This window comes from Emys orbicularis, chromosome 13 (assembly GCF_028017835.1).
Source record: "Emys orbicularis isolate rEmyOrb1 chromosome 13, rEmyOrb1.hap1, whole genome shotgun sequence".
NCBI classification, from domain to species: Eukaryota; Metazoa; Chordata; order Testudines; family Emydidae; genus Emys; species Emys orbicularis.
This window is the reverse complement of record NC_088695.1, coordinates 44,614,563-44,726,066: the sequence shown is the minus strand read 5'-3', so window position 1 is coordinate 44,726,066 and position 111,504 is coordinate 44,614,563. Positions and strand designations below refer to the sequence as shown.

Sequence of the window (111,504 nt, the reverse complement as noted above, 5' to 3'; positions counted from 1 at the left end):
ACCAGCCTCCCCCGGGGTGCTACCGCCCGCGCCACGGGAAGGGGCCGTGGTGGGCGGCGCGGGCTGGGGCCGGGCGCGGCACGAGGGCCCAGCACGTGCTGGGTACAGGGCCCCGGATCCGGGCTGGGTACGAGCCCCAAGGGCCATGCACAGGCCTGGCCGGGCTGGGCACAGGGTCCCGGATCCCGGCTGGGCACAGGGCCCCGGATCCGGGGCTGGGCTCGGTACGAGCCCCAAGGACCATGCACGGGCGTGGCCGGGCTGGGCACAGGGCCCCGGATCTGGGCTGGGTACGAGCCCCAACGGCCAGGCACAGGGAATGGGATGTGAAGACCGGGCATGGACTGGGTTTGGGGTGAGGATTGGGGCTGGACACAAGCCCCTGAGATGCTGGGCTGGGGACGAGGGACAGGCTGGGCACAGGGCCCATGTCCCAGGCATGTCCTTGGCTAAGCACTGGCCCCGAGGGCACAGGTCCTGAGATCCAAACACGGGCTGGGCTGTGGATAGGGTGATCAGACAGCAAGTGTGAAAAATCGGGACGGGGTTGGGGGGTAATAGGAACCTATATAAGAAAAAGACCCAAAAATCGGGACTGTCCCTATAAAATCGGGACATCTGGTCACCCTAGCTTGGGACGAGAGCCAGACTGGGCTGGGGCTAGATACGGGCTCTGGGAACCAGGCGTGGGCCAAGCTCAATATGGGTTTTGAGGGCCCAGTAAGGGCTGAGCATGGGACATTAGAGGCAGGCTGGGTTGGGCGGGGGTTAGATATAGGCCCTGGGAATTAGGGCTGGGAATGGGCTGTGAGGGGCATTAGTTGGCTGAGCCTGCACCAGGTGTGAGTCTTGTGGCCGAGTATAGGCAGGCTGGAGTGGATCTGGGCTGAGCCAGGTCCAGGCCCTAAGGGCTTGGTTCAGGTTTGACGTACCTCTGTGTCTCTGGATTCAAAGGAGGTCACTCATTTTAGTCCCAAAGTTCCCAGTGTCCCACATCCCTTTTGTGGTGTTTCCCCCGGCAGCCTCTCTCACTATTGTCCAGCTTTTCATCTGTCAAATTAAATTAAAGTGTCAATCAAAGTTCTTTAGACAGGGGGTATCGTTATCCTCACTTTACTGCTGGGTAAACTGAGGTAAGTAGCTGTGAAGTGACTTACCCCAGGTCACACCGTGGGCCATGGAGTCTAGGTCTGCTGTGTCTCACTTCAGTGCCCTATCTGAATCATTAACATCAGAAATTTAGACTCCTGTAGCTGAGGCTCTAGGCAGAGTCACTCGCACCAAAGGAATCACTCCTACGCCACTATGCATTTGCTGCATGTATAATTTTGTCTCCGTTTTTGACTTTGTCATAGATTGCATCCCACATTTGGGCCTTGGCAGGCTGAGAGGTAGGGGGCTGGGTGCCAGGCTCAGGACCACGTATAGATCGGATACCAGGTCTGTAAGGGGTGGCTAAGGACATCAGCACTGCACCCTTACAGTCTTCTTCCCGTGTTTTCTTATCCTACATTGTGTTCCAATGGAAATGAATTGAGCAGCTTCATCCTTTGTCTGGTAGGAGAGGAGAAAACACCCCAGAATAGGTTCATCTCCGATGTAGCAGGCATAGGGTGGGTCATGCTGCAACTGCATTTGCAGAGATGTAGGGAAGTCTGCACAGCACTAAATTGTACCAGAATTGGTTCCAAAAAGGACAATATGCACTCACAAGACCTTCCAAAATAAGAAGTCTCCCAATCAACCAGTTGGCCCACCACCCGTCGCCACAGGCCAGATCCACTGGAGAAGCCCAGAAAAATACTTAGGCTTTGCAACGTGGTCTGATAGTCAACAAATTCAGGCACTATTGTATCAAGGGGGAGTGAATTCTCAGAATTAAGCATCCCTTTGTGGAAGCCTAAATACCAAGGTGGTGGGCACCATAGAAATAACATCAACTATACAGCTAGAAACGACCTTGCTGCTAGCATCTTCTTGTTTAAAGCTGCAGGGTGTGATTCAGTATCTGCTATGAATGTCTCAGCTGCTTTTTATAACATTCATAAAACAATTTCAGATCTTTATCATCTGAGATTCACTGTTTGGATTTGTTAGTTGTGTATGGTTAAAGCTTCCAAGCAATTGCTCAAGTTCTCAAAATTCGGGTAGGTTGATGCATGCCACATGTAATGTAAAAAGACCGAGAAAATAAGAAATGAACGTTGGTCCTCAGTCTGCTGATTTCTATATAAATAGGAATATTACCTTTGTTGCAATTGCTTGAGAATATTTAGGCTGAAAATTCATCTCTTGTTTAATTCCATTGAAGCCATTTATGTTGTGCCCTACAAATCTAAATGCACCAAGAATTGGAGTATAACGTACGTGTGACCTTTGTCATCCCAAACTGCTAATGCTTTCACTGTCACTTTTCAAGCCCTCGACAACATGCCTCAGTGTTGTTTCTTTTAGGTTTCTCTTACTTTCTTATATCAGGGGGTAGCCGTGTTAGTCTGTATCTACAAAAAGAACAAGGAGTCTGGTGGCACCTTAAAGACTAACAGATTTATTTGAGCATAAGCTTTCGTGGGTAAAAACCTCACTCACATTTAAAAAAAACAGTTTAGATCTGCTTACAGGTATAAGAGACAGGCCCAACCCAGCTCCCTGGGTCAAATCCTTTGACCTTTGGAGTTCTCAGCTTCGTTAATCAAGCAGCTCTCTGTAACAGATTAATTGGAAAAACTGGCCCCACCAAACTTTGGAGAATTCCAGAGCTAGATCCCAAGCTAGAGCTGAACGTCACAGTTCAAGCCCATCTCTATATGTAAGCTGTGAGGAATCCTTAATGTTTGTGAAGTGCTATTGATGTTGAGCATTATTACTGAATGTCAAATCCACTTAATGCTTTAATTATAGTTTTTTTCCCTAGTTAAACTGAAAAATCTTACACGTATCCCTGCAAACAGCTGTATTTTGTTCTATTTGTCTGGCTTTCAGCTGTTGACACATTGCGTTACTGTCTGTTTGGACATGTCCTTGTACAGTTTTGGGATAGAGCCCATATCCTGCCATGCCTAGAACAAAGATCTAAAATTTGTCTCGCAGCACTCTCTTATCAAGGAAAACTGACAGTATTCTACAGGAATGATGCAAACCACTCCATCATACTGCAGTCATAGATCAAAGGTGCTGAAGTATTGTACTTAATACATGGAGCAGAATACTCTGGGATTTGTAAAGACATCCTTGCAATGCTAATCTGAGCTCCCTTCTGTTAAGTGCTTTTGATGCAGCTGCACCTTGAATAAAATTCCTTAGAGCCTTCTCTGTGTGAATTAAATTTCCATATTCCTCCCAAATACCTGCCAATCATGTGCTGACTCTTCTTAAGGCTGTTTCTCAAATCACGTGAAAGAAAAAACTCTGTTAGAGTCTATCCATACTGCAGTCAAAACCATCCAAGTGACATTCGTGTTTCAACACCATTGTTGTAGCAGAGTTTTAAAGCTTCATCTACACAGAGTCAGGGACCTAGTTACAACATGATTTTAGTTTGTAGCATAGATGCAATGTTAAGTGTCCTCCACAACCATGCTAAACCCTCAGGCATATCCATGGGCACATGGTACGTCTTGAAAACCTTGAAGCAGATCCCCTGCTTTGCTCCTATTTGCAGTGTCAACAGGTCTTGAGAACCCTGTTATAAACACATGCTAATACTCTCTCCCACTTGAGAGACTACGCTACACATATTTACCAAGTTGGTAACCAGGTTGTAGTATGGCTGAGCCTGCACTTGACTTGAGTACGTTCACAACATGCGTCATATACAGATCCTAGCAGTGTGGTTGTGAACCTTTCTGTAACTGTATAATCACATAATAATGCAATAGTATTATGAAGGAAATAACTTAGATCACTGTCAGTGATGCTCCCTAGGTAACGGCTGCGGTAGTATGGGAAAGCTACCCAGGTTTCCCCCCAGAACGTACAGATGCAAGCATGGCTGTGCTGCATGGTAGGTACAGAGAGGCCAACTCCGCTGACATGAGGTTGTGGGGGGAAATGGTGCTGCATGGATGTTGCTGAATGATTTTAGCTGCAGCCTTGTGAGCAGCGTGGTTACATTTACCGTGGTTCTAGCTCTGGGGAAGCTAGGCCTTCTAGCATGGTTTTGATAGCTCAGTTCTCAGCTCCTCTCCTGCTCTGTGGAGGGGACTGTCTATAGCTCAGTTATAGGATGGCTTACAGACAGAGAAAGGGGGAATCTTGCTAGAACCCTTCTAGCCACAATCGTGCTTTAGCACTGTTGTAAACCATCAGATTCCCCTTTAGACAGCAGCTGCTGCCTGTCCAAAATGCAGCTGCTAATATCACCCTCCTTTCCTATCTTTCTGACCACATCACCCTCTTCAACCACACCACCATTGGTATCCTGTCTTTTCATACATCAGAATCAGGCTCCTTATCCTCACCTTCAGTGTCCTACAAGATATCTGCTTGGCATTCACCTCTACTCCTTTCCTTCTCTTCCTCCTCTTCCCTCACTCCCTATCATGGTTACAGCCATAAAATGAACTGGGCTGTGGAACATTCACTTTTCCAGATTGGTAAGTGCCAGAACAGGGTCTCAGCCTGAAGGAGATCGGATGAATTCCCAGGGACTGTGATGTACACTCGGCGAGCAAAGACTTGTGGATGTGACTTAAAAGGATCTCATGGGGCTAATTGTTCTAGTTGTTGTCTAGGAATGTTGCCCGAGGGCTGGACTTTCTGGAGGGATTAGTTCAATGGCCTGTGTTACACAGAAAGTCAGATTAGATGATCACAGTGGTCCCTTCTGGCCTTAGAATCTATTCATCTATTAATTCTGCTGACTCAGAGGACACTGCTACAGCCAGACATCATGAGCCAAACTCATCCCTGGTGAAACCCCACTAACATCAGTAGAGTTACTCCAAGTCTCAAGTTGCCTCCGTACATTAGTTGCATTTTTGTCATGCTCTAATAACAGTGAAGTGAGGGAACCAAAAGCAAAAGCTTTACAGCAATGAATCCAATTGCAGATCAGTATAACTGGTCCTTCCTCCCTTTCTCTCTCTCTCTGGTTCCCTCCGATCTTCCTCACACCCACACCACTGAAACTGACCTCCCTGGCAGCCTCCTACGGAGAGAACTGAAGGGGCTGGGATGATGTGCCACATCCTCCGGAGCTGAAATATTAGCTGTAAAGGAAGGAGGTTCAGCCTGCCCCAGACAGGTGCCGCTCAGTCACCTCAGTGTGGTGCTGGTTGTCTCTTTTAGATTTAAATGACCAGCTACCACAAGAAAGCCTGCTGGGAAAGAGCCCGACAAGGGGGTAAACCCAGACTGGGAGCGGAGTCTTGGCCACACAAAGGTGAAAAGGTAGCAGCCGTAGTTAATGGCAGCGAAAGGGGCTAAATTCCCAATGCGCGGAGGAGCTGAGATATGGAGGGAAGATACCACAGCCAGAGCTGGGTACTTTATGTACTTTGAAGTCTTTCTGCCCATCAGGTTTTGCACTTTGCTCTGCTATTATGTTTATACAGTAAACCGTCAGATTCCCCTTTGGACAGCAGCTGCTGCCTGTCCAAAATGCAGCTGCTAATATCACCCTCCTTTCCTGTCTTTCTGACCACATCACCCTCTTCAACCACACCACCATTGGTATCCTGTCTTTTCATACATCAGAATCAGGCTCCTTATCCTCACCTTCAGTGTCCTACAAGATATCTGCTTGGCATTCACCTCTACTCCTTTCCTTCTCTTCCTCCTCTTCCCTCACTCCCTAAACTCCTCCCAGCCCCCTCTTCTTACTCACCTTTTGATCTCTTTTTCCTGCTGTCAGCTTTTTCCTTCTTCTGTGCTGCCTCCTATGCTTGGAACAGCCTTACCCATTTGTCATTCATCAAATGCTCCCCTAGTGTGCTGCACTTCTCTTAGTCAGATACATTCCTCCCTCCTTTCCTACTCTCCTCCCCAATGATCTCTCCACACCCTCTACTACCATCAAGTGCTTCAGGGAAACCTTGTTAATCACTGTGTACATTTAGGACACAATTTTGCCATGGGGAAGCATTTAATTAGTTATTATTTTATGGCACCCAATGGTGCGTTGGGTGCCTTGCAGCACAGAAAAGAGAAGTGCCCTGCCCCAAAGAGCTTACATTCTAATTTAGACATGACAGGGAAAGTGACCAAAAGGTGGTGATGGGGGAGGAAGGGTTGGGGTTACAGCAATGTGATTACACAGTTACTCAGTGAAGACATGAGAGTCATGGAGCATGGGGCGGGGGGAAGGGTGTACTATTAAAAAAACTATGATGATGCACTTCTCATGGGGGCTGCAGTAGAAGCTGGCCTTTCCCTTGATACATGAACTCACAATAAGTCTTAAACAGGAAGCGTTTATTATAGAAAACAACTAGAACAGATACAAACTTCCACAAAACTTGTGTTCCAGCTCTGTCTCCCTTTTTTACCAGAGGGCAACTATAAAGCCTACAGAGGATGAATACTATCATGGAAGCATGTATTGGTTCTTGACCCCTGTGCTATTAAACATTTTTCTCAATGACCTGAAAGAAAACATAAAATCATCGCTGATAAAATTTGCAGACGACACAAAAATTGGAGGAGTGGTAAATAATGAAGAGGACAAGTTACTGACTGTGGAAGTAGAGCAAGAACTGACAGGGATTTGAAAGGGATTTCAATGCAAACAGTCCTTTCTGTGAACAAGAGTCAGGCTAGCTGTAACCCTAATAACGCAAGACTTGTAGACGCAAGAATTGTGTGAGGCGAGTGGGAAAGAACTGTGAGAGAAGTTATTGCGACCTTGTGTTAGATAAAATATGACACAAAGCGATCTGGATCGCTTGGTAAACTGGGCGCAAGCAAACAAAATGCGTTTTAATACCACTAAATGTAATTGTATACACCTATGGAAAAAGAACATAGGCCATACTTACAGGATGAAGGACTCTATCCCGAGAAGCAGTGACTCGGAGAAAGATTTGGGGTCGTGATGGATAATCAGCTGAACATGAGCTTCCAGAGAAATGCTGTGGCCAAAAGGGCTAAATGCAATCCCTGAATGCATAAACAAGGGGATCTCGAGTAGGAACAAAGAGATTATTTTACCTCTGTATTTTGCACTGGTGCTGGGATACTGCATCCAGTTCTGATGTACATAATTCAAGAATGTTGAAAAATTGGAGAGGGTTCAGAGAAGAGCCACGAAAATGTTTAGAAAACATGCCTTACAGCAGGGGTCGGCAACCTTTGGCACCCAGCCCATCAGGGTAAAACTGCTGGCAGGCAGGCACGGAGCCCCGCAGCTCCCACTGGCCGCGGTTCGCCATTCCTGGCCAATGGAAGCTGCGGGAAGCGGCGCGGGCCAAGGGACGTGCTAGCCACTGCTTCCCACAGCTCCCATTGGCCGGGAACGGCGAACCGCGGCCAGTGGGAGCTGCGGGATTCCGTGCCTGCGGACACTCCAGATAAACAAACCGGCCCGGCCCGCCAGTAGCTTTACCCTAACGAGCCGGGTGCCAAAGGTTGCCGACCCCTGCCTTATAGTGATAGACAAGGAGCTCAATCTTTTTTAGGGTGACCAGATGTCCCGATTTTATAGGCACAGTCCCAATTTTGGGGTCTTTTTCTTATGCCTCTCTTATTACCTCCCATCCCCTGTCCTGATTTTTCACACTTGCTGTCTGGTCACCCTAATCTTTTTAGCTTAAAGAGAAGGTTAAGGGTGACTTGGTCACCATTTATAAGTACCTATATCAAGAACAAATATTTGGTAATGGGATTATTAATCTAGTGGAGAAAGATATAATATTATTCAATGGTTGGAAGTTGAAACCAGACAAAATCAAACTGGAAATAAGGTGTACATTTGTAACAATGAGGGTAATTAACCATTGAAACAATTTACCCAGGGTCGCGGTGGACTCTCCATTATTAGCAATTTTTAAATCAAGCTTGAATGTCTTTCTAAATGTTATGATCCAGATGTTGTTTTGGGGAAGTTTGATGGCCTGAATTGATACAGGAGATCAGACTAGATGATCCCAATGGTCCTTCTGGCCTTGGATTATATGAATCATCGTAGCAATCAGGAAGAATTTAAACTAGAGGGTCTGGACTTTGAAGACCAGCTCTAGGAAGGAGTTCCATGCGAAGATTGTTGTGGGAAAAGAAGACACATGGGGCATTATGAATAACATTGGTGGTGCAACATGGTAAGAGACGAGGGCAGAGAAATAGGCAGGACAGAGTTATGAAGGGCCTTGGAAAAGGAGAACAAAAAGTTTAACATTGATGTGGTGGAGAACGAAGGCAGAGTCAGTGCATAGATTTGGAGGGAGAATGAGGGGAATGTGGTCAGATTGGCAGGCCAGGAAAAGTATTTCTTTAAGAAGCTGTACTTTGCATACTGTGGAGGTGATGTGGATGTTGGTGATACCAGAGGTAAAGAGGTTTCATTAATCAAGATGCGAGGTAAGGTCATGGAAGAGAGATTTTGCTTTACAGCTGATTTGCTGTGCAAACTTTGACATGGTTAACTCTTGTGCCTCCGTTTACCTATCTACACGATGATTATAATAATGCCTACCACAACCGATGTGTAGTGGTGCTCAGTTTATGTTTGCAAAGAGCATTTGTTGAAGGACACTGTAGAAGAGCAAAGTATTATAATAATCTCACATCTCTTTCATAGATTGCTTCATATTGTATTGAGGTCTTGTGACAAAGAGCCACGTATTGGGTAGTCAAGATACAGAGTGAGAACTGATGTCAGTAGATGTGTGATGTTACAAGTAATTCCCGACTCTAACCGCCTTGTGCCCTGCACTGTGAACTGAAATGCATATTCATGGACCCTGAAGGATGGCATATGGAAGCCAACTGCTGCGTATGAATCGCGCTGCCACTTGTGTGAAATGGTCCCACTGGAGAAGTTTGCTTTGGGCAGTGGATCTAAAATCATTTCCACATGTTACTTTGAGAAAGAAAATGACTGGTAAGCCCAAAACACAGAGAGCAGAGACAACTCTTTGAAATGCACAATCTTTAATCTAAGTTAAAAGCCCCCTCAAGTAAGTCATCCGTGCCTGCAGGCCTTGCCATCTTGAACCGCAGTACTATCAGATCTCACAAGCTCTGCAGGTATGGGGTAGTACAGTTCTGAGATAGGGGACTTCCAAGAAACACACATCAAGGAGCAGTGGTTGCACTTTTCCCCTCTGACTCAATACAATTGAGTGATCTGACATAGCACTAGGGAGTATAGTGCTGTTGGAGGTGCCATCCTCTACTTAAGGTATGAAATTGAGCACCTTTATTTTTATGTCACCAAGGAGTCCGTGACACTTTCTGAAAAAGCCAGGGTGCCCTGGCTAAATCCCGCTTGAGTAGTTGCATTCTGCCTGCCTAACGCTCCTCCTGCAATTTCAGCTGGATACAATATTCTTCCCTTCCTCTATATTAAGATGCTGTACATTGTTGCTGAGCACTATTAAACGGCTGCCATGTTGCACCCCAGCTACAGCTGCAATTCAGTGGTGGGTGAAAAAATTCCTGGATATAACCTGTAAATCAGCTAGTTATAAGAACAGTCCTGAAAATATTTCCTGGTATTATCATGCATATGTCTACTCAGACACTTAGGCTTGGTCTACACTAACCCCCCAAATCGAACTAAGGTACGCAACTTCAGCTACGTGAATAACGTAGCTGAAGTTCGAAGTACCTTAGTTCGAACTTACCTCGGTCCAGACGCGGCAGGCAGGCTCCCCCGTCGACTCCGTGGTACTCCTCTCGCCGAGCAGGAGTACCGCAGTCGACGGCGAGCACTTCCGGGTTCGACTTACCGCGTCCAGACAAGACGCGATAAGTCGAACCCAGAAGTTCAATTGCCAGCCGCCGAACTAGCGGCTGGGTATAGATGTACCCAGAGTCTCATGAATTTCAGTGGCTCTGGGTAGAGTATGCATACATGCAGTAATAAGTGCTCACGTGTTTGAGCCCTTTATGAAGTACTCCAGGATGGCAGGTAGATCGAAGACAGTGTCGCAAAGCACCAGAAAAAGACCCTGTAAGGAATAGTCCTCCAGGGGCAGGGAGATGGACTAGATAACCCCACAGGTCTTGCCTTCTTTATAATTCACATGGGGCTGTATTACTTCATGCTTCTACAATCCCAAAGCAACTCAAACAGTTCATCTGCTGCTTCAGCATCTGCAAATGTGATTCTCCCACCCTGTCAGTTTGTACTGAAGCAAACCAATTTTAATGGGACAAGAGAGAGTGTAGCAGCCATTAACTTATTTTCCTGAAACAAATGTGATCTAGTTACCAGGGTTTGTTTTTCAGTGGCCTGTAAATAATTTCACTAAAAGGATCCCAACTTCCCTAACAGTTGGAATGCAAGCACTCTGGGAAATGTCATTCACAGAACAGCTTCACTGCAGAGTTAGATGCCCCAAACTTCCCACGTATTTATTCTTCCTGTGTGCTTGACTCTTAACAACAGGTGGCTGAGTAAACACATAAAGAAGTCAATCTGATCCACTATATTTAGTCTAGATTGGCATCCAAATAACATTTTACTGGCTGCAGGATTGAGTGATTTCTGGTGCAGGTCTGTACTTTCCCCCACCTTATACACAAACATTGTAGACATTTTTACAACTCTCCAAGATGTCTCTTTCAAAAAACAAAAACAAAACCTCAGCCTTTGAACTGTCAGCTGGCTCCTTGTTTGTGTGCTGAGACTGAATACAAACCATATGCAGCAGGAGGGAAGTATACCCTTTTAATCCTCAGTGTAGTGGCACTTCTGAGGAAACAGAAGGATGGGCCAAAGGGTAGTGGTAATAGGATTTTAACCAAATAACCAAATAATACATGTCCAGAAGCTACTCAGTGTATTTACCTTTACCTCTAAATAGGTTGTTTTCCCACATTGAAGTTTTGAGACCGGAACCAGTCTAGTGTGCTTTTTAAGGATTTATTCAAATAAGCAAACAAATATAAAGCTAAGCATTTATATGAGCTTGTCTACACTTAAAACCTGCCACCGCTACAGCGCTTCAGTGAAGATGCTACCTATGCCCATGGAAGGGATTCTCCTGGCAGAGTAGGTAACCCACCTCCCCAAGAAATGGGATAATTCTCTCATTGACCTCGTGGCATCCACACCTGGGGTTAGGTCAGTTTAACTGCATCGCTCAGGGCTGTGGATTTTTCACACCTCTTAGGGCACGTCTTCACTACCCGCCGGATCGGCGGGTAGTGATCGATCTATCAGGGATTGATTTATCGTGTCTAGTGTAGATGCGATAAAATCGATCCCCGATCGCTCTGCCGTCGACTGCGGAACTCCACCGCAGCGACAGGCAGAAGCGGAGTCGACGGGGGAGCGGCAGCGGTCGACTCGCCGCCGTCCTCACAGCCAGGTAGCTGAAGTTGCGTATCTTAGGTCGACACCCCCCCCCCCCCCCGGTAGTGTAGACCTAGCCTAAGTGACATAGTTATACAGGCTTAATTTCTTAGAGACATAGGCCTGTTCTATACTAACTAATTTATCTCTAATTCCCCTAAACTAATCCAATAAAACACAATACAATGATCAAATCAAGGTAACAATTTGAATCTCAATAACTAGATCAATGGTTCAATTTATTTGGCTCGCAAATTATGACAAGAAGTTATTAAATCAATTTATAAGGTTAGCACAAGAATTACTTCAATACGTCACAGGGAAGTTCAGGAGGAGTACCTTTCTTTTAATCTAATCAATTGGGCTCACGCCATGTCTACGCTACAGCCACTACAGCATGGCACAACTAAGGGCAGGTCTACACTACAAACTTGAATCGGTGTGGCTGCACCGATGCCGCTGTGCCACTGTAACATTTCTGGTGAAGATGCTCTAAGCCAAGGAGAGAGCGCTCTCCCGTTGGCTTAATAACTCCATCTTCGTGAGAAGCGTTACAGTGGCACAGCTGCATCGAGATGCTCTCCCGCCAACGTAGCGCTGTCTACACCGGGGGTTACGGTCAGTATAACTATGTCACTCCAGGGGTGTGGATTTTCACACCCCTGAGCAACGCAATGATACCAAAGTATGGGTATGTCTACACTTACCCGACGCTGCTGCGATCGATCCACCGGGGGCGATTTAGCGGGTCTAGTGAAGACCCACTAAATCAACCGTAGATAGCTCTCTCATCGACTCCAGTACTCCACCAGAATGAGTAAGGGAAGTCGATGGGAGAGTGTCTCTCATCGACGCAATGTGGTGTAGACACCGCAGTAAGTCGACCTAAGCTATGTCGACTCCAGCTATGTTATTCATGTAGCTGGAGTTGCGTAACTTAGGTTGACTTAACCCTATAGCGTAGACCTGCCCTCAGTGTTTAATGTAGAACTGGTCTAAGGTACTGCAGCTGTGCTGCTGTATTGTAGGTGCTTCCTACATCAATGGAAGGGGTTTTTACCATCTGTGTAATTAATCCACTTCTCTGCGAGGCAGAGTCTAGCTCAATGGAAGAATTCTTCTATTGATGATGCCACCTCTATACCAGAGGTTAGGTCAAGCTAACGACAGCGCTCTGGGCAAGACATTTTTCACAGCCCTGAGTGATTTACTTAGGTCAATCTAATTATTACGTGTAGACCAGGCCTTAAGAATCTACTAAAAACAGAAGCTGACTCTTGCCTTTGTTTTAAGGAAGTATAACTCTTAAAATGGTTTATTTATAACTTCCCACTTTGGTGTTCCACATTTAGTTTCCCTGACCATACAACCGATGTTAAACTCTATTTCCTTAGCTTATTCCCCTTCCCACACTAATACAGTGTCTGCATCTTTCCGATTTATTGCAGTGTAGACATACACAAAGTAATACCCTTAGGGTAGGTCTATACTTACCTCCGGGTCCGGCGGTAAGCAATCGATCTTCTGGGATCGATCCCGGAAGTGCTCGCCGTCGATGCTGGTACTCCAGCTCCGCGAGAGGAGTAGGCGGAGTCGACGGGGGAGCCTGCCTGCCGCGTCTGGACCCGCGGTAAGTTCGAACTAAGGTACTTCGACTTCAGCTACGTTATTAACTGTTATTATAGTTGCGTACCTTAGTTCGAAGTGGGGGGTTAGTGTGGACCAGGCCACAGTTGGCCCATGTCAGCTGACCAGGCTTGCCGGGCTTGTGCTGCTGGGCTATAAAATTGTAGTATAGACATTTAGGCGCGGGCGGAAGCCCAGGCTCTGGTTGGAACCCTTCCACCACCGGGGGTCCCAGAGCCCTGGCTCCAGCCCAAGCCCGATCATCTACACGGCAATTTTATAGCTTTGCAGTCTGACCCCCAGGAGCCCCATCAGTTGACACTGGCCAGCCGCGGGGGGTTATTGCAGTGTAGATCCAGCTGAAAACCACCTTCCTTCCATTCCTCAGTGTGATGTTTCTGAATGAGAACCAAGTAGTTGCTGCTGTACGTTTATTTACAATACGTGTTTGATGCCATTTCCAAAAAAACCCTTTTTTCTTTTCTAACATAGGTGGTAGTCTCTGTGCAGAGACATTTGCTGGACAGCCAAACCCCTTCCAACAAAAAATGTTATCACTGTACAGTCTTCATTGTTCAAATATTGAGGGGCCTGATCCTACCAGGACTTTTGAAGTCCATGGGAGTTGAAGTGTCCAGCACCCCTCAAGTTCAGACTCTTTGCATCTAGGGATCACACCACCACTGAAATGAAGCCATCCCTGGATGGAGAACAACCACCAGACAGATAGCCATTCACTAGACAAGGAAGGAGAAATTCTGGCCAAAGACATACGGGCAAAGTCCTACTCTTATGAAAACAGCCATCATAGGATGCTCAGTGTCTATAGAAAACACAAAGGGTCTTAGTTTCTAAGGTCTCCTCATCAAACCTACATGATTTATCTATCTTCAAAAGGATATAGGGCTGAGCTGATGCAGAAGTCTAGGTCTAAACATCAGTTCTGAAATATCTATCAAGCTGTCACAACCACTCCAAGAAGGTCTTGTCCATTTGATTCTTAGAAAAAGGAGAGGAGGGTAGGTTCATCTTGGGACTGTAATGGAGGGGATGGCTCTTTGTCAGGTTTTGAATGCTTAGAGTCTCTGGCATCCCTACACACTCGGCTCTTCATCTTTGCAAGGTAAAGAAATGGCATTCAATGCCATTTGTTGTGGAGGTAGGATCCCTTTTAGAGGAGACCTTAAAAGAAAAAAATAGCCCACCAGACGATGTGTCTGTTCAGCATGGACACAAGAGAGCCCACGGTGCTCTTCATAAAAGGGAGTACGTGCTGCTGTTGTTAGCCAGAAACTTTCCTCTCCCCTCTTGCTTGGCATGCTGGCTGCTCACCACCCTCCCATACAGAGGTGGACATCGTTTGGTGGGGAGCTATTATTGGGCTAAATCCTAACATTTTTATGTGGGCAACACTCCCATTGAAGTCCCCCAGCGGAAGTGTTGCTTGAGTAAGGACTATGCCATCACCAAGTAAGAACATCAGGATTTGGCCCATTATTACCACTGTAATCTCAGAAGAGTAACATCCCTCACGTCAGCAAGTGCTAAAGCCAAGGACCAACGACATACGGCTGCAATTGCCTTCTTCCCTCCATGGTCATGATTGCAGCCACTGTCAGTTTTCATACACAAACCCAGACAACCTGCAGCTCATTGGGAAAGTTGACTCCCAGAAGCAAAGCAGCAAGAGGAATTTGACAGTGATGCAATATTTCTTCAACCCGAATAAGAAAGCCATCAAGGAAAACAAGGATTCTGGGTTAGACACCCTTCACCAGAACAGCATCAGGTGGGAAGTACTCACCATGGCTGGGTGTGACCTTGCGGTTCTCACTCAAAGACAGGAGAGTTTTGCCTGAATAAGGACTGCAAGATTTAGCACATTAATCTAATTCACAAAAACACAGTTACTGGTGAGAAGTTATTCACCCAAGTAACCACATTAAGGACTGCAAGATTTAGCACATTAATCTAATTAACAAAAACACAGGGCCAGACTGGTGAGCAATTATTCACCCAAGTAACCACATTAGCTTCAGAAGGATTACTTGTGCAAGTAACTTCTTTTTAAAAGGGAGTAAAGGCTTCACAGTCTGGTTTAGGTCAATATCTGAGGTAAAAAATAGGTCAAAGCAATAGCTACATTGGAAGTGATACCCCTTTTTTAATCGGTGGGCTCAGTGAAGTACCATCAATCCTAACCGGAGAGACCTTGGGTCAAATTCAGACCACTTGCATGCATTTGCAACTCTAGTCATTTGGTGGAGTTACTCATATTATTAGTACGCTCTATGGTTTGTATTTATGTAATCTACTATATATATGAATTGCCAGTAGATGGCACTCCAATACATAGCACCATTTCTGGGTTTTGTAAAATAAGCTCCATAAAGCTTGGTATATGCACTGCAAATGGCTTCCTTTGTGCAGCTCTGTACACCCATTCTTAACTCCTGCTTACACTGGGTCTGAATCTGCCCACTCTCCTAAACTAGGGAGACAAGTCAGTTCTCACAGTAACTCCAGCACTAAGCTCTTCTGTGCAAGCTGTCCATCCGCTCCATTGGATACACAGTACACTGGATCAAAACAACCGAGTCATGGACTGATCACCACATTGTAAGGTCACAAACCTGAACTATCCATTTTCCAATACAGCCATGCCTCCTGATTTGTCAGATGACAGATTTCAGGTCATATTTACAAAGTGTAGCAAACCTGTGTTTCCTACCTGATTGCAGAGTTCATATAGTTCTGATTTGGGATTGGGAATTACTTCGTGTCATTTTTTTTTTTAATTACTCCAGAAAGTGAATGACCTCTCCACCAAAGAGGTGCAGCACAGACAATGGCAGGGTACATACAGCTACCGTTCTTCTGTCCTACACTGGACAAGACACCTCCAGGGGTGAGAGGCAATTTCAGACTCTGTGCTGGCCCAGCATACGGTGTCTCTTCTGAGGCAGCTATTGGTTTGGAGGAAGAAATAGCAGTCAGATTTTTCAGAGATGACTGCTTGGAGTCTAATATTAATGGATTGAAAACATTCTTTGTTTTTTCGTTGCAAAATTAAGTCAGCAGCGTGTCTATTTTGGAGCAGATTCCAGCATGACCAAGTTTAGCAGCACTGGTGTAGATGGAACATTGGTGATCTGGGCCATACAGGTAAAGACACAATGAACAAGACCATTTTAGTTCTAGATTTGGTATTTTTTCAAAGCCATGGAACGATTTATATAAACATGGGCCATAAACAGGAATAGAAGTTACAAGGTTAACAATACATTGATTTTAAATGGCAGAGTTTGTATCATTTGAGTGTTTCCCTCGCACATGCTATCTCAGCAGTAGAATCAGAGAGATGGAAGAGACTTTTGATGTCCTGTTTAGTCTAGCTCCTGGAAACAAATGCAAAATGCTCCTACAGTATATTCTCTACTGCTTTGTCCAATCTAGTTTTAAGTTTCCCTACTGCCAGTGCTTAATTACTGCCACGGCTGAGCCCTGGCACCTCTAGGCTTGGCAGTTCATAGCCCCAGTACATCTGGGCTTGCTGCATCGATTATGAATGTAAAAAAATTGCTTGAGCCCTGGTACCTAATCACTTGAATGCCAGCACCGCTTCCATTACAAATTAAGCGCTGCCTACTGCTGGGGTTCCCACCACTCCTCAAGGAAACCATGCCACAGCCTAAGGCCTGGTCTACACTGGAGGGGGGATCGATCTAAGTTACGCAACTTCAGCTACGTGAATAAGATAGCTGAAGTCGACGTACTTAGATCGACTTACCGCGGTGTCTTCACCGCGGTGAGTCAACTGCTGCTGCTCCCCCGTCGACTCTGCCTGTGCCTCTCGTGGCACTGGAGTACAGGAGTCGACGGGAGACCGCTTGGGAGTTGATTTATCGCGTCTAGACTAGACACGATAAATCGAACCCCGCTGGATCGATCTCTGCCCGCCAATCGGTAGTGAAGACATATAAGATACTATGGTTAGAAACTTTTCTCTGGCATTTGCAACCATTCACACTCTGTGGCCTTCTGGTTATGAAAGAGTCTGCAAAGTGATGCCACACCATCGGCAGCTGTTTTTCTAAAACATATGCTCTAGTCCAAACAGGAATTATTTGGGGGAAGATCACAGTGGTCCCTGCTGGCCTTGCAGGAGGATGGACCCAACGATCATTTACAATGTAATTTCTGTCTTCAGCACTTATAATTATTTTCATGACTACCTGATATGCATTTTCTAAGGGTCATATGTTGGCCTCGATCGACATATGCAGCTCCCACTCAAATCAAGGGGGAAATTTCTTCCTAACCCTAGGTCGATAAAGGGGACATTTTATGCGCAGAAACATAAGGTTTTAATCCTAATTGTTTTGTCAGATCTCTGCAGATGGACTGAGGATAGTATATGGCCTTATGGGTGCTACTAGAAATGCGGCATGCTGTCTAGTAAGCACTTGAGGCAGTACTCGCTGTCAGAAAGGGGGAAGATTCTAAACAGGTTTTTCCCCCCACCCATCAAAGTGAAGTGTTAGCAGAGGAAAAGTCCCATGGAGTGATGCATTCAGAGACAAACACCACTGGCTTCAAGCCCCATGCCTTGATAAAAAGCAGCATCGGGCCTGCTTCTCCACTCACATAACACCAATTTTGCAGCTGATTAAGTCCCTTCACTTCAATGGAGTTATTTCTGATTTACACCAGGGTAAAGTAAGGGGAGGAGAATCAGACATATGTATGCCACACTTCTATGTATAATGTGTTTTCTTTAGTGTGACTGGTCTTTCTATGTTGACATGCTATAACGGTTTTTCTTGGCTCGTCATCAGAAAGCTAGCAAAAATGCAAGAGAGCCAACGTTTCCTCTAAGAAATAATCCCAGAAATAAAGGGACGCTGCAAACATCTGTAGCTGAATCCTTCCTGCACCATCAGACCTCTCTTAGGGCAAACATAAAGTCTTCAACTGTGTTACTAAGACTTTGAAAGATTTGAACAATAGAATTGCCTTCATGGCTTTCTCCATTTCATTCATCTTAGACACGTATGGCTTGATTTTCAGGATAAGACAAACACAACTATGTGCAGAAAATTGTTCATTTAATTGTGCATGCATTAAGGGTGACTACACACACCAGTCTGGTGATTGTGTGCACAATGACCACTTACACATCTGTTGACAATTTGCATACACAGTTGCCTGCATATGAAAGAAAGCATAGTCAAATATAGGAAAAATCTTAAATAATTCAAACAGTACATAGAATCTCTATATGGATAGACCAACCATGCTTGACTAATAAGAGTATAGCAGTAGGAATATGCTACCAACCACCTGACCAGGATGGATTGTGGTGATTGTGAAATACTCAGGGAGATTGCAAAGGCTACGGAAGACAGACAACTCACGAATAATGCGGGAGTTCAATTATCCCCAGATTGAGTGGGAACATGTCACCTCAGGATGGAATGCAGAGATTAAATTTCTAGACACTGTTAATGCCTGTTTCTTGGAGACGCTAGTCCTGGAACCCACAATGGGTGAGGCAATTCTTGATTTAGTTCTAAATGGCGCACAAGATCTGGTCCAAGAGGAGAATATAGCTGAATCACTTGGTAATAGCAACCATAACATAATTAAATATAACATCCTTTTTTGGGGGGGGGGAATAACAGAGAAACCCACTACAGTAGCATTTAACTTCAAAAGGGGGGACTATGCATAAATGAGGAGGGGGGTAAATGGAAATTAAAAGGAACAGTCACAAGAGTGAAATGCCTGCAAGCTGCATGGAAGTTTTTTAAAAACACCATAATAGAGGCTCAGACTATATGTATATCCAAATTACAAAACAGAGGACCAAAAAAATGCCATCATGGCTAAACAGAGTAAAGGAGGTTAGAGACAAAAAGACTGCTTTTAAAAGTTGGATGTCAGTTCTTACTGAGGAAAATAGAAAAGAGCATAAACTCTGGCAAGTCAAGAGTAAAAGTATAATTAGGCAGGCCAAAAGAGAATTTGAAGAGCAACTACCAAAAAACCCCACAAAAACTAACAGCAAAATTTTTTTTAAGTACATCAGAAGCAGGAAGCCTGCCGAACGATCAGTAGGGCCACTGGACAATCAAGGCACTAAAGGAGCATTCAAGGAAAACAAGGCCATTGCAGAGAAGCTAAAGGACTTCTTTGCATTAGTCTTCATTGCAGAGGCTGTGAGCCATTCCAACACCTAAGCCATTCTTTTTAGGTGACAAATCTGAGGAACTATCCCAGACTGAGGTGTCAGTAAAGGAGGTTTAGAAACAAATTGATAAATTAAACAGTAATAAGTCACCAGGACCAGATGATATTCAAGAGTTCTGAAGGAACTCAAATATGAAATTGCAGAATGACTAACTGGTGTGTAACCTATTGTTTAAATCAGCCTCTGTACCAAGTGACTGGTGCATAGCTATTGTAATGTCAACTTTTTAAAAGGCTCCAGAGGCAATCCTGGCAATTATAAACCTATAAGATTAAATTGAAAGCCAGGTAAATTGGTTGAAACTATAGTACAGAATTTTTCAACATGGCTTTTGTTAGAAAGAAAGAGAGAAAGAAAGAAAGAAATCAGGCTGTGACAGATTTTAAGTTGCCTGTAATAATTTGTGAATATTGTGGTTGTTGTAATGTTTACTGTATGCATATGTTGAATTAATTTAATAGCAGGATTGTAGGAAACTCAGGAAAGGGCTGGATCCGTATATACCCTCCTCAGCAAACATTTGACAGACTACACAAGCGCCATTCACTTTGATGATCTGATGGGACCCTCTGCTGGGCCTGCCATGTGACAGGTTCGGTCACAGGGACCCCCTTGGGACTGTCACGTGACATGCTGAAATTACCTCTGAGCCCATTTTCCCTGCCAGCCTGGGACTTCCAGAACTCTGTCTTGTTGAGCCAGACACGCTAGCCTGCTGCAACACAGACTCAGGGTCTGAACCACGCCCCCAAAGCTGCAGGCTTTAACTGAAAACCACTCAGCAGGTTACCTCTCCAGCACCCAGACACCCAGTTCCCAATGGGATCCAAACCCCAAATAAATCCGCTTTACTCTATATAAAGCGTATACAGGGTAAACTCATAAATTGTCCACCCTCTATAACACTGATAGAGAGATATGCACAGCTGTTTGCTCCCCCAGGTATTAATCACTTACTCTGGGTTCATTAATAAACAAAAGTGATTTTATTAAGTATAAAAAGTAGGATTTACGTGGTTTCAAGTAATAACAGATAGAACAAAGTAAGTCACCAAGCAAAATAAAACAAAACATGCAAGTCTAAGCCTAATACATTAAGAAACTGATTACAGGTAATAATATCTCACCCTCAGAGATGTTCCAATAAGCTTCTTTCACAGATTAGACTCCTTCCGAGTCTGGGCCCAATCCTTTCCCCGGTACAGTCCTTGTTAGTTTCAGCAGACGTCTTAGGTGGCAAACAGGGATATTCTCATGACTGGGACCCCTTTGTCCTGTCCACCCCCTTGTATAGCTTTGGCACAAGGCAGGAATCTTTTGTCTCTCTGGGTCCCCATCCCTCCTTCTAAATGGAAAAGTACCAGATTTAAGATGGATTCCAGTATCATGTGACCATGTCACTGTAAGACCCCAGCCTCCATTCTTCCAGGGATGCCCCCCCCCATACACAAGAAGGTTTGCAAGAAAACAGAGCCATTAACGACCAATTGTGTTAGTCAATGGGAGCCATCAAGATTCTAAATCACTATTAATGGCCCACACTTTGCATAATTACAAGAGGACCTCAGAGTTATACTTCATATTTCTAGCTTCAGATACAAAAATGATACATGCATACAAATAGGAGGAATATATTCAGTAGGTTATAACCTTTGTTATGATACCTTACAAGAGACCTTTTGCATAAAGCATATTCCAGTTACATCATATTCACACTCATAAGCATATTTCCATAAAACATATGGAGTGCAACGTCACATGCCAGACCAGTTTCTCCAGAAGCGGCTTGGACCCTGTGGAAAGGAGGATCTAAGAATCTCAAAGGGTTTAAAGAGACACATCCTCCTTCAAGGACAGAGACGAGTTTTAGAGAATAAGATCCCAGAGCTTGCTGAGTGGAGCCCTGAGGGAAGTTAGATCTACTGGGGTCCCCATCGGGAGGACAGGGAGACTCTAGATAAGAATGCATGTAGACCTTTTGTTGTTTTAAAATCTTTTTTCTTATGCTCTGTTTTAAGAAAGCTGGTTTGGGTCACTAATCCACGGATCACACGCTCTCAAAGGGCAAAATGACAAGAACCAATACCCAGTCAGACCTACTGGGTGAGCATGGTCGACACAAAGGGTACTGTAGCCCAGCACGCAGTCTAAGAATGGAAGAATCGTATGATTACACACCCAAAGAAAGGTAAAGGCTCAACACTGGTGATGGGTGCACTCAGAGGCCAGAAAAGGGGCCAGAGCGCTGTTAGCCCTCCATCTGTGACACAGCCCCTAATCTCCAAAAACAATCTATCAAAAACCCTTGCCTTAAGTCTGACTCAGCTACGTTTGATGTTTGTTCAGAGTTGGTGGTATTTTCCAACACTCCCTTCATCAAGGCGAGCATAGTATGTCTTCACCACAGAGGTTAAATACTAGCTGTAGACAGCTAGCTGCAAAGAAGATTGGTCAATACTGTTGCAACAGTGTTGGATGGCAAAATATAAGTATGGTTACAACTTGTATTACACAAGTCTCAGTTGCTCTTGTAGCTGGATTTTAAAAACCTGTCTACGGTAATTTTATTATTACTACCCCAAACAGCACGCTTTCAATTATAGGGGCTAATCCGACAAAATTCCTTAAAATAGGCATGACGTTCATCTGGTCAGGTTCGACTCTTCTTTGGACATTAATATTTCATCAACAAGCACTGCTTGAACTTTATGGACAACAGCAGGTAATATAAGACCAGCTTTTACATTTTGTTTTTAAAAGGTTTAATATTAATAGAAGTGTTTTCCTGCAAATCTCTTAATTTCAACGGTTCCCCCTGATAGGTTTGCAAATTAGTTCTACACTACAAAGTTAAAAAAACCTGCATCTGAAGAAGTGTTTTTTTACCTGCGAAAGTTTATGCCCAAATAAATCTGTTAGTCTTTAAGGTGTCACCAGACTCCTCGTTGTTTTTGTGGATACAGACTAACACGGCTACCGATTTGATACTTGACTACAAAGTTAGTTCAGCCTAAAACATCGCTCAGGGCTGTGAAAAATTTCACTCTGTGTGTGATGTAATTAAGTCAACCTAAGCCCAGGGGTGCAAGTAGGCTGGTAGGGGCAGGTACGGCATACCGATAAGAAGCCAGTACTGGCCTGTACACGGCCCCTTTTGCCTCCCCGTTGGCGGCCATGCCAGTAGGGACCCTACCAGCAGGACCTTACCGGCAGGGCCGCCGATGGGGGGGCAAAAGGGTCAGCTGCCCCAGGGCCAGTGATTTAAAAGGGCCCGGGGCTCCAGGCCACTGCTACTGTGGCAGCAGCTGGAGCCCCAGGCCCTTTTAAATCACCGACGGAGCCCGAGCGGCATGGGCCAGGCAGTGCGGATGGACTGGCTGGGGTAGGCTGACCTCCAGCCCCGCTCCTTTCACCCGAGGCCCCAGAGGCCCTGCCCCTTCTGGGGGCCCGAAGCCGGGCCCCTGTACCGGTAAGTGTTTCATATTACTTTCACCCCTGCCTAAGCCCCAGTGTAGATACTGCTAGGTGGAGGGAAGAATTCTTTCATCGTCGCTGTGGTAAGTGTCTACATTGCAAGGCTGCAGCTGTGCCGCTGTAGTGTTCCTAGTGTAGACATACCCTTAATCACTACATTGCATTGTGCATTAGAACCATGTGCCATCAACTTCACTGGACTGAGGACCAAACCCATGTCAGTATGAGCTCAGAAATAGGGTTAATTTGGAACTATTTGTTTTAACAGAAACACTTTCCCTAAAATACGCACTTTGCCAGAGACTGATAATTCTGACATGTTTGTGGGTCTTTAATTCTAAAATACTGGAACAAAAGAGATTTCTATAACAAGGGCCTAGATCCTGTGAAAAGGGATTCATCCAGGTAGATACTTATGTCCACATGGAGTCCAACTGACTTTGGTGGGACTCTGTGGATTCCTTTACAGGATCAGAGCCATGTCCTATAGCCGTATGATCACGTACCTACAACAATAGCATTCAACATCCCTGTGGTGGGAAGAACACCTCAACTGCCCAACACTGTGGCCTTTAATTTCAAAAGGGGGAACTATACAAAAATGAGGGGGTTAGTTAGACAAAAGTTAAAAGGTTCAGTGACTAAAGTGAAATCCCTGCAAGTTGCGTGGGCCCTTTTTAAAGACACCATAATAGAGGCTCAACTTCAATGTATACCCCAAATTAAGAAAAACAGTAAAAGAACTAAAAAAGAGCCACCGTGGCTTAACAACCATGTAAAAGAAGCAGTGAGAGATAAAAAGACTTCCTTTAAAAAGTGGAAGTCAAATCCTAGTGAGGCAAATAGAAAGGAGCACAAACACTGCCAACTTAAGTGCAAGAGTGTAATAAGAAAAGCCAAAGAGGAGTTTGAAGAACGGCTAGCCAAAAACTCCAAAGGTAATAACAAAATGTTTTTTAAGTACATCAGAAGCAGGAAGCCTGCTAAACAACCAGTGGGGCCCCTTGACGATGAAAATACAAAAGGAGCGCTTATAGATGATAAAGTCATTGCGGAGAAACTAAATGGATTCTTTGCTTCAGTCTTCACGGCTGAGGATGTTAGGGAGATTCCCAAACCTGAGCTGGCTTTTGTAGGTGACAAATCTGAGGAACTGTCACAGATTGAAGTATCACTAGAGGAGGTTTTGGAATTAATTGATAAACTCAACATTAACAAGTCACCGGGACCAGATGGCATTCACCCAAGAGTTCTGAAAGAACTCAAATGTGAAGTTGCGGAACTATTAACTAAGGTTTGTAACCTGTCCTTTAAATCGGCTTCGGTACCCAATGACTGGAAGTTAGCTAATGTAACGCCAATATTTAAAAAGGGCTCTAGGGGTGATCCCGGCAATTACAGACCGGTAAGTCTAACGTCGGTACCGGGCAAATTAGTTGAAACAATAGTAAAGAACAAAATTGTCAGACACATAGAAAAACATAAACTCTTGAGCAATAGTCAACATGGTTTCTGTAAAGGGAAATCGTGTCTTACTAATCTATTAGAGTTCTTTGAAGGGGTCAACAAACATGTGGACAAGGGGGATCCGGTGGACATAGTGTACTTAGATTTCCAGAAAGCCTTTGACAAGGTCCCTCACCAAAGGCTCTTACGTAAATTAAGCTGTCATGGGATAAAAGGGAAGGTCCTTTCATGGATTGAGAACTGGTTAAAGGACAGGGAACAAAGGGTAGGAATTAATGGTAAATTCTCAGAATGGAGAGGGGTAACTAGTGGTGTTCCCCAAGGGTCAGTCCTAGGACCTATCCTATTCAATTTATTCATAAATGATCTGGAGAAAGGGGTAAACAGTGAGGTGGCAAAGTTTGCAGATGATACTAAACTACTCAAGATAGTTAAGACCAAAGCAGATTGTGAAGAACTTCAAAAAGATCTCACAAAACTAAGTGATTGGGCAACAAAATGGCAAATGAAATTTAATGTGGATAAATGTAAAGTAATGCACATTGGAAAAAATAACCCCAACTATACATACAACATGATGGGGGCTAATTTAGCTACAACGAGTCAGGAAAAAGATCTTGGCGTCATCGTGGATAGTTCTCTAAAGATGTCCACGCAGTGTGCAGAGGCGGTCAAAAAAGCAAACAGGATGTTAGGAATCATTAAAAAGGGGATAGAGAATAAGACTGAGAATATATTATTGCCCTTATATAAATCCATGGTTCGCCCACATCTCGAATACTGTGTACAGATGTGGTCTCCTCACCTCAAAAAAGATATTCTAGCACTAGAAAAGGTTCAGAAAAGAGCAACTAAAATGATTAAGGGTTTAGAGAGGGTCCCATATGAGGAAAGATTAAAGAGGCTAGGACTCTTCAGTTTGGAAAAGAGAAGACTAAGGGGGGACATGATAGAGGTATATAAAATCATGAGTGATGTTGAGAAAGTGGATAAGGAAAAGTTATTTACTTATTCCCATAATACAAGAACTAGGGGTCACCAAAAGAAATTAATAGGCAGCAGGTTTAAAACAAATAAAAGGAAGTTCTTCTTCACGCAGCGCACAGTCAACTTGTGGAACTCCTTACCTGAGGAGGTTGTGAAGGCTAGGACTATAACAATGTTTAAAAGGGGACTGGATAAATTCATGGTGGCTAAGTCCATAAATGGCTATTAGCCAGGATGGGTAAGAATGGTGTCCCTAGCCTCTGTTCGTCAGAGGATGGAGATGGATGGCAGGAGAGAGATCACTTGATCATTGCCTGTTAGGTTCACTCCCTCTGGGGCACCTGGCATTGGCCACTGTCGGTAGACAGATACTGGGCTAGATGGACCTTTGGTCTGACCCAGTACGGCCATTCTTATGTTCTTATGTTCTTATGTTCTTAACAAATACTCTGATGTTATCCTTACACATACAGCGTTCCCATTGACTTTAGCACTCACATGAGGATTACTCAGCTAATTAAGGGTTTGCAGGATCTGCCCTCAAGTTTCAATACACTTGTTTACTTAACCGTTAGTTTAGTTATATTAACTTTTAGAACATTTGTGATTTAGGAGCATGTTTTCCTTTTTATTGGTGTTTTCTAATTAATAGGCTTGGACCTACATGTGACATAAATAGGTTCATTCCTACACGATTTCAGTAGGACTGGCTGCTCGACTAAAGTTATTCACATTGTATGAGTGCTGGTGGGCTTGGGCCACAAGGTTCGCAAAACACTTGGCAATTCTACAGCACCTTTCATCCAAGGACTTTAAAGTATTAGGGATTACTTATATGATGGGAAAGGATGAGCTTGTTTTAAGGCAGTGGACTGGGACTCAGGAGCTCTGGGTTTGCTTCTCAGATCTGCCATAGATCTCTCTGTGCCTTAGCGAAATGTAGATCAAAGTATTACTCCCTTTCTCCTGCCCTTTATTTGTCTGGGTCTAGTCACTTCAACTACTCCCATTGACTTTAGAGGGACTATTCGAGGGTAGTAAGTCAAGCCCACACTTCAGTCTTTGCAAGATCAGGAGCTCTTCCAGATCTGGGCTGGCTTACTATATGTTTGTACAGTGCCTAGCACAATGGAGGGGCCTGATTTTGGTTGGGACACTAGTTGCTAAAGGCTTGGTGCATGGGAAGGGGAAGTACAGAATTATTTAATATGTTGTTTAATACTATAGATATAATCCAAGCAGTCCAAGGCACTCATTTTAGCTAGCCGGCAGCCAGGAGGGGTTAGGGCCCAGCCCAGCTGTTCCCTCCCTTCCAGCTGTTCCCTGCCCCAACCCCTCCTCCCCACATCACATCCGTCAGGAGTCCCGTCTGATGCAACCACAACACAACCACGTGGCCATAGGCAGCCGCTCCTCTCCTCTAGCCAATCACAGCCAGCCCTGTTGGCCGAAGGGGCGGGGCGTTCCTCCTTTGCCCCGCCCTCCCCCTCCAGACACGCACGCGATAGGCCGAATCCAGACCAGCGGCGGGCGGGGTAGCTGGTCCGAACTCCCGTTGGCCAATAGGAGGCCTCACGCGGGTGCGGCCCCGCCCACCGGGGGCTCCAGCTGTTGTTGTGGCGGCTGGCCGGGCCCGCAGGGAGCCAGCGAGACCAGAGCGCGAGCGAGGCCCGGGCGTCCGCGCGCCGCCCATGGAGGCCGCAGCTGGAGCCGGCCCGGCCGAGGCCGCGGGGCCCGAGGCGCTGAGCTGCTTCTCCTACAACCAGGACTGCACGTAGGCGCGGCGGGCGGGGAGGAAGGCGTGCAGGGGACTCGGTGGAGATGGGGAGGGAGGAAGAAGAGGAGGAGAAGGAGAGAATGAAGGCCCGAGGTGTGCAGGGGACTCGTGGAGATGGGCAAGGGGTTGGGGAGGGGAAGAAGAAGAAGAAGGGGGGAAGAGGAGGGAGGAGGAAGGCGTGCAGGGGACTTGGTGGAGATGGGGAGGGAGGAAGAAAAGGGGAAGGGGAGGAAGGAGAGGGGATGGGGGAGGGGAGGAAGAAGGAAAGGGGGGAGGGAAGAAGAGGGGGGGAAGGAGAGAATGCAGGGGATTGGTGGAGATGGGGAGGGAGGGAGGAAGAAGAAGAGGGGATGGAGAGAATGAAGGCCTGAGATGTGCAGGGGACTCAGGGGACTCGCAGAGATGGGGAGGGGAAGAAGAAGGGGGGAAGGAGAGGGAGAGAATGACGGAAGGAGGCGTGCAGGGGACTTGGTGGAGATGGGGAGGGAGGAAGAAAAGGGGAGGAAGGAGAGGGGATGCGGGAGGGAAGAAGGAAGAAGGGGGGGAGGGAAGAAGGAAGAAGAGGGGGGGAAGGAGAGAATGAAGGCCGGAGCTGTGCAGGGGACTCAGGGGACTCGCAGAGATGGGGAGGAGAAGAAGAAGGGGGGAAGGAGAGGGAGAGAATGAAGGAAGGAGGCGTGCAGGGGACTCAGTGAAGAGGGGATGGGAGAAGAGGAAGAAGAGGAGGGGAAGGGGAGAATGAAGGTGGGAGGCATGCAGGGGACTCGGTGGAGATGGGATCGGGGAAGGGGAGGAAGAAGGCCAGAGGTGTGCAGGGGATACGGTGGAGGGCAGGAGTCAGGTGGGGATAAAGGAGAGAATGGGGCAGGGGAAGAGAGCCAGCCAGGCTAGGGCGCTGGCCCTGACTTGTCCCCAGAGGAGGGGAGGGAGATCCCCCTGCTTGGCCCTGTGGCAGGGCAGCTGCCCTGGAACGGGAACAAAGAGGCAGCTGTGTCTCCCTGGCTGGCTCATGTACCTGCAGCTTCCAGGCCAATTCAAGCTGGTCCTGGCAGCCTTGAGTCTGACTAACCAGGCTGGGCTTTAGCTAATTGTTGCTGCCTCTCAGGCTTTCCAGCTTGTGCCAGGTCCCATCAACTCAGTTTCTGTCCCACACAGGAGCAGCTCTTCTGTTGGGAAAGAGTTGGCCCCAGCATGGCAGAGCCTGAACACTGAGCTTATAGAAAGGGTCGGTTGGGCCAGAGCTGTCGGTGCTGTTGTTGAAGTTTTCTGTACCAATAATATTCATCTGGCCCATGTTTGAGCCTCGGCCCATGGGGATATCTGGCTGTTGGCGTGCAAGTTCACTCCAATTCAGCTCCCCTCTGGCCTTCAGTACAAGCAGCCTTCCTTCTTGTAGAGCCAAACCACTTCTTGTGTTGGGCCCAGTCTTGCAAGGTGCTGGGCACCCTAAAGTTCTTGCACATTGGCGACAAGGCATTTCATGGGATCAGGCCCCTTATGCTGCCCAATTATTTACATTCCAGCTGAGGGGATAGAAAGTTGAACTCCTTGCACAGTATACTTGTTACACACCCAGGGCCATGTGTCTGTGGCAGTGCACAAAGCATCGTTGTATGGGTGAGTGCCTACGTGACACAACATATGATTGTGCCCTTCGCAATCTGATATAGTTAGGGCACTGGAGTTTAATCCCATCTCACATCACACTTCCTGCTTTACCAGTTTGTGCTTTCCTCACTTAGTGTCACTGTTGTGCATTCAGGGCTTGGCTGGTCATGAGCTACATTGATATTAACTGAGCAGAGCTGTAATGGCAACATCTGGATGCCTACAGAGATTATGTGAGCCTTAGTTTTTGCCCCTGCTTTTTTCTTAGAGCCATTCAGTGCACGTTTATTGGCAAAATGGGCATTTAAATAGTTGTTCAGCTATGAACTATTTCTTGGCAAGATGACTTGTGTGGTAGCATGCTAAGTGAAGCTTCCATCGGGTGCTCTCACTGCTTTCCAAGGCAGGGTGAATACTATCTCCAATTTACAGATAGGGAAACCGAGGCACAGCAAGTGTCTCTGCCAACTTCACCTAGTGAGTTAAATATCAGGGCTGAAATAAAGCCTAGGTCTGACAGTCTGCTTCTGTAGCCACTAGACTTGAGCATAGTCTCCAATACGTTTTAGAAGAGGCAAAAATGTGAACAGTATTCCTAGTATTTAATAATCCATCTCAACCATGAGTCTCCCTAAGTAGCTCAAACCTATTGCAAATAGCATAACAAGTTTTGCAGGAGTGGGGAGGTTGGTTTTCCTAGTGGTTTAATCCACCAGTGGATGTATTCTTATGCATAGGTATTTATGGAAAACGGAATGTGTTCTATAGTTGCTAGAACACTAGCTTGCAGGAGAACTGAATGATCTATTCTGCAGTTAACTGGATATCTGCCATCAAGGGTAGGCCTTGGTTCTTGGTAAATGTCTGGTACCAATCACCAGTAGCTGTCCCTGCATGGGGCACCCCCAAAGAGGGAGCTTTCTTGGCAATTCTTCTAATAAAGTAGCTAGCTCCATTAAATAGTGTCAAATACAGTTTTGCTTAACCTGTGGTTTGACTGTCTACTAGAGAGCAACTTTTACTGGGTCCTTGGGTGGTCACTTAAGAGAAGTTTCACTTTAAGAGACATGGGCTGCGTTCTACCAGTTCACTTGCCCTTTACTACAAGACCAAAGTCAGTTGCTAAGATATCCTTATTTATGTACTCAAGGAAGGTATAGATACCAATATTTCTACAGAGATTTTGAAAGAAATAAGAGTTCTATTGTTACATTTGCGTTGCTATCGTACATTTCCAGTTACTAAGCGTTTGAACAAAGAGTGCTTGGATGGAGTTGGTGATGTGCTTCTGATGTGGCTACACTGTACAAATACTTCACTGTTCTCCCTTGGTCTGTGATGTTCTAAACTGGTTGCTGATTTAAACTTAAATGTTGACAATGACCTTCGCCAAGATCTGGCTAGAACAAGTCTGCATGGAAAGAATAAGCCAGCACTTTGCACACATACTCTTCTACATACTCTGGTGCATCATTATCTTTCTAGGTGTCCTGGAGGCAGCAATCAAACCAGCGAGGCCTACACAGCCCTCCCAAAACTCCAGTATTTCTAGATAGACATCTAAAGACAGTCTCTCATCTTAGATGCATTGGAGTCAGAGAAGGGTCTTGCTTCTGCTGGCTAGAAGTCTTTATTGGTAGCCTAACAAGTATATTATTCCCTTTCCCTCCCCCTAGCAGGCTTTGGAGCTTTTTGTATGTATGGAAATTCTCACACAGCTTTAGTAATGATGCTCAAGTTAATATAGTTGATAGTCATTAACTTATCAAGGAAGTTAGTAGGGACTTCAGTTAAAAGCCAGATGGCAGGATATGGCCCCAGTATACTTCTGTTTTTTCCTGCTGTGAAATAGGATTATTGAACCCTCTCAAGGTATTCTGCAGTTAGCTTTACAAATGTTAATCAGCCTCACATGCAAATTGCTATTAAGGCACCCTGTTGTGTGCACCCAACAGTCAGAAAAACCCCCAGCTACTGGGGTGGACAGTTATATCTGCTTTGGGTTGAAATTTGCATATACGACCGGGGAGTGGCTCCCTGTAAATGATGCATTGTATTAGGATCTACTAATTTTTCTATGATACTCAGTGGTTTCAAGATTAGAGCAGTACACTATAAACTAATCAGCACACATTTTGTCTCTTGAAGCTCCCTGGCAATCGGAACCAAAACTGGATACAGGCTTTTCTCCCTAAGTTCTGTGGAACAGTTGGACCAAGTCCATGAAAACAGTAAGTCTGTTTTGTCTTGGTGCAGCAGGATATTGGATGATGATAGGCTTTAGTTTTTATTACTGCACTTGTGATCTGCCTCAAAGGAGCAATTCATTTGGTTAGCTTTCCTACTATAGCACAGATGGTATCTGCCTCTACTGTATCCTCATTGGAGTAGAGCTGTGCTAGTTACAGCTATGTTTAAAGGGACGTTGTCAGGTATAAAAAAGAAAAAAGTCAATTGGAAACACATTCTTAACCTACAATGGTATTAGACCTGAGCATTTAAGAGCCAATTCACTTTTCACCATTAGGTTGTTAGTTCACGCTTTCCATTGTTCAGACTGAATGAAGAGCAGACACTAGTCAGTCTTGCTTTCTGGTAGTTTCATATCTCAGTTCCTATAGGTTAGCTCAATACAACCAAGTTTGAGTTGCAGACACAAGAAGACTTAAATGCAAATACTTCCTTTAGGATCAGTAAGTTTCAGGCACAAAACTTCAGCTGTCTACCTGAATTTGATATTAAGAATAAGGGTATGCTACCAGGATTTCTCTTTTAGGGACCCATCTTATTTATATGGAGATATACCTATCTCATAGAACTGGAAGGGACCTTGAAAGGTCATTGAGTCCAGTCCCCTGCCTTCACAGCAGGACCAAGTACCATCCTTGACAGATTTTTGCCCCAGATCCCTAAATGGCTCCCTCAAGGATTGAACTCACAACCTTGGGTTTAGCAGGCCAGTGCTAAAATCACTGAGCTATCCCTATCTGCAAGGGGCTTGACTCTGTTGAGCAGCTTTTTTGTTGCCAAACTGTATATAATGCGGTTTTGTTTGCTAAGATCAGACTACATTATCGGTTAGATTTAAAAAATGCTCTAACCTAGATACTCTGCAAAAGCCCTTTAACCTTGTTAGAACACAATTTAGCCTTATGCATACTGATCTGCCAAATAGATCAGCCAACTTGGTTTAAGACCTTGAAGTCCTGCATAGGCCACCCAAGGCCCTATATCAAATTATACTATTTTGTCAACCAGATTGGGGGCCACCTCCTAGAAACATGGTAGTCCCAACAGATAGAGAGATATTTCAGTCTCACGGCATAGCTGAAACCGCACAGTGTTCCTGAAACAGGCTATAATCTTGGATTTCTGCAGCCTTCAGGAACACAGTTTGGTTCCACTAACACTGGCAGCTGGAAGAGTGTTCTAATAGCGTCACAGACTACACTGTTGTAACAGGGTCCCCCAAATGGTATAAGTGATAATGTTAGGCTGGCTGGCATACTTTAGGGGGACAATCCTGATCCATGCTAGTTAGAGAGCCTATACTAGAACCTTGCTATCTCCAGAGTTGCCTGTTGTTTTTAACACCCCACTTAAAATATTGTAATCCAGGTCAAGCACAAGAATAGTGTTTAAACAAGATTGGAGCTAGCATAGGCCTGCCCTCCGTGTAGGTCAGTGCAGGGATCATGTAGAATATTCGCTGCCTGCAGCTAGAGTGAAAAAGGAGGAACTTCTCCCAGGTTATCTGGGTGTATTGGGGAGGAGGGGTTGTGGTAGTAAGAGAAAGAGCCCTCTATATCAGGGGTTCTCAAACTGGGGGCCGGGACCCCTCAGGGGGTCACTAGGTTATTACCTGGGGGATCGCGAGCTGTCAGCCTCCACCCCAAACCCCGCTTTGCCTCCAGCATTTATAATGGTGTTAAATATATTTAAAAGTGTTTTTAATGTATAAGGGGGGGTCGCACTCAGAGGCTTGCTATGTGAAAAGGGGTCACCAGTACAAAAGTTTGAGAACCACTGCTCTATGTTTACAGAAAGTCAGCCAAAGTACCGTGATGGCCCATGGCCACTGTGGGGTTGGGGAGGAAGAGAATATCCTATGTCTTATCTTCCTTTAGGCCATCCCCTTCCTCAGGGAGCCCAGAACCGTGCAGCATGTACTTACAGGAAATAAGTCTATGCCCTGCTTGTCCCATGCCTCAGGGAGTCCTGATCTGTCCGCTCACAGATTCATCTCTACCCCTGTAAGGAGCTTCTCTAGCTCCCTCCCAGGGCATGTATTTCCCTGGATTAAGGTCAACACCTGGGAGGTAGGGCTCATTCCCCTCTATATCCTGTTCCCTCCTGATTAACTACAGCTGGAGGGCCCAAGGGAGGCCAGTCATTTGTGGCAGGTATTGCAGGCACTAAGTTCCTGTCTCCAAAGGAAAGACCAATCAACCCCTTCCTGTCTGGGCCCAGTGCACCCCCCAGCAGAAGGCCTAGATGTAGCCATGCCAAGGAAGGGTAATCGTTAATAAAAGCAGAACTGCCATGACTAAGCACTAAACCCTTCAGCTCCTGAGCTAGGCTCAATGCATGGGGGATTTGACTCTTAAAGAGCCAGACCCAAGATGAAAGCAGCTGCCTCACTTTCTTTTTGGCTGAGCAGATGAAATCCCGGATGTTTACATCGTGGAGCGCCTCTTCTCCAGCAGCCTGGTGGTCGTGGTGAGTCACACCAAGCCTCGGCAAATGAACGTCTATCACTTCAAAAAAGGGACGGAGATCTGCAACTATAGCTATTCCAGCAACATCCTGTCCATCCGGCTGAATCGGCAGGTAAGGGCATCGATTACTCGTGCATGAATATACGATAATAGTCAACTAAATCTAAACGCAGTAGGCCCGACTCTGCCTTCCGTCGCTCTGGTTTTAGGTCATTCTCGCTCCATTGACTTCTGTGAGGTTCTTCCTTTTCCTTTAGCCTTACACTTTCCTCTGTGCAAAAAAGAGATGTCAGAGAGGCATTTTCACACCCACTGGTACCCACAGGTGATCTACTTCTTGAACTACTTTAGCCCTTAGACTCTGTCACTCAGTTACATCCACTTAACAACACATAACTTGCATCCCCTCTGCATATGGCTCAGGCATGTCCCTTAGTGAAATGTATGTTTTAAATACGTTCCTTCCTACATTTCCTTACAATAACTCCATGTGGGATGGGATGCTAGGTCATGGCCAAATGTTGCTGGTGAGCTTTGAATTGGAAGATGATAAATTAGCAGTAAACAGTTAAACGAAGCTGTTATGATTAAACAAAATCGCATGCTCCAAAGGCATGTAAACTCTTTTTCTACCACATCTTCTCCCTGAATGCCGTGCTCTGGCTTCTGACCTACAGTGGCATCTTTGTCACAGATAACGTAGTCAAAGTTAATAACACAACCCTGAGTGTAATTTGAACTATGGGGCTTCACCTAAAGGCTAATGTCTCAAATAGCATCCATCAGCAGCTCATAGCCTCGCTGTGTTTTTAAAGGTATAGCTAGTACCTGAGTCATGCTGAGGAAAGCTTTGAATGTCCACTGCACTTATCCTGTATCCTAGCAGCTCTCTGTTGCTATTTTTTAGGATTTGAAGTCTTCTTTTTTCCATAATCTCTTCCCAAATACATTATAGGTTATAAAGAGTGGAGTATATTACAATACAAAAATAAACAGACTGTATAATTGTATATAATCAACTGTTTCTAGGTTAGCAATAGTGAAATCTGCAGTAAGCATCTCCAACAGGCAAGCCCTGTCTTGAGTTTCCAGTAAAGTTTTGTTTGATCACGGGCTCCCTATAGCTTGTGCTATACTGTAATTAACTTTGAACTAAATTAATTTCTTCACTGAAATGTATTGTGGCAGGTAAGAGTAGCTGGTAAAATCATCACTTCCTTTGGAGTTCTAATTTATGTATTGCAAATGTCAGTGTAGTTCTAGGAGCTCAATGTTCATTTTGGTGGCGCTCACTCCCCTGTGCAGTCTCATGGAACAGAAGGATGCCATGGAAAGGAAGGGTGGTACAGTGATTAGGGCACTAGCTTGGGACTTGGCAGACCCAGGTTCATTGCTTGTGACCTTGGGCAAGTCACTTGGTCTCCCTGTGCCTTAGTCCCCTAGCTATAAATTGAGCGTAATCGCACTGTCCTCTCTCCCAGGGGGGTTATGAGGATAAATACATTAAAGACTGAGGTGCTCAGACACCATAGATAGATGGTGTAAATGTCAAACACGAATCTGAGGGAAGAGCTGCATTATTCTAGTGATAAGGTCACTGTCCTGAGAAGCTAATGCTCTAGCCCAGGTGGATGCAATACAAAATGGTTATGACCCAGCACTGGAGAACAGACCGTACCAGGTCAGCACAGGAGAAATAAGCAAAAGGGAGTTTTGAAGGCACGGGAGGGTACTTGTCACATGGGATGAGAGCTCTTCCATACCTAGGGAATGATAACGCACACCCTCTCGTGCTTGCCATTGGGCATAACCGTTTATTTCACATCAGCTGTCATTAAAATGTGTATACAGTGTTGTAGCCATGCTGGTTCCAGATATTGGGGAGACAAGGTGGTGAGGTGGTATTTTCTATTGGACCAACTTCTGTTGGTGAGAGAGACAAACTTTCGAGCTTGCACAGAGCTCTTTGAAAGCTTGTCTCTCTCACCAAGAGAAGTTGGTCCAATGAAAGATATTACCTCCCCCACCTTGTCTCCTAAAAATGTGTGAAGCAGATTCATCTAGAGTGTTTGCAGGATGCTGTATGACAGAATCGCTGGCTTACCCAAATATCTGAGAGATCGTGCATAAAAATGTCTCTAAATACTGGAGACAAGGTGGCCCAGCTCCCTCAGTATGAATGCATTTTATTTCCATGCACTGCAACATGAAATCCGTACAACCTGGGCCAAATTTATCTGTGGTGTAACTCTGACTTCAGGGGACTAATCTAGCCCCTCTTGTGAGTTAATCTGCTGGAGATCAGGTTATGCATTCACTGTGTTACTCTGAAAACCCTTGTCTTGGACCTGAGTATGGAAACCATACTGCACTGGAGAAAGTCCATCATAGTGTAAAACCCATCCAAGTCAGAGAATCACTGTCAGCCATGGAAGTTTAAATAAGAACAGATCTCTTTGGGCAAACAGTTTTGTCTTTTGATTTGATCTCTTAGTGGAAAATCTTTGTTATTCAAACCAAAGAATTCATTTGAATTAGACTCTCAATTGCTGTTGATTCATGGAAACACTTTATTTCCAGCCTTGTTATTACTTGCACATGGTGAAAAACAAGATTTTTTTTTTTTTCTGCTGGAGCAGGGGTTTGTGCTTTTGACTAGCGAGAAGCAGTGTTTGTATTTTAATGAAAATTCCCTGTGTTTTCCTTGGATCTCTTCTTGGCTGCAGTCCTGCTGCCGAATCCTTTTGATGTACTTAACAGAAGGCCACTCGTTCCTTCTCAGTGTGCAGGTCAAGATAACTAGTCTGTTTGTTGGTATCTAAATGAAAGCGTAGCGGAAAGTGCCGTGGAGCAGTAAGCAACAGAAGTGATGCATTCTACATCATGTACGTTGTATTGATGATAGTTCCGCCTCCCTCACCCCAGGAATTACTACACACAGTTCTAAGGCACCATCCCCCAGCATCTGAGCAAGAAGTGCCAACGCCTCCACTAGCTCCTCATCCATTTCAGCCGCTCAAACCTGCCCTCCTTGGGCCAACGCTCCATTACCTGCCCCTTGTTCAGTGCTTTACACCAGTACAAAGTGAAAGGCAAACACGCCCAGCCTCATCTGGTTGCATTCGGTGCTAGTGTTGTCTGCTCAAGGGGCAGGGCAATGAAGAATTAGGCCTTTTGTCTGAAACTCTCCATGGACTTGTTCAGGCCTCCCTCCCTGCTCCCGCCACTCACCTGGTGTCTGCCTTCCTAGGATCTTGTTCCTCTTGGTGCAGGAAATGTCTCGTCCACAGCTCCTGCACCTGGAACAGCTTTGTTGTATTTCTGCCCCTCGGACACTCCATCTCACATCTGAAAACCCATTTGCATTCTCCCCACCACACATACGTCTCTCCCTCTGCTTCTCTCTACCTGTATATCAACAGCATTGTATTGTAGAACTCTGTGAAGCCTTGAGATGCCTTTGCATACCATACACTTAACACACTTTATTTTCAAGTCTCCGTTATAAAGTTGAGGGCTGTTCTTTTGGAAAGTGCCACTGAAATTATGCTCAATGTAAACCTCCCTGGAAATCCTAAATGGTTTGGGGAAACAAAGCATTGGCTGCTGTGGTTAACAAAAACAGAAGCTTCTCTTATAAGAAGGCTTTGATTTCAAGTAGCATTGGTTGAGCCTGTAGTTACACACCGAGGCCAACGTTTTCAAACGTGGGTGTCTAAAGTGAGTCACTAAGATCCATATGTAGACCTTAAATAAGTGACCTGATGGCCAAAGGGATGGAACCACCTGTAGTTGCAGACACCCAAGTCTGAAGGGTTCTGGCCTCGCCTTTTAGTGCCAGATTTTCAGAGAGGCTGAGTACCTGCCATTTCTGTTGATGCTGGGGAGAGCTGCAGGTGCTCGGTACTTCTGAAAATAGGCCCTCAGCTGCCTAGAGCTCCCTCTCTGTTACTCATCAGTGCAGAATACATTGGTGACAAATGTCTGATTACAGTGCCACTGTTTTGAGGCACGGTGCTGCGTGATCAGGGCCCTAATGTTAACATCATGACACAGCTTTGAGGAATTCATGTGTTCCTGGCAATCAGTATTGGAAGTGTTTTCAGGCCAGGTGGGTGAGTGGAAGAACAGCACCATCAGATGGAGATGGTGCAGATCACATTAGCTATCATACCCTATCCTACTGCCAAGATAAAGTGTTCCACCTGAGCAAATCAGCCACTCTGTAATGCGTGTCCCCTAGTCGGAACTTGAATGCAGTTGGCTATGCCATAGACAGCCATGGAGCGGGGAGCAGAAGATGGATTCCTGCTCCCTGATTCCAAGTTAAAAGGCACCCATGAGTGGCAGGCGCTTCTTTTGGAAGCGGTGGGAGCCTCATCCCTTGGATGTTTTCAACTAGATTGGACAAAGTTAGAGTGAGTGTATTGTAGGGAGCAGTGCCACGCTGTGGAGGAAATAGACTAGAAGGGATCTAACAGCCTCTTCCCCCTCCAATTTTTATGATCGTAAAGTGTCCTGCTATTAAAGAAGCCACAAAGAGAGAAATGTTAAAAGGAAAAGCCTGGTTGGGGTGGGGAAGGAATGAAACTCTGTGGTATTATGAGACTATCCTCATGCCCATGGTTAAGGCTGCACCCAGATAATCCCTAGCATTCGCACAGCACTGTACATTTGCAAGTGCTCTTTAAAATCAGCGCTCTCATAAAATCAAGGCAAAAAAGATTGGGGGTCTAATCTTGGTTCCAAATGCAGGCAGTTCTTTGCAGTCATGTGGTGCAAAACCGAGGGCTTCTCAATTGCAAGGGATTTGAGAGAAAGATCTTCGCCTCTCTGATCCATTTTGGAGTTCAGAGATGCCTGGTAACTCTCTCTGATGGCAAGGGCCTGAGTGAAAGTGTGAACTCCGCTGTGAAAGACAAATGTAACTGGCACCTGCTGACATGTTTTGTGTGTGTAGGGGGAGGGTTAACAAGTTGTGGTTGTGTACCTGTCAACTGTGTTGTTGCAGAGGCTGATTGTTTGCCTGGAGGAGTCGATTTATATTCATAACATTAAGGACATGAAGCTTTTGAAGACAATCCTGGATACCCCTCCGAATACAACAGGTAAGCAAAGGAGATCGGATCAAAGGAAACTAATGACGAGCCAGGTGTTCTGCAGAGAGCTCCACAGATCTGAAACTTCGCTGTAAGAATTTAAATCAAGCCAGTGTCGGCATTCTTACTAACACATTTAGTTTAGTGTTGAGAATTCAGAAACGCACTGAAGAAAGTAAATATCACCAGTGACCTGTACGTGTGAGAGGAGCCTTGTCCCAGCAACGCAGAGCTGGGGGAGCGGGAACCAGGGGTGGAGAGGGTGCACAGCTGAATGGGTGAACTGCACCAAGTTACAAGGAAATAACTTCATTGAAGGACTCTTGCAACACTGCTAGGACTCAGTCTAACTGCATTTATCTCACTGCAACACCCTTGTTGTAGATTGTATAATACATGGCTGCCTTTAAATTCCCAAACATGGGTTGGCTACGATCGACACTCTGACATGAGTTATGGTAAAAGGAAAGGGATTTTGTTCTCTGAGTATTAGGTTTTTAGCTGAGGACCTTGGAGAGGTACAGTATCCAAGATGCATGTATAACTGACACGTCTAACTGCTCTAACCCCAGGATCCAGCCTACACCAAAATCTCTTCCATAGCTGACCTCTAGCAGATAACGTTCTGTCTCAAGCAACCACTTAAAAGTATCCCTAAAATTCCCAGTATAATTTAATTCAGCCATACAATCAGGTGGCCCTGACGCTTTCCTCTCCTACATCTTAACCTTTCTGGAATTTGCCTTTATTTTTAGATAAAGTAACAAAGTCTTAAGGCAGGACCATACTTAGACTTCACCTCATGAGATCCTTCCTGAATGGGAAGATTAGAATTTCTCCCTTCAGGACTCCCTGCTCTTTCTTCTAGCTGTCTTACTTCGGAGATGCTCCCAGCCTTTTGTGTTCCTGTGCAAATGAGACCCAGTTGCTTTTGCTGCCAGGGTGAGTCAGCAGAATAGCTCTGCACCTCCACATGGGGTCTTGTAGCTTGACACTTGATTATAGACTTGATTATAGATAGAGAATCATGGCCCAGATTCTCTCCAGGCCAGTGTAGATCCTAACAGAGGCCTGTGGCAGCCCGGGAGGTGTTTACCATGGTGGAAAGTCCTTGCAACTACTCCTCTGCCAGGGACCTGCATGGGGCCAGCCCCAAAAGTGTACAGTGCTGGGCGGGGAGTGGGGTGTGGCCAGTATGCCTAGGTACTGCACTAATTCAGTTCATCTCTCTGAGCAGCCTCTGCCAGAAGAGCTCCCGTGGAGCCTGGCCACAACTTAATGCCGTTCCTTGCCCGTGGCAACCTCAAGGGAGGATAGGCAGCAGCAGAACCCACCTAGCTTCCCTCAGCTGAATCCCCTCCTGTCTTCCTTAGGGGAAATCCAGCTCTACATCCAGTAGCCAGCGATTTATTTTGGTGGTGGGAGGGTAGTCTGCAGTGGCTGCTTAAGGTGGGTTCCTCTGTACACTGTTCTGATGTCACAGTGGTGGATTGTGGCATCTCTCATTGTAGAGTCTCCATGGAACGAATGCCGGGCTCCTTGGCTTTCCAGGGACACAGCGCCTGGCCCTCCAGAGTGACCTACTTCAGTCTCTTCATAGATGGTCTCTTGCTGAGGATTAAACATACTAAAGATTCACATATAATTTAATGATATTTTTTTAAAAAATCCCCCAAGGGACACAAACACCCAGGCATGCTGCAGTTCTCTAGTAGCCGGAAAGGGTCATCGTCGTGTTTCAGAAGCGACAGCACGTGATGATAACATGGATTATCTGAGACGCCAGGGCAGTCAGTCAGTATATTGATGAAGGCATCAAGAGGGGGTTTGCCGCATACAGCAAACCATATATAGCCAGTGTCCTTGAGCTGGAGGGGAACTGCTCTCAGTAACTCTCTCCGCAAACTCACTGCAACCAAGTGTTGGTGAAACAACGTTTCCTGCCGTAGTTCCACAGAGAGGAAGGTTGCGTCTGATTAGTGTTGCCTTCTCAGTAACGTTTTGGCAGTTTCCTCTGCACAGGTAAATGCTCAGCGAGGGTGAGTCTGTGCCCGAGGGAGCCACCCTTGGTCATTGGAGTGCTAACAGCACTTAACGCACTGAGTGATCTTCATCTCCCAAGAGCTTTACAGGCTGCTAACAAGTCCTCTCCGGCCACCACTGCGAGGGAGGAGAGGGAATACAGCCCTGTTCTACAGACGGGGGAAACTGGGGCAGGCAGGTTAACGAGTCCCCCAAAGCGAATCTGGGCCAGAGGCAGGAAGCTGACTCCTGAGTTCACGGTGCTCAGATCCATTCGAAGGCTACGAGATCGTGTCCGTGGGGAGTTGTAATTAGGCCAATTGCATTTTTACCAATGATGTCAGTTGCTCAGCTGTGGGATGGCTGCAGTACATTGACCCTGGCAGGACATTCTGCTCTCACAGGGAAGCCTCTTCCAACCGGCTGTTCTCTTGCTGAACTTTCCCTGGGCCGGGAAGAGCCATATTGCCTGGAGACTTGAACTCAGCCCATCTCTGATTTTTGTTTCCCTCCTCTCTCTCAGGGACTGTAGCATCAGGCCCGGCCTCTGCTTCAATTTCCCCTTTGTGGATCCAGTAACTGCATTGGGGATCTCCTGTATCAAATAACACCCCTTCCTGGGTTCTGGTTTATGAAACTAGCAGCACAGTTCAATTTCAACTTAAGTCAAACTAGTCTTCCCCTGACTCCTGCAGCCCCTTTGTGCACCCTCAGCCTGCTCAGTTATGCTAAGGACTGGACGGATCCCTGGAGTCTGACAGTCCCTGAGGTAGCAAGGAGCTAGCCATGTCTGCCCATCCTGAGCAGCACCCAGATTCTGGGCCCATGTTTGCTTAGTTTGGGAGCCCTTCACTGTGTAGTGTGAATACTCTGCACCGTAGGAAGGAGAAATCGGACAAGTTGCACATCTACCTCGGTGGCTGGGTTGCTCTTTGTGCCTTAAAGAGGTCAGCTCTGCATATTTGTATTCTTACCTTTCCCTGGCCTGGTTTCCTGTTTGAGTCTTCCAGACAGGCCTGTAGCGGGGCACGATTGACTCAGAACTCAGCTTCTTAAGCTTGAAAATTCTCTAGATCCTGTGTCATCTCCAGCCTGACAGGAAACGGTTTCACTGAACATTCTCCGTGGTTGCCTTTAAATGGTAATGACCGATAGCCAAGGCCTTCCTTTTGAGGGAACTCGTTCCTTGTCTCTTTGGCCTTTTATCTGCATTTATTATTAAAAAGTCTCTGGTATATCCTTGATCTCATTTCCTCCCCTCTTACCCGCCCCAAAATCACACTGTTCAGGCTTTATCAGCTGCCTTGTATTATTTTAAATGCTTTTCCCACTGCTGCCAAGTTTATATGGCTGCAGCTCACCTCAGTCCAAGGTAGAGCAGTGACTAGCACTGTATAAATACCCTAGATTGATAAAGGGATATCTCAGGTTATTGGATGCTGCTGTAGCTCCGGGGCTCTTGTTCAGTTATAAACAATGATCTGAAACACTAGCTGGAGCTAATTCTGCACTGCTGTTGGGCATTTGCCAAGGCAGTATCCTGGCATGACCGGCCCCATGAAGTGTGTGTGGGGGGGAGGTGCATTTCCTGTTTGGAGAGCTGAGCACACAAGCTGGCCGGATCTCAAATAGCCTCTAACTCCACAGGTGGCACCTTCCTAGCAGTGCTCCGTGAGGTTTTACAAACCCACTAAATCAGAAATCCATGTTCTTGCAAGGCCAGCAGTCCCCTACATTCTAACAGCAGCTGCAGTGTGTGTTTGAGGGTGACAGCATTGGTTCTGGAAAGAACCGAGGTTCATTTCAGTACATGGGCAGAGCAGGCAGGGATGGGCCATAGGCCGAGCGTGCAGTATCCTAGAATGAACCCTGTTACCAACTGATAAGCATCTGGGCTCCTGTCCTGCGGCCAGACACTCCCCCCAAGAGGTGGCACGTGAGATGGGCTGGCATGCCATGTGGCGTACTCTGCACAAGGTCCTGCAGCCAGCCCTGAGAACAGGCTCATAGACACCCAAAAGGGAAATGAAGACCTGTTACTTCAGCTACCCCTGAAACTCACATGAGGGTAGGAAAGATGGTCTAGTGGATGGGGCACTAGATTGGGACTCAAGCTCTGGATTCAGTTTCCAGCTCAGCGACAGACTTCCCATGTGCGCTGGGGCGACTCACTTAATTACCCTGTGCCCCATCTGTAAAAAGGGGATGCTGCTTCTCTATTGCTCAGGGGTGTTGTGAGACTAAAACCCATTAGTGGTTGTGAGGGATAAGGACGTAGCTAGAGAGAGCCCTTTGAAATGTTGCAAGTGCTTTATTCTCTCCATTCCCAAGGGTGGTCATTCAGATGAAGGGGGAGAAACTGGACCCAATATTGACCTCTAAGAAAGAATCCTTTAAAAGCATCTTGGAGGGTTATCAGCCCTACTGTCGCGTGCCAGTAGGTGTCACCAGAGTCCAGGAATTTCCTAGTGATTTCCAGCCCACTCTTAGGGAAAGCCCATATGTTGCGTGTGACTGGACACTCCTCCCCTGAAGCAATGGAGCTTGAAAATCCAGCGTTTCTGTTGCTGACTGTAACCATTCAGTTTTTATTGTGTGCTCACCCTATACCTGACAGCATTTTTCTTTGCCTTCATGCCTTGCTAGGTTTATGTGCACTTTCTATCAACCATTCCAACTCCTACTTGGCGTACCCTGGCAGCGCGACTATTGGGGAGATTGTGTTTTACGACGGAAATAATTTGGTAGGTGTGAAGTGACTAGAGGGTTTCAGGGCATAGCCATGTGGATACTGCCATGGACAGAAAATCATCTGTGTTGATAAACAAAGACCGCTACAGAAATGCCCAGCTGAGCTCTTCTAATAAAAGAATGAGAGAGCGAGAGAAAAGAAAGTCCACATAACCATACTGCACAGAAATCGACCACTAAGATTTGGGGTCTTCTCCACGCCTGCTCATCCGGACACGGCACGTAGTTAAACTAATTATCTGACACGTGCCCAGAGCAAAAGTACTGAATTTAAGATCAGTGTATTCATGGACTAGTGCCTTGGTAAGGAGAGCAACCTTCATGAACCTCCTGAACGTAGCGACCCAGTAGAAATGTGTCATCATGAAAGGAGCTAGAGGGCAGATAGAGAAGAGCCAGTGAGCAACTTAAGCTGCTCAGTGAGTGGCATATAGTGAGAATTATTAGCAAGTCCCCGGTCCTCCCTTGCCAGGGTTTCCTTGGGGTAAAATCCCAGGAATCGGTATTGTCTTGTAATATTAAAAGTTCTGCAGAGAATGAACTGTCCCCAGAGTTGAGGGCTGCTTTTGCCCAGGTAGGTGCCAAGCATCAAAGGAGAAGGGTAGAAGGGCAATCACTACATTGTGGCCTGATTTTGAGATGTGCTAAGCACCCATAACTGCCAGAGGAGTTGTAAGTGTTGGCACTACTTGGAATCAGGCCCAAACTTGCTTTTGTAACATGGTGGCTGTGGTAGGAGGAGAACTGGGGGTGAGGTGGAAGAAAGCGTGAGATATCTCCTGGATTTAGCACTAAGCTCAAAAGGCACTTAAGGGACCTCTACGAATCAAGTGTAATTGGGTATGGAATGTGCCGCCAGATAGCAGGCGGGAGCTTCGCACTTTGGTTTACACTCCTGTTACCTTTTTACCAACAGAGAACAGTCTGCACAATTCCTGCCCACGATGGGCCCCTCGCTGCAATAACCTTCAACTCCACAGGATCGAAGTTAGCAAGCGCTTCAGAAAAAGTGAGTGAAAAGCCCGCTGTGAACACTCTCCTTAATGCTTGTGGGTTTGCAGGTTTGCGGAAGATCCGCAGAGCAATCCAGTATTTGGATTAGATTGTTTGTTCTATGGGAAGTGGTATCTTTCTCTGTTTCATGACAGTGAAGCTCTAGTATTGATTGAGGGGAGGAAGGGAGCTGGGGGAGAACAAATGAAAGAAACGCAGTTGTGAGGAAGAGATTTGATTTTGCTTTGCACCGATCCTTGGGTGGGAAGGTGGAAATGGCGTTAGCATGTTCTGAACTCCCCAGAGAAAGCATCGAGGAAGGGGCATGTTTCTGTTCGCCCTGCTTGCTGCATGACCTTTATCCTGCATTTTTACAGGGCACTGTCATTCGTGTATTTTCCGTACCTGATGGGCAAAAACTCTACGAATTCAGAAGAGGAATGAAGAGGTCGGTTCACTCCTTAAAATTGTTGACAAGTATGCGAAGGGATCAAGTAACAGCACGTTAAATACATTCTCACTGCAGACATTCTTGACCATGTAGGACCTTGGCTGCTTCGGCATATGTTACTGTCCTTCTATAGGAACGTGATAGTGCTGTGTCGCTCCCCCATTTTGCCTCTAGCGAGCTGAGTGACACAGTTCAATTGCTTGCAGAACTGGGTGATTCCAGAGAATTGGAGGCAAATTGGACACATTGACTCTCTTCTTTGTATAATCTCCACTTGAAAGGAAAGGTAATTGGATTTCCACTCTAAGGCTAGGTCTACACTGGTCGGGGGGGGGGGGGGGGAGTCGATTTAAGATACACAAATTCAGCTACGCGAATAGCGTCGCTGAATTCGACGTGTCCTATTCGACTTACCCCGCTGTGAGGACGGCGGCAAATCGACCGCCGCGACTCCCCCGTCGACGGCGCTTACTCCTACCTGCGCTGGTGGAGTACGCGCGTCGATTCGGGGATCGATTTATCCGTCTAGATGAGACGCGATGAATCGATCCCCGAGAGATCGATTTCTACCCGACGATCCGGGCGGGTAGTGTAGACTAGCCCTGAGAAATGAAGTTACAATAGTTATACCATTCTACAGAGATCTGATTCTCACTTTGCCTGGGCTAAGTGGGTGCTAAAAAGCTACCCATTCTGATTCAGTTGGGTTTTATGCCCACATTGTCTAGAGGTAAATGACAGTGCCCTGGTCTAGGCTACAGGTAGATCAAGATAAGGCAGCTTACATCGACCTAACTCTGTAAGCGTCCACACTAAAATGTAGCTCCCGCTGGTGTAACTCGCTCACTCCACTTACTTAACTCCATCTCCACGAGAGGCGTAGCGCTTAGGTCAATGTAGTTAGGTTGACGCAGTGTCAGTGTAGACACTGAGCTGCTTACATTGACTTTCAGAAGCTGTCCCAAAATGCCGCACACTGACAGTTAAATTGGTGCAAGCGTTCATGGCGAGGACGTGCACCGCTGACACAAGGAGCAAAGCGATTTAATTACTGCGGTGGCTGTACGTCAACGTAACTTGGGTCAGCTTAATTTTGTAGCATAGACTTGCCCTGTAAGGCACCAGGAAATCAACCCTGTAGAGCTAGGAGAGGGGAGGACGCTAACGTGCATCTGAATCATCCAATGCCGGGCTCAGAAGAAGTTTGAATCACGTCTTTGGATTCTTCTCCACTATTAAGGCCTTGCTGACACTAGAAAGTCATACTGCTTAACTATACCAGCATAGCTCATTCTTGTATGGAAAGAAGAATAAGATCTACAGCTGTAAGGCCTCTTTATCCGGGGATAACTGCATCCATACGAGGGATTGTACCAGGATAACTATATTTGTACCCTGACCAATATAGTTCTGCTGGTACAAAATCTGCATAGACCAGGCCTCAGAAATCGCTGGTGAAAGCAAGGGGCATCCCCTTTCCTCTGGGCAGTAAATAGAGCAGCTCTGAGCACTCTTTGCCTCCCCCATGACAGCACCACCTCATGCCACAAGACTGTCCCACCTCTTGCCTTCCGTTACCCAGTGTTGTGTGGCTGGGAGATGAGCCTATGTAGCCCCGTCGCTCTTGGCAGTTTCCAGAGAGGCGCCATGCCGCTCCTCCGTAACCCTAGTACGGGGCGCCGGAACGGGGGAGGGCAGGCGGCCATGACCTCATCACTTTTTACCGGCTGTAAGGGCGAGCGACGGGGGAGAGAGGGTGGGGAGGAGCGAGTGGGGGGAGAAAGGGGGGTTTGGGGGGAAGGGGCAATGCGGGGGTGGGGCCTCGGGAAGGGGCAGCCCAGGGGGTGGGTCCGCAGTTCAGGCGCCAGTGGCCCCCTCACTTTTAGGGAGCTTCTGCTGCTCCTGCCCTAGTAACGGGGCAAGGCCACGTCTCCACTCTAGGGTTGTGTTTAGACCAACCAGCCAAAATCATGGTTCGTGCTAAAATGTTGCTAACGGGGCTTCCCTGGCAGCGTAGCTAGTTGGGCAAAATGTCTCACCAGATCGCCAGTCTCTGGGTCGTCTTCTGTCAGTGGAGAGGATTTACAGATGGCCGGGTGTGGCTGCTGCGGTGTGTCCCTTTTGGTTGTGCGCCATTCGGTGACAGGCCCTTTGTTTTCTCTGCCCTAGGTACGTGAACATCAGCTCTCTCGTGTTCAGTATGGACTCGCAGTTCCTGTGTGCTTCGAGTAACACCGAGACCGTGCACATCTTTAAACTGGAACATACCACAGACAGGTGAGAGGCTCTGAGCTAAGCCACGTGCCCCAGAGGGGAACGACCACACGTTACTGTTAGCATGAACGAGGCCTCGTGCTGTTCCTTCCGTGACACTGGCAGCAAACTGCCCTTTTGGCTTAATAGCCTGAGGGACTTGCTGCTTGGAAGAGCTCTCTGCTCTCTCCTGCCTTTGGCTGGCAAGTGATGTCAGCACCCCAGGCTCACCTCTAGCTTCCCGCCCTCCCTGCCAGTGTCTGGCCGTATCCAGCAAGGTCCCCCCCTCTCGGCAGGATGCTGCTGACGTCGGAGTTGCTATGGCAAATCCAAGCAGCGTTGCTAAGGAGCTGCTCTGTGCTTGTGGCTGGACGCAGGGAGAAGGGTCCCACCGCAGGCAGCAAAGCGATTAGCTGGCCATCAAGTCCATGGAGTTTGCCTGCTGGAAGCATGTCCACCACCTGTGGGCACTTCTTGTTACAACTTGCTGCCCCAGCTGGTACCCTAGATGAATCCACTGCAGGAACACGTTGGCTGCAAGCATCGGCCCCAGCAAGGGGAATGTTTAAATCTGAATAGAAAAACACTGCTAATCCATCGCTGAGGATCTGCTCTGAGGTGGCCTTCAGGCTGCGGACAGAGGTTGCAAATGAGGCCTTCCCCCTGCGGTCTGCAGAGAGGGCTTGGTGTAGCAGTTCCCATAGAAGCTGCCTGTACAGACCAGCACAGTGTGAGGACAGCTTCCCTGCCATACAACAGGCTGTCTGCATGTTGCCATAAGGGTGGGGGTTCTCTGTGTCTCACATTGCGGGCTCCATAGTGCTCTCTGACTGGCATCGCCCGCCAGCAGGAGGACCGTCCTCGGAGACCCATTCCCCATGCAGATCTGATGGGACCAGTGCAGTTTTAAATCAAGCTGTGGAGGGGCAGTGTGGCCTACTGGACAGAGCACTGGTTTGGGACTCGGGCGACTTGGGGTTCTGTTCCTAGCACTGCCACTGGCCTGCTGGGTGGCCTTGGGCAAATCACGTCGTCGCTCTGTGCCTCGGTTTCCCCCTCTGTATACAGGAGCTAATGAGACTGGTAAATGCTGTACTCTCTGTAAAGCACTTGGAGATCTACTGGTGAAAATTGCTATATAAGAGGTAGCTTCCAAATCCAGTCTCCTAGAACAGACCATATTCAAGACTAGGAACAAGCACTGGAATCCCACTGAAGTCAATAGGAGTTGCACCCACTTACAACAGGCCAGAATTGAGCTAGCCAGGCTCATTGGCCCCTTTGCATGCCCCTAAAGCCCCACAGGCCCTTTGTTCTAAGTGCCCCCTGTTCAAGTGAACCTTGCAAAACTCTACTCACGCAGGGAAAGTCACATGGGCGGTGAGTATCATAGGCTGGGGGAGGCCGTGCCCCCCCAAACAGCCTGGCATGACCTGCCCACGCTACACCCCCCCCCCCCGACTCCCCTCCTGCAGTTCCTGGTGCTCCGCCCTGGCCCAGGCTGGCTGGCCTGCCTCCCGCAGGGGCTTGGCGGCTGGGGCTGGGGCAGCGCTGCCTGCCCGGCACCGGGGCTGGGGGCGCTGTGACCGTGCCACCCGGCGCTGAGGCCGGGACTGGGACTGCGGTGGGGGTGCTCTAGGTTCCTGCAGGGGCAGAAGGGGAGAGGGAGGGACGGGGCCTTGGACACAAGGGGAGGGGCCGAGGAGTAGCCTCCCCCAATGGCCAGATCACCGGCCGCCCATGGAAAGTAACTTGTTTTGGTTTTTGGACAGGCAAGTAAAGTGTTATTTTTTCCGCCTGATCATCCCTGGGGCGAAGGTGGGGGAGTAGATTTTCTGTCTGTCCTGGTCCATTTGAATTACACTTTAGCAAGCCTGCATTAAAGCAGGTTCCATTTTACTGGCCATATCTAACACTCCAATCCTGCAAGTCATTCTCTGGCGGGAACGAGGGGTGGAGCGTTTGCACAAGTTACCAGCAGGACATTTTTCTCTTGGTGCAAGCAAGTCATGGGTATTGGGTAAGGGGGGTTATGCAAAGACTGTTCAGGGAACTCCCGTGATTCCACTGGCAAAAGGAAGATGCCTGTACAGTTGTTTTAATTTGTATGTAAATTTTAACTAGCCCTGGTCTCTGTTGTTTTGTTGATGCTAGTTGTGGTAGCTACTGCACATAGCCTCAGTGACTGGTGTTTTTTTATTCCCAGCCGGCCAGAAGAGCCTCCCACCTGGAGTGGTTACATGGGAAAGATGTTTATGGCTGCTACCAACTACCTCCCTGCCCAAGTGTCGGACATGATGAACCAGGACCGAGCCTTTGCCACCGTGCGCTTGAACTTCTCTGGACAAAGGAACATCTGCACGCTCTCCACGTACGTTGGAACATCTGCATTCTCTTCACCCCATCAGCTGGCAAAGGGTGCTACAGACACAGAACACAACTGGATTGTTTCCTGATGTGGCACAGGCAGAGAAGGGGGGTGTATTAGCTTGTTGAAGGTGCATTTACTGCATATAGGTTACCTACGACAGGCCGCTCAAGGGATGTGGCAGGCAAAGGTGGAGGTACAGATTAGGTCATCTGCACAGCCCTTCCTTAACTTTGGGTGATCACTTAGGTGAGTAGACAAGACCTATCTGCGTTGGTTAGTAAAACCAATGCAAACCCATGTGTGGACCCTTTAAGGCTATGTCTACACGACAGGTAACCCGGGTTGGATGGGGTCGGGCACGCCCCATGCCTGGCCTCCCTTGCAGGGCTTTAGCCCCTTGTCTCTCTGCTCCAGTGCAGGGTGTGCACTGCCCATCATGGGGGATCTAGGGCAGCGGGAATGCGCGAGGTATGTATGTGAGGATAGCAGTCAGACCCTGGCCACGGCTGTAATTTCATGTGCTACCACTTAAAGGGCAGGCAAGCGCCCCTGGTGGAGACGCCCAGCTCCGCATTCCTCCCACAGTGCCCTGCTAGCCCAGAGATCTATCGCTTCGTTTCTTATTAGGATTCAGAAGCTGCCACGACTGTTAGTTACAACATCAGACGGACACCTTTACATTTACAACCTAGACCCTCAAGACGGAGGAGAGTGCGTCTTAATTAAGAAACACAGGTAAGCGCATCAAAAGGTGCTCTGAGCCACTGGGCCTGGCTGATGCAAGGACTGATCTTTAAAAAGGGAAACTTCATCCTAAGGAAAACGAGACACCAGGAATTAAAAAGTGACTAGTGATTTTGGGTGCTCAACCTGAGACTCTTTGAAGGAGTCTGATTTCCAAAGGGGAGATGCTAGGCACTTCCTGCCCCTTCAGGTGTCTCCAGCTGAGCAGCCCAACCTCAAGGCCTCACAATCACTAGCTGCTTTGTGAAAATCTCAGCCTGGAGCCACTCTGCTTTTGGATGGGGGACATATGCAGCCCACCTCTTTGGAGAGGTTTGTTCATCTCTGAAATTCTGAGGCCCTGAGCTTCTACCACCAAAGCCAAAGTACTTCCACTGCAGTCAGATCCTCTGGCTGGAGAACGTGGTCAGTGCGCTGGAGAGGCAGGAGTACTGTCCCTCTGGTGCTCTAGAACCGGTCCGGGAGGAGTGATAGTGCAAGGCAGGACAGGGAGTTCCCATAAACACAAATAGCCGTCTGGCAGAGTGCAGTCTTCTCCTGTGAGATTGTTTTAATCATAGGCGCTGACTTCCCCGCTTTCCTGTGGGTACTCGACCCCCCCACTCCCGCCCCTGGCCCTGCCCCTGCCCCCACTCCACCCCTTCCATGAGACCCCGCCCCCTCCCTGCCCCCATTCCAATCCCTTCCCCAAAGTCCCCGCCCCAAATCCTCCCCCCTTCCCTCCCCCTATTCCAACTCCTTCCCCAAATCCCGGCCCCGCCTCCTCCCCTGAGCACGCCATGTTCCTGCTCCTCCCCCTCCCTACCGGAGCGTGCTAATGCTGCCAAACAACTGGGGAAGCGCTGGGAGGTAGGCAGAGGAGTGGGGACGCGGTGCACTCGGGGGCGGGGGGGAGGGGAGCTTGGCTGCCGGTGGGTGCAGAGCACCCACTAATTTTTCCCCGTGGGCGCTCCAGCCCCGGAGTACCCACGGAGTCGGCGCCTATAGTTTTAATTTGTATGTCCATTTCAAATGAATAACCCCAGCGGGTTACATAGCTATGGATAATATTAAGCCTTTGGGGTGGAGTGGAAGAGAATATGTGTCTGTCTATCCGCCTAAGCATTGTCTGTTAAACCCACAAAACGAACATATGCTCCAGCGTGCCTGGCTAATTCAGACATCCGTGACAATGCATAGCGCAGGCCCCAGATGGGCCGTTTCAGGTTCATGTTTGGTTTCCTTGTTTCTGTGAGCTCCTAATGTTTTTGTAGCAGGGTTGGCATCTCACAGAAACTTTGGATGAGTCTGTTACTTAGAAGCTCATTATCCATCACTGTGACCTGTACAGGGGCATTGTTAGAACTGCTGCAGAGGAGGGGCATGGACAGGATCAAAGCTAACTCTTATTCCTTCTCTTGCTTCAAAACAATTAGCCTGCTCGGCTCGGGAAAGACAGACGAGAACAAAGAAAATGACCTCCGGCCTCCATTACCTCAGTCTTACGCAGCAACTGTAGCCCGACCAAGTACGATGCCTTCATCTTCATCCATGCCAGGTGAGCTGGGCTTGCCCCAGGGGCTGGCATCTCTGAAAGGGTGACCAGGTGAAAGCTTCTTGGAGCAAAGTCAGAATTTTTCACAGCAGAGCATCACTGAGCAGAAGCTTCCCTGGCACTGCACTTTCCATGTTGCAGCCCATTGAAATGACTTGGGATGTTTTGTCCTGCTTCACCATCACCCTGTTCCTGCTATCAGGTCCACCCAGGCTAATCCTTATGCTTACACGGTGCCCTTTGGGTCTCTCAGGGCCCTCCTGCACTCATCCAACTACAGAATGGACTTTCATTGCAATCGAGTTCATTGTAAGTTCCATGGTGGTGTCCTTCCCCACACCCCGTGTTTTTATTATGGTCACCAATTCTGAAATGCCAGTGCTCATGTATGCATGAGGCAGAGGGTTGCTCTAGTAAGCTGAGCACAGGAGAGGGCATCAGGAACATCTACATTTGAATTTCCTCTCCAATAATGACTCCCTCTGTAGCCTTGAGCTAGTCACTTAGGCCTGGTCTACACTGGGGGGGGATGTCGATCTAAGTTACGCAACTTCAGCTACGTGAATAACGTAGCTGAAGTCAACATACTAAGATCTACTCACCGCGGTGTCTTCACTGTGGTAAGTCGACAGCTGACGCTCCCCCGTTGACTACCTGCGCCTCTCGCTCCGGTGGAGTACCGGAGTCAACAGGAGAGCGCTCGGTGGTCGATTTATCGTGTCTAGACTAGACGCGATAAATCGACCCCCGCTGGATCAATCGCTGCCCGTCGATCCAGTGGGTAATGTAGACAAGCCCTTAACCTCCTTGCGTCAGATGACACCATCTGTAAAATAAATCTGGCCCGGGTGTGTTGTGAGGTTTAATAATGATAAATCTGTGGAGCTACACAGTGTATTTCAAAGAGCTCTGAATATTAAAAGCACTGTATAAATATTCAGTATTACTCACCCTACTCATTTGTAGCATTGAGCCCTGTGGCAGCACCTAGGTCTGTAAATCCATGTGTCTTTCCCCACCCTTCTCTGGAATAACCACTACACCCTTTAGTAGATTCTCCCTGTTCAGAGCTTTGAACGCTTTCCAGATCTGATCTTGTGTTTCATCCTTGCTTGTAGCCAGTTTCCAGTACCTTGGATCTGTGCTGTATGTCCAAGAACCCTAAACCAGTGTAAATAAGTGACATGTTGAGGAAATCATTCTTGGCTCTAAAGAGTCTGGTCGTTTGATTTTTCAGGAGTGAGACAAACTGATTACCGTCAGTTTACTGCAAAAAAACCCATACGTTGTTTTCCTACTTCACAGGGGCATCCTAATGATGAATTGGCTAATACTTACTTAACTTTCGGTCATCAAAGTGATACAACGCTTTGAAAGTAGGGAGCACTAGCTAAGTGCTAAGCATGATTAATAATGATCAAAATTATGCTGCAATTCCGCTGGGAAGAGCAGTAGCTATATCCTCACTTGCATTACAATTTGTTACTGATAACAGTTGTCAGATCTGTGTCCAACCATTGAGACGATGGTTGTTCATAAAAAGCCCGATCTCCATGGTACTGCGTCGGGATCACTACAGAGTCTATTGAAACCACTTTGCCTCTTCGTACAGAAACTAGCTCTAAAATGGTACAGGAGTCCAGGGGGTGACTGCCCTCTTATACTTCCTAGTCGTCAAGATTTGCATACACATTAGACAATAGAACAAGATTTTTATTACGGGGACCTGGGCTTGCTCTAATGGACGCAGTCACCTTTAACACATCTCCTCCCCAGTTTAAAATAAATTATTCCATCATGACAGCTGCCTTGCAGAACATTGTATCTAAGGTGATCAGAAATAATCCTAATTAAAAACACAAAGCAATATTTCAGGTTTCTAATTCTTGGGAATAAATCAGCAAGACCAAAGTCTCTGACAAGCTTTTACCAAAACGTGGAGCGTGATTCCTTAGCAGTTTGTTAGCATCAAGCAGTCTGCTTCCTTTCCTTATGCAGAATGCATGCCAGGGAGAGTGAGTTTGCAGGGGTGGGTGTGCATCTCTCCATGCACTCGGGCACAACTTCTGTTAATATTCAGTGGAAGTTGCACATATCCACTGAGAGCAGAAATACGTCCTCTACAAAGGTCCTTTTACAGGATCTTCTCTTTTATTGCTGCAAGGTGCAAATGTACTTTAAGCTAGATTATTTGGTTGTCATAATAATTGAAGAAACGAAAAGACAGTGAAACAGTATAAAGCATTATTACAGTTTAAACTCTTTCACTCTTTGGGAACACAAGCTGGCGTGATCATTTCCCTGGACATTAGTCTGTATAGCAAGAGACCTAGTTTACTGTTGAAACTGTTTTCTTCGTTAAGCCTCTTTCTTTCATGCATCCTACAGAAACAAATGCCACATCTTTGGCTTGGTCTACACTAAACCCCCAAATCGAACTAAGGTACGCAACTTCAGCTACGTGAATAACGTAGCTGAAGTTCGAAGTACCTTAGTTCGAACTTACCTCGGTCCACACGCGGCAGGCAGGCTCCCCCGTCGACTCCGCGGTACTCCTCTCGTCTAGCTGGAGTACCGCAGTCGACGGCGAGCACTTCCTGGTTCGACTTATCGCGTCCAGACAAGACGCGATAAGTCGAACCCAGAACTTCGATTCCCAGCCGCCGAACTAGCGGCTGGGTGTAGACATACCCTTTGAGTTCTTCCAGGTCTTCTGTATGAATGACTCATATCTGCATGGCTGTTAAAGTTACTGCAGCAAATTATCCAAGCCCCTCTTGGTTTGCCTGTGGTGGGAAGCCGAAAACTTATTTTGCAGACGCTAATGCCTGAATCTGTTCCCCAGGCTACTGCTGGCAAAGACCACACCCCCCGGTCCCCCGGCTACTTTGCCAGACTGTTGCAGAAACCAGCTCTGAGCTCAAATGCAGTGAGAAGATGGTGTCTCTACCTGCTCAGCTCTGAGCTTCTTGGATTCATTTGTCCTTAGTCTTTTGCCTTTCTTTGTTTTTACAGGTTACTCAGAAGATGGGGGTGCCCTGCGAGGAGAGGTTATCCCAGAGCACGAATTTGCAACCGGACCAGTGCGCCTTGATGACGAGAATGAATTCCCTCCTGTGAGCATTAGGAGTCCCTAAAACGGCAGTACAGCCCTCATGCTAAGAAGAAAGTATTAACTTCTTACAGAAAAGATGTTGTTCCCTTTCTCTAATGTGCCTCGATCCATTATCAAGCCTATTACAACTATGTTACAGGGACACCGCCAGGTAGTTTATGCCCACAGCTGTGGCCGCTAGGGATGGGGGTACAGCCTACAAATCCTAACGTTAATTAGAGAGAGGGCCAAGCAAATTTCCAGAAATTAAGCACCTACAAATGTGGGTGAAGTCTGAATCTGGATCTGACCTTTAAATCTTGAGCCCATCTCTCATATTAATAGAAATAGCTTTAACTGCGACGACGGCAGCATTTTTAACAAAAAAATTATTCCCCCCCCCCCAGCAGTATTTTCAGTGCAAACATATCCCAGCGTTGGGCTGGTGCAGCTGCAACTTGAAGTGACCAGAACAAAAGTAAAAGTGAGCCATCTTTTCATTCCCAAGCTGAGTGAAATGCAAAAAGTCCCAGGGGCTGCGGAATCAGAGGGGCAAAGGGGGCTAACGCCTCCACAATGGAAATATTGGCGGGGGGGGGGAGGCTGATGTGTGCTTCCACCCTGGCAGGGCGTTCTCTATACCATGCACACATGCACGAGGGGTGGTAGGGAGAGAAGCAGGTGAGAGCAGGACCCAGGATCCAGGCAGGAACACACCACGCGCACACACTGTTGAGTTTGAGTAGCTCCCCGTGCCGAGCACCCATCCCACTCCCCAATCTATCCCTGACCCCTCGACTTCCCCGCACTGGCCTTGACTTCCCCCTGCTCCCCATGTAGAGCACCTCTGCCCCGCTGCCCCACGCCCCCAATTCACAGTGAGTTTCTGCCGCCTCTGGAAAAAGCCCAAATGGGGACAAGCGTACTAGAATTTAAAATCCATTTCCAATCTTTTAACAATCAGCAGCATTAGTCACCAGAGGTAAGGACATTTTTGCTTTTTAAAACTGACTTTGAACCTGGCAGTGTCTCTCCAGCTCTGTGATCTAGTATCCAAACACTTACCATGTTGTTTGCTTAACATTTGAGAGGGCAGATGTTGATTACCTGCAGTAATAATTTCTAGTAGTTAGCAGCCTTTCCATAATGGTAACACACTAATACACCAGGACACTTTGACTTGACTAAATTGTTGCGGCAATTCACCGTGGACAGAATCTTGAGCCCTTTACTCAGTCCTCACCCATCTTCAGTGGAAGTTTTGCCTGAGTAAGGACCAAGTAAAAACTATCTTAGGCTAAGGCTACACTGGCACTTTACAGCGCTGCAACTTTCTCGCTCAGGGGTGTGAAAAAACACCCCCCTGAGCGCAGCAAGTTACAGCGCTGTAAAGTGCCAGTGTAAACAGCGCTGTAAGCTAATCCCCTCGGGGAAATGGAGTACCTGCAGCGCTGGGAGAGCTGTCTCCCAGCGCTGGTGCCACAACCACACTCACACTTCAAAGCGCTGCCACGGGAGCGCTCCGGCGGTAGCGCTTTGGAGTTTCGAGTGTAGCCATGCCCTTAGGGTCTCAGTCACCAATTGTGGGTCACGTCCTGAGATTTTCAAAGTTGACTAGGGTTTAGTGTCAAGTATCGAGGGTAGCCGTGTTAGTCTGTATCCACAAAAACAACAAGGAGTCCAGTGGCACCTTAAAGACTAACAGATTTATTTGGGCATAAGCTTTCGTGGGTAAAAACCTCACTTCTTCAGATGCATGGAGTGAAAGTTACAGATGCAGGCATTATATAATGACACATGAAGACAAGGGAGTTACCTCACAAGTGGAGAACCTGATCGAATTGGCCTTGTCAACACAGGGCCAATTCAATCAGGGTGGATGTAGTCCACTCCCAATAATGGAGGAGGAGGTGTCAATTCCAGGAGAGGCAAAGCTGCTTCTGTAATGAGCCAGCCACTCTCAGTCCCTATTCAAGCCCAAATTAATGGTGTTAAATTTGCAAATGAATTTTAGTTCTGCTATTTCTCGTTGAAGTCTTGTTTCTGAAGTTTTTTTGTTCAAGTATAGCTACTTTTAAATCTGTTATAGAATGTCCAGGGAGGTTGAAGTGTTCACCTACTAGCTTTTGTATGTTACCATTGATGTCCGATTTGTGGCCATTTATTCTTTTACATAGAGACTGTCCGGTTTGGCCAATGTACATGGCAGAGGGACACTGCTGGCACATGATGGCATATATCACATTTGTAGACATGCAGGTGATGGTGTGGCTGATGTGGTTGGGTCCTCTGATGGTGTCGCTAGAGTAGATATGGGGACAGAGTAGGCAATGAGGTTTGCTACAGGGATTGATTCCTGGGTTAGTGTTTCTGTGATGTGTAGTTGCTGGTGAGTATTTGCTTCAGGTTGGGGGGCTGTCTGAAAGACGGTGAAGAAGTGAGGTTTTTTACCCACGAAAGCTTATGCCCAAATAAATCTGTTAGTCTTTAGGGTGCCACCAGACTCCTTAGGGTTTATTGATACTCTAAAGCATGTTGAGATCTACTGCTGTAGAGGGCTATATAAAAGCAAGCTAGCCAGCTGCAGAACTCATGAAACTCACTGCTTTAGTTCAGAACTGTGCATGACACGGCCATGGATTATACAGTTCCCTTCCGTTGTCTGCAACATAATTGATTTGAAACCTGGCATGACCGTTTTCTCTCTTCCCCATTGGCTTCCTATTCAGGGTATTTAGTTTGAAGTGTTTCCCCTTTAATCATTCCATATTGACTCCTGGGGTGCTGAAGCCAATGTTCTAGAAGGAGTGGAGCCCACACACACTTCCTGTGCTTGTTTCCAAGAAACCTGCACTTGAGTGTGTGTCCTAGGGACAAGCAAGTGCCAACAAGCAGGAGCTGAGCTGAACGGATATGCTTACGTGAGTTTGCCTGCTGTGATTGGATTGTATGAAAGCAGCCCAAAACCCCTGCTGTCCACCAACAGGCCCTTTATTAAATGGACTTTGATCTGTCAAAACCTTGTGCTGTAATTAACTTGACAGAACAACTTACGTGTGTGACTTACTTCCCAAAACAGGCCTCTCTGCCGTGACCTAGCAGTAGGAGCTTCCAGATGAAGCATTTGGACTTAGAACTTTGTTTTTCCTCCTTGCTGCTGAAGTTTCCAGTTGCTAGTGCAGCATTTACTTACACTGTGCTGCTTATAAGTAAGGCTGGTTGGAACACTTCGATGTTTGGAGATGTATTGATTTCGATGAGGTTTTCAACAGAAAGGTTTCTGGGCTCCAGGGTGGACACTCTGGTCACTTTTGACTAGAGATTAGAATCAAAGCCTGACCTTTCCAATCCGAAAACAGATATTTCAACCCATTTCTGTTTCCAGAAAATGTTTGAAAGGGTTTGGAACAAAAACAAATTCTGAAACCTTGAGAGTTGTTGCAAAATGGAATTGTCCCCGCCCAGCCAGCTAGACTCGTTACGCTTTGTATTTGGACACAATTTTGTGGAAGGAGCAACATACAGTAGTATCCTGTAGTTCCTCTGGTTTTTAAATACTCTTCCTTCTACTGAATTCAATCACTGCTTAATGTGACTAAATCATTAGTATTAAAGGTGCCATAGCTTGGATCTGATCCAGAGCCTGTTGCTGGCAATAGAAAGGTGCCACTTAATTTAACAAGGGAAGGGCCAGGCCAGATCTCAGTGAGAGGAGGAGATAAAAAGCCCGAGGACCTGTGTTTACTTTAAAATCTGACCGCAACTAGAAGTTGTTTGGATGATACCCATGTTGCTGGGAGCTATTGAAACTGGTAGTGACTTGGAGAACAAGGTTAATCACCTATTTCACTTTCAGTGATAGGAGTGGACTTGATTCTGTGAAGTCCACTTAGGCCTTGTCTACACCCAGCCGCTAGTTCGGCGGCTGGGAATCGAAGTTCCAGGTTCGATTTATCGCGTCTGGTCTGGACGCGATAAATCGATCCCGGAAGCGCTCGCCGTCGACTGCGGTACTCCAGCTCGGCGAGAGGAGTACCGCGGAGTCGACGGGGAGCCTGCCTGCCGCGTGTGGACCGCGTCTGAACCGCGGTAAGTTCGAACTAAGGTATGTCGACTTCAGCTACGTTATTCACGTAGCTGAAGTTGCGTACCTTAGTTCGAAGTTGGGGGTTAGTGTAGACCAGGCCTTAGGGACTTAGCATTTTCCTCATAAAATCAATAGCACAGATACTACAGTAACGGCTGGCAGCATAGTACGCTAAGATTGATGTCTCGAGAAGGAAGCACTGAAGTCAATACTTGATCCCTGCAGAATGCTGACTTGCTGGGAGGACCAGAAATCTTGGGATGGGAGGAATTGAACCCACATTATTTATTCTATGTACAGGTCCAGTTTTAAATGTTCACGTGGTTCTGGCCACGCACAGCTGCACAAATTCCAGCTGTGACTTCTGCTTACCTATGCTAGTGATCTGACATATGGCAGTCAGTATTCCAAAAGAGCTTGTTGATTTATGCACTTTACACCTGAGTTTAATGCTGATGTGATTTTGGCCACATAGCCAAAGTAGCCTTTCAGAATTCATTGCAGCTTCTTCAGGACCCCATGATCACAAGGTGTTTTTCTGAATGTTCTAAAGCGATAGCGTAATCATGAGGTTTTATGGAAGAGTCCTATAGGATTGAGCAAGCATTTATTAGCGAGAAAGAGGAAACCTATAGAGCAGCTTCAATCGAAATGAAATATACATGCCATAGAAATCTCTGCAAAGGCCCATAGAATGCAACAGGAAAGAGGATCTGTGCAGAATGTAAAGCCCGCCTACAGAGCTCTAATGCAGGGGTGTCACGCGCGGTTACATTTCTGTTGGATTCTTCTACACGTGCTGAGAACCAAAGAATCTCGTATCCAGAATGTTAAGATGGAGCCTGATAGCAAGAGGGAATTTCATTAGAGGCGTTTTCTGAACTCCGGCTAGAGATTGCAGAGCGATCAGTTATTTGATGGAACCCAGGGCTTGGGACTGAAATGCAAAAGGAGCCTTTAAAATGGCTTCCATGCTCAGGACCTTTGGTTCTGTTACCTCCAGATGTAATTACACTTGCGTGGCCAGTACAAAAGGGCGGGCAGCTGAAGCACACTGCTGCCGCTGTGAGCATATGGCTCCTGTGTGCACGCCCAGCAACTAGCATGGTCAATAGCAGTGAGAAAACAGATCCTTACAATGGGCCATATCCACCTACCACCTGTTTGCTGCAATTTGGATTCCTGAGCAGCTCTTAGCGGCTTTGGTGAATGTTTGCCCATTGCAGTACACACCCCAGTATTCCTGCATGGCCAATAAGGAAGAGGCTGGTTAGAAAGCCTGTTGCAGTCGGTATTTCCCTGTGTCTTTACTTTACTAGCTTCAGGTTTCATTGGAGTCAGTTCAGTGCTAGAAAAGAGCTTCCTGTAATGGACGCAGCGTACTTAGCATGAGTTGTGGATGAAGGTCTAATCATGATCATCAGAGAGTTAACAAACCTTGCTTAGTCCCTAGGGCAGAATAAAGGTGACATTGCAGCCGTGTAAACCAGGAACGGCTTAGCAACAGGTGCAGGTGAGAGCTATGCACTAGATAAGTTTGCAGTGAGCTAGGACCCTGTTGCCAAGGAACAGAACTTACCTATAATTAAAACAGGGAGCCTTGTATTGATCAACCTTGCTATGCCGAAGTAGGTGGAGATACTGCTGAGGATTGGTGCCGAAAGCATTATTTACCACAGGTTCCAAGCTGTCTAAACAACTGATATTTTGGTACGCCGGAAGTGAAAATATTGCAGCCACGCTTGTGTTGCATGTTACCAGTGCTTGCCTAGGTCACGGTGTTTGTTTTCAATGTTGGCCTGCTGTCGTTTTGATCATACTAACTCTGCTACGTAGACATTCGGCACTACTATGAATTTTGGGCTATATTTCTTTATAGTTGCTACCTGCGGTAACAAAGAGCAAAAGTGCCTCTGTGGAACTGTCTGTTAATAATGCTCCTTCTTGGTGGGAAGCTTCTATGGAAGTATGGCTGGCATTTTGCACCTTCTAGCGTTCAATGTCTCTGCAACTCAGCCCAAGATGGAGGTCGTTTCAGGAGGAGCTGGGGGATGATCTAGCCCAGCAGGCATCGGTGCACTGACACCCAGAACACATTAGCTGCTGGGTGGAGTCTCCATAGAGCAGAAGAACCCTTCTGAGGGTAGCGGGTGGGGGAGCACAGCCCCACCCCAGGTTTTTCCATAAGAAGGTGAGGTTCTTGCCCAGAGATCTTTGGTCCCCTTGTTGTGGCTTGTGTGCGGTGCTAGTATGAAGTAGCTAGTTAAAAGTCCTTGCCATTGTGTATTTCCTGCCTGTGTCCTGAGGAAGCTGCTGTATTCTGTTACCTGAGTTAAGAGCTGACACGTAGTGATCCAGTATGTCTGCATGCTTTGTCTGTTTTTAATCTCTGTTCTGGATGCGATGGCAGCTGGATAAGGGACACACTGTCACGAACCTATACATGTAGGGCAAACACAACTCCCATTGACCAGAAAGTAAAACACTGCATGGCGTCTTCTCCCCTGCACGTGTGCAAAGCCTTCTACGATGCACCCTGCTTAACGGCCTGTTGCTGGGAAAAGTAAGGCAGTTCTGTTTTGATTTTGGTAGATAATCTTGTGCCGTGGAGGTCACCCGGGCAAAGTGAAGAGGTCATGATGAGACGCCAACCTCAGGATTCGGGACAGGCGCTGGGAGGTGGTTTGGAAAAACCCAGCAGTGTGGAAGAACGGATTTGTGGGTGCCTACAACAGGGCGAATAACCAGAGGTGCTGCATTGCTTTTACAACAGTATGTTCAAGTGGTTACCTCACCCCTCTGGCCCTGTGTTTGACATGGGATATGGGAGTGGTATAAATGTACTGCATGCACAGTGCTATATTTAACAAAGGAGACATTAAAACCCCGTTGTAAATGCTAACCTGACCAGATTTGTATGTAACCTGAATTTTATATACATCGGTTTCCCTTTTCTAATTTATGCTGTTTTATGTGTATAAAGTCTATTAAACTGTGTCTTTGTACAGTATATACATAATATTTTATCCATGCAGAGTATTTTTGCAGTGATATTAGGGGGAAATCTCCCAATTTATTATGTTTGAGCTCTACCAGAAGACTAGTAATAAAGTCATCATATGTCAGTGGCTGCTCGGTGTGGGAGTTCTTGCTGTTCTCTGGGGGGCCCTGCGGATGTCAGCCTTGATTCAGGTTTATTAGTGGAACTGCTCCTAGTTTTGGTTTCTACTGTTTGTGAATCATCGCCCATTGCCTTCAGCTGCACGCTGACTGATTTGTTTCAAATAATACTATTTTGGGAGTGAAGGCATCGTTGTTAGAGACGGGAATTGAGACTCAAGACGGCTGCTGCTCTTGCTGAACCTGGACTAACTTACAACCCTGCCCAACCCCTTCTGGCTTCAGGAGCGTTGTCCAGGATGTGTGATCTGTGGTCTCTGTTTGCTGCTGTGATACTGACCTGCTGCAACCTTGGGGGATTCACATAACTTTTGCCTGGGATTCCCCATTTGTAACATGGAGATAATGGCCCAGATGTGCCAGAACAGCCTGGGAAAGGAGGGAGCATTGGGGCTTTCCAGCACCATTCAGGGAACTGCCAGGCACCAGGTTGGTCTCTGGGCTGCGCTGCCTTGTGCCAGTAGATAACAGCTCCCAAGGAGCTCCTTTAGTGGTCAAGATTGCAGGAGGGCATCATGCTCTGGCTCCGCCCCTTTCACCCCCCCCCCCCAAGCCATCCCCAAATGCCCTGACACCAGGGCAGGGACAGCATGCTGTGCTAGAGGAATCCTGTCAAGCTGAGCTGACGCCCATCTTGGCAAAGTGCTGTGAGATCCTCAGAGGCGCAAGTTGCCCTGGAAGTACAGGGCATTATTCTAAGCGGGAGCCTTTTGTAAATATGGTAAGAAATCCTGGGGGGCGAGGATGGGGGTTGGCCTTACTACTTGTCATCAGCTGTTTAAATCTCTAGGAGGAGGTCAGTTCTTCCTGCAATTCCCCTGTCCCTAGGATACAGAGCTGGGCCACTGTCTTCATCTCAGTGTCATGTAAATCCCATACTGGTTTAACCCTAGATGGAAAAACCCACCTGGAGACAGGAGTGACCACCGTATGCTGCCAGAGGGGGTAAAGATTACCCCTCACCTCCCCAGGAATAGCGGGGGGTGTCTGGCCCTCTGAGCCAACAGATCTCAGGGCCTCTACCTAGGCCAAGGCCATATGTACAAAGGTTTAATCCACTGCTTCCTGGGCCCCCTTCCTCCCCATCTATGCTCCCCTGGGCTCATCCTCTCTCCTCACATCACGTCCCCTTCAAGGCCGGTTTCAGATCACAGAGGGGCAAGTGACATGCAGGTTCATCTTTTGCAGCAATTCTCCTCCAAGGTACAGGCAGGGGGCAATACCATAGACAAGGGCTTTGACCCAAGAACCACCTCTGTCACCTAGCAAGCCCATGAAGAACATTCCCCCTTCTTCCTTCCCGCCCCCCAACAATCTAGATCAGTGGTTCTCAACCTGCGGGCCGCTTGCAGCCCATTCAGCACAGAGCTGTGGCTGATGTGACATCCATACAGGCCATTCAGGTAGTATTGGATGTGGCCCACAGTGGTAAGTAGTGTGAGAACTACTGATCTAGATCTACCAGCTCTTCATCACCTCTTCATGCAGGAGCAGAGAAGATCTTTCCAGAACACTCCACTCACAGTGTCTCAAAGGGATGCAACGTGGCTACACTGTTCTAAAGACTGTGCAAAGAGAACCATGTCTGCTGTCCATGCCGCCGGTAGCTACATACTGATATGCTAGTCCTTCGAGCTGGTCTAGACAGCATCAGATTTATTTGCATACAGCAGTTAGAACGGCACAGACTGACCTGCTAGCCGATTCAGTGTGAAACGCTTGTCTACGGCTCCCTGTTACAGCTAGCCTGACATCGGCAAACTATGTGCTGTGGATTGCAGCAGGGCGTCGCTGCTGGATCATGGGAGTAATCCGCTGTTGAGACGTTGTCTGTTGCAATATCCTGAAGAAAGTCTGTCAAAGCCCTGGTTATCGCAGGTAGCACAGCCTGATACTCGCCAGCCTTCACGTCCAGAGGCACCTGCTCCTGAATGTCTTGATCCAGATTAAAAATGAGCGGCGGTTGGTGATGCTCTTCTAGCCCAATGCTTCCGTCACAGGCTTTCGCCCCGCCTGGAATGGAAACCCAGAGAAAAACTCTAAAGTCCCCTGGCAGCCATCCCTGCTGCAGTGTCATTAGTTTCCAGCAGATGTAGCAGCCTGAACACATGCAGCAGATACTTCTGTTACCAAGGGGTGCCAGGGTCCTAGGCTAACCGATATAACTATGGCAAATGAGTTACTCACAAGCAAAGGAGATCAGTGAGTTTCTAGTGTAGGTCTAACCTCTTATACCTACAGTTGCTACCACATTGCTGGACATGGCTTAACAACCTAGCAGCAGACGGAAAAGCTTTGAGTTCTACGTGGATTATTCCAGTGATAGGCTAAGGAAAGTCCTGCCTAGCAACATTTACTGTGCAGTGGTGCTGTATCGGAAACATCTGTAAAAGTGACTGCCTGCTCTTTAGGAATCGCACCAGAGGCAGGACAGGGAGCTATGTTATATGAAGTGACAGTCCTAGGGCTTGCTGATCTCTGGCAAACAGTACTAGCATGCCAGCCTTCAGTAATTATAGCTCAGAAACCCTGTACTGCAATGGAGACTGCAGCTGTGGTTGAAACCCTCCAGCAAGGTTGTGCATTGGTTTGCATGGGCTGACCCGAGTTTGACCCAGTTATGAAATTCTAGCTTTTGCAAGCTCTACAGGCAAGGGGAGGATAGGAAGGTGTCTTGTGGGCTGCTCTAAAAGGGAATCGAGAAGCAAAGGGCAACACAGAGACACAAGAAGGCTAAATGACCGAAGGTTAAAAATAAAGGAAACAAAATGAAGAGGAACATGAGCAGGTCCAATGCTGCTGGTAAGCAGAGACCCTGGCAGGGAAGGCACCTGCCCTGTAGGGTCTACATACTACATCGGAGATGCCTCAGAAAAAGCCAAATGCTATGAACAGGAGCAGTGGAATTGTGTGCAATTCTGAAGTTGGGGTGAGGGTCCCATTTTAATCATCCACCCGCTGAGGTTAATGGAACCTAAGCATGTCCAGAGGGCTGCAGAGGAGCATGTCATTCCTCTTGCTGTCCTCTCACATCAGGACCCTTCCTCTGTAACTTTTGTTGAAGTGCTCTGGGTGTCTGCTTCCCAGCTTTGTCTCCAGAGGTCACCACCAGCAGTCGTGGTGATCATCAGAGGTGCTGTAGCTAAAGCCCTCGTTCCAGGTCCTGACTCAAAAAAGCACTGCAGCATATGCCTACCTTTAAGCCCATGGCTTGCCCCACTGAAGCCGCGTGCCTAGGTGCCTTGCTGAATCGGGGGGTGAGAGAGGAAGCTGCTGTCAGCACGTTCTCTGGGAGGCATCCTCAGCTTTGGAATTCACACGCCCCTTGGTCTGAAGCTGCCATGAAGGTCACCAACTCTGGGCCATGAAGCCTGCAGGGGAGGGACCTGTGGCTGGGGCAAGGATTTGAATCATTTTCTGGTTTGCGGGAGGCTCCTGGATTTGTGCTTGTTTGTACCAATCTGCCTGGATTTTTAAATCTCTCCCCCAGGGCACCCAGGCCTTTGGATAAGGGGCTTTTCCTAAATTCAAACAGACTATACCTGTAGTGTAAAATGCCTTGTATTGAGCCAGCCGTAGCGCTTTTATCTCTCCGTCCTTTCCAGCTGCTCCACTATTGGGGTGAAACAACGTCTAAAGGAAGAAAAGAAGGCAACAAGTTAGGGGATACCAGGTAAGATTTTATCTGATCCTGCCCAGAGCTCTGACACAGCCCCAGAGACCAGGCTGTGCTTGCAGAGGCAGCCACTCTGCTCTCCCACCAGATTACAAGTCTTGAGGATCAAGCATGCTTTGGAAGCAAAATTCTGCTATGGAAGAGTAAGAGCCATTGATGTTTCTTTGCTTCAATCCCCTGGTGACAGAGTATGGCTTGCATATGTCATGCTGTGAGAGATCTGCTTGCCAAGGTAAGACACTGGGTCTGGTTCCTAAGATGTTTTTTATTCGCCCTTTCTCGCCTTTTCTCTTATATCCTGTTCCCTGAGGCAGGGCCCTTGGAGTCCATTTCCTTCCCTGATGAACAACTGACAGGCACTAATTGTGCACTAGAGATCTGATCAACCATTTTGCCTGTTTATAACAATCATTCTTGTTTTCACATCTCGTCATTAATAGGGTGGCAATGCTAGAATGAATATGACTAGCCAGAACGTAGCAGCTCCTTGGAAGGGTTGCTAACACACTTCTGTTTCTTTAGGCAATGGCACAACACTAAAGACCTACTGTGAGCTTGTCTGTGTTCCAACAATACCAGTGTAGCTGGACCTGATCGAAGCTGCAACTCAACGGGGCAACCTGCGCCCACTGCATTATTCCTGCTTGGCTGAAAACATGATCAGCTTTAACAGCGACCTCATTCTGTCCCTGCCTCAATGCAGCTGTTAGTTTTCAATACAGTCCTACAGAATCTGCCCTGGTTTCATGCCACTAAAGTGAACTACTCTGAGTTTTCTGCTCCGCTACCAGCCCCGTTACATGAACCGGACTATCTAGTACCAAGGCCTTTCAGAGAGAAGCGGCAGAACATTTGGGGCTAGCGAATGGAATGTGTTTAGCAAACACAAGCTCATGTTCTACTAGGGTGACCAGACAGCAAATGTGAAAAATCAGGACAGGGAGCGGGGGGTAATAGGAGCCTATATAAGAAAAAGACCCAAAAATCGGGACTGTCCCTATAAAATCGGGACATCTGGTCACCCTATGTTCTACTGTAACTTTCCCTGTGAACCCTCCCCAGTCTGACTCTATGAGAAGCAGGAGCATTCTGGTCCTTCCTGCTATTATTACAGCTCAGCTAGTGGCAGGGACATCTAAGAGACCTTTACAGCTCTGTGGGGCCAGCAACCCAGCCACAAGTTCATAATGACTTCATGTCTCTGGTGAAGCAGAGGCTGTACTCTGAGATCATGCCCTGGAACAGCACCGTTCATCTCCACTGAGTCACTCATTCCATTGTAAGGAAGTCTCCCTTCACAAACACAGAGAGACACATTAAGGGGAGTTAAGGTGACAAGGAGTGAGAGGGGGGTGAGGTGGATTATGTCTAGTTCAATCTTTATGACACCCTGAATCCGTACTGGATGATCCCCTGGAGGCAAAATAAAATGACAGGGCCCAGTGAGCTTGGTGGGCCAGTCTGTCAGATAATCTCCGCTTGGAACCCCGCGGTCCCAGAGGGGGATGAATCACAAGAGGTTTCCTCCCTGGGAAGGAGTTCAAGTGATTCATAAAGTTTCCGTTGGGCTAAAAATTAGAAACATCTGCTGGAGATGGAGGCAGCTGTCGCGCCAAGTTTAGCAGCAACGTTCACAGCTGATCAGCGAGACGTTTACTTAGCAGGTGTTCCCGCTGTCACCGGACCGTACAACATGGCAGTGGGGGGGGGGGGCCGGGGGAACCAGCACTCTCAGGCTTGTGTGGGCAGGCAGCACGGCCCCCATATTCAAACTAAAAATTAACCTTGAGAACATTTTTCCATTTTCAGAGATTGGCTACTATATTTTCCCCCCCGAGGAAAAAGCAGGATCTTAACATTTTCGTATGCAGGTTCCAGGTGGAGAATATAACAGAGACTGGGTCTGACTGGGCAGTGTCTACTCAGTGTGTTTAACTCCCTTTGACTCAACATCTGGTCTTCTCTTTGCAAAAGCCCTTGTTGTCCCAGCTTGATGCGCTTTTACGGAGCGAGAAGCCATCCCAGAGGTTCACAGAGCTATAACACACCAGCGAGGCGTCTGCCCTCATGTCCCAAAAAAGGGAAAGGAGACCACATAGTGGCACTTTGAGACGACATTGTCAATGGGGAGCTTCTTCAAACAACATGCTTTAAAAGCTGGTGTGTCGTTCTCAGGGCAGGTAGCAGTGAGGTAGAATAGCTGCCTTTTTTTTACTATCTATAGCTGAGAAGTTTGCACATACTGGAGCTCAAAGCAGGCAGGCCTGATTTCATGTCCTATAGGACTCCCATGCAGATGGTATACTCTGCCCATATCTGGCACCTTTCAGGCAAAGATCTCAAAGTGTCTGACAAACAATTACTGATGACGTTTTACACAGGAGAAACTGAGGCACAGTGAGGCTAAGCAACCTCCCAAGGTCACACCGTGACTCAGCAGCAGAGCTGAGAACAGACCTACCCCCACAAGCCCCCGAGTAGCCAGACCCTGCTGGTTGGAAAAGGTTCAGGTAGGTGGGCAGGGGAAAACAGGAGCAGTGCAGTGAAGCTAGTCTCCAGCACAAGCTCCTGCTATCCTAGCAGCTTAGTTGGTGTCATCATAGAACCGACACAAAAGCAACAATCTCCCCACAGATGCAGGGGGAAGTGTAGATGCTCATAGGATCTAGCATCCTTCCAGCCCACTGCTCTCCGAGCAGCCTCAGGAGCTGGGATTACCATGACCTCTAGGTATTTCTGTGGCCCTCGTCGCCATGGTATCCTGCCTGGCTGGGTACCATTATTGGAGCCTTTATATTAAACTGCTTATGAGTGCTCCAAATCCTCACAGTCAGCCTTTCTGGTTCTGCTAAGCCGCCCTTGGAACGCTGTTACCAGGAGAGCTTTAGCGCTCAGGCTCTGGAATGCTGATTAATGCTGGTCTTTTGCAGGCCCCAGCCTGTCTGAAGAAAACAGCAAGAGGGGGAGACAGAAAAATATGTTGTTGAAGAGCTGCTATTTCAGTAAAATACAATGGAAACAAGTGACAGCCCCTCAGGAGGAGCCAATCCGCACTCCGAGCCTTCTCCTCAGGACAGCGCAGGTCACAGAAATGCTGTTTCTCATCTACCCTGCCCTTTCTTCTTTCCCAACCAAACAGAACATTCTTTACCCACGGCCATCCCTTCAGGGCCAGGATCTGGAGTCCATAAGGCAGCAAGCCTATACTGCACTCTCCAAATAGTGCTGTGTAGAGTACAGCCCCCAGCACAGATATAAACAGCAGTGTAGACAGCTTAGGAGAGTGCCAGAACCTTAGGGTATGTACCCAGGTACGTATCTGACATGGTTCTCTACATACCCAAGCAGCGCTCCCCCGTCTACACCACTATTTTTAGCAATGTAGTGTCCCACTGCCAGAGCCTTTCCCCACCACAGGGAAAGGCTCCTGCAACAGGGAAAGGTTCAACTCAGCTACTATGTTTAGGAGTGTGAAAAACCCACACCCCAAAGCACTGTAGTTATGCTGTCCTTCCCCTCGGTGTAGATGCAGCTACATTCTTCTGTCAAGCTAGCTACCATCACTCAGGGAAAAACCACTTTTGTCATAAGCGGTAAGCTAAGCTATGGGTTTATGCCAGTCCCTGTAGTATAGACATGGCCCTATTGACAGCAGATGGCTGGGTCAGGCCCATATCATCCTTGGAGTATCTTATAGTGTCTCTAAAAATTCAACCCCCCTCTTCCCATCAGACATGATCAACGCTTGAGCTTCCACCTACAGTATTTACTGCTCCCCTTCACTATAGAAATTATGTATCCAGCCACACAAGCGGGAGGGGAAGAAAACTTCACCCAAGAAAATTAGAAGGTTAAAAAAAATCTCCAGATACAATTAAATGCTTTTTACTGTAATGTATAACTAATCTGTCAGACTCACTGCTACAAGATGCGGAAAGAGCTTTGGAGGATCAGATATTTGAACAGAATTAGATATTAGACCAACTCCATCATGCAGTTTCATTAGATATTATACAAATGTATAAAGGATATAAACCCCCATGCTTCAGGCTATAAGCCAACCAATAACTGCTTGAGGCCAGGAAGGAACTCCCCCTATGACCATATTATTGCATATCCGTTTCTTATGAAGGTTCTACTCCTTCTGAAGCACCTGGTTGAACACTGTCAGAGACGGGATACTGGACTGGTTGAACCACTGATCTGATCAGATATGGCGTTTGTCTAACATTTGGCTGGCTTTTATTCAAAGAACCCTATGCATATGAAAAACGTGGAGGATCCACACCAACCTGCAATCAAAAGAGAATCTGGCAATGGCTTCAAGAGCTATTCTCTGTTTCCTAGACTCCCCAAGACAACGTGACTGAATTCAAATGTACATTATTCTCCCACCCACAGTAATAATTCCAATTGGCGTTTGTGTTTAGGTCCTGTTCACTTCCCAAACGGAGCACTTCTTTCTGAAATCACTTTGATGTCTGTTGAATTTATGGACCCTGATTCCTATTCCCATTTTATGAACTGTCATCTTTTTTGATGCCCTGGGATTTTACATCCATGTGTTATCTACCCGGGCAAAAGCCAGATAAATGAACACAGCCACTACTAATGAAGGAATAATGTGGTTTACACAAAAAATGCCAAGTTTTGGTGGGAAATTTTAAAAACCGTTGGTTTGCTTTGTTTTCATAGGCGTTTCCCGTACATTTCCCACCAACCCCCCAGTTTTTCAACAACTTTTCACTTTTCAAAACTGTTTATGGGACTGGGTTTTGGTTTAAAAAAACAAAACAGGTTTGGAGTTCTGTTTTTTGTTGTTAAAAAAACCCAGAAAATGTAATCAAAAATATTTTTTTTCCTGTAAAAATGTCCACGTACACTGAGGCCACTGTACACTGCTTTGTTAGCACGAACGAGCCTTGAAGTGGGAGTTAATAATACATTCACACCCACCATTAAGGCCCCTTTAAAGTAGCTGGACAGCGTAAACTGGCCTTAGGGCTTGTCTTCATGGTGGAATAATGCGCTGTACAGGGGTGTGATTTCTAAAGCGCACTAATGTACAGCATTAATTGTTCCATGTTGATCCTGCTGGTGCGAACTAAAGGTTCCCTAGTGTGCTTAATGTAGTGCTGTTCCAAAGAGCATTGTGTTAAAGTGCACCAGCAGGGTCTACATGGACTAATTAATGTGCAACACGTTAGTGTGTTTTAGACAGCACATCTCTGTCAGCACGTTACCCCAGTGTGCAGACAATCCCTTAGCATAAATGAGAATCAAGCCCAGTGGGTCTCCTTACATGCTTAAAATTAGGTCTCGTCTACACACACACGTCGTACTGATTTAACTATAGCAGTGGCGTGAACGTGGTGCACTGACTAGCATGGATGCCGTCACATCAGTATAAAGGTGCCATATACCAGTATAGCTTATTCCTACAATGGAAACGTTTGCCGGTATTGTTATACTCAGGTTAACCATCTCTAAAGGTAAGGTAACTCCCTTCTCTTCATGTGCCACATATATCCATGCCTGTATCTGTAATTCTCACTCCATGCAGCTTAGAAGTGAGGTTTTTTACCCATGAAAGATTATGCCCAAATAAATCTGTTAGTCTTTAAGGTGCCACCGGACTCCTTGTTGTTTTCATCTCTAAAACGTCTATTACAATTCTTACTGCACAGGTAAATTGCTCATCTTAACTGAAGCCCTCTGATGAATGGCTCTAGTCTAGAGAATTGCAAAGCTTTACTACTAGGTATGTTACATATCTAGTGATTCATGACTTTATTATTTAAAAAAAAAAAAGCTGATCATTTTAAGTTTGAACTAAACTACTTAGTATGTTTCTATTACTGAGCAGGTATCAGGAACATTCCTTCGACATTAATCTACTGAAAAAAGCCTATTTGCCTGGTGCTTGTATTTACGATACATTTCGTATGATTTGTTTTTATTGCTAACAAACTTTATTCAAAACAGGACACTGGCTGCAGTTCCAGGGCCGGCATAGGTGGTACTACTAGTGAATACAGGTGCTGTTGGAGTGGAAAGCAAAGGCTATCTTAGTGAGATAATGCGAGGAGATGTACAGACATTGCAGTCAGCAAACTGCCTCCCAAATAAAAACAACCACCCCAATCAGCTGCCAGAACGGTGCATAAATCAGATGCTGCAAAAAAAAAAAGGAACTGGTTCAGAGAGGATTTGTGTCAAGGAAAAGCCTGTAACATCAAAGGCAGTTTTGCTATCACTAGCTCACAAGTACAAGATAAAAGGGAGTAGAGTCTCATTGCAAAGTACTTGGCTATATGCACTCAGCAGGGAGGTACAGCAGAAATGAGTGTGTTGGGAGGCACAAGGCCAAGTGATTGCTGACCCATGGATGTGCCCTTATTAGAATATAATGCACAAGCTCCGAGGCGCTGGATTGCTTTGACAGACTCGCCTATTTCTCCCTCCGCAAGGCGTAGCACACACCAGACCAAAGGTATCAAGTTGGCGGGAACAACTCAAGTCTCAGCTGGCCGAAGGACGAGGAGCCAGGCAACTTCAAACACATCTAGTGGGGCTGCTGGTTTGGACTATGGTTCAGGAGTGCACCAGGGTCTAGCTCGCAGGCAGAGAACACACTGGATATGGCAACAGCATTTCCTGGTTACAAAAGGCAGGGAGCTGAGCCCCAAACTGGCTGAAAGGTTGTCCTTGTCCTAGAAATAGCAAGCTACTGTTTGCCCCACATTTAACCAAACAGTTTCCTAAACCCAGGGAGGGTCTGGCCCTGACAGGGTTAATTCACCCCCTATGATCCTCCGGGGAGAATTACAGAGCCTGCTCACCTTTAAGGGAGTGGTCAAAAGACACAAGCTGATCATTTGAAAGGCCACATAGCCCAGGCCTTCCGTCTCCGTGGGGATATTTAGAACAGGGCAGGACAAAGCACAGCAAAATGCAGCATAGGGGCCAGCCCTGTGCAGGCAGGGAAAGGAGCTGAAAACACAACAGTTTCCCAGCCCATCCCAATTTCCTGTCCTGAAGGGCTAGGAATCCGCAGGCTCTCTCAGGAACACAAGTGGTTTGAGGCAGGAGTGAGTAATTCATCAGTGAGTAACCACAGACGGGCACATCAGAGCTCTAGTGGCGGTAAACAGGAGACAACAGTCAAACTAAATTAGTACCCAATGCAACCTGTCAATATTTGTTGCTATTATGACAATCTAACTTATTCCTTCGGGTACCAACATTCCCGGGCAGTTCTCTGTAGCACTGCCTCGTAGCCTGCAGGCCCAGTGCCGCTGCCCCGACCCAGCAGGGTGCTCTGTATTACCCCCAAGCCAGCACCGCACTCTCTGTTGTCCTGCAGCACTGCTACCCTGAGCCAGCACTACATTTTCTATTGCCCTGCAGTCTGTGGTTCCCCTGACCCACTATGGACGGCCCGTCTACCATTTCTTCTTTGTGACCCGCCCGCAGCCTCTTACGTCCCCTTCAATTTCCTCTCCCCACACTTCTGGAAATTCCCATGATGGAACATGGCAGCTCTGCTAGCAGATCTCCAAGCCCATGCTCATCTATCATGGCTATTATATTTCTCTGGAATTGCCTGGAGGCTTTCAGCCACTGCTGGGCGAAGAACCACTCAAGTTTGTTAATTCCCTGACTATTGCTTAAGTACTGGACGTGCTCTGCTAATTGTAGCGTTTCACAGTGGCCATCGCTACAAACTGATTATAATAAGGTCCATCAAAACTCACACAGCCAAATGGGCTTTCGCCATATCTCCCCCACCTCCGTCGTTTATTTTAGGATTCAACAAAGGGTTCCATAAAAAATATTAAATACCAAACACGCAATGGACTCGGAGAGCAAATCCAAAATCCCTACCGGGAGCCAGATTGAGAAGCTCCCAGCAGGGCAGACTTTCAAAGCAAAGAGCAAGATTTTAGATGTGGGAGGCTCATTAAAAGCTATTGGAGTCCTGCAGCCAAAATCTTGTGTAATGCTCAGAAAATGTGTCCGTGTAATGGCTGTCCTGCTAACTGCATTTCTCATGCATTAGGGAGCTGTGAGAAGGTCCTATTGTCATGTGGACTGAAAGCTGCAGGATACGGGACTGGCTGCCCTACTTACAAATTGATAATGGGCATGTCGTTCAAGCCAGGGCTCAGAACAAATAGGAGCTTAATCATGACCCTGTTTGTCAAATCAAGACAGACACACTACTGGCTTCAAGTGCCTGGGATTTTTGTTTATCTCTAATTCTAGTGCTACAGAGACCCAAATACCACACGGGATGGCGTTCTTGTCACTGCATCTCAGCTATGAAATGCACAGGGAGAAAGATCTGACAGGTCAACTACAAAGCATAAAAGGAATGGGTAAAGGGCCAAGTTCTGGTTCTCGGATACTCACACGCAGCTCCCGATGACTCCAGTGACACCTGGAGCCAGGTGAGTGCTGTCCAGCAGGGCAGGTGCACGTTAGCCCGTAATGCCACATTGATGGGCCACACACTCCCGCTAACCAAGCTGCTCAGCGTACAAATCAAGTTTTAACTCCTCTTTTTAAAAAATCTTTTCTATCCTGCCCTGCCCAGCCCTGCCCTGCCCCACCTCCCCTCTGCCATAAAATCCAGTCTGTGACATTCTGGCCAAGCTGGGAAATGCCAGAGGAGCCCACAGAAATGTGCAGTTCCAAATCTGGTAAGGTTCATTTGTAACTGCCATCTTGCTGCTAATGGAGTGTGGTCCAGTCGGTAGCCAGGCTTGGGAGCCAGGAGACCTGGGTTCTATTTCTGGCTTGTCCACTGATGCGCTGTGTGACTTCAAGCAAGTCCACTATCGCCTCCCATGCTGGTCTATCTTGTCTACTTACACGATAAGCTCTTGGGGGCAGCGACTGTATCTCACTGTGTGTCCGTATAGTGCCTGGAATCTCAGTTGAGACCTCTCAGTGCTACTATTGTGTACTACAAATAAAATCAAGCCATCGGATATTCTTCTCCAACCCTTCCACCAGCTCCCGGCAATCTCAGCAGTGCCCTGAAGAGACCACTCTGTCTTGAGTGAACAGGCAGCTCGGATTCCAGGCTAGCTCAGCTTCAGATCTCTCTTGAATGATGCCAAGTAATGTTGGGCAGTTGGTAATATGGAGTCCTGTCATGTGATGTCAGACCTGAGACCCATCAGAGCCAATTTATGTAAGACCTCAAAATGAGCTGGGAAGGGAGTCTGGGAGATAGCATAATGAATCTACTGTTCATTCCCTAACTAGCCCTCTGCACTCCACTGCACCCAGCCAGTCAAACCACACCCCTAAGGAAGCTGTGTCCCCAAGGCAGAATTTCCCACCATTGTACCAGTGCATGCCCACATGACACAGTGGTTAAAGTGGCATTAGTCTGTCTACAGCAGCATTCCCACCGTGACTGCACCGATGGTAATGCTCGCATGCACAAGGAACAATTAACCCTCACTGAGGTGGTGTTTGTAACTCCCCCTGCAGCTGAACGTTGAAGAGAGTCCACTACGTACCTTGTGCCCTTGGTGCGACTGCCCGAAGAGAATCTCAGACACGTCTGAACCATCAAAGCGCCTGTTGGGAGGCAGGCTTGCCTTTGCCAGGGACACCAAGGTGGGGAAAATGTCTGTGGTGCTGGAGCAGAGAGGAAGGTTTCATTAAAACATGAAATTAAAATCATTAAAATCCCATCCACACCCCTGAGCTTGGAGCAAAAGAAGTTGAGCTTGTCCCCAGCGAGCCCTTCCCAGGCCTAACAGTAATGTCGGGGCCCTCTGGGCCTGGATGCTGGGGCAGCGCTGGAGTTCAATCCTGCTGCTTATCGAAGCTAATGGCACTTGTGGGTAAGGACACCCATCCAAGAAGCCTGCCAGAATCCCTAGCCTCAGCATGTTTAATGAAAGAGCTCTGGTAACGTGAGGCACAGCTTGCTGTGGGCATGCTCTGTACGGGAGATGCAATTGCCTTATATCCCATATTGATTAGCATATTTTTAGGATAGTGAGTACGTGTGCATGAGAAGAGCCAGCACATCTTACACAAATCAATCTGCCAAAGGACACAGTAGCTGGAAAGAGCTCAGAGGCCTGTGCCCCCCCAGCGACAGGACACGCTGAACAATTTCACTACTAAACTATGGGAGAATGGGTCAAGATGGGCTTTGCCCAGCAGAACGGGGCTGGAGCTGCTAGGGAACATGGTTTCTCCCGAGGTACTTATTGGGCCTCCTCACCTCTGTAGCATCTAAGCACCGCACTATCCTCGATCAATTTGTCCTCACGTCACTCAAGTGAGGTGAGGAAGCATTATCATCACAGATGGAAACCTATGGTCACATAGAGCGTCTGTGGCAGAGATGCTTCCTGGGGCAGGGAGGGTCTTTTTGTCCTGTGTTTGTACAGCACCTAGGTGCTACCACAGTACGCACGATAATCAGGTGGGATTTGAACCCCAATTCTCCCAAGTTCCAGGCCGCGCCCTAACTCCTAGTTCATCCCCTAGTTCATCCTTTGGGCCTCCAGGTTCTCGGATACCTGGGAGTCCACATCAAAGAGGAAGCTGGCCAGAGATACTGCAGTTGTGGCAGGGCCGCATAACCCTTTATGAAGTCCCCCCGGAAGGTGCCAAGTTACCCTGTGAAGGGAAAGTGCTAACTCAGTCACTTTTCACTCCAGTCACAGCAGATCCTGTAACCTAGGAACATGTGGTCTCACTTACGCATCGCACACCGGAGCCATAGAAACCAGACTGGAAAATGAGAGCAGTGCTGTTTTGTGCACTTATACCGAAAAGCCGTCAGCATTTCCACCATCATCCTCTCTTTTCGGGGGTTTACAGCTCAGCCACAAAATACTGCTCTGGGCTAATTCTTGGTTACTCCATGTACTAAGATCCTGCTAAGGGTGTGGCACACAGAGAGGAACAGGCATCCTGCCAGCCAGGAGCTGCACCGTATAGACCCGTACGGCCAGGAACGGGAAGGGCGAGAGTTTCTGCCTGCTGTTTGTGGACTGCAGCCAACTTTTAACGTGCTGATTGTACATGAACATGGTCTGATGGGATGGGACTGAGCATGGGATTGGGACCAGGAACTCCTGAGCTCTTGGCTCTGATACTGACTTCTTGTGTAGCCTTGGGGAAGTCTTTTACACTTTCCAGGCCAAATTCACCACTGTCATAAGCAGGCACAACTCCAGTGAGATCAGGGGCAAATCCAGCTCTCTGCATCTCTGTTTCCCCTCATCTAACCCTCACTTTCTGTAGCTCTGCTTCCCTTCTAATCCTTCCAGTTGTTGGCACAAATATGAATGCACTCCCACGAGGGCCATGTATGATTACTACGTCCTCTGGAGTGGACAGCCACCATGGCTGCCCGTGAGCGTGAGCATCAGGCAATCTAGGATGGTCAAAACAAGCTACGCACCGACTTTGGGGACAGATGTGTCCTCCCAGGGCAGCCCCCAGTTCCTTATAAAGGAAACAGGATGTCAGTGACATTCCCCAGAGATCCCTGGACCACGTGCACAAGGAGAGGAGAAACATTTCATGTTTAAAAGCACTTCAAGATCCGCAGATGAAAACAACCAGGTAAGAACTCAGCAGTGTTCACGACCTGCTTCGGTAAGAAGCACTGGGGCTTGGGGTTTTAAAGAGGGCTAAAGGAGTTAGGCACTTAACTCCCATTGACTTTCCATGGTAGCTAGGAGTTTGGGACCCTATGAAAACTGTAGCCTGTGCTCCTTTGACTCCGAAACCTCTCGCAAGTAGCTTTGAGAAGGCCCCTTACGCTAGGCTCCCACAAGAGTTACAAGAAGGCTGCGAGTGTCGGGGCTTCCATCGCTGGCGTGAACTAGCAGTGTGGATCAGCAATGAAAGCGCCTCTCTTTCATCAGCACATTCTCCTCCTCAGGGGTTTATTCTTGTGGCGTTAAAGGAGGTTGGATACAAGAACAGGTAACTCCCAGCCCTGGAACAGCAGCCTGGGAAAGGCTCTTATCCCCTGCATGCCTAAGGCACCTGAACAGGATGGCAACTCCCTGCTTGCTGGAAATGCAGAAAGGTCTCTGTCCCAGTCACAGCACTTACAGACGTATGACGGAGTTTGCCAGGGTGGGAAGAGCTCCTTCGGCCTCTTGGACCTCCAGGCAGCTGGGCCGAGCCAGGCGGGTAACACCTCTGTTTTAGGAAGTAAACATTAGCGGAGGGCACATTCCGCTGATCAGACACAAACCCCGCTGGCAGGAGCTTCGAGTTCTGCTGCTGACTCCGTGCGATCTCAGGTAACTAGCTTAACCTGCGTCTTAACTTACCAGGCCTGAGGAAGTCAAAACAACCCTACAACGTGCCTGTCTCACAGAGGCACTGGGAGGTGGATTACTACTATTGTGCTTTGGGCTGGAGCAGAAGTGCCATGCCAAGCAGCAGGAAGAGTGCCGGGTATTACGGGGCCCAGGCCTGAACTCCTGACTCAACCAACACTCCCATGGAAGTCAAGGAGCACGACTGGACATAACGGGAGTTTTGCCTGAGTGAGCACTTCTGGCCTGGGCCCATTGGTACTATCCCAGCTGCGTGAGTTGGAAGCAGAGGAACTTGAAGCTCTTATTTCTCCGGCTGCTAAGAGACCGAGCGGCCAAACAACGCTGAGCAGAGCAGAAAGGCAGGCTCAGTCTAACGCCCTCTCCTAGAGGCTGGCTGATGGGTGAGGCAAGTGAGGAGGCTGTTAAATAAGTCAGGCTCCAAACAGAGAACACTCAGGCCTCATCCCCGGGGAATCCCACCCAGGCCAACAAGGTTCCATCAACCTAGCAACAGTTGCTAGGGGAGGTGGTGTTCCTACACCAACGGAAACCCCCCCCCTCCATCGCTGCATGGGGTCACAGTGCTGTAGCTACACGGCCACAACGCCCGTAGTGTAGACGTGGCCTACGGCTCCCATTGAACCAACCCCGAGGCTGTCACCTGCCTGCAGCTCCCCTACTGGCCAGGCGAGCTGCAGATGCTCTGCACCTCTCAGGATCTGGCTCTTAGCATTACCTCTTAGAACAATGTCAAGCCGTTATGCCAAAAATAGGTTGGAAACAGCAGCCAGGCCGGTGGAAATGATCAGAGACTCAAGGATTGTGTAAGGGGAGAAAAGAGGGATATGTGAGAGGGGTGCATCAGACCCATTGGCCATGCTAGAAACAACCACATTTCACCCAGTCACAGCTCCTAACCATGGTCCCAATTCTGCAAAGGGACCTTCATGGCCTCACAGGCAGATGCCTTTGCAGGATGATTTAATATTTACATAGGAGTGCTCACAGGCCCCCATCATGCTAGGTACCGGGCAAACTCATAAAACTCTGCTCTAAAGAGTTTACAGTCTAAACTCAGGGCTGGTGCGATCTGTCTTGAAACCACACACGCCTGGGGTTATTCCATAACACAGCTCAGGCTCACCCAGTTTGGTGAGCCTTGAATGGGAGCCAAGCTTTGAGTTCATAACGCCCTTATTCCTACGCTCTATGTTCCATGTGACACTGTGACTCCAGCTGTTGCTGTCAATCTCTTTCCCCATCCCCCTGTGAGCAGTCTCCCCTGTGACTGGCTTTTGATCATGAAGATTTCAGAGTTCTCCGGGGGTATCACGTTCCAGTATCCCCTGCAGATATGAAGTGCAGATCACAGATGTCAGGAGGTTTCATGCTGTAACAGAACCTTTGATGACAATTCATCTTTCCTGTCAATGTTCCAGGTCTTCAGCTCTAACACAAGAGCTCTTTCTTAGCTGGTATCTCAGGATTCAGAGTTCGCTAACTGCTGAGCCGGGAAGACATGAGCTGGACGTGCATATCAAGGGAAGAAGAGACTTCTAAGACAGTTGACGAAACTCCAGCCACGAACCACTCCCCGGCCAGGTCAACCAGCATAAATACACTGCAACAACTCTGTCTGGGGTCAGCTCGAGACTGAAAGGGTTAACAATTTGCACTTTAGCTCTTGTGTCAAGTTACCTTTGGTATTTTGAAGGTGCCTGCAATAAATATAAGGGATGGCACCTCCTTCCCTGGGATGGCAACATCCAAAACACAAAACTCACTTCCTTGGCTAAGAATCCTGACAATTTAGTACACTGGGGACCAAATCTCTCTAGGTGAATGTGCATTTGTGACCTTCCAAGAGCTGTGTGAAGGCCAATGTGGTGCAAGAGGATGAATCTCAGAAGTAAAGCTGGGAAAACATGGCAGTACTGAAAGAGGAAGATGCTTTTGCCTACATAGCAAACACTCATAAGGAGACCTGTGGGTAAATAAAGCCATTCAAACTTTCTGCTTAGGGTCCACATCTATTTGAACAACACTGGAAGTTCTGACACTACAGGTATTTCTTCCATTAAGCAAAACAGTTAGACACAGCAGATTTCAGTGGAAACGAGCTAGTAGCTGCACGTTTGCACTGGCACACAGGAGGACAGTGTGTGTAAAAGAACACAGAGTGCATCACCATGTTTCTGTTCAGTTCTGACTTGCTTTCCATGGCTCTGTGCCCTGCTGTCCACTGACCTGGGCTTCCTGCAAGCCTCGCTCAGCACTGCTCTCCCCAGGATAGCCACACAGAGTACAGAAGCAGTGCAGGCCATTCCGAAGCCAGCCCAAGGAATTTGAAGGCGCTTCTACAGTGTAATCCATAAAGGGTCCAACCCTGCCGGGCTTATGCCAGCAAAGTGCCCATATCAACGTAAATGGGAGCTCTCTGCATGTAGAGGCTGCAGGATCAGATCTTTAAGAGATTACACTCCACGTGCGCCTCCAAACATCACCCCACAAAGGCCTTCTGCATCACCATCGTTTGAGGGTGAGGGGCAACCTTCATCCACAAAGAGGTTTCCCAGTCGCACAAAAATGCTGCTTGGCTTCTTCCCCAATGGGAGCAAAGCCTTTACCACGACTGCTTTAATTGGGGCTGGACATTTCACCCCGTGCACCTTCCTCCTGCACTCAGATCCATCGCTCACAACTCCACAGGAACGCTCCATCTGCTCCCAACAGCATGCAGACTCTTTCCCAGCACCATATAGTGCTGGTTGCATTAGCAGCCCTGACGGAGAGACTGGAGTGCAGCCAAGCTAGTATACAGGCGTGCCTCTTTCACAATGCAACCAGCCGCTTGCATTTCCTGGGCTTGGCGTGTTGCATCCTCCCTTCCTTCAGGGTGATCATTTCAGGTGGCGCCTACGCTCTCCAATGCCAGTTGGGATCACAGGAACAAGAGATGGGAAAGACCCATCCGGACGGTCCTTGGGACCATGCCCTTGCCAGGGCAGGGGACAGCAATACATGGCATGCTGCACAGACGTTAGCTAATGAATCTCGGCCACACCTCTGTGCAGCGAAGAAGGTTTAACAGGAGGACGAAATGGTGGCGAAGAAGGACTGAGGCCAACATTTCCAAAAGCATCCACTAATTCTGAATGCCCAGCTCGGATGAGCTGCTTTATTCATCAGCCTGAGACACTGAGTGCCTTGTTTTCAGATGTTCAAAGCACTCACATCTCCAGCTGGAGTAACTATGTCTCAGTATAAGGCCCAGGGGAGGAGAGTTAATTCCTGCACCAATCTGGGGTGGGCATAGGGATTGATGGGGAGTGTAGCTAGTGCGAACCCTATCCTGGGCCTGACAGGTGTCAGCTCAGCCTGCAGCACAGGTCAGAATAGCCACAAGGGCTCGTAATGTCCCCCCTGATTGCAACAGGCCCTCTGGGCCGTGGTAGAAGTGCCACACCATGCCCCCTACCCTGGGGCTCCTGCAGTCAGGGGAGAGTAAAAGTCCTGGACACACCAGCTTTGCATCTTCTGGGGGCTTTACAGTTGCCTGGACTGGGACTCAGGAGACACCAATTCAATTCCTGGCTTAGTCACAGACTTCCTGTGTGACCTTGGGCAAGTCACTTAGTCTCTCTGGGCCTCAGTTTCCCCTCTGTACAATGGGGAGAACAGCTCAGCCCTTCCTCGCAGGGGTGAGTGAGGATAATATCCATTAGTGATTACCATGTGCTTGGATGCCCCTGTGATGAGGGGCCCATAAGTACCTAGAGAGGCACCTAAGAGCAGAGGCCACAACTGGAAAAGACTGCCTTTGGGTTTTGGCCCAGGCCCCAGGGTGAGCCAGTGGTCGTGTTGGGGCAAAAGTTCAGAGCAGCAGGCTGCACTACCTCTCTAACCTGAGAGAGGACACATCGGCAATTCAGCCGATAAGAGTGCTCCATCTCTGCCAGATTTCCTGGAGGTGGATTCCTATTGGTTTAATGACAGCAAAGAGAAATACCCTGCAGCGCTAGGAAAACAAAGATGACCTTTCTGTGAAACTATCTGGATCAGATTCTGTAAGAAAAGCTGCTTCCAAAACAAGCTATTGAGGGATCAGAGGACAGGCTAGGGGAACGGGATGGAATCCATTGCTGACATGTCACGGGGAAAAAGAAATCTGGACAGTAAACAACCTGCACAGTTTTGAGGGTGAGTGTCAGACAGAGAGCCTCACAGGCAGGTCACCAGTATAGAGCCCTTCCTGATTGGTAATGACAAAGATTATCACCCACTCATATCTGCCTGGTGGTCTCAGTCCCTAGCTGACTAGGGTGTCCCGCATTCTATGAGACATGAATCAGTGTCTTTGTCGGCAGTCCAGCCAGAGGCGCCTGCAAATAAGAGAGCCTGAGAAATCAATCTCTCCCGTTACCCCTAGGGAAAATATCTCCTGGGGAAGGGGGAGGAGGGGGAAAGCTGGTACTGCTGTAGTCTCTGCTACACCTTCAGTCCCCAAGGCTCCCAATGGTGTGCCTTTAACTGGCATGAATGTCAGGTATAAAACCCCACCCCATAACTTGGCCCTGTACCCAATCCGTTAGACTGGCTACAAAATCCCAGGGCTCCACTTTGTTCAACATCATTGTATATATTCCCACGTTTCCTACAACTGTCCTGCCCTTTACCCCCAGTGTGTGACTGACATTCACTAATGCCCATTTATTGAGATGTTGATTTACATCACCACCATGTGCGTCACCACCGGATGTGGCCGGTGAGTGGAGTTCCTTAAAGACAAGCAGTCAGCCCTTCACTTGCAACATCCTGCCTTTTGTTGGTCTGAAGTTATTTACACCTCTTCAGAGTTTGTTGTCTTTAAATTTCCTTGTCCAACACTGACTCCCCGTCAGTGCACAGGGGATAACTGGATGCAAGCCAGGCTAGAGGCACTAGACCGGTAGAGTCCTGCAAATCTGCGGATATCTGCTTTAGGTCCACAGATATCCACGGACCATGTTTGCAGATTGCGGATCAGATGCGGATACAAATCTTGCATCCGCGCAGGGCTCTATGGATCTGGGCTCATGTCAGTCTAGTGACCGAGAACCCACAGATCTGGGTGCCACGTTACCCCAGGCTCCAGACCAGAGTAGTTGCACTGTAGTGCTGTTTGCTGCCCCCAGCATGGTCAGTGGGTTTCACAGGATAGTGCATAAAGCTGGATTGCCCACCCCTGGGGCTGTGCGGGACTGGAGAATTTCATCGTTAACAACAACAAAAATCTGGAACTGGGTATTTCTGAGAGCCTGCAAGTGCCCTTCAGCCCCCTCCTTCTCTAATCCAGCCACAACTGTGCGCCCTGAAACTCTCGCAGCTTCCTAGAGTTATCGCTGTCAAACCTGCTGGACTGGGTCTGGTAGATGTAAAAGCAGCAGATAATCCACAGTCTCTCCCTTTACCACTCAGAGCTGCAATGCATTCGGTAACTGCGGATGTGGGCTTTACACTCTTTCCTAGAGCATCCAGTCCTGGCTACCCCTCCCCCACCCCACTCGGTGACAGGGGACCAGGCTAGGCAAACAGTTGCTCTGATCAGTTGGAGCACAGCTTTTGTGTATAATCACAATTCCTTTCTTCCCTGTAAGGGGGATTAATCCTTGGAATGTTTTGCCTCAGGCTGTCCTGGCAGGGTTCACCGGGCTGGCCCTCAATAAGAGAAGGACAAAGACTTGGATTCCACCAATGCCGCACGATACACAGTTTTATCCACAGCCCAGCTTGAGGTCAGGCAGGAACATCCCCCCCCCCGCAGGCACGCTGGCAGCGATCCTGGATTTTCCTCTACCTCCCTCTGAGCCATTGAGCAAAGGCTCATCTGTCAGGACCAAGCCGACAGATCGTGGTTTGCTTCCCAGTGTTTACAGCAGAAATACCAGCAGTTTAGCTCATGCCCTGAAAGCACATTACCTGCTTGGGAGAAAGACTATGTAAGATCCAGGCCTCCTGATGCAGGCTCCCGGTCCTGTGCTTAGATCATTAGACCTCACCTAGGGAAAACAAAAACGTTTTGTCCTCCTACCTCAACAGTGCAGCGCTCGTCACGTTTGCAGGGATCCTGCCAGGCCAATAAGCCAGCGCCGGAACACGATGTCCCCCTTCCCAGGTTGTTTGCTTGGCTGCACTCCCACCTGGAAGACAGACAGGTATACTCACAGTGGCCCTTCTGCACAGGAGCTTTTCGTTAACCCAAACCTCCCCTGATACAAAGTAAAGGAATTATTCAGAGTCACGGATACTAAACAAATTACAAAGCAGGAGGATTGCATCAGAAATGTGAAGCTGTGTCAGGAAAAAAAAAATCCTGCAGCAAAGTGAATTCAAAGAGTACCTTCCTCCCAGCCCCCCAGTTTCTTTAGGATGAAATTCACCCTGGGCCAGCACCAGACCCATGCATGGCTTAATCCTGTACATTTTGAGTCCTTCCAACGTTTGGGGGTTTTAAACTTACAGAGTTCTTTTTTTAGAGCAGGAGGAGAGAGAAAAGTTAGCTGGATTTCCCACTTTTGCCCTTTTTAACAAAGATTTGGGGTTGGAAAATGGATGCGATGACCCGGAGGTCCCTTCCAGACTAAAGTTCCTAACAGTACCTTTTACTTCTCATCTGTTTTGATGAGCAATAGAAAAATCGCAGAGCTGGTTTCACAAGACATGTAGCTGGGGTAACATTACTTCCATAAGCCTTTGATGTTGTGTGAGAATCTAACACACAGAGAAATGTTTAGCTTGCGGTTACTGCTGATTTGGTTTTGTTTCTATGTGCAGGTCTCATGGGCTGGCTATAGGGGCGGGGTGTACATGCGTGTGTTTGTACAGTACCAACTGGAAACAACTCCAGTACATGAAAGCTGCACCCTCCAGATTGCTGAAATATACATACAAACACATATCTGCCAGTCCTGCACCTTTAAACTAACTCCCTTCTGACCACATCACAAACAATTTCCCCTACTCTTAATTACCCACTAGTTCATTTCCCAACAAACGGGTCTACCTCTAGCCAGGGAGGAAATATAATCCAGTGGTTCGAGCTCTAGCCTAAATAAGTCGCCAGGACCAGATGCTATCACCCAAGAGTTCTGAAGGAACTCAAATATGAAACTGCAGAACTAAGTGCTATGTACGTAATCTATGGCTTAAATCAGCCTCTGTACCAGATTTTTAATTTGACCGTCCATAGTCCAAATAAAAAGAGGCCCTTGTATTTTTTAAATAAGGTTTCGCTTGTACCAAGTTACAGCTGGGTTAACCGAGACACAATAAGGTCAAGTGATTGGTATACAAACCCATAATGACTCATAGCCGGCAGCAAGCGCGAGTCAAAGGAATATTCACTAGCTGTGCTACCTATACCACGTACTGTGGTGTGTTTAGTTACACAGGAAGCCAGAGCAGCCTTTTGACAGGCTCAGGGTGACATTTTCAGTAGTAAACACTACGCTGAAGCAAAACAAAACAAAAAAATCCACATGGATTTTTCTCAGTAATAAAGGTTGCACAATTGTGTGATGCCATCAAATTACAAAGGCCAAGGCTTTCTACAAAAACTTGACACCAGATAGAACAGAACATTCCCTTGCAAGTAATAACAAATCCATCCCAACAATAGGTCAAAAACTAGGACGTTTCCAGCGGGGAGACGGCACTGCTCCCCCTTTCAGTGCGACTCTCAGGCGAGGTACAAAACAGAGGGAACCATGCCGGGGGACACCGTCCCCATATGCCTGGGAGGGGTGATGGTGGGTCTGCTGCTTCCTTCCATGGCAAATTCAACACACCTCCAGCGCCTCCTCATGTGTCAACTGCATCGCCTTGGACACGTCAGGGTTCCTTACAGTACCAGTCCTTCCAGGGTGTAACAGTTAAGGGCCCAACCAGCCAGAGATGGGGAGACAGTTTCCCCAATGGTTTGGGGGCTGCTGCAGAGGAGAGGCAAAGTTTTTATTCTGCTGTGCAGAGCTCACGGAGAGGGTGGGAAAAAGCCAAGACTGCAGTATTGCTATTCTCCCTCAGGAAGGGCCTAATCTAAAGCCCATCAAAGTCCCTGGAAAGACTCCTGGGATTTGGATCAGGGCCTAAGGAAAAGCCAGGTTGCTTGAAAAGTGCTTTCATTAATAACCAATGCTCTTTTGTAAACTCGCCAGCTAGTTTCAGGCCTCACCCAACCCATATAAAAAGCCTTGTCACCACAGGAATGACACTCACAACACAGACAGCCTCCATGGTTCCCCTAAACCTCTACCCAAAAAAATCCCACAAACACCCTCTCCCAAGCAGAGATTTGAGCCCAAAGAGGGAGAAGTAGCAGAGACACCATGAAGTCCAGCAGGGACTGATTCTATATGGTAGGTGCTCAGGTATTGCAGTGATGGGCAGCAGTCTAAAACAGGCAGACAGATCACATACTCCGGGGTTGTCCGGATAGGCAAACCACATCCGTAAGAACACAAAGGAGACCTGAGGCAATAGAATAGAGATCAGCACCTATAGGATTGAGATGCTATAGAACAAAGATATTAGAGTCACATAGGCACTTTGAAATATCTGTAAATATTCCTTTTTTGCATCAAGTTTAAGAAGGAACCTAGAGGGATTTTAAAAATCACTGCTCCTGACAGGTGTTTCTATATCCTTATGGACTTTCTCCCCTTTCTGTGAGGTCCGATCTGTAGGGTTGTCTGTGAGCAGTGGGTTGCTAGCCCTGGTTTGTTCTTGTAGGGTTGCGAGTGGGTGCTAGGCTGCCTGTTGTTATCATAGGCTTGGTTGCTCATAGGTGTGTTGGGTTGTTGCTCAAGATTTATTTTTTTATTAGGTCAGAAGAGAAAACAATCCCATTTGCTGATTTTGGGGAGGTGGAGAAGGGGAGAGAAAAAAAAAGTGATAAAAAAATAACCAAGCAAGAATTGCAAAAAGATGCAAGGAAGAGGGAGTACCCCTTGTTTGGCTGGCCAGCCCCACAGCCGCCTTTTCTCGGAATCCCACATCAGTTTCCTCCGGGCCTCTACTATATTTGGAAGATGTCAGGAAACAGATGAGGAAAGAGATGCTGCCTCACTCCGCTGCCCCCTCCCCTTCCGTCCTGGAGCAAATGGGGAAATGTAACCCGGCACACGTTCACAGTGCGTAACACAAGCAGAAGCGGGAAAAGCCTGAGTCATGCTGGAGACTTTTGGCTGCTTCCGTGTAAATAATCAAAGCCACCACACAGATGGCTCCGCTGGAGACAGCAAACACTAAAACCCCACCTCCGTACAGTTAGATTTTAGGGCTTACAAGGACACACACTTACAGGCCTGATTTCCAGAGCACCCCGAACCCCTACGGAAGTCAGTGGGAGCTCAGCACTTCCAGGACAATAAAATCCAAGCTCTAAAATAATTCTCAGCACAGTCAGAGCACAGGTCTCAGCTTGGGTCACCTCAAAAGCTGGTTTCAGAGTAGCAGCCGTGTTAGTCTGTATCCGCAAAAAGAACAGGAGTACTTGTGGCACCTTAGAGACTAACACATTTATTTGAGCATAAGCTGTAGCCCATGAAAGCTTATGCTCAAATAAATGTGTTAGTCTCTAAGGTGCCACAAGTACTCCTGTTCTTTTCTCAAGAGCTGGGTGGACTTGAAGACCTTTTATATGCATCTCACAGCATTCTTCTCCGTCAGGGCCAGATTATAGTTTTATATCTATCTAGAAGCTAAAATATATCACACTATAGGCCCAGACCTAGGGGCTGTCAGTTAAAAAATTATATTTGTAACTATTGTGCAACAAGAGAAAAGCTTGAAAGATGAGCCATGTGTGAACAATACCTGCCTGAGTCTGCAGACAGCCTAAGACAATAGCTCCAAGAGGCGCAAACTTCTCCAGTCATCTGAAGGCTGCTGCTTCCATAAGAAGGGGTAGGGCCATGCATGGGGGAGGGGCCAGGAGGCTCCATGGGCATGTGTCCAGGGCCCCAGCCTTAATTCAGTCGGATGCCCCGTGACATTTTGGGGAAACACCTGCCATTTAGTACTAGCTGGTCCATTCTAAAGGCAAGAAATTTGCTCTTCAGAAATTGGAGCTCCGCAGGTAAATCAATCCATGGCAGAGCTGGTGCAGCAGTAGCCAGACAGCTGGTAGTGAACTCTGCCAGAGGCAGGGAAGTGTCCTATCTCTCCCTTCTGCTTGGTGGCCAGATTTGAACAAGGGCCTTCCAGGAGCAGGTCCCTCCCAGCTCCCAGCAGGTCACATGTGATGGCTACCAAGATGCTAACAGCTTTGCGAGCAGCCTTGTCGTTTACCTCGTTGCCTTTGCCATGCCCCGGAGAACGGGCCCACGCTCCCTGCAAGCTCGCACTTCTGAGCCCAAGGGCCGTTGTCTCCTGGAGGAGAGAGAAACATCTCAGTGAGTAACAGCCTGAGACAGACAAGTTGGACTGAAACACAGCAAACGAGTCAGACCATGAAGGCCATGGGAGAGAAGCTAGCCTCCGTCCCTAGGGCATAAACTCGGATCAGCTCCATCAAAACGAAGTGTTACTCTGATTTTCACCTGGGAAACTGAGTGAGGATGGCCCAATTTCATATAGCTTCCATGGAGCAGATTGTCTGGTGGCCTCTCTCAATTGCGGGTGCTCCAGACAAGCCCCCTGATGTTTGGGGGGAAGTGGGAAGCTGCTGTGGATGATATTTTCTCCCCATGGAGGAGCTCATACGCCCTTTAAAGAGGCAACCAATCCCCTGCTCTCCTCCTCTGCAGCGCCTGACGGCTTTTTACCTCGGCAGGCGCTTGAGTGAGGACTGACTGAACGGCTGACAATGGAGGTTATTTCCAAATAACAGGGCCATGTTTTCTCAAGGGGGCTGAACTTCCACTCAGGAGACTGAGTCTAAGATGGGGGAGGGGGGACAAGAGCAATTTGGCGTTAATGAGCCGCAGAGCTGTTCCTGTCATTGGAATGGCAGTGAAGCAAGACATCCTCATTAGGGAGGCGTCTCAGCAAGAGCGGATTTGGGGTTTTTAATTAACGGGGATTTGAGGTTTAATTTGTAGACACGGATGTCCAGGTTCATCCGCCCGCCTGAAGCGGGGCAGCCTGGGGCGGGTGGGGGGTGTGGAGACGGTTGGAAAACAAGTTGCCTGACAGAAGAGATCGTCGCCAAGTCTGACAGAGCAGCACGGCCCTGTGAGGCCCAAACCCTACCTATAAAGCAGGTGGGGGAGTCCAGCCTCCCTAGCAACCCCCAAGGCGGGTGAGTCTGACCTATCCTTGCAAATTTACAGCCCCCCCATCTGCACGGTATCTGAGTGCCAGTGGACCAGCACCTCAGGCAGGGCCTGACCAACAGGAGAATCCAGAGGAAACTCTCTGGGGATCCTGGCCCCCATTCCCCATACCCCCAATTTCAAAGGGGAGAGGAGTCCCCCAAGTTTCAGGGTGGGCCTGACAGCCAGTTCCTCAGAGTAACCGTGTCGCTCTCAGTGGTGTCTCCTGGGTCTCACCTGAGGCCAGGCACCATTCAGCATTTTCCACAATCCAGCTTTGAGTATTGCTCTGGGCATGCAACCGACCAAACCTCCTCAGTCCATATTGTGCCTGCAGCTCCTCTTGTCCATTGCTCCCCGTCTCCCTGAAAGCCCACTTGGCCAGGAGGGGTTTATTCCCCACCCCTGTTGTCCCCTACCCCCCCCCCCCCCCGATATTATGGCTTACACAGGGCTGTCCTGCACTGGTTCGCCTTGCTCGATAGAAGGGCCAGGGAAGGGGACTCAACAAAAATGGCAGGGGAACGTGAGACAGGCAGGATAATAGGAATGGAAGAAACAAGACCCGTAGAGATCCTGCTCTCGGTTACACCGGTGAAACTCCAATGACCCCGGTGCCGCAGCTCCCAGTTCACACCAGAATAACTGAGAGCAGAGCTTGGCCTGTGGCTTTAATACTGTTTAACGCAGATGAATACAAAGGAGCAGAGTTCATGGAGGATGAGATTCAACCCCCTGTGCAGAGGCTGTGAACAAGTCCTCCTCTCTCCCAAATTAAGCCCCACTTCAGCCCCTAACACAATGCTAGGGCTGTCCCTAAGACAGCGTCTCATTTGCACGTGGCTCCCTCTCACCCCTCGCCTTGCCTGCGGATCCCAGCAGTATGTAAATGTCAGTTATCGAGATGCTCTGCTGTTACTGCAGCTGGTTTTATTGCTTCACCTGTGAACCAAAGGAATGTATTTTCCTTCCCGCAGCCGTCAACTTTGTCCTTTATCCGTCCCACCAGGGCATCCATCTCCCTCAGGCTGGCTCGGTATGGCTCAGGGAATGAGGAGCTGGAGGGAGGCTGAGCGAGGACCAAGGGCACGTGCATATGGGCCAGCGCTAGGTATAGGAAGAACGGGCGTCCGCTTTCACTAGACAGGAAACACGGGAAATGTGTTTAGCACGCTGGTTATGAGAAAGGTGTGGGGCGGCGGGGAGAGCCTGGGCAGCCAGGCCAGGACAGGGGGAAAGGTTTTCCACAGTCTCTAATGCGGAAGGAACTTTTACAGAAGGCCACCAGTGGGTAGGGCACTGCACTGGGACCCAGGAGATCTGGGGTCGATTCTGGCTCTGTCATAGATACACCGGGGAACCTTGGGCAAGTCATTTCACTGCTTGGTGCCTCCCTTCCCCCTCCCACCGTCCGCCTGCCTTATCTATTACCATTGTGAGCTCCCTGGGGGAGGGACTCGCTCACTCTGGGTTTGTACAGGACCTAGCACAATGGGGCCTTGAACTCAGCTGGAGCCTTGTGGCTTCACCTCATGGGCCTCCGTTTTCGCAGCTGAGGAAGGTTAGACAGAACCCCCGCATCCTGGGGCTCAGCACCTTGCTCCCAGGACTCTCAGCACCTGCAGCTTGGGAGGAGAGAGCTCCGGGCTAGGAATCCAGCCTGCACCAGGGCACGGCGGTGCTGGACCCCTGCGAGGGAGGAGAAGTGCTTGGAGCATAGGACAGGGAGCTGGGGGCTAACAGGAGGAGTCACATGAGGCAAACAGGATCTGTCCCTCCCCTGCAGGAACAAGCAAACGAGATAGGAGACTTGATACAGAGGGGTCTCTCTGCCTCAGGTTTAGTACACACGCTACCCCAGGCAGCGTCTCTTTCTGATCCGGAGGCCAGGCTCTCCCCTCGTCTCCAGTCCTTCGGTCCAAAGGCCGTTCTAGGCAAATTACTAAGTCCAAAGTCACCCAGTCAGCTGTCAGGTACTTCACCCCCCAGGCCTGTAAATCTCCCCACTCTCCTAGGGCCAATAATCAGAGCAAGCGCAAGCTACGGTTGGCGCAGTAATAAACATGGCAGGCAGTGACGCCCAGGAAGGGGACCTGTTTATAAGGGCTGGCGAGCACCCAGCCTGTGTAGGTGCATGGAGGGGAAGCAGACTTTCTCTCATGCCATGGGGCAGGGCCCAAGCAGAGCCCCAAACTTCGACACAGACTGAGGGAGCCTAGCGCAGACAGCAGCGTTGGATTCCCAAACAGGGCCAGGGCAGAGGGTCGGCCTCACCCACCTTTCTGCACTGGCCATTCCTGCCTCTGGGAAGGTGTAGCAGGGGCTGCACGCCTGGATTCACGCCTCAGACGCCAGCTTCTGGCCCTGGCTGGATCAGCCCCGCCTGCCCTCCCACCTTCAACATGAGCAGACTGGGAGGGGGAGGGATGGAGAGGGGTCATTGGCTTTTCTGCAGATAAAATCTACGTGAGAGGCGAGGCACAAGGAAGAGACCAGCAAACCTGCCTCCCAGGTGGGTTCAAGCAGCCTCGGCACCTGCCCTGGAGTCGAGCAGCTGCACGAAGTCCCAAGCCCAGCCTCATTCTTTCCTGTCACTGGGCGAGAGTCAGTTTTTCCCTGGCGCTGTTCACGTCTCCCAGAATTTTATTTGCTTTTCCCCCAGTTGCTAAGCGCCCGCTGCATCCACCACCGCTCCTGGCCCAGCCTGAGGAACCCAGGAGCGCGGGGGCTGTTTCCTCGCCCCGATTTCACTTCCTAAGCTCATTTCTTGGCAGTCAGATGCACTCGCTGCTTGGCTGCCTTCCAGGCCTAGTTCTCCTTCCTGGCTGCCTCTAGTCCCCCAGCAATCCAGAGAACAGGTTCAGCAGCCGCAAGGCAAGCTTCCTCCACCGTCCCCCTGTCAACATGCCACAAACCTGACCCAAAGGGGCCACAGCGAGGGCCTTGCCAGCACAGACAATCTGAGGGAAGTCTCTGGCTGCAGCTCCCGGAGCTCTATCAGCGTTAGCTAGAGTGGGAGTGCTAGCCTAGGCCAGGCACTGCTGTTCCTACCACCACATCCTCTTACTCTGCTCTGAGCAAGCCTAGGCGGCCTGGGGGCTGACTCTGCACACTAGCGCCCCCGCTTGGTGGAGCTGTACCATGCTAGGGTGATGGTGGGAGTTTTCCCTCCAATGGTCAGTCCTGCGTAGGAGAGGGCCGTTCTGTCACCAGGACCCCGCGAACCTCAGCCTCTGCGGGAATTCCCACGGCTCTGCCCCCCAACCCCACCAGACCCCATGCCTGCAGAGTTAAGGGTGAGGGGAATTACAGAGTTTTGGAGGGAGGCTCAACTCTCCTACCCTTCAAGAGATTCTGGGGCCACCTAAGAAGGAGGATGATAACGAGGTTAGGCCACGAGTGTAAGACTTGGGAGCCCCAGGTTCAACTTCCTGCTTCACCCCAGACTCCCTGTGTGACCATAAGCAAGTCATTGGCCTCTCTGTGCCTCAGTTTCCCATCTGTACGACCGGGACTGCCAAGTGCTTTGCGATCTACTGTTTTTCCCTTTGTTTTCATTCCCCTGCAGAAATCCAAGGTAAGATCCGGACCCCGCTGCATCAGGAAGTAATTTAAAAGGATTAAAACAGAGGGAAACAACCACGTTGGCTGCACAGTGGTGTCTCAGAACTGCAAACTGCGGGCATTCAACTTTTCACAAGGCATGTTTAGAGGAGGATCCTGTTATTGAACAAACCGGAGGGCTGCTGATCGTCCCCCCCTGAAGTTTGTTTTTAAATCACCAGTGGACACATCCTGTTTTCTTGTTTACGGGCTATATTTATCTCCTCAAAAGAGGCCCGCTCTTCCGCAGGGCCCTGTGAAGGGAAGGATGAATGACAAGTGATCGGGAGGAACTGGGTCATCCCAGTGACGCGTGTGTGTGCGCGCACGCGTCAAACAAAGGGCTGGAAGTCACCGAAGGACACTGCTGTCTGCCTCGCTAATTCCCAGCCCTGCAAGTCTGTGCAGCCTCTGCTGCCGAACCAGGGTCTTATCATTGCAGCCTGATCAAATTTTAAAAGAATTAAGATGCTACCATGATTTCAGCAGAGCACATTTCGACTCTGCGGCCTATGTTTCCTTCCTTTGCCTAGAGGATGTCTCCCACATCGAGCAAAAACATCAGTCAATCCTAAAGCTCCCTGAATAGCATTTTATTCCACAGCCTAGCTGGAGCCAGCCAAAGTGTCACACCCTATTGCACTTTGTTGCTGGGCTGTTACATTCCTGTACAAAATTTAGCTTTAATTAAAATATGCATGTATGTTTCTAGCCATTACTGCTGTGGGGGGGAAAATCACTTTCTCTATGTGGTGTGATCCAACCTGAGACTGCAGAGAGCCTGAAACAAAAGCTCAGGGGAAAGATGGGAACTGTCCCTTTTATTTCAACAGGGTATCAACCTTTGAAACTTTAAGTAAGGACAATTTCAGCATCAGCGTTGTTAACTGCTTCAGTGCCAATCATTTTCACAGACCCAGCCCAGCTACTCTGAGCGGGGTCTAAATTGAATTTGAGGAGAATACCACCATTTTCACACACCCACACCTGGACGCTCTACTCAACAGGACCCGTTTTCTGAATGCTTTTCTAGAGTCTGTCTCAAGCCAATCTCTGCAAACCCAGGGACAACACTGCAGCAAAATTTCACCCAAAACTGTTCACCCTTTCAGCACAAAAGTATGTTCATGGTTCCCTTGACTTCATATCTAGGGAAGTGGTGGAAGTAAATCAAGATCTTAGGAGCAGATCTTTTTGTTCTGTGTTTGTACTGTGCCTTGCACAATGGGACCCAGGTCTGGGGCTTCTAGGTGTTACCACAACACACATAATAATGTTAATAATTTGGCCCGCTGATTTCAATGGGAGTTTTGCATGAGGGAGCATGTTTGGATCTGGCCCAAACAGCAGGAGTACAATGTTTCTAATAGGAGGTGGGGAAGGAATCCAGAAATAACCGGATTCATCCCCAGTCCACTCAGCTGTGAATCCTGGTTGCCTTTTGCATCCACACTCCATGATGATTCTGCAAAAAAAATATATACAACTTAAATCGTTTAATCCATAACTCATGGGTGGGGCTTTTAGAATAAAATCCTTTGATTTTGTACCTCACGTTCCCTTGGTTCTGTGTCCCTGGATGGATTTGAATCTCACTGCCTTGAGCTGCTCAGCCTTGACACATCTAGCTAAACAAAGTATAGCCGACGCACCTAGTGTTCTGTCATTGTCTAGCAATGTGAGAGAGTCAGGCAAAGAAGAACTATAGCAAACTAAACTATTTAACAGTGAAGCAGCAGCAGCCAAACTGGACTCTGCCTCCGTGAACAGCAACCTGTTTAATCCAGTTCTCAGCAGATAGTGAAACATTTCCCCCAAATAGCTAGAAATTGCTTTAAAAGCTTTTCTGTTAACCCTGCGTGTGTATGACCATGCACAGTGCAGCTGCTTCTATAACAGTCACATGGAATCAGGGCAGCAATTCAGGGACAAGCCTTCCAAAGGGCACCCATGTTTTTGCACAGGCCCCCCTGATGCATGTGAACCAGCTGGGGGGTTAAGTACGTGCACAAGCAAGCCCCAGTTTGCGGTATCTGTGCTCCTAAATGGGTGCAGATACAAGGCAAGACCAGTACTGTAGCGGATTCTAGTTACTCTCACGCCAGGACTCCAATGAGGGCTGGGTACCAAGGTGATAGATAAAAAACAGATTAGCACAGAGGTAACTCAGGGCAGAAACTGCCCTGGAAAATACATGTTTAAGGTGCGTCAATACCACCACTCCCTGGTTTAGATAACACAATCTGAGGCTGGTCAGAGTTCAGGCTGAGTTTGTCACTGATGAGTGAGGCAGGCCTAGCGCTGAACTGACAGGCTCTTCTTGGTGCACGCCAATAGGACGCCAGCCATGTCAGCTTGTTCAAGGGCAGTGGGATGGTTCTAGGATCCCCTTTTTCATCCCCAGAGCAACTGGCAGCCTGTGGGGCAGGATCAACTGCAGCCAACAGTTCCATAGCTTCTGGAACACAGATTTGCTTTCTCCTAGTGCCCTGGCAGGATCCAGAGGAACCCTGGCCTCCAGCTCTGACTCAGGGGTGTTTAATCCTGCCCCAGCAGCTGATCCGGTATGAAGAGAATCAGATTCAGGGCCAGCCCATGCTACCAGCACCAGAACGCTCCGGGTCTCACTACACAGAAAGAGGCTAGCTGCACGTGGCATAAATCCCCTTTCCAACCTCTGGCACCAGTATCCCTGTAGAAGGCCACACCCTGCTCTGACTGAAGTCAATGGCCAGACTCCCTTTGGTTCAGTGGGAGAAGGATGAGATCTGCCACACACAGCTGAACTCTGCACTCGAGTGCTCTTTTGAATTAGGCTCTGCAGCCGTGTCTGTTTGATGACTACTTAGCATCTGCCCAGCCTCACACCATGCAGAAAGCTGGTCTGTAAAAGTGACAGTGGAAAACTGATGGACAATAGGAACCGGGAGCTACTCTGATCTTTGCCTTGGGACTTGCGGTAGTCAGTCCTGGTTTTAAGGCTTAGTTTCTCACAAGTCACCACGGCAAGAAAGAAACGCTCTATACAGCTTAGGAAATGGAGGAAGCCTGGCTTTCTGTTACCTTAACCCTAGCAAGCCAGGATAAAATGGACCTTAAAGTCACAGCATCCAAATTACGATCCATCTGGATGGGGCGGGGGTTCTGCTTGAATTCCAAATATGAGTTCAGCTGCCACTGTCGCCAGAACCACCAGCATTAGAAGCCAATGTTTTATCCCACTTAAAATGGTATAAAGCTTTAGGGTCAGACCCTCCACTGTCCTACAACTTGGGCACATCCAGACCCAGCAAAGTGGAAATGACTCTGATCTAGGTACCTCTCTGGCTTCTGCCACTATCATACCTGAGCCCCTCCCATTAGAGAAGAGATGCTGACTTTCCCTCCCTTTTCCCCAGCAGGCACCACGAAGCAGGGCTGCAGTTTGTGATTGGGGACTGAGCTGATGGGATGGAGAGTGCGGTCATGGGAAAGCCTGGGAAGAGAGGCTGTTTTTTACACTCGGCTCGGGACACAGCCATGCTCCTGGTCACTCCTGTTTTATCTGTGAGTAGCACGTAGGCTATGAACTAGGAGTTGCAACATGATTTTAGCAACTGGAGTAAGGAAGGAGAAAAACCAAGATGGTAATCAGAAGGATGTGGTTTTCTAGATCTACGACCCTGTGAGCTGCCAGGGCAAGGAATGATTTCAAAGACCAGTGCAAATGCTTTCAAGGAGAGTGCACTCTCTAACATCGCTCCTAGATCTTTTATCAGAAAGAAGCAAAGGAATGTGAGCCCCAAATTCACATTTCAATCATGTGTGTTTTGCAAACTACTAGGCCACTGAAGACACCTCTGCATCCATTGATCTTGGCTGGCTAGACAATACGCCGCTAAATATATATATATATGTCCCAGCAGACACTGGTATCCTTTTCATCTACATCATCAATCTTCCCACATCCCAGTACGCTGTCCCAGCTGAAGAGAGAAGAAAAAAGTTCCCTTCTCAAGGGCTGTCAGCTTGACAGCAAACAAGTGATTTCAAAAGGACAGTCCATGGGCAGAGCTTAAGTGCCCCCAAAAATATAGCATTTAACCCCTGACAAGCTGGGCTTGCTCTTGCACTCCAACAGCTCTGATAATCTGGAGTTTGCCCCTCATGTCCTTGCCCCCTGTTATAGGCCGGGTGATGCTGGGAATTGCTCAGTTTGGCTTTCCAAGCTCAGGTCAGGAAGCGGGATGTCATTTCTGAGTCCTGTTTTGGTTCTTCTTATGTGAGTGTCAAAGGATCAAAAATCCCCCTCTTCTTCTCAGAAAACTCTGGGCCTGATTCTCAGTTTCTCGCGGGGAGGAGTGGGCTGCCGCAAGGGATAGCTTTAAGCCACCTTTACGTACCCCATATCTGGGGGCCATGCAGAGCCCTGTCTGGCCTCTGGTATAAGCTAGAGCAGTCCCAGGGCTGCTCCAACTCATGTTCTGTTTCCCATGGCCCCTGTGAAGCAGAGATAAGCCATAGCGTAATGTATTCCAGCCACAGAGCAGCATACTCTAGCTACGTCCCTGACATTCAACAAAAATGATTAGGGGGCTGGAGCACATGACTTACGAGGAGAGGCTGAGGGAACTGGGATTCTTTAGTCTGCAGAAGAGAAAAGTGAGGGGGGATTTGATAGCTGCTTTCAACTACCTGAAAGGGGGTTCCAAAGGGGATGGATCTACACTGTTCTCAGTGGTGGCAGATGACAGAACATGGAGCAATGGTCTCAAGTTGCAGTGGGGGAGGTCTAGGTTGGATATTAGGAAACACTTTTTCACTAGGAGGGTGGTGAAGCACTGGAATGGGTTACCTAGGGAGGTGGTGGAATCTCCTTCCTTAGAGGTTTTTAAGGTCAGGCTTGACAAAGCCCTGGCTGGGATGATTTAGTTGGGGATTGGTCCTGCTTTCAGCAGGGGGTTGGACTAGAACCTCCTGAGGTCCCTTCCAGCCCTGATAGTCTATGATTCTCCCTGCACCAGGGATTGGGAAACAGAGCTGGTTTACAGCCCTTTCACTAATTACACACCAGCCAGGGAGGCTCCCCGTTGAAGGCAGATTCTCAGGGGGCTGCTTACATCTTTAAAGCACCTTTATAGTATCCAAGCAGGGCAAAGGGGCCTTATCGCAACAGAGAATCAGGCCCTAACTGTATGTTCTGAGATCAGTGAATGGTACGGGCCTTCTCAGCCCATCAGTTAGGGGCCTTGAGCCAAGCTCACTTACACTGGCAGCAGCATGGGACCCTGCAGTTCAGCTGTCACCAGCCCTGCACAGATGCCTGCGTGGGGAGAGAGACGGGAGTTCAAACACTATGTGAATCTAGCCCTGCTGTGGTTCTAGACTCTATCGATACTGTGGGGAGGAGCTGGGTCCTGCCCTTGGTCCACCCAGCCCACACGCTATACACTGCCCCCTTTCAAAAGATGCTCCATCAGCCACACTCTCCCCCCGACAGAGTCCTACCAGATACAAATAACAGCCCTTATCGCAGATATGAGGCAGCTATTTAGCGCTGGGAGCCATCACTCCTCCCAAGAGGAATTCTCCTGCAACCCAGAGCTCTGCAGAAGCCCTACAGTTTGGGCTGGATTATACTCTGAGAATCACACCAGGCTTTTGCATCTCAAAAGAAAAACTTCCCTTTTCACAGAGCCTGCTCTGCAAACAACATATCTCCCCCCCAGCACAAACACACAGCAATAGACTGCTCCCCTCTCTCACTCAGCCTGATAAACATTTCCCCTGGTCTCTCCCCCCCACCCATCTCCTTCTGGAGGGCCCCTTTAATTAGGGGGAATAGGAGCCACCTGTTCACCATCAGTGGCTCCCAATGCAGGAGATGCCTGCTCTTCTCCCACAGGGAAAGCAGGGCAGCTGTGTCTGGTTAACTCCTGCTGGTAGCTTCCTTCTCTCCTGCCTGCAGTCTCCCCTGTTACATCTCTCATCCTTTGCTGGGTCTCAGAATGGGGTTCCGTTAACTAGGACAAAAGTGCAGCTCTCTTCCTCTGGAGAGCACCTTAGCCCAGGGCCACCTTCACCAGTGAACTCCTCTCCAGGGCCTCAAAGTAGCTGTAAACCCATCGCTCCTGGCTGGTTAAATGAGGCTTCTTTGATCACTGGAGTGGCCCAAAGCAGTCAGAGCATATAGGTGACCCTGGCCCAGGGTCTCCACTGGGCTGTGGGACTTGCCTGGGAGGTGGTGAGGGCAGAGGGATGGGGTGAAAAAAGGGAGACCTCGGCTAAGCCATGTCCTAGTGGGGAGATCTAACAGACTGTGGACTGGGCTCCTAAGGGGAGCAATGGAGGCACCCTTGCAGGAGTCTTTCAGGGCCTGATCCTGTGAGGTGCTCTCAGCTCTTTGGGGAGACCCGAGGGGAATGGTGACGTTGGTTGGCCTGGACAAAGCCCTGCGCTAGCCCCTGCAGGATGGACTCTACATCTGAGAGGCCTGTTCCACCTCTAATTTCTATGGCCCCCTGAACCCCCACTGGACTCACTGGGAGCTTTGCTTATGTGGGAACTGAGGAGAACTTCACCAATGGGAATTTTGGGAGGGGAACAGAATCGGGCCTTAAGAGCTGCAGTATTTGGTCCAGTAACAACCTTCTCTTTCCTGTGCTTCCCCAGTTAATGCTGATTTCATAGCACGTGTGGCTAAGCCCCCTCGTGCTCTCAGAATGCAGCCTGGCCCTCAATATGTCTGTTACATAAATACAGATTAGAAGACTGGACCTTTCCAAAAAATCTTACCTGTAAGCACACATGGCCCCTGCACAGGAGATGCACTGAAGACAGCAGCACTTTTACTACGAGCCCTGCAGAGCATTCTTTCGTGGCTAGCAGCCTTTTCCCCCTTGAAGAGTGCTTTGAAAAGTGACTCCACAGAAATTTTCTACTCCACAGATCCACTCCCTGTCCATATTCAGAGGGAGGTCCGCTCACTCTGATGACACACTAAGGTTCAGTTTCACATAGGTACGTTGGTGGCTAACTCCCATATTTCAATAAGAGTTAGGATCCTAAATACCTCTGGGGATCTGGGCCTAAGACTCCAGTCCTGCAAACTCTCACTGCTACGCTCCTGTTAACTCTGGGACAGTGAGATGGTATCATCAACTATTCTGGCATCAGCAACAGAAATGCAAACTCAGTTCCCACGGCTATGCCAAATTCAGCTCTCAGAAATACCAGAGGGCGGAAAGGGTCAAGCTGGGTCAGAGCGGCAAAGTCTGTGGGCAGGTCTTCACTACGGGGGGGGGTCGATTTAAGATACGCAAATTCAGCTACGCGAATAGCGTAGCTGAATTCGACGTATCGCAGCCGACTTACCCCCCTGTAAGGACGGCGGCAAAATCGACCTCCGCGGCTTCCCGTCGACGGCGCTTACTCCCACCTCCGCTGGTGGAGTAAGAGCGTCGATTCGGAGATCGATTGTCGCGTCCCGACGAGACGCGATAATTCGATCCCCGAGAGGTCGATTTCTACCCGCCAATTCAGGCGGGTAGTGTAGACCTAGCCTATGACCACTAGACAAACTCCCCTCCAGAACCTGAAATGGAACCCAAGATTCCTGAGTCTCCACTATTCCTCTGCAGGCAGCAAACAGCTGTGAAACCAGGTGGCAAAGGGTGTGCCCCATCCCCCGTTAGTGCTTGCCCCCATAGTGGAGGACAACCTACTGCTGCCGTCGGTTAGTCCGTTAGCTCAAGTGGCAAAGGACTGTGCCGTGCATCTGATTGTAACCCTGCTGATTACCCATCTAGGGAGCCGTATGATTTCACATGATGCCATTTGCTGTTTCAAAAACCTAGGAAATTATACACACAACATCCTCCTGGGGGGATTCTGCGTGACTGCGCGCACACAGACCTCCGCAGAATTCCTGTGCTTCCCTGCCGAAAGGGAAGCCACATGGGGGGGGCCGACCATGGGTGCAGTTTGGGGGGCGATTGCCCCCCCAAACAGAGGTGAGGCATGGGGGGGGGGCACATGGGATTACATGCCCCTCCCTCCCACCATTTCTGCCAGCGCAGAGCTGCCCAGCTGAAGGAGGCTGCCTCTAGGCTCTGCTGATTCTGCAGCTGAACACCACCTCCTGGGTCCTAGAGCCAGTCGTGCTCCCCTTCTGTGTGCTGGGAGCCTTCCCGTTTCCTGGGCAACAGTGAGTGCCAGCCGTGGGGCTGGGTAAGGAGGGAAGGGGGGGCGATGGGGTGGTGGGGAAGGAAAGGGGGTGGAATAGGGCAGGAGGAGGGGAATGTGGGCGTGAAGGGAGGGGGGTGGGGCATGGGGCAGTGGGATGAGATGGGGAAGAAGGGGGACAGGGGAATCGAAGGGGGAAGTAGGAGCCCGGCATGTGGCATCCTCTCGGCAGCAGCTGGGGCTCCCCCCTTAAGCAGGCCCATCAAACCTGCACCCTGACAAGCCCTAACCCCCTATACCTGGACTCTCCCGTCGAGCCCCCCACCCCACTGATCCCCAACCAGCTGCACCTGGTGCACCTGACGCAGAGGGACAGGGCCCCGGGGTGTTTCTGGGGCAGGCCCAGCCCTTGCACTGTGTCAGGATCAGGTGCAGCCTCACTGCCGAGTACTGGGGGAGGTGGGGGCTTCAGGGTGATCTCCCACCTCAATGCAGCCAGTGGCTTGTGCTCCCCACTGCCATGCTGGAGCCACAGTTATTTACTGACAAATAAAATTTGCTGAATTTTGCAGAATTTTAAAATATTGTTCGCATAATTTTTAATTTTCTGGCGCAGAATTCCCTCGGGAGTAACAACAACTCTATTAAAAGAATATTACAGTTGCCAAGTCAAAGACTCTAAAGTTAGGAAATGCCAGAATTTAGATTGCCTAGGCAAGCTTAATTCAAGCCCCTTGTGCATACGCATAATGATACAGGCTTTAATTACATGGTCACATACTATTTTTTCCACCGGACCCCTGCCTCGGTCAGTGCACAGGATGGACAGTGCCCCCGGAGTGAGCAGTTATTCAATATTTTATTTTATCCGCATCGCTCCATATGGCTCATTTACTGAACGCCGTTCAAACCCTGCTCTGAAGATAGCATTAATAATGGGCTCTTCTAGAGTATGTGAATGCTTCACAAGCATTACACAATTTATTTTCACAGGCTCTCAAGTCCGCCACCCATAAAATGAGGAACACACGGTTAGTGACCGCCTATGAAAAGTCTGGTGTGAGCGGCTTGCCCAGCATCACACAGGAACTCTGTAGCAGAGGCAGGGATAGAATCCAATTCTCCAGGGCAACGTTCAGCTGCATTAATCATGAGACTATTTTTTCTCTTCCTACAATATGCCTCATTCACTACACACCTTCCAACTTCTGCTACCAACGAGGCAGGGGTCCAACACCGGACAGTCTGCTTCACTACACAGCCCTGATTCATGCCCAGAGCAGTGTCCATCCTGGGCACTGAATGAGGAAGGATCCCGAGGGAAAAAATTAGTATGTGACCATGTTATTAAAGACTGTATCATAATGCACATGCACAAGGGGATCAAATTAAGGTTGCACAGACAATCCTATTTCGGGCATATCCTAACCTATGAGTGCTTGACTTTGAAGCCATAACGTTATTTGAATGTTGTTTTTCGTGTGCAATTACCTAGGGGTTTAAAAAAGTGAACTAAAAAAACTGCAGCCCCATCATGTGAAATCTTACTTACCGCTCCGCAGGCCGTCAGCAGGGTTCGGATGTTTAGACCCACCCTGCAGACCTCGGCCACTTGAGCTAATAGAGTAACTGGTAGCAGTAGCAGGATGCCACCAATATTTGGACATTGTCCCAAGCTCCGCAGAGAGAGAGCTGCAAAGTGGTGTCTTGGGGGGCAGCCTTACCTTGCGCACTGGATGAACTGAGTTGCTTTTTCTGCATACTCTGCAGCCAAGCCAGTGAGGTTCACAGGCTGTTGGATGATGGTGATGTTTTCAAAGAGAGGAAGAGCCACCTTGGTGTAACAATCTCTCCCATGGCTGCTGGAGAGAAACCAAGAGACCCCGTTAGTAACAAGGGAGGCTTTCTGAATGAAGGAAGCAGGCCTGCTTGTGCCCTGACGTCAGTGGGGTCCATTCACTATGTGGCCCAGTCTCAGTTATTTCCCTTGTACCAGAAATCAAGCCTCATCTCTCTCGGGTTTGGCCGCACATGTGAGACGGACAGACAGACCTGGAGGGGATCTGAACCCAGCCCCTCACTATCCCCTCCCATTGCGGGAGAGCGAACACATTTTTGTTACCACCGGGAGGCTCCAGCCTAGCTCAGGGCCCCTTGCTGGATGGACACTCAGTAAGGGACAGTCCCTGGAGAGCATATGGTCTCAACAGACGGGAACTGAGGCACAGACAGACTGAGAGACTTACCCAAGATCGGGGGGGGGGGGGCAGTGTCTGTGGCAGAGCCAGGAACTGAGCCCAGATCTCCTGTGTCACAGACAAGTGTCTTAACCATTCCCTCCCATGGACCCCGTTTGGTCTCTGACTTCAGCAGAAGCCGGCCAGGGCCCCTCGTCTTGCTCTCTGGTTACCTCCTCTGGCTGGTGCATGAAGGAGCATTGACAGGTTCCTCAGGGTTTCCTTGGCCTGGGGGAGCAGTGCTGTGATGCCAGGGGAGGAAAGTGAAGGGGATCCAAAGGACCAGCCTGGCCCCCCAAACCTGCTGTGTTTTATACACACTGCAGGGTGAGAGGGGATGGTCCCCTCTGGGGCAGAGCAAGGGGAGAGGAGACCACAGCGAACATTCATTCCAAACCCTTCAACTTTATAACCCCTGCCAATTTCTCTGTTCCTGGGATCCATGAGAAAACGTTTTCCATTCAGCTCTGACATGTAGCACGAGGGAGATGCCTTTGATCACCCTCGCTCCCATCAAAGCCCAGACTCCATTGCACCCCACCGGAGAAGCTGTACCTTGTGGCTGCAGAGTGTCGAGGGCATGCCGGACAGGGAGGGAGGTCGTAGCCTGGGGTGTCAGTACAACCCATGTCGTGACTGTAGGGGATCCCGAAGTAATAGTCGAAACCTGGGATCCAAATGAGCGCGTTAGTGTGTCCGCAGCTGCCTTTTATCCACTGTTTACACAGTTGCTCCTGCTGAGTTTACAAACTCAAGGATGGGAACGGGGTCAGTTCTAGGCAAAACAGCGGCTTAGCCCCCTGTCCTGCAAGCAGAACCATGCAGGTGAATGCTCACGCCCATGGGGCTCCATGGGGGTCTGACTGAAGGTTCGGGGATCTAGCTCATGTTATAACAGGACGAGGATCCATTGAGACTTCATCGTTTGTACTTTCCTGTGGGTTTTTTCCCCAACATGGTCCTCTTTTTAAAGGGCTCTAATATTGAGTTAATGGAGGGCTGGACTGAGTAAATAGCACAATAAGAGGGACTCTATTCTAAAGATAAATTGATAGTAATGCTGGACTTTCCTCCAAGTGAAGACAGACTTTTTGGGTCAACTCCACCCCAGAGATAACTCTACCAACCCCTGTGGGAGCAGCCCTGGGTGTGAACTTAAACACAGGGAGATCCAGAGCACAAATATCCCCTACTCCACCTCGGCTACCAAAAGGAATTCACACCTCATAGACTGCGCCCACACGCTGCAAGCCCATGGGAGCTGGGCAATGGGCATTCCCAGCCAATAACTAGAGCTACTCCTTCCACAGGGAATTCAAGTCACTGGCCACCCCACCAACCCCTCCTGCTGTTGTGGGAGTGGGCAGGGGTTGCAGAGTCTCCTGTGCAGCAGAACTCCTCTGGCAGCGGACAGAGCAGCGCATGGCCTCCTGCAGTATCCCTGCAGACTAATGACCTACAGGGGGACTGACAGAGGAGCCTGCTCCTCGCTTGCTCCTCCCTCTCTGAGGGCAATTACCAGGAAGGAGGAGAATGGGTTTAAAAAGAGAAAGGGACAGTGGGAAACAAAAACACTTGCTGGGTTTTACAACAAAATCTTACCACGAAAGTTGGGATGATAGAGGCCGCTGTGCCCGAGGTGCCATTTACCTGCATGTAAGCAATAGGAAGTCTTTTCAGAAGGAAAACTTTGCAGGTACTAGTAATTACATACAGTGTCCAGGGCCTGACGTTTTAATCCAGCAACAAGAGTCGCTGTCTTTGCAGGTCCTGTTTAAAGCATGCCACTTTGCCAAGGGTTCCATTCCATAAAGGTGTTCGATCTCAGAGGAATTTCATAAAACAATTGTTACGTTTTCTCAAGTCTCGCTCATCCTTAAGCCCTTACCACAGTTCTGCCAGACATTCAGTTTTCAAAGACAAGACATTCTATGAGGTTCTGAATGATCCATTCTTGGCTTCCTCCTCTGAACTGCCACGTATGTGTTTTCAAAGATCAAGCACTATATTCTCAGGCTCTGCCACAATTTGGCCCAACATGATCACCAACAGTTTAATTATGAAGCTTTAGCTATTCTGGCCCATATCCTGCCATAATTTTGCATGCAAAACAAACTTTGAAGTCAAAGAATGATTTTGCATGTAAGTCAATGTAAAGAAATGGCAAGATCTGCATTTAATTAACTGAATTTCCTGGGTTTTGTGACTTTCTTTCATTGCATTTTAATGGCTCTGAATGAAAGTGTATGTTTTACTCATTATCCACAGATGACTGATCTGATACACTAGAATGACTCCCTTGGAAGTTGGGACAGCGCTCCATATGCTTGCAGTAGGGAGTTTGAAACTATGGACACAACATGTAACATAGCTTTTCATGCTAGCACAGGGTATTATATCAAGGAATATTTGGGTCTGTGGGCACAGAACCATTCTGCATGTTAATATTTTGATTAAAAGTTACTATATGTAGGAAAAAAACACTCTTCTAAAGTTAAACAATTCACACATTGAAATTTTGGAGGGAGCCAACAGTTTAGTTCACATCATGATGTAACCACCCACATTTAAAAAGGCGATTTTTTAAAAACATCATAGAACTGCAAAAAGAGAGGGAGAAAAAGTGAAAAGTCAGAAAAAAATTATCCTTTAAGTTCCTCTTTAATGAATGCATGGGTTTCAATGTAGGGAAAAGAATCCCAAGCGGAGGATGGGCGCCTGTATATATTTTCACAATATTGAAGAAATAGATAGATAGATAGATAGATAGATAGATAGATAGATAGATAGATAGATAGATAGATAGATAGATAGATAGAGGGGGTGTATGGGGATAGATAGATAGATAGATAGATAGATAGATAGATAGATAGATGGGGTGGATGGGGATAGATAGATAGATAGATAGATAGATAGATAGATAGATAGATAGATAGATAGATAGATGGGGTGGATGGGGATAGATAGATAGATAGATAGATAGATAGATAGATAGATAGATAGATAGATAGATAGATAGATAGAGGGGGTGGATCGGGATAGATAGATAGATAGATAGATAGATAGATAGATAGATAGATAGATAGATAGATAGATAGATAGATAGATAGATAGATGCAGAAAGTGCACTGGAGAATATATATTGGCCGAATAGTCCAGGGGCAGCTTGAACCGTTCTGCCAACATGCCTCAACGCTAACCCAGAAGGGACCAATCCTAGAGGTGAATGAAGAGTCAGTCTTCATGGCCTATTTCAAGGTTTGTCTTAGCTGCTGTGACTGCCAGCAAGGGAGCTAGTCACTTAGTGCCAAATGAGATGATGTTTCTCATGACATAGACGTGATGCTCAAGCTCCCGCCACTGAACAGCTTCCACCGCTATTTAATGCTTCTATTACAGTAGCACTCCAAAGCCCCAAGCAGGGTCAGGTGTGCAAGGTGCTGCACAGACCACAGAGACAGACACAGTCCCCACCCCCGAGAGTGTACAACCTAAGTGGTAATAATCACTTGCAGCCATTCCCTGCGTGGGTTGGATCTGAGCCAACGAATTAGCTCCATGGTCCATCCTGTGTCTCTTGAGCAGGGGTGTTGGAACAATCTTTATAGAGGGGGAAACTGAGAGCCATTGAACCAAACTGTATATAATGGAAACCACTTCAAGCCAGGGGGTGCCACCCCCAGCACCTCTGTTCCAGCACCTATGCCCCAAGCCCCGTTTACCATTGTCTACAGGATTAACTGCAAACCAGAACAGTAGTGAGCTTTCTGCAATGCATTCATTACCTATTACCGCAGTGATGTATCCTGCTTCCTTCAGAACCTCAGCTAACGTAGTCTCATTGAGGGGGAGGCCACCCACTGACGTGACAGCAAAGTTGTGGGTCACTCCATTGCGAATGCCGAGCCTTCCTGTGAGCAGGGAGGCACGGGATGGGGAGCAAGTGGATGCAGCAGAGTGAAAATCCACAAATCTAGAAGAGAGAGAGGCGGAACGTACCTTAGGATTTGTGACTGGAACGTCTGACAAAAAGCTGCAAAAATGACCCCCGCTAGCTGGCAAAAATTGACATGCTCCCACATGCTGGGCTTTGTCCAAGGAGCCCAGGGCTGCAAACAAACATACACGGGATTGCCATTCACTTGCCACAAGTGCAAATGACCATATTGTACATGTTAGCAGCCAGTGAGCTGCCCAGCTACCTGAAGATAGCTGAGTTCTTCAAACTACCCTGAAGCTATATGGGTTTCAAATTGCCACCCATTCCCTTAGCATTTGAGCATCTTCTGCACAAAGGAAATTGGGAACAGTGAAGCCCTGAGTGGATGTCATGGTGTCTCTTGCTCTTCTCCCTCTTCGGGCACAATAAACTCTGCTGGGAGTAGAGTGTGTTTGGTGGAAGGAGCTGGAACAGGGAGCGTTTGATGCTGGGAACATCACTGTGATTATATGGTGGAGACACTTTATCAAGTGGGAAGGTTCTACAGAGTTCCCTAAAGCCCGTCCGACTCCAGATTCATCCATAACCAGAGCCCTTCAAATGAGACGGATTTGTCACTGGCTTTCACGTGCTTCATGATCTGCATTGTCCCAAAGGAGGGAAACTGTCTCGGCAGTTCATCGATGGAGCTGTGCTCTCTAATGCAGTGGGGAGCTGCTCCATTAACTGCTTTGAAGAGGAGGACCAATGCCCCGACCTGGTGGCAGAAGTGGACTTGATGTGCTCACCACAACTTATACTCTAGAGGAGGTGGGCAGCTGCATTGGGTTCCAGCTGGAGCCTCTCTCTTGGTTCTCCATTCAAAGACAGGGAAGTGCTGTGACCCAGCCTGGCGGTGATGTGGGCATAGCTCTCGCCCAAGGGGAAGGGAGGGGGTTCCTAGCGAGGCACAAGCAATCAGATGCACAAGTGCAGATGCATTTTTCAGGGTGGCCCTGGACATTTCAGTCCTTAAATATCAGGCCCACCACTTCCTTACTTTGTATCTTCACAGTCAGACCATTCTCCTCACACCCACAACAGCATTGTGAGAGACTTGTCTTGTCTGGAATACACAGCTGGGTCATTTCCTTAAATTCTATTGTCGATTCCCCATCGCTAGAACCAACTTCCCCCTGCACCAAGGACCTGATACAGCTTTCTGAGGCCTTTCTCACACAGCCAGCACTTCTCCTCAGCCTGCCTTGATCTGAGGCTGTTGTCCCACTTCTGTTTAACCTCACACCAGCTCCATCGGTCAGGTTTCTCCATCTAATTCTAGGAAATCATTCTCTGAGCAGCCCCAGCGCCGCACAGTTCCATGCACCAACTGCCAAATACCCAGCGGGACTGAAATCCTAGGTAAGAACCTCAAAAGGACAAAGCACTAGAAAATATATCCCAGGGAACAATCTAGCAGTGCTGGGGAGAAGGGAGGCAAACTACAGAACTACAGTACCTGATCTAGGAGGTTTTTTCTATCTCATATAGGAGCTAGACTGGAATTGTCCACAGAGTTCAGAATCCTGTCCCAACCAGGGGCAGAATCAGATGCTCCAGAGGAGGGCACAAGGACCCTACAATAGGAAGATGTGAAATGCCCCCATGAAGGTCTCACCCTAATCCCTAAATAATGAGAGTGGGTGATTTAAACCTTGAAATATGCGGTTTTATAATGGTAGTGAAGCGGTGTGGCCTCCCTCCGAGCCAGAGGAGGAGGAACCACTCTCTCTGCCCGGGTGGGCGGAGTCAGGCCGGGCTTGACCCTCCCACCGAAAGTTGAGAGGCGGGGCAGGAAGTACAAAAGGCGGAGCCCCTAGCCGAGCCAGAGAAGGAGACAAACGTGCCTTGCTGGCTGCAGCCCACTGACCCTGCAGCCAAGCCAAGTGCACCTTGGCCCTGGAGAGGACCGAAGCCGGGAAGGAGCCAGTGGGACTGCCGGCAGCTGAGTACCCCGATGAAGCAGAGGCTCCTGAGACCACGGAGCCCGATATGGAACTCTGGTAGAAAGTAGCCCAGGGAAACCAGACTTCAGTTTGGTGGTGTTGTGACTTACCAGCCAGTCAGCGTGTTGCGGGAGGATCCCTGCTGACCCAGTGGCAGGACACCCCGCCAGTGTTAGTGCCCTGGGCTGGGATGCAGTGTAGGCGGGCGGGCTTCTGCCCCCCTACCCCTGGGGTGGCAGACTCCCCACCACAGAGTGCTTGCTAGCTCTCCCCTGCCTAAGGGTTAGAGCTCATAGACTGCTTTATTGTGCTGCCTGATTACAGGCCTGAGCCTACAGACTACTCATGAGCCCAGCCCTGCCTGAGGGTCTAATCCCTATTGACTATTTGGGGTCCCACCCTGTTACGAAGGCTGGAAGGGCCATGATCCCAATTCCTAGTGAAGTGACCCACAGGGAGAGGGACGACCACAACACCACTACAATAACTTTTCTAAAACAGGAGTTAATAAACTGGCAAGAGAATAAATTGTGCATTCTTGTAACCTAATCCTGGCCACATATTGAATAGTTAATGTTTAGGAACAGCTTTGAAAATGTAAAGCTCTATGTAGATGCTCAGGGTTATTGTTACAATGCATTGTATATTCCGGTTAAAAGGAATATTAAAATCATTTTCCAGCTGAGATTTCTCTCTGGGTTCTACACAAAAAGACATGGTATGATTTCCTCCGCGATTACCATAACTTGTATTTATCAATGTCCTTAAAGACAAGACTCGTTTATTTGAACCAGGACCTGCCTCTAAATATTTGCTGAAATGAAGAAAAGTCTTTACTGCTAGGCAATTATTTCATGCAAATATTTGTCTATCAGCTGTTCCTAGGCTGTCAGAACCCAGGTTCTCCGCCACACTGGCTGAAGTTAACCACAGTCAGCATGAAGAACAAACACGTTGCAAACAACCAAAGTTCTAAGCAGTGATGCTAGGTTCACTGATTTCCTGTGCATCTGGGCAAGTTTTCCAAGGCAGTCCTAATGCTTATTCAGGAACTCTTTCTTGGTCACCACCTGCACCTTTTGGGCTTGCTGCTGCCTGCAGACCAATGCCATAAATAAGAAGGATACTGTGCACTTGTATCACCCCTTCTTTTGGAGATCTCAGTGGTTTAACAGACACTAAAGCTGGAACTGTCAATGAGGCCTATGGAAGCTAGGTTCCCATCTCCAAACCCACCAAGGCCCCTTGGAAAATGCCAGCCTTAAAGCTCAGCCTCGCAACCTCTGTGTGAGGTAAGGGAGCATTATTATCCCTATCTTGCTGAGAGGGAAACTGAGGCACAGGATGGGCAAAGATACTGCCCAAGGTCACCCAGAGCTGGGAATAGAGCCCAGAGCTCCTGATTCAGCTTCCTGGACTTTAACCACCCTCCCTTCCCCTCCCCTCCAACCAACTCATGGGGAATCTGCCTAATTCTGAGGCAGGTGCAGTATCTTTTGGACCTTCATCCTACAGGCCACTGTAGCAGGCAGGGCCCCCACAGTGTCCTGCCCAGCCACACCCCATTGGTGGCGCTAGATCCCTGCTCTTGCTATTTTGAGGGCATATGTGATGTAAGTAACGCACATCCCTCCGTGGGGGTGGGCGGAGGGAGTGTCTCAGCATAGGGATGAATTTGACCACAGGTAGTCCAGAGCATGGTTCTCACATGGATCTCAGACGGGATACACTGGCACTTTACTGCTGTTGTTAAGAACTAGTGAGAACCTCTGTCCATTTTACTGTTGCCCACCTGCCATTTGGTATCACACAACAGGTAAATGGAAGACTCAGAAATAGACAGACGCCTCTTTGAGGCTTACCTCATTCCTTCTGCAGCCATCTGATCCAAGTTAGGAGTGTCCTTGGTTTCTGCCCAGTTGGCCCCAAGGTCCCCCCATCCAACATCATCTGCCAAAATGACTATGAAATTCGGCTTGTTCTGAACTGTTCTCTTCTCACCCACACAAAGATCTGAGAGGTGATAGAAGAGCCCAACTAAACAGCCAGCCAGCAGCAGAAGCATTTTCAGGAACAGAATCTCCATGGTGTCAGGAGAACGCCTCCTGGAGACCTTTAGTGTGAGTGAGTAGGTGGGGGTGGCCTATTCCTGCCGCACGCTCATTTGAGAATTCCCATTGTCGTGCTTTCCTCAGACGTGAGTCAGCTGTTTATTGCCACCCAAAGCAGCCCTAAGATTCTGCAGAGAAGCAAATTTCACATCTTTGGATGGTGCTGAAGAGACGAGTTACAAAACTGCGGTATTGACTTTTGATCATTTGGAGATCGACTGAACCATA

At 48.1% G+C, this 111,504-nt stretch overlaps 2 protein-coding genes across 3 annotated transcripts; one reads left to right on the top strand and one right to left on the bottom strand.

Moving 5' to 3' along the window:
- Nucleotides 1–30,798: 30,798 nt before the first annotated feature.
- On the top strand, nucleotides 30,799–61,897 carry WIPI1 (WD repeat domain, phosphoinositide interacting 1). Its single transcript, XM_065415439.1, has 12 exons — nucleotides 30,799–30,881; nucleotides 33,311–33,480; nucleotides 38,380–38,476; nucleotides 43,136–43,233; nucleotides 44,157–44,249; nucleotides 44,611–44,681; nucleotides 46,854–46,961; nucleotides 49,144–49,308; nucleotides 49,936–50,043; nucleotides 51,468–51,589; nucleotides 54,602–54,702; nucleotides 61,360–61,897. The coding sequence occupies exons 2-12, from the start codon at nucleotides 33,394–33,396 to the stop codon at nucleotides 61,405–61,407; spliced, it is 1,098 nt and encodes a 365-aa protein (XP_065271511.1). The 5' UTR covers nucleotides 30,799–30,881; nucleotides 33,311–33,393; the 3' UTR covers nucleotides 61,408–61,897.
- A 1,729-nt stretch (nucleotides 61,898–63,626) lies between these two features.
- On the bottom strand, nucleotides 63,627–111,251 carry ARSG (arylsulfatase G). 2 transcript variants are annotated; one of them, XM_065415942.1, is made up of 11 exons: nucleotides 111,028–111,251; nucleotides 107,026–107,213; nucleotides 104,843–104,890; nucleotides 103,796–103,907; nucleotides 102,728–102,865; nucleotides 90,180–90,376; nucleotides 88,273–88,353; nucleotides 84,017–84,125; nucleotides 75,160–75,280; nucleotides 65,490–65,580; nucleotides 63,627–64,047 (listed from the first exon to the last, which is right to left on the bottom strand). In XM_065415942.1, exons 1-11 carry the CDS (start codon nucleotides 111,249–111,251, stop codon nucleotides 63,671–63,673), a joined length of 1,686 nt encoding a protein of 561 aa, XP_065272014.1. In that variant the 3' UTR covers nucleotides 63,627–63,670. The 2 variants fall into 2 exon arrangements, with proteins under 2 accessions (XP_065272014.1, XP_065272015.1); XM_065415943.1 differs by having other exon boundaries at nucleotides 63,627–63,960.
- Between the last annotated feature and the right edge of the window lie 253 nt (nucleotides 111,252–111,504).

Excerpts from the sequence above, each read along its gene's own strand:
- WIPI1 (XM_065415439.1), top strand. The coding sequence starts at position 33,394 with ATGAACGTCTATCACTTCAAAAAAGGGACGGAGATCTGCAACTATAGC. Across the intron at positions 43,234-44,156 it reads TTTACGACGGAAATAATTTG|AGAACAGTCTGCACAATTCC; the intron begins GTAGGTGTGAAG and ends TTTTACCAACAG. Across the intron at positions 44,682-46,853 it reads TTCAGAAGAGGAATGAAGAG|GTACGTGAACATCAGCTCTC; the intron begins GTCGGTTCACTC and ends TCTCTGCCCTAG.
- ARSG (XM_065415942.1), bottom strand. The coding sequence starts at position 111,251 with ATGGAGATTCTGTTCCTGAAAATGCTTCTGCTGCTGGCTGGCTGTTTA. Across the intron at positions 102,866-103,795 it reads CGACACTCTGCAGCCACAAG|CAGCCATGGGAGAGATTGTT; the intron begins GTACAGCTTCTC and ends GTTTCTCTCCAG. Across the intron at positions 88,354-90,179 it reads TACATTCCTTTGGTTCACAG|GAGACAACGGCCCTTGGGCT; the intron begins GTGAAGCAATAA and ends TCTCTCCTCCAG.